Here is a 121,071-nt window from a genome sequence, read left to right as displayed (position 1 = left end):
TTGTGACTCACACAGCTTGTTTCCATTATGACATCCATTACTTAGTCTACTGTGATACACAGGCAACTTTATGCTGTAGCTGCTTCTGTCATTTTTAAGGGGTCTTATAGAAAGTTTTTAGTTATGATATTCACTCTGTGTTTGGTTAGCTGATGTTGGTTTCTTTGTGAATCAAACTAATAATGTATGTTCTAATGCCTTACTATACTGGTTTTTAATATAGATGTTGCTGCAGATAGTTTTCAACTATATAATGCTATTTTAAGCCTTAAGATTACAAAGACTCTGTTGAGAAATGATTCAGGGAAAAAAAGGTTCAGATGGCAGTTAACTGGCACATTGTTGTGAGGGCCTATATGTGGAAACAAGGTTTGTATTGTACTTTGTCAACAATTCAAATAAAGCACAGTGGTCTCAGAGCGTACAGCACTAACAAACGTAACACAGCTGGCCTGATCTCAGTTTTATGAAACTCAAAATGAATAAAAATATATTTCTGTTACACACATTCCAGTAATTTGAAATTATAATGTGTGTGTTGTTGCACTTACTGTTCATGTCAAATACAGTTGATAGATAGTTCTACTGAAAAATTTATTTCATTGGTTGTATCTTGCTGCGGTTTACAAGTTTTTCCTTTTTTAAACAATGTTTTTTCTCCATTGCGTTTTCTGTCAAAGAGTATCACACTGAATCACGCTTGCATGTATTCTGTTTTGAAACCGTTGTGAAATAATTTAGTTAATGAAGCCAGTCCCAACATAATTTGCATGTGATAATATGTTTGCATGTTTATGTTTGTTTGAGAAAAAGACCCGAAAGGCCCATCCTATGGATCACTGTGGTAGCTGACATGCATTTTCTGTCTATTTCTGTCGTTCTCAGGAAATGACCTAGAGGCCTTACAGATACATTTCCTCTCTGTTGCTTCAGACTACAGTTGTGAAGAAGCTCAGTCTGGAAGCAGCACATGCTTCCCCCATAACAGCACTAACTACCTCAGCCAGCAGAGAGGAAGAAGGACGCCTGACAAAACAAAGTCCCATGGTTTTTTATTCCAGATGGCCGTCTCACACTCCTCACAATGCCTAGATGAGCGCTAGATGGAAAGGATCGTTGACAGACTGGATCCGTCAGCCCTGGGCAGGAGAAACACACGGCAGAAGACTTCACTCTTGAAGGAGTTGCCTAGGCTCTGGAAACCTGCGGTTGTTTTAACTTTGTGTCTGTATTGACTTTTTTTTTACTTTACATCCTCTCTTAGCTGTTGACCAGTGTTGCGTTTTCCGAAACACTTCCTGTTTCAGCTTCCAGCTTTTGAATATTCATATTATTGTTAGAGGTGTATATCTATTAATGTATATTTACATGCTTACAACAGGAGGGTTTTTTCCTTCCATTTGAAGAAAAGATTGCACTTTGGGATTTTCCTTGATTGAAGCTATTATCTGCTAAGAATTAGAACACATTAGAAGGGTTGCCCAAGTGCTGGAGCACCATTTTTAACCCTTTTTCCCTTAGCAGTCCCCCACTGATGAGTTTCTGTTCAAGAAAAAAAAATTGGAGAGAAGTACGTGTCACCTGGTAATTGTCTACACTTTGACTGTTATATAGGAGCTGCAAGAGGGCTGTGTGGAGAAATACCACCCATTCAGCAAGTCAGCTCACCTCTGTAAACCCTATGGAAATGCCTTTCATGTGGATCATGCCCATAAGCTGTCTTTTTTCCTAATTTTAAGAGCTCTGAGTTTGAGGGGACGGTTACTGTGAAACGGAGGATAATAACGATAGCAGAAAGGCCAGCACACAGGCAGTCCCTTGGAGAGTTCACCACTTATGTATTGTTGCAGTGCGCAAGAAAGTAAAATGGACTACAAGCGGCGCTTTTTGCTAGGCGGGTCCAAGCAAAAAGTGCAGCAGCACCAGCAGTACCAGATGCCCGAGCTGGGCCGGACCCTGAGCGCCCCACTGGGCCCCTCTTGCTCTGCGCCCACCTCCATGGGCGCCAGCGGCGGCTCGCCAGGGAGCTGCAGCCACCCGCCTGCCCAAAGCCCCACCACCGCCATCGCTGACATCCAGCAGGGCATCTCCAAGTACCTGGACGCACTCAACGTGTTCTGCCGAGCCAGCGCGTTCCTCACCGACCTCTTCAGCAGCGTGTTCAGGAACTCCCACTACTCCAAAGCAGCTATGCAACTGAAGGACGTGCAGGAACACGTCATGGAGGCGGCCAGCCGGCTAACTGCAGCAATAAAGCCCGAGATCGCCAAGATGTTGATGGAGCTTAGTGCCGGCGCTGCCAACTTCAAAGACCAGAATGACTTCAGCCTGCAGGACGTTGAGGTAGGCTGCCTGGGTACTCCTGTCCAGTTATGGATGCTCTACTCTTTACTGAGTACAAATGTAATGCCTCTTAACTGGAGTCAGTTCTACAATTTCTAGCATCACCAATAGAAATGGTTTTAAGTAACGTTTTGTTCCGCATGCACTACAGTGAAGTCAGTTTGAAATAATGAGCGATGAGAGATTAAATAGTCTGTAGCATAAACACACCACAACCACATGTTGTAGTTGGTTGCCAGACTGCTTGAGAATCAACTGCTGTTGGACAAATGGTAATCTTTTTAAGGGTAGTGAAATGGTTATTAGGTCATTGTATTACTTTCTATGTAACATTGCTGTGAATATTTCCTTGATTCAGAATTTCCTGGCCCAGTGGGACGCTGGTGCCCATGATTAAAACTGTACTGAAATTTGAGGGCGAGAGAGAAACACTGCGGATGTGTGAAAAGCTTGTGAGATCATTAGTACTGGAAGACAAACCACATCTAACCTGAAAAAAAACAAAACAAAACAGAAAAACAAACATTTCCTTCCTTTCCCTATGCAGTCAGTTTAGGATCAATCTCATGGCTCTGTGTCAAATCTTTGAAGCCAAATGGTTACACTTCTTCCACATTTATTTATTTGTTTGTTTAATAGGGAAATGGGCAGCCACTTGACTGTCTCAGCATTATCTGTGAAGCTAAATTTTATCTGTAATTCTTGGACAGGTTATAGGAACAGCAGTAAACAAGCATGCCACAGTGCAATAATACAGGGAACATCTTATTTAGGTATCTAGAGTTAAAAGATACGTAGATATTACACCTCATGGAATTGTTTTAAACCAAGTGTGTCTAGACAGTGGAAAGATACAACATTCTTCTGTGTCTCAATGAACCAAGTCTTTAAGCCTTACTGTGAAGTCATGTCAGTGTTATTTTTTCTGTCTGATGTTTTTTTATTGCATAGTCATGAGAAGAAGATTTTAGTCCACAGCTGTGTGAGGAAGATATTTGGGAAGGTAAATGAGTTCCTAGCCTGGTGCACCGTTTGTGCTTCAGCTATGGTGCCGCGCAGAGGCCTGTGTGGAACGCTAGTGGCGCTGCTGCCAGATTCCTGAGGAAGTCTGCGGAGGAATGCAAAGCCTTTTTATGATGAAGAAAGCAGTTGTTTCTTTAGCGTGCTGCAGAGCTGCACTGTAGACCCACGCTGTGGTTTCTCTGCATTCTGAACCCAACGGCTGAGGAAACAAGGTCCTTTGGAGCCACTCCTTTCCCTCCTCCCCTCAGTGTAAACTAATGTGAAGAATGTGCAGAGCCAGTCCAGCAACTGCGTGTGTTTTTGTGTTGAGTTCAGTACTGAGCTGCAGGAAAGGGTGCCATTCTCTGAGCAAGTATGGTGGTGATCCCTGACTCAACCCTCGCGGCCTTGCATATACATGACTGAAAATGCACCCCTTCTGATAAAAGAATCACACTTTTAGCAAGAGTTCAAGCTGCACATCGGCACACAGTGTTCATGTTTCATATGCACTGGATCATAGCATGGAATTCAGTTAGTAAATTAGTCACTTAATGTCACAACATGTCTTGGTTCAGTCTCACTGGAAGTTATCGGTGCTGACCGGCCTGTACCTTTTGCAAAAGAGAAGACTCGGTCTGTTGAAATGAAGCATGAATCTGCATGGCTGCGAGAAACGTGGGATTGTGAGAGAGAGAGAGACCCTGTTTTGTAAGCAGGATTTCCTCCCCCCTGTCTTTTCCTTCTTTCTACCAAAGAAACACACAAGTCCAGTGAGGATGGAAATCCAGACGTGTGAGCTGGGCCGCTGGCAGCTTTTAGCGTGCCGGCTGCCAGACGGGCTTGAGAATGTCACGCTTTGTTAGTAGGCCATCTCCTGAGCTCATGAGGAAGCCGCAGAGGGATGAAGAGCAGGCAGACTGGAGTCCGCATTGGGAGCCCACAGGAATTCTGGGCTGGCGTGTTGCTTTTGGTTTCCGTGTTATTATCTTCCCTTGAAAAAATTTGTCAGCTTCCCTTCTGCTATTTTTTGAACTAGCGCTGACTGGCAGTCACAAGCCTTGGGGATCTTCTCACTGTCATGTTAACTGTGGAGATTAGTCAGCGCTCCGATGGCCAGAATGACTGGAAAGGGAAAATAGTGCTCACTCCTGCTGCCGCCTAGACTGTCTCTGTAGCACTATGTTGTATTTACCTTGTTGGAACCACAGAAATTAAAAATGAAGTAAAAAGAAACACGACATTCATGTAGCTGTAATGTGTGTCCCCAGGTCTTGGCTAATTGATGTCACGTGAGGAAGTACAGACCTGCAATGGATGTGAATGGTCAGACAGTGGGCAGTGAAGAGGTTACTGTAGCTCTAGCGGGCTGCATCTTGTCAAACATTACCATTTAGATAAGGGCTTGTGGTCACTGCTTTCCAGGACCACCGCAGATAACCTCTGTAAACCACCATAGGTTATTGACCTCTGGCGATTTTCATCTCTGTCAGTTCACATCTGTGGCTGTTCAGGATACCTCGCAAAGCATGAGTTAAGTGTGATAAAGGCAATGTGAAACAAAATCCAGAAATCAAACAGATTATAGATATTAACAAGATAAATTATTAAGAGGTTTGACACGTTCACATTAACAAACCATAGATTTTTTTCATGTAAAAATCTTGGGTTGTTTGTCAAATGTATTTTTTTTTATTTCATATTTACCAGATGCGAGTAAAAAAACATTTTTGGATGTTGTTTTTCCTATCCTATGGATAGTTTCCCATGGCATTACTTATGTTATTTTGCTTCTTTATAGTAATTCAACAGAGGATTTATTGTTCAGCCATAGCCTGTGTATTTAGGAAGGTTATGTGCTCATATGGATACTAAGGTGACATCCTTGGATCATGTGAGCGAGTGGTGAATGACTCATTCCAGAGCAGTTGGTTAATCTAGGAGATTTAGACTTCCCAGTTTTGCCCTTGAAACTTCTCACAGTGACTACAGCCTCCTTCAGAGCAATCTTTACTCCTTCTGACAATCTGAATACATTATTACAGTTACTGTGGCAGAAAATGGTGATTACTTGATTCAGTTTTTTTTTTTTTTTTAAATAAAATGGAAAATTAGAACACTCAGTGATTGGAATGCATTGATGTTGCTTTGTTGAAATATTTGTTAGATCAGTGCTTTTTCTGTTACAGCTTGCATGTGAATCGAATGATAATTTGTATAGGTAATGATGACTTAATAGATTTTTTTCATATGTATCTCATGTAAATGTAATGTAGAAATCAGTTGCCATTGTCCTGTTACTTCTAGTACTGAATACAACCGTAAAGCACATGCACTCACATTCGATTCTTACTGAGGAATGTCTTATCTATGAGGCAGAAAATGTGAAATGAGTTACAATTACACAATGCCTGAGTTTATTAGAGCCTGTGTCTGGTTGTGAACAGGACGTCTTTGTGCTTAAGGTGTATGCAGTGTGACTTTCGGCGGGGGGGGGGGGTTGGGGGGCATGGAACCGTGGAGCCTTCCCTGAGAGATTCCTTCCAACTGACTGGCCATTTGTGGAATTGCATGTATTCACTCTTGGCGTCCTTGTGGTAGGATTTCATTTTTCATGTCAGCAGCAGCACAGACAGGCTTTGCAGACAGCTGAGCACAAACGTGCAGAGCACGGAGCACACGTATTCCTGATTGGCACTGACAAGGCAACCGTAGATGACACCAACAGCGGTGATGTCTGTCCAGCAGAAGTATTCTGGTCTTTGGAAGTCTCATGGCACATGTATAAGGCAGTCCACATTTAAATAGATGATTCTATACTGTGATGGGTGATTCCCTCTTACCCTTTCATTTTAAGCAATATTTCTGTTATAATCATCATTTTGATGAGCATGGGAGTTATAATACTTTTTAAATAAGTATGGACAAAATGTATTGTACATATATTTTGCCCTGAGTAACTGCATATAGCTGGTGTGAATAATCACACAATGCATGTTTTTTTTTTACTGTTGTCCTATATTTTCCTCAGTCATAATTTATTAGGATTTAATACAAGTAGACAAGTCCTTTTGTATTCAAGGGCTTTAAAATAATTGACACACTTCCTAACTCTGCATTCAGCATTGATCAAGCCCTTGTTTTTTTTTTTTTTTTTTTTTTGGATGTGGAAAACATATTAACTTTATATTATTTTTTTGCTGACTCATTCTCACTTCCCTGAAGTTACTATGGCTGTATGTTTAACTTCCTGGGTTAAGCTAGCTCTTACTTCTGAAAATGAATTTGCCCTTCTTGTAATGTCTGCCTTGGGGATAGGGGAGAATAACACATAAAAGAGCTCACTAGAGAAAAGCAGTGTGTGTCAGAGCACATTCTCCAATTCCTCTGAGGGACTGGAGTCTCTTAAAGCAGTTGTTCCGGAAGGTGGTGGGCAGTCATCTTGCTTCGTGAGATTCCAGTTTAACTACACTGACTTATTGAGCACCAGGATGATGGAATGACTTAAACTGTCCCTAGTCGATTATTGTAAGAGAAACCGGAACCTGCAAAGTCCGGGCATGCTTGACACCAGAGAAGATGGTCTCTCTCTCTCTCTCTCTCTCTCTCTCTCTCTCTTTCTCTCTCTCTCTCTCTCTCGCCTGATCCCCACTCCATCGACGCCTGTTATTTTTCACACAGCGGCTTCATCAGTCCTGAGCTTATTGATGGCTTTAAGAAGAAAGAGCCCTTTCTCAGGCCGTAGTGGTTTCTCCGCGTATAGGCATTTTTTGAACAAGCAGGCAGAATATTAAAAAAGTTTAATCTTTTTTCCCCAGAAGTTTTTTTTTTTGGTTTGTGTGTTGGTGGTTGAATGTCAATAGTATAACTGGCTGCTGAATGTGGGAGTGTAATTTATGGTGATTATTTAACAGAATATGACAGCTGTGTTCACACAGTCAGTTGTGGCTTTTTGCAGTGCAAATGAAGTGCAAATAATGGTTTTGTTAAGCAAGGTATATACAGACTGAGCAAAAAATCACCCAAGGGATGAAAATATTTTTTAGAGCTTCATGTGAAATAGGTTATCCAATCTAGGCCTGTTGCAACACCATCCAAATACAAACATTTTACAGTCACCCAGCACTGTTTGTGAAGCTAAATTGGAAAGCAGAGTGTATTGGAAGTTGTGTTGGGAGTGGTGCAGATACACAAAAGCCTTCAAAGCCTTGACTGTGATGTGGGCATTTTTTTGATGCCCCTGTTGGAACTCCTGACCGTGAGAGTGGCTGACGGTTACTCGGTATGCTCTGCTGCAGGTGCTGGGCCGCTGCTTCCTGACGGTGGTGCAGGTGCACTTCCAGTTCCTGTCGCAGGCCCTACAGAAGGTGCAGCCTGTGGCGCAGTCCTGCCTGGCGGAGACTCTGGCCCAGACCCAGGAGCGCTGCAGCTCCGCCCCACCTCAGAGCTCTGCAGCTGCACCCCTGACGGAGCTGGAGGAGGCCACCAGGTCATGGAGAGGGGCAACTGAGGTACGCCATTGCCAGGAGGATCCCCTGGTATTCCTTTCCTGGTTGTTATGTCATCAAGGGTTGGGAAAAACACTTTTGTTTTTGTGACTTATGACTTTTTAGAGTGTTTTTAAGTCCAAGACATAGACAGTTTTCAGTTTTGTTAAAAACATGATTTGGGCCACAAAAAACCACACAGGCAAAATGCACTAAATTTGACTGTGCTGTGTCATATTTTCAAGTAGCATTTTTACCAGTTTTCATCATCTCCTAGTTGATTTTTCAAGTCTGATTACAAACGCCACAGAACACTTCTTGTAAATGCAATTTTTGCTTGGGTTATCACCAGTTTTCTACAGTGTTGCACATTGCTCAAGAAGAAAAGGGCTTTTTGTGTTCCAGTGGCCTTAAAAGAGAGGGAAATAAGTTAATCCAATAGCTAATCTGCTGAGTGTGTTTGTGTCAGTACAGCAGCCAATTTTGAGTAGGGTGGACTGGGACTTAGATGAATGGGAGTGTTTTGTTAAGCCCTGGCATGTGGAACGTTAGACCTGGTGGTAAGCGGGCGGGATATCCTGCTGGAATGTGCTTTGGGAAGTGGGATGGCTCTCACAGCTGGGGAGCTTTGTTAGAGGGAGGCATGGTCAAAGTGGAGTTTCAGCTTCCTGTGTAAGTGGGGCCCCAACAACTCCCATTCTTTTGGCCTGAAATGCACACAAACTCTGGGGCCTGTCAGGCCTGTCAGTTCCTGCTCACGCACTACACTGCAGCAATGAGCACTGAACTATGAGTTGTTGGAAGGAAAGACTGTGTGCTGGAGGAAAGACACACTCTCTGTGCAGTATGCATTGCCAAGACTGGCTTGCTTTTTTTTCCTCCCTTAATCAAGGTGAGATACTTTAAAGATGAGATCAGCATGACATCACTGCTGTTGATTTTTCCAGGCAGGGTAGCAGGCTTCTGTACAGATGTGTGTGTGTGAGCTGTCTGACCTGTGGCCGTGATGTGTTCCAGGCCACGTCGCGGCTGAGGGAGAGAGGGAGGGATGGCTGCCTGGCGGGGATCGAAGTCCAGCAGCTCTTCTGCTCTCACAACACCTCCATCCCTGAGCACCAGCTGAAGGAGCTCAACATGAAGCTTGATAATGCTTTACAGGTGGGCCCCTTTCCTGGGTCATCTCCAGGGAGGTTTATCGAAGGTGAACATTCTGAATTCATGACGGTGATACACAGAGTTGTAATCACAGTGCCTTTTTCTCCATTTAGGCTTATAAAGTAGCTTTGGAGAGTCTGGGCCACAGTGAGTATGCACTGAAGGCTGGTTTTCACCTCAATCCCAAAGCTGTTGAAGCATCTTTACAGGTATGCTTGCTTTTAACACAGACAAAAGGTCATGCCATTACTCAAATACACTAAACATCAGTGAATTTGAAATCTGAAAATGTGGATTTGCCAAGTACACGTGTGTAAAGAAATGGACTTTTGGAGAGTGTTGCCTGATCCTTTTGCGGTCAGTGACGGAAGGGTCCCATGTATTTTCCTCCCTCTGTGAACCTCTGCATGTCTGTATGTGCATGGATGTCTGTGTGTGCATGTACACATCTGCGTGTCTGTGTGTGTCTGTGCGTGTATGTGTGTTTGTGTGTGTATTTTTGTATATACATGTGTATGTGTATGTATTTGTATATACGTGTGTGTTCTGTATGTATTTGTATATGTGTGTCTGTGTGTATGTGTGTACGTGTGTATGTAATTGAATGTGTGTGCGTGCGTGCGTGTGTATGTATGCATGTGTGTGTGTATGTGCGTGTATATGTGCATGTATGCATATGTGTATGTGTGCGTACACAGGGCTGCTGCAGCGAGGCAGAGGCCCAGCAGGCTGGGAGGATGCAGACCCCCTCACAGCCCATCCAGTGCGAGCTGCCCACCATCCCCCTGCAGATCGGCTCCCACTTCCTCAAAGGCGTCTCCCTTAATGAGTCTGCAGCCGACAACCTCAAACTGAAAACGGTACTGCTGAGTCCAGCCAAGAAGCCCCCATAGCTGAAGTCTTGGTGTCGCCTCACTGTGTGTGCCCCCCCCCCCCCCACCCACCCACCCATTTCAAATGTGAAGCGCTGCGATCAAAGTCCATGTTTCGAGACTGATTTGTTCATTCATGATGTGTCCACTGAGAGATTAATTTAAAAATCTACTTAGTTTAAAGCCTTGCCTGTTAGCATCATAGTGATTTGGTATGGGCCTGGTCAAAACCTACTGCGCTGTTTGCTGCAGAGCTTCCCCATAGAAGCTCAGGCCAGAAGACATCTGACCTTCCGATTGGCCTTCTGTCTTGGGTTACTGCTGTTGACATTCCGTGGATGGGGATGTAAGTGTTTATGAAAAGCTTAGCAGCACTGCTGGTTTCCTTTACTCACAGAACTTGTTGCTGTTTGCGTCTTCTCAGCACACTATGCTACAGCTTCTTAAAGAGGCAGCAGAACAGAACGGGGTGGCCTCCCGGGAGGACTCCCCAGTCACGGAGGTCCTCAACCAGGTGTGTCCCTCCAGCTGGAGAGGGGCGTGCAAGACAGCGGTGCAGTTGCTGTTCGGCCAGGCAGGGCTGGTGAGTACCACATGCACAGCCTGGACCATGGACTGATGGAACTCACTGGAGTGAGTCTTCAGGGAGGACTCTTAGTCATTGTTATGTGGAGCTCAGTGTTGGTGGATAGGGATGTGGCATTTGCCACTTGTGAGTTTTTGCAGGCTCTGATAGACTGGCTGTCCACAGCAGATTCAGAAACAAGCTCTTAACATAACTTCAGTAAACTAGGGCAATATGTAGCATAACCTGTTAAAAGTAAAACTAACCACCTCCAAAAACTTCCTTTTTTGGAGGATTAAAGTTGAACATTGTTTTTGGTGTGAATCACTCTGGGCATTGCAATTCCTGTGTATTTGTGTGTGTGTCTAAGCTCTGCCCACTGTTGAGTCCAGAGGATGTACCTGGACTATAAATAACAATAGACCTCCTTCCTGAGAAACAGGAAACTCTTTCCTTACCAGTTGCTGTACTGGGTGTGTGTACTTTCAGGGATGGAGGTTCCACTCCTTTCAAGGAACTGTTGAGTGTACTTAGTACAATGAACAGGATTTTATGTGATGCTGACTGTAAGCACAACACTTTACAATACATTTGTTTATATTGCATTTGGGTTTGGCCAGTGATTACATTTGTATCTTAAAATCAGTTTTTTTCTGTGTCATGTATGAATAAATGTTGAGTCCTGCTGTTTAATACTTACTGTGAGTTTCATCACTTAGTATTTTACCATGAAGCAAAGATCATTTTTTTTTATTTGTATGCACTTGGCTCTTGAGTGGCTCAGTCAGCTAAGGCCGGGTTCATGTATGGTTGATGCAGCTTCCTGAATGACAGTATGTGTGTGTTTGTGTGTGGATAGGTGGTGGTCGACACTGCTCAGATTGAGAACAAGGAGGCCTATGCTCCGCAGATTACCCTTGAGGGATCCAGAATTGTGGTTCAGGTCCCCTCTACATGGTAAAAACCAATTCTTACGTTTTTGTTTTTGTAAAAACACCACATTTGCTCTATTCAGTTGTTCTTGTGTGTTTTCATAAATTGTTTACTGCACATAACTATTGCTTCACGCCCATGGTATACTGTAGTGGCTTAATGAGTTAATGAGTTTGGCAGTGCATTGTGTGTCTTTGCAGTTTCCTGGAACAGGCCAGTGACATGTGCTATACTGTGTGAAAGAGCAAGGCTGTGCCAGCTGTTTAGCATGGTGTTCTAAGATGCTCTGTGCCACACACAGGTGCCTGAAAGAGGACCCAGCCACCATGTCTCTGATGCAGCGCAGTCTGGATCCAGAGAAGACACTGGGCCTAGTAGATGTACTCTATACTTCTGTTTTTGACCTCAGTAGGTGGAAGGAACACAGGTATGTGCATTAGAAAAAGGGCATTATTTAGATCAGTCCGTATTGCTGGTTAGAGCAAACTTTACTCACCCACCTGTGTTACTGGCTAGGTTTACTGGAATGACTGCTTTGAGAATCTTTTTGAAATATGTGGTTGTTGCCCCAAAGCTGTAACTAGCCACTCCCCTTTCAGAGAGCAGGCCCTGCCCACCATTCAGGTGCAGCTGCAGCGTGACAGCTCAGACTACAGCACGCAGGTGGACCTTTCTCCTGGGACTGGCTCCAAGTCCTCCAGTGGGCTGCCCAAGACCATCTCCAAGCTCACCTCCAAGTTCACAAAGAAGGCCTCCTCCAGCAGTGGCAGCGGGGGCAGCTACTCCATCCCTAGCACCCCCTCCCGCAGCATCTTCACTGGCAGCAGTTCAGAGGACAAGGCCAAGCCGCTGAGTGGTGCCGACAGCAGGCTGCAGGGCCTCCTCCACACAAGCAGCTCTCCCTGCACTCCCGACTCCGGACAGTCCCCGCAGGGCACGGCTGCCCAGCTGGCTAACGGATGCCCGGCAGACGACAAGGGCATGAACCTGCCCACAGATCAGGAGATGCAGGATGTCATCGACTTTCTCTCAGGTTTCAACATGGGCAAGTCCCAGCAAGCCTCTCCCCTGGTGAAGAGGAGGAATTCTGTGGCCTCCACCAGTGTGGCTGAGCTGAAACCTCCCACAGGAGCGGGAGCGCCTCCACCTTCACAGGCTTTGTCCCACAATGCCCTGCAGCCGCCACCCCAGGTCCTGTCGCAACAGCAGCAGCAGCAGCAGCAGCAGCAACAACAACAACAGCAGCAGCAACAGCAACAGCAGCAGCAGCTCCCGGGCCAGAAACAGCCGCAGCAGCATCCCTCCCAGCAGGCATTGCAGTACTATCAGCACCTCTTGCAACCTATTGGTCAGCCACAGCAGGCCTCTGCACAGCACCCTTCCCAGCAGCCTCCACCTCAGCAGCAACGAGGGCCAGCCAAGTGGCCAAGTACTTCTGCCCCGCACCCCCCACAGGCCCCTCCTCCTTCAGGGCTTTCTCCGATTGGGCAGATGGGACAGTGGGGTGCTCCAGGCCTCCCTGACCTTAGCTCAGACCTGTACAGCCTGGGCCTGGTGAGCACCTACATGGACAGCATGATGTCAGAGATGCTGGGGCACAAGTCGCATGGACCCCGCAACAACACCTGGCCAAACCGGGACCAGAATGAAGGAGTCTTTGGAGGCCTGGGAGACGTTCTGCCATTTGACCCTGCTGGTGAGTGAAACAGCAGTCACGAAGTTAGGCTTCATTCGCCAAGGTTACTGGCCAAGGGGCCATTAACGTGGCTTTGGAAGGAAAGCCTGACCTTTTTAAATGAATTATTATTCAGCCACCTGAAAGTGCTCTCATATCTTATCCCTTGGATTTAATAATCTCACTCCTGTGTTCCCCCCATAAGGCTGGAGAGTGTGGAAAGGTCATTCTAAAAGGAGGCCCCTTTTAAGAAAGGGTGCACATGAAGAGACAAGTCCTGTTAGGCATGCACTGCACTTTGGATACATTATTACTTAGCAATGGTTGATAATGAACCACTGTGTCTTCTGTACCACAATGCAGTGGCTTTTTCACCTGCTGTAAGAGACATATTTTGTTATGAAATCTGTCTTGAATAGGATGGATTCCTGCTAATGGATCCTCTCAAAGGTTCCCTTAATAATCAAGCTTTCATTCTTCATTCACTGATAAGAATGAGATTATCATGTATTCTGTGTATAATTGGCTCAGTGGAGCAAATCCATGCAGTAGGAGACTAAGAGTAGAATGCCTATATGTGAAAAGAGTGGCTTTTACGGTGAAAGTAAGGTCCAGCTCCTGAAATGAAATGAGAACACCTTTCTTCATATTGAAATAGCATGATTTTTCCCTTTACTGTCCTCACCTAAAAGCAGCTCAAGAAAAAAAAGAAAAGTGCATTTGTACTTATAGCTATAGCAGTGGGACTGCAGCACCAATTGTGCTGATCCCCCTCACCCTAGAGATAGGTCTGTTGTGGTCTCATTGCAGGGAGAGGGTGGAGTTGGAGTGCATCTGCAATTATGTGTCAGGGAGATAACAAGCCATTGTAGCCTCCTGTCATACTTGATCCGTATTGCACACAAACTGCTGACACTTATGCTGACATCAATTTCATCCTTTATTTGAAAAGCTGTGTGGAACGATGCAGGATCTGGGAGTATTACTGTCTGAATTATTCCAGTGTGAAAAGCAGCCATGTGTTTAAATCAACATGCTTATATCCATAAATGTGTGATTGTGTCTATATGTGATTGTTTCAGTTAGCTCTTTTGCGGTCATGATTTCACAGACGAGCTTATTTGAGATGTCAGCCACCATTTTTGTAGCCGATTCCCTTTCTTTCAGTAGAGGTGATTGTATGCAGCTGACTGGCTATTGTACATTTTCTGCTATGATAGACAGTCTGGCTTAAAGGATTGCACTCCAGAGCTGAAAACAGTGAGAATAGCTGAGCAAGTCAGAAACTGACTGTGGGTTTTATCTTTTCATACGTAGTTGGCTCTGACCCTGAATTTGCCCGGTACGTGGCTGGGGTGAGCCAGGCGATGCAGCAGAAACGGCAAGCGCAGCATGTCCGTCACCCTAGCAACGCCCGCAGCAACTGGCCAATATCTGACGAGGCTCATAGGACCTGGCCCCACCCGGAGTACTACACTGAAGGGTAAGCCTCATATGTCACAATGTCACACTTAACTCACTTGTTTGTACCAAACTTCCTTAAGTTGTAAAGGACCTTTTTTATTTTCTGAGTAAATTCAACAGTGCAGATTTAGTAGATACTGTAATCCCAAAGTTTGAGCAGTTCTTGTGTGCACACTTGAAGGAGGAGAGTAGAGAGTGAGTGCAGTTACTGTTCTGAGAACAGTGTGTTTTGTGAACAGGGATGCTATGAGCAGCAGCTGGTCGGCCAATCAGGGGGACTCGGCCAGCTCCAGCGATGAAACCTCTTCAGCCAATGGGGACAGCCTGTTCTCTATGTTCTCAGGACCTGACCTCGTAGCAGCTGTCAAACAGCGAAGGTAAGGCTCATCCTGATATATATATGTATGTATGTATGTGACAGAGTGCTGTCACTACGGTTGAGTATGTGCTCTGACTGTCATACCAACGAGCCTGGCTCTTTGGCGTTGCGGTCAAAGTCGCATGGTTGGTACCCCGTAGACCCGGGTTCAAGGCTGGGTGGAGTGACTGCTCTTGCCCTTCGCTACAATATATATAAATATATAAAATATGTTGGTTATTGTCTCAGCACTCCCCCCTGTAGACCATGACTACAAATGACTATATTTATATAACACAGTATTTGTGTAATCTTTCTGCACAGAAAACACAGCTGTGGTGAGCAGGAAGCTTTCACTCTGCCCTCCCCACCACTCCATCACTCTGGGGATGACAGCAGTCAGGTAAGAACTAAATATGTGGTTATGGTTTTGACCCACCTTATATCCCCTTTCCAGTCCTGAAGTCTGACATCAGTCAGAAACACCACACTCAAGCTTTCAGAGGTCTCATTCTGTTCGGATCTAGTATATAGAATTGTAGGTGGGTTTTTACAAAGTCGACTTGTATTGCAAAATATAACATACCTGTTGTGAGTTTCTGACTTTTTGAAGTGGACAACATAAGTTAAGGCGCAAGTAAAGGGGAGCATGTTAGGGATGTAGACCAGAAGAGAGAGGGGGGAAAACCAGACTGAGTTTCATCACCTGAACCAATTTTACCTGACAGATGGTGTTTGAAAGGTGGGGTTGTCAATTTTACCACCAAAAAAACAGTGCCATTGGGTTACACTAATCATGCTGCCAACTCTGGTTCACAGGACAGTAAGATGAAAACATGGCCTCCAAAGGCCCCCTGGCAGCACTCCTCTCCTCACACCAACACCCTGCCCAACGTGAGCTCTTCTCTGTACCAGATGGCTATTCCCCCCTCCAGCCAGTGGGCCGACTCGATGCAGATGCTGCAGTCACAGGTGTGGTCGACAGCCAGCGATTGCTCGCCCTCGACAGGGATCTCCTCTGGCTTCCCATACTCCCAGCAGCCACAGCAGCAGCAGCAACAGCAGCAGCCCACACAGCAGAAGGCCACAGTGCAACAGCAACAAGCTTCCCAGCACAAAGCCATCAACAAGGGCTTCAAATCCTTCCCACTGAAACACGAGCACAGGCCCTCCTACCTGCACCAGTACTGAATCTGAGCTACGCTGACTGAGCCAAACATGTAGGTATTCTTCTAGTAAGTCAGCGTTAGGCATTGAAGATTCAGCACCGTGAAACAGCTGGGCAGTGTGAGATGTGTATATAGGCCTGTTGGATACTCGTAGTTAAGTATTTACTATCGAGCAACTCATGACCATTAGATGTCATTTGCTCCATTCTTGAATCCAAAATGTATGAAATGAACAGGAAGGTCTTACTATGTGTTTTTAGACAAACTGAAGTGTACACAGCAGCACTAACATTTTATACCTATTTTTCAGTACTTTTCTAAGCTGTCGTGCTGGCTGAGCTGAGTGCATGATGGCAGCTAGTTGTGTCTTTGTCCAGTTAATGTATATGCTTTATTTCCTGAGCATCTGGTAGCCTGTGGAATGCACATCATGCAGTGGAGTACAAGCACTTGTCCATTTTGCTACTGCAACTGAATACAGTATATGTACTAATGAGGATGGTAGGAGCTCTCCAGTGAGACTCCTTTGTTCATCCTGGATTATACTGTGTGGCTAAAAAGCTGTAACTGCCAAATCTCATGCAAGATAAACCAGACAACAGTTCTCATCTACTGTTCCATAGCTTGTAAATTACTCAAACAGAAATATAAATTATTTACTTCCAGTTTTTTTCAATAGGCTTTGAGCTGGCTCAGCAGATATATAATAATCCTTACAGAGGTGTAATTTGAAAGATACGCACTACTTTTTGAGCAACTGACATAGCTATAGAGTAAATGTAATAGCAACTATGTGCCATGTTAATAGTAACAACACTTGTAGAATATGATTTTTTTTCCAACCAAAGCATTGTGTAGAAGATGAATGGTGCTTCAGAGTAGAAGAATGAGTTATGATGATAACAATTATTATAATCAATAATAAATTATATTTACCAACCCATTGTCAAACAACCTTGAAAAACTTCTCTGTTAAATATTAAATGGTCATTTCTGTTTTTTCTGATTGGCAGGTATGAATGACAATTTTGAAAAACAAATTAACATTTATTCATTTAAATACAATATTTTTTTGTATAAAATTTGACAGTATTAATCTTATTTTTGTATTTTCTTAGACTCTTAGATATTATATCATTACTGTACATATTTCATTTTAATGTAGACATACTGAGTAATAGATTCTTCCCCCAAGTAAGATGGCGAAAAGCACATTTTATTTACTACAGTTTAACTACATCATATATGTATGGTTACCAAATATGCCATTGTTAACACTAAAAACATTATTATATGATTATGGCATTTTGAGCCTGTAATTCTTAAGTTTATATGGCATTGGGCTGTCTTTAAATGCCCAGAATGCTAACCTTTCTGTGATGTTTGTGGATGCCAATGTTGCCTGTATTTATATGACATCATTTTTTTCTGAAAACTAACATACCATGTTTACAGAGAATCATTCGCTGTACATATACCTTTTTATAGTTAAGTGCTTTGCACAATCAAAAATAATGGGGTTTATTGCTTTTTTGTTGTCTATTGATCTCCCAAACTGCTACTTTTTTAAAGATATCTATGAAGACCTTGAACTGTAACTGTAAGCATTTCTCAGCTGTGTCAAATGGTTTACCACTTGCTTCTACTAAAACATGAAATGTAGCTCTGGTGAAGCAGATATGAAGGAGGACTACTTGGATTATGATACTTATTCTCTAGAGGTGGCAAATAAATATTTCCAACTGTTCCAGTAAAGCAAAAAATGAAATGAACAAGCAATTTAGAAAGATCATGTTTTGTTGGTTTGCTTTTTTAGAGGTTATTAGGAGTATGTTTCATTTACCTCAATACAGAGTAGTCCTGTGTTCAAGTGTGACCCCAAAGCATTTGACTGGTTTAGCTACTGGACTGTCTCCTGTGCTTACCTTTCCAGTTTTTCCATGTGTCAACGTTTAAATGTCAAGTGCAGCATCTCTTTTGTTTACTGATGACAACAGGAAAGGTTAAAATTAACCTTTTTCATGACACATGTATATAGGTGCTGTAAATGTTCGATATGCCAGAGAGAAACTGAAATGCTTTTTAAGCTCATGATTTATCATATCATTGCTCTTGGACAGACAAGTGCTGCCATGAACGTTCCTTTGCTCAAACTACCAAGTGCTGATGGTTTGCTTTGTACTAATGCTCAGGCTTATTTGCTCTAGATGCACTTGCTTTGTGTGGATTATGTTTTTGAAACTGGAATTGTATATTTTGTATTCTACCTTTGAAAAGTATCTAAGTAAAATAACTATTTGTTTTGTTACAGAAAACAATTTAACAATAAAGGCTTTGCAACGTGTTTGTACTCCCAGCGCCTCTTTCATATCAATCATACTTTCATATCAAGGGCCACTGCTTGGTATTTGTTACCACTTGGTAAAGTGGACATAAAAGTGCACATAAACAGGATTGAAATGGACTGCATTGCTTTAACCACCACAACTGCACCCTCTGCTGGCCGACTCTTGTATGCTTCACCCCTTAACTGTTTGACTGCCATGTATATAACTGGTGCTGTTCTCCTCAGAGATGGAAGTGGGAAATGGTTTATATGTGTTTGTTCACCTACAATTTGAAAAAAGATGAAATGCCACTTCATCTTAGCTGAAGCAGAGAAAAGCTTGTTATGCCCCAGTATTTAATGTCTTTGTCAGGAATGTAGCCTGAAATCTTACGACAACCTAAACAGAAGAACAAGCATCTTTGTTTAGTATTCATTTTAGACAATAACACAGCCAAATGTGCTGGAATTTTCTTTAATTACTGATACTCAAAAAAAAAAAGCTACATACAAAAATGCAGTCTTAAATTAAGATGTGCCGGTGTACAATGCATGAAATACATTCTTATGAACATATTTTAATTTAAAATTGAATTGCTGATCTTCAAACACAAACATTATGCATACTTCTTAGTTTTCCCCCCCAAACGCTGATGGTATAGCTGTGTTTGCGTAATGATTTTTATATTAGATTATTATTTAGCAGACACTTTTATCCAAAGTGGCTTGCACAGGTTACGAGTTTTACATGTTACCCATTTATACTGCTGGATATTGACAGAGGCAATTGTGGGTCAAGTACCTTGCCCAAGGATACAGCAGCAGGGCCCCAGTGGAGAGGTTATGAGCCCTTCTTTTTACGACTATGCCACACTGCTGATTTTTAAGATGCAGTCACTACAAAAGGGATGGATTGCCATTAAAATAGCTAGTGAATACACAGGTTTGGTTTTATTTTGTGTAATATTTGTGAATACTACAATTTTCACTACAATGTAGCATATATAACTATATACCTATTAATATGTTATGCCACCAATACTGTTCAGTTAAGGTTTAACAATTTTTCAAAATGAACCTCAGAGATACAGAGTGGCCATGTATAACTTCACACATTTGTTGCAAAAAGTTGCAGCATATGATACACCAACAACTCTGATCCGTAAACACCACAATCTACACAATTCAAAGGTATTAAAATATAAACCACAACATTTTTATTTTGTAATATTGCACTATGAACAGCAAAACCTCATGTACATCCTAATCACTCAAATAATATGTGGTAGGGTGGGGTGAAAATGATGATTCAGTTCACACAGGATTTTGGGTGGTGTGCGGAATGTCCAACATACTGATTTGTCCTGGGAAAAAGCTAGGATGGTGCTGAGAAAATTGGTGTTAATTTAGTTCTGAATCTGGAATCACATAATGCTCAAAGGCCACACAATGCATTGGTTTGTTTAATTCCACATACACAGTTAAAAAAAGTATATTTAAAAGATAGTATATATGCATTCAATGTGTTAACACTTTTGAACTGACCAAGGTTTTCAAGCACTGAAAAAAACAAGATTGTATGTTTAAATTTAAGGAGGCCAGCATAAAATCTCTGGTGGGAATCATCATGATGACTCACAGGGACCCTGGTAAGAGAAACACATGTGAGCTCTGCAATTTGTTTGCCGCATTACTACCGTGGTTACCAAATAAATAGACAAATTGTATCCTAATACATGCTTGTTGTGGTGGAAAGAAATCATCTCAATGAGGCAAGTTTCCAAAACCAACACAAGCAGCTATGTTTCGTTTTCTGCTCCTTTCACCTGTAACCTTGTTTTCTTTGTCATCAGATGTACTGGAATTCTTCAGGTCACCGTTTAAGCCTGGCACGGTCATTGTTGGTACCTCCCCATTTTCAAAGGTTGTCTAAAAAGAGTTTCGATTGGAAACGTTAGTAGCAGAGGTATGGGGTATACCATAATAGCTTCATTCACTTTCATAAATGGACACACAATGACAGTGGATCTCTGCACATATTAAACACCGATGTAACGTTGTCTTGAATTAACAAAAATGCATGAACTCACAGTCAGTGTTGGAGGAAGGTTTGGGCTAGCGTCAGCGATAGTTCCCAAGTAAACGATGTTCCGATGCAGTATCTGTTGATATCTAGAACAGAAAACAGATTCGCCCGCTAATTTTGAGCTCACGTTAGTGAACACAAGCACAAACGCTTTCCGCTTTCGATCACTTACTGGACACATTCAGTTGCTCTCCCTTTCTGCATGTATTCCGTTATACACCTCACCAGCTGGTCATTTTCATCAAGTAACTGCAAGAAAAACAGAAGATGATAACGTTATCTAGCGCTTGGTAGATTTAGACAAACCAAGCGGCCCAGAGACATTTCGCGGCACTAGAGATCACTCCTCCCATAAACTGGACTGCTAAAATGATAACAGCCAGTCACAAAGCCATGAATGGCCACAAACAACTGGGATTTTCACAAAGTATTCCCCAACCGCCTAAGTTCGCTGATAGAACTTACTCTCTGTATTATCTCCTGGTTGATCTGAGCTTTCCCACGTTGCTTCTTCGGCACAAAGACGACAGACATTTTATTTACATTTCAGATGGGGAGAAAAATCAGCTAGCTGTGTCTTTCATTGATAAACAAGGTAACTTAGCTACCAAGCAAAGAAACAAACAACTCCACGTAAATGGGAGCTCATAATCGCACAAATTGTGAATTGTTCGCTTGTGATGGGCCCTCGAAGCGCACTTCCGGAACAACTTCCGGTGTGAGTCACGTCATCCACAACACAGCAGGGACGTCCAGTGACGTGCATTGCGTCGTTTTTCTAATTAACCCATTCTTCTCTGCTAGCTCAGATACTCCATGTATAAATTAATATTTGGTTTACTTAATCTGGGAGGTTCATTCATGTTATTTTTCTATTTGAAAATTTCTCCAATATTTTTGTCATACATTAGGAAAGAAAATAATGGCAGTATTGACATGGCTCCACAGATTGTAAAAAAAAAAAAATAATCGATCTCAACATAGAAGGAAGATGTAATTCCACTAAATACTCCCAATACATCACATGACTTTACATTTACACCCACACAGGGGTCCTTGGACCTTGCATTGCTTAAATTGTAACCACATATATTCCAGAAAATTATGGAACTTCGCAATCCAATATGTTCCAGTGTCATTCCTTTGAGTGTAAAATGGCATGACCACAGAAAGAATCCCCATATTAAAAACCACTTGACTAGACAATGGTAAATATTCAGGTTTTATTACAAGACACCCAACTTGTGAGGCTGATCAACCATCATCGAAAAGAAGGGGAAACCACATCCAAACATTTCAACAATTCTAATGGAAAACAAATTTCAGTGTCAGTGTGCACATAATGCTGTTTCTTCTTCCCTTTTAGCACTGCATCTCTGAATATGTCTAGCATGTCAGTTAATACAAGTACAGAATATAACAACCTAAATATATTTGGAGTCACAATTATCTGTGAAGAATTAATGCAAACACAAAAGGAAAGGCACAAACATATTGAACAACTGTTTATTCTTTGCTTTGAACAAAAACCCCAGTCACACTGAAAGTACATCATGCTGCTAGATTGTTTTGTTTCAAAACTCAAAACACTTGGTTGTTGATCCAGAGGTTAGGAGTAATTACCAGAATTAAATCCACAGAGTACAGCATTTTCATAGTATGTACAATGTATCTCAAATTAGCATGGGCCATTTCAGTAAGTTGTTGCAACACAATAGGGGATCTGGCTATTCAAAGACCACTGACTTGTTCACAATTGTGTCACCAGTCATGATTTTGTGGTTTCACATGAGACATAACTATCAGGCAGTGTTCTGTGTGTTCACTACAGTCAAGTCGTATACATTTCACTACTGGATACCTCAACAGCTGCCCTACATCATCTACAAGAGGTTTTCTCATGCTGCTTCAAGTTGGTCTAGGTATAATTTGTGAACTAACTTTTCTATGCTGTTTCAGCTTTTTAGATGAGCAGCCGGCGACAATATGTAATTGCCTTCTCAAAAAAGAAAAAATATTGTGAATATTCAGATCCCTTTATTCCATCAGTCTTTGTAAGAAAAGAAGCGAGCTTAAATTTACAATCACTGCAGAATAACTGTCTGGACATCTCCCTTAAAACATCATACCTAATAGGGAAATATTCACAGCAAATACCTAGAACATTTACACTTCATAGATCTGCAGAACATCGATGACTTCAGGGCTTGAATGTAGTTAATCTCATCAAGCATATTCTGATCCCATTGAATGTTTAACTTAACTCCAAATTCACACTGCTGTATATTTTGTCCTGTATCTATGTGGACAGTCCTCCTTTATTTTACTGTATTTTTGGAGGGGGGTATGCTGTCATGTCCCTGAGGCCTTTCTAAACGTGCAAAGGGCAAACATACTGATTGGCCAAATAAAGTTAGTACTTCATTGTATCATCTAATCATCTTAATTTACTATGGACACTTGTATTCATGGTAGTTTTCAGGACCCAAACCAAAAACATACACATCTAATATTAACATTTAAATGTAAAGCCTTACATGTCTGTTGTAATGTTTAAATGCAGCTCTCAAGGCCCATTCACACAGGAGACAAACACCAAAGAACAATACAAGACATTATAACTTGTTGCAATCTGCCAAATGTGGTCAACATGAAATGCATCAGGTTGTTTTCTAAAGGGTCAATTGATGACCTAGCTTTTCACTGCTCTTTAAAGTGCAAATATGTTTTCATAAAAATCCAATCCCCAGGAGAGTCAAGGCCATTTCCTGAGTAAGTTAATAAGAATTGCTGGAAAGAGACAGCATTGCAGGTTTCTATTAACATTTACCAACTGATAATCTTCCCAGCATTCCAACTAAGTCAGGTTGTGTCAAAACCTCAGACCAGCCATAGTGACAGGAACAAAACCAACTTACTTAGTACAAAGAGTATGGAATCTATATAAAATAATAAAAGTAATAAAAGTTACTCACTATATGCATCACTAACCTGCCTCAGCTGCCAGGGATGTTGGCCATCAACGAGCCATTATTCTTCAAACTAACTAATGCAAATTCTTACTCAGGAGACTGAAAAGTCCAAAAGGATGGAAATCACATAGTACCTGGGATAGAAATTCCAGAAATCTTTTTTCTAACACTGGAAAATACATTCAAGCTATAGATGAACAACATTTCAGAATTCACTTAGCCCTCAAAGTGATGCTGTATACTACAATCATCTCTCTTCTGTTACCTGTGTGAATGGGTCTTAGTGATTACCTACAGAAGAGCATAAAATCAAATAGTGTAAAACTTCAGGAGTTGTCCAACATCTCCATGTAAGATCCACACTTTTTGCTAGTATGCCTGAAAAAAGCTTGTACTCCTGATGTACTCAAGAAAAACAAAACTGAAAAATAAAACAGCAAGAGTATTTCAGACAAGGATACCTAAAACAGGCATTTGAGAAGTGGGATTACTAGCCATCAAGATATGTGAAGTAGAAAAAAAGGTAAAAAGCTGTCACTGCTTCAACTGGCTATGTACAGGATTTTGGTGCTTCTAAAGGTACATTACAGGTTATATCCAAAAAATAAAGCTATTTCAGTGATCAAAGTACTCTCACAGTTTCAGCGGGCTTCTGCACACCTCTCTTTACACCTAACAGTACATTATCAAATACAAGTTTAGTTAGAAATAAACTCAAATATTGATGCAAAAATACTGAATAGTCCCACTGAAGTATTGTATTTACACATAAGATCTTATCCACGTGCTAACATTTCAAACAAAGACTTCTCGTATAATTTTTTTTTTTTTTTTTTTTTTTTTTTAAGGAAAACTGCATTTACACCCCTTGAAATCAGGCAATCTACCCCAGTGCTGGTGACAAATATACAGCAAGTACAATTCTTCATTCTTTTTGTCAGAAGTTGAAACCAAAACAGATTTCTGGACCACAAAGAGCTACACTTTTTGGACCCGTCTTCCAGGTACTATGCGGCCACTTTGTTATCCTTCTGGAAAAAAAAAAAAACAAACAAAACTGAAGTTACATACTCAAATCCCAGGCCTTTAAGCCCACAATTTACTAAAGCTTTCCAAAAAAATTGTGCCCACTGAGATCATGTGCTGGAAAAAGTGACGAAAGGCTTACCCTGTATTCAAAATCTGAGAATTCTCTGCCGCCGCGCCCTCCTCTGAAGCCACCCCTGAAGCCACCAGGTCCCCCACGGGCGGACCCAAAGGATCCCCGGTTTGCAGCACGGCCTCGGCCTCCTCGGAATCCCGCTCCGCCTCGTCCTCTGAAGCCCCCGCGGCCCCGATTGTGGCGTAGTGGGATGCCGAATGTTTCAGCATTCATTCGCCGCTCTTCTGCCCAGGTCTGTCTCCGTTCCCTAAAACACAAATTTAGATCTGGGCTACAGTACAGTGCAGTCACAATCTACTGCAAAAATGCCAACCACACCATAAAATGTATTCTTCATCCAATAACATGACAGAATGAGAACGTTGACAGCATCAACAGTTAAAAAAAAAAAAGATTCATGAACTGCAACCATGTACATTAAATCCAAGTGCAAAGTTTTTCTAACATGTATCCAGTGCAGGGATAATAGTAGGGCTGCCCCCGACCAAAGATTTTCCTAGTTGACTAATAGTCGTTAGTTCAAGCCATTAGTTGACTAGTCATCGCACGGTTATGACGTTATTTTAATTATTTAAATATATATATTTTTGGGGCATCAGAAAATGGTTCGAGTCCCAGGGCTGAGGAAGAATGTTATAACACTGTGCTACGTTAAAGAGAAATATAAAATCGTGATAATGAGTCTTTAAAATATAAATTTTACAAGCAACGACACGAAGCGAGCCACCTGTTAATGACAATGCTAACGACAAAAGCGGGAATGATTCTGAATGTGTCAAAAAAAACCAGCAAAGGGACTGAACATTTTGTTAATTCATCTCAACCCATTATAACATAATACAACTTATGAACATGTAACACCAACACAATGACTCATAAAACAAATGATAAATAAAAAACATAACATGAAGTTAAACATGCAGTAAGTGAGGTAATTTAGCTTCCCCAGTCCCCACGAACATTTCGATAAACCTAACAGCGCATATGACAATATATTTATTTAGCGGCATCTAGCCTTAACTTTGCAATTCGTTAATGTTAATTAGGCCATTAATTATTTAGCACAATGGAATAACCCTGTCGCGCGTACAGTCACACCGGTGTAATTAACCGTTTAGTGCGAATGCTACAACCGGTGCGATTAGAACACTAGATTAGAAAAATTCTAGGTAGTTTCTAGAAGAAACAGTGATTTAACGTTAAAAAATATAGCAAATGCTAACTGAAAACTATGAGAAGCTTAATAATGCTAATGAAAACATAACGCAGTGCGCTACATTGCATAAAAATAAGTTACGTGCGAAACGGATAATATGTTAGGCTACTTAGGGGAAAGCTGGGACAAAATCAACACTTTTCAGATAAACGTCATTTTAAAAGATTAAGTTACAGACAAGCTAATTTTTGTTGTGATCAACAACTCACGTGTGTGTTCTATCAATACCAGTTGCTATGTTGTACAAATGTGGAACAACTTCGGTAAAATAATATAGTAAGTATAGTTGTTATTGTACAGGAACAAAAGAAACAACTGTTACAATCGTCCCGACAATGGCTCCTGACAGTTAAACCTGACTTGCTTCTATACTGAAAAACTCTGACATGGCAAATTTCAGGATGTGTTAAAGTACTAATTAATCTGTAAAATGATCATGACTATGACACATGAAACAATTAACAACTTTTCATAAAAAAAAAAAAAAAATTACCGCCTGAGTGAATTTACTTTCCGTGAGCGAAAACGGCTTCTCGGGTAGGCTATAACTCTGCGAAAGTATGACGTATCCACGCGATTTTTTGGGGTTCTGGTAAGTGTTGCATATCAGTATGGGCTCGGAGAAAATCGCTGTGTTACGCTCGTCCCGGCTCTCCCCTAAATGTTTCAGATAAGTCATGTTTGAGGTCGATGAATGATAGATGAGCCTTTGCATGCAGAGTTTACATGTCACCTTCTTGGGGTCGTCCTTTACACGGTGGAAATTATCCCATACTTTGGATGATTTCCTGCCCGACATAGTCTAATAACTTTTTAGCGACAAGGCACAGCTCCCGAAAGGAGTTTGAGGGTTTTTTTCCTGCAACTAACCGACCAATGAAAACTTGGTCGACTATGACTCTTCTAATCGACTAACGTTTGGTCGACTATTAGGGAGCAGCCCTAGATAATAGAAAGGGAATTTACCTTGGAAATGCTGAAACTCCAGATCTCTCTGCTGCTTTCCTGAAACAAAACCAAAGGGGACATCTTTACATGTGTACAAACATTGCAAACACGTTTATTCTTTTTTGCTCAAGATATATAACACATGCATGCCATGCAACAACTACATGTTTTGCTTCATGGCTCTTTACACGCACGATACACCATTACACTGGAAGCATTAGAAGGCAGTGGGAGCTATACCTGGTATCATCACAGGAGATGTTATCAAAGAAAGACTTGGACTTGTCATAATAGCAGTTTGGTCCTAGAGGATCCTCTTCATCAACATTTCCTTCACTGTTCTGGGGCTCCACCGCGGAGTCTAGTTTTTCCACTCCATTCACTGCCTTCTCGGGCTTTTCTGGCTTGTCGTCTGTTTGCCAGAATAATAGTGTCACTTAAAAGGTAAAGCAAATCTCTTCACTGACACATTCTATTAGATTCAGACAACTTTAACTTAATTTAAAAATAAAAGTTGCACATGGGTCACAAGCGACATCAAATTTCATAAGTCTTAAACCTGTACAGTATAGACAGTACCTTTCAGTTTGAGTTTGTTCTGGAACTCTCTGTCAATCTCCTCCTTATTGAACTGAGCGTTGGCACTCTCAAAGTCAAAATCTTTCTCAAACTTCATGCGCCCATCTCGGCGTACATCAAAACGACCTCTACCGCGGTGTCCCCCACCACGACCTCGCCGGGCTGGGGGTATTCCTACTGGAAGATACATAACAGTGCACCTTCAAACATTGTCGAGAACAAAGATATAACGCATGTACATGGACACAAGTCACGCATTCCGCAGTTACATCAAACTTAAAATAAATACATTGAATATTGACAACAAATAGGTCTAGAATGATATGCAACAGGTGTTATCCAAAGGCCAGAGGACAGCATCTGTTAAATCATTACAGAACCAAAACCATGAGGAGGAAAAAATGAACAGAGAAATGTTACAGCTGAAATTAGATGCTTATCTCTCAATCTGAAGAGCATGAGGAGGCAGATGATAGACTTACAGGTAGACAAGGGCTTGGCAGTGTTACTGCTGAACAGTAAATGGTATTTCAGGGAAAGTCTTACCACCTTGTCTTTTATTAGCATCTCTGTTCTCACTCCTGCCTGGCTCAGAGTCAGGTTTGGGGATTTTCTGAGCATCTTGACCTGTAGAGTTACAATTCTATACTTACTTCCTCAGCAACACTGTTGTAAACAGGAGTCTGTTTTCAGCTTGCTCAGTTACGGAACAAATGCTCATGAAAGTAAAAGTAAGTTAAAAGTAACAAATGATTCACACAATTTTTCCTGAAGTATGACCATATTGCTGTTACAAGAATGGTAGCTAGATACACAACAATAATAATGAAAATAACATTTCACCAGTTAATGCTATGCCCAAGCAGGTTAAGCCTAGCAGTAGCAGCCCTAAATGATAACAGTGTGGCGTGGAGTACAGGCTTGGGTAGGATGCGTGTTTGACAGAAACTATTACCCCTTCTCTGATCCGGGATGTCTGGGGGCTTCTGGCTGCAGGTTGCGGCAGACCTGGCTGAGGCAGGACTCCTATGTCCCACAGGTGCAGGAGGGCCAGGGGGAGGTGTGGTGATTGTCTGCACTGCCTGCTCAAGTGTGGGGCTTTTTGTCAGGTTGTCAACTGTGGGACTTGAGCGACCTGTAGGACAAGGCAGGTGTGTTCACAAGTAGGTCCCACACAACTGTCTTTGGCTTCACATGCACTTACACTTTTATTGGATAAAATGCAGCTTTTCATGCCCTTTTGGTGTATAATTACACCGTTGTACCAAAGCGACTTATGTTACTCCTGCCCAGAGAATGTATTGAATATGGACGTTGATGCAGCAGTTAACCAGGTTTAGTTCTGAGTGTGTACTGACATACAAGTAGCAGGCTTGGTTGAAACTGTACACAGGTGAACTGCACATGGTTGTAACATAAAATGCTTCACCCTCAATTAAGTATGAAATCAGCGAGCTTCAAAGTAGTTATTGCAAGAGGTGACATAAAACAATAATGTTAATAGTTTCACATTTTCTAATTCCAATAATGTGTGTACACCAAAAGAACAACGTTTTAAAATTACAATGCAGTTATGCATTGTTATTACAATGCATTTAAAATACAATGCATTTTTTTTTACAGCTTAACAGGTTTTAATAAATGTTTTCCGCAGGCAAATACAGGATAAACTTGATGAGTAAAAATGCAACTAACGCACACAATTGTGTACCAATACAGAGCCACAGCAAATATGACTATTGTATTCAATCAGAAGGCAAGTGGATACATAGTCTTAAACACCAACATCACAGCATCTGTGAACAGCAGGCTATGATGAAGCCTTAAACACCAACATCACAGCATCTGTGAACAGCAGGCTATGATGAAGCCTTAAACACCAACATCACAGCATCTGTGAACAGCAGACTATGATGAAGCCTTAAACACCAACATCACAGCATCTGCGAACAGCAGGCTATGATGAAGCCTTAAACACCAACATCACAGCATCTGTGAACAGCAGGCTATGATGACCTACACCACTGCAACATACACACGGCAAGCTGCACAATTCAGTAAGTGCACATGCTCTGTGATAATTTTAATTCACTTGAGTTTGTCGACAAAAAATCCCTTTGCCCAAATGATGTATGTTGACCAAATAAACCATAACATAACATACTTAAGGCAAGCTGTTGTGTAAAACAGAAGCACGCCATTAGTGTCCTGCTTACAATACACATGACACGGTACAAGAAGAGGGAGAAAGGACAATAGAGTCTCTTTTTTTGAAAGAGCATGACACATTCTTGTTAGTTCCAGATTAGTTAAAAAAAAAATTTAAGCTGCTCATATGGAAAAAAAGCAACAGATAGAGTGATTCCTTGGAGTCTGCACAGTGACACATACCTATGCCAACAGTCCCAAACTGCTGGGCCACAAGGGAACTGGAGCTGAACTGGCTGTAGGGGGACACGCGGGCCCGACTGAAGGAACCATAGGTGCCCACAGACTGGAATGATGCTGCTGCTGGGGACGATCCAATAGATGACTGTTGGAGGGGGGTGAATGAAAACATAACGGGTACTGGTCAATATTTGGAACATACAGAACCATTTGATTAACATTCCACACAGCAAACAGTGTAAATACTACTACTCAATACAATCAAATCAAATCAATCATTTGTTTTACAAAACAAACAACATCTAAAACATTGTGGAATAATCAACAGTCAATGCCCAAACAAGGGAAACTTCATATGCTGAAGAGATCCTTCACCTGGACAATGGCAGGGTCCTGAGGAAGGGAGCATGTGGGTTTGGGAGGCTCGCAGACGGTGAGGTCTTTGATATCACTCCCTCGGAAGATGATGTACTCAAACACCTCATCGCGTGGTGGGACGGGCCTATCAGTGGGGCGGTCTTCAGTGCCAAAAGAACGCACTGAGGGAGAAAACGTATTCACCACCAATTCAACATGCAGTTTTGTAACTACAACAGCCTCTAAAGATTGTTATCTAATCCATGAAATGTTGTAAAATATGCTTTAGGTCCATAGTAATTTGTAAAATAGTTACAACACAAAATTTTATCTTTCCAGTAATGGAAAGTAGGACTATTAAGGCCTCAGCTGATAGGGTTATAATTTCTCCCTGCCCAAATATGCAGAATGGATTTAAATCACCAATACACTCATTTCTTGGCAGAACATCAGGTCACTTTTTCATTGTAACCCAACAGATTCATCATGTTTTCATTTTTGAGAAAAAAATCCCCCCAATTGTTACAATTTACTAACTCAGAAATCAGCAGTCATTTCTGAATGCAATGCATCCTCAGGTTTGTCTTGTAGTTTTTAAACTTTGTTTATGAACAGTGGTAGCCAAAGCCAGACAAGGAATATTTGCCCCCAAAGTCCAGCTTTGTTCTCTTTACAGGCATCCCTGTTGATGCATTCTTGCACCCTGCTGATGCAGCCATAGCCACTTTAAAATGTTCCCTGCTTAGTGAGACTCGGGTTGATATTAAAATTGACCTTCAAAATTTTTAACATTTTATATTTGCCTAAATAAAACCGACAGAGTACAAATGCAATGAATCAAAATCAGAGTATGGTTAAATGCATCACAAAAATGTCCTTACAAGAAACCTTGAAAAAAATTGAGGAACAATAAAATGCTATGAAATCCGTCAAGAAAAATACTTTTCTGATGGGGCACAACTTCCAACTAAGGCACACCAAATTTTTCAATAAATTAACATTTTCACAATCAACCTTGATTAAATTGCATTTTATTTAGGATGTGTGTAAAGTGATCCCCCCACCCCCCTTGTGAGGAACATAATCCTGGAAATACGTCTTTTGTTTCAAGTATATTACATTTACATCATTTGCCCATTTCATTCAAAACTGGTTACTCAGGATCATATACCCCCAGAGTCTGACTTTTGACTGCTATATTATAACCAAAAAGTGCATGAGTGGATATTACATACTGGTAAATATAACGTTAAATTTTTCAAAATGCACAGACAGGAAAGCAACACTGCACGTGTAACCTAGCTCTAACATATTTTCGCTCATTGCTAAATTAAGATGACGCTGCATTAAGGGGCCGCACGCGCGTCTTCGGATATTACTTCACAATTAACTCTCAATAATGCCCAGGAGAGGGAAAAGGTATAAAACAGATTACCAATGCCATTGCTCTTTACAAACGAAAAGATATGCTTGGATTCAGCTGTCGTAACGAGCATTACGTAATGTCGCCAGCAAAAAAAGCTGGGTCACGCAATGGCAGGCAGTGGCGATGCTACTACAGGACGCTTGAAAATATTAAATTTTAATGTTCACTGAGTGTGTTCATTGTAGTCTGCAATACTCCTTCGGTTATGTGCATATATTTTCCCCGGTAAGACACGGCTGCTTCGAAGGCATTTCATTCGACGGCACGACCGAACAACGAAAAACTCAAACAATAGAATATTCTTGTAAAGTTAAATAAGGAGTTACAACTACTTTTCGATCAACTACATACGGTTACCGCCATATTTTCGTTGCCAAAGCGCATATGTTGCAAGTTACCCCCGTGTTAGCTACACGTAGCAAGCTAGAGTGCTCAAAAAGTAAACAAAGAACAGCAACTATACATGGCCACGCGAAGGCCATGAGCTCTGCAACAGTGTTTTGCAACACGAATAGCAAGAATGTTATTCGTTGCCGTATTTATCCAATTTGGCTAGATAGTTACTCCAGAACGTAGCTGTTACCTTAAAATTAGGCAGTTTTAGCACACAATTATCAATTTTCCATTATGCAATGAGCTTTTGTTGTTCTGGGTGCGCGTCAGATGACTAGCTGGTTAACGTTAGACTTAACTTCACTAGTTGAAGACGTAGTCTGACTTAGTAGGCTACAGTAAAGCAAATTATCTGACACTGGTAAGCAAAGTAGAATATTTCCAGCTATAAACGACTGCAAACCTGCTCAAGGTTTGCAGTAGCTAACGGCAGTTAGTGGAACACTTAGTATGACAACATTACTAACACCTTGCTGGCAAGTCGCAGCAAAGCCAACTAGACTAATAATATACCGTATGTAACGACAACGTTAGCTACCCAGCACCATAGCTAGCGCGCTAGCTAACATTAATTAGCAGCAACTTCCTACGAGATAACTTGTTCGTTAGCAGTGGCGAAAACAATCTTTAAAACTTTGGTAACGACTTCTTTGCGTGAATGCATTGGTTGACTGGATTTGATAGTTGTGTTAGAAGCATGCTAGATAAATTCCCCCCGAGGCCCCCTCTCTGTCTTCCCCGATTACCTTTAGCAAGCGCGACGGTTGAATTTTCAGTGTCAATAGTGTATAAAATCCCTTCGTAGCGAATCTCGGCCTTTGATATGAGGCTGATTTTGCTGCCGATGTATGGTGTCCCACCGCTCATGGTGTCTCAAGTTGGTATGGTGAGGACTCAAACTGAATATAGAAAGTTTAGCTGCTTGCGCGTCAAACGATAATTCCCCCTGTCTCTTCTCGCCACTCTTTCTGTTCACTCGCTCAGTTCCTTTCTCCTTCTTCCAGGACTGCTACTGCTTCAATATGGCCGCCTTCATTTTCCAACACACGAACCGCGGGGGGTAACGGGAAGCAGTCCCAGTAAAAAAAATCTCGCGCTTTGTCAGGGGGCGGTGGATTACAAGTGGATCCAGCTGGATTTAAATACATCAGCAATTAAAATTACCCTACACTAACACACGTGGACAGTGATGTGTTAGTCTACAGGTAGATAATTCATGCACGAATGCTTTTCTGTATATGTGTTTATCGTCGTCATCATAGACCTGTACTTACTACATACACGAATATGTATTATATACACACACATAAATACATTAGTGCATAAAATATCTAGTTGAAGTGGCAGTGTGGTGTAATGGTAACGAGTAGGCCTCGAAACTAAAAGACTAAAAGATTGCTGGTTCGATTCCCCATTGGGGCAATACCTTTGAGAAAAGTATTTAATACACAATTTTCTCAGTAAATATCTTGTATGAACGGATACAACTGTAACCTATCGCTCTGGATAGGTGCGTCTGCTAAATGACAATAATGCAATATATTCATATGTATGTTGTATCTTCGAGCTTTATTTTTTTGAGAAAAGTCATCTGTGTACATACCTGTAAAAATAAAAATGTGCTTTGTAAATGCACCTATAATGCGTCTGCTGAGCAAATAAATAATGGCTGGAATCTGAAAGGGCAGTAAAAAAAAAAAGAATGTGAAAGTCACTCAAGTTAGAAATGTTTATAACTACTACAAAAGGGGCAGAACACATGGGCATTTTTTCATTTTATATTACTTCGTTTGAACAGCAGAAAATAAGTGTAAAACATCCTTTTAAACAATTCATCAATAACATTGACTTTAACATCAGACTTTGAACAAGGCACCAATTTGTGCAATATTATTGTTTAAGAGGAGTCAGTCTCTCTGTCATGACATCTCCATTAGCCCTCATGTGACGCTGAACAGGTCTCAGATGAAAGGCGATTTTTGTATATATTTATTGCAAATGACGTGCATTGTAGAGCAAGCATTTCAATGAAATCAAGCATTAGGAATTTGAATCTACATCCTTTTCATACGAGTCCATTTATCAATATTGTTATGAATATGACTTTTGCCATCACTTTTCCAGTGCAAGACATTTATCTATTCACATTTTAGATTATGAACTGTATATGCCTGCTCTAGAGCTCTACAGAGCTTTTGTGACTTTTCAAAAAGTATTTGAATTGCTGTCAGGATATTTTAGGTGTTATTGATGTAAGATTTTCAAAAGATCAAGAAAGAGCAAGAAATCACCAGGGAGTTAGTGCGAGTACACTTAATACTAATATCCAGACGGTACTAAAGTATACATGAAACTAAGAAACTGTAATACTACCTTTTAAAAACTGTGCACACAGAATATCTACTTTCATGCTGAAGGTGTGACACATCCATGCCAAATAATGTGTTTCACTATAACGGAAACAAATATCTATTGCGTGTTAGAGTAAAAAAGATTTCTTTGTTATCCAGCCTCCATTTCAACCTTTTACCAACACCTTCCTGTGAAATAAAATCAAAAGGACTGAGAGATGAATTTTGGCGCTCTGACGTCACACGCATCCCACAATGCCCAGTAACACGCCTGCGTACAGGCTTCATGAAAATTTGGACAGCGATCTGAGATCAAAGATGGCGGGCGCCTCCGACCCTCTGGAAGATATGCTCTTCTCCGAGGTGGACGAAAAAGCTGTAAGCGACTTAGTGGGCTCCCTGGAGTCACAGCTTGTCGGCCAAAGCAACCCACCAGCTCCCCATACTGAAACCAGGAGTGCTGGGTCTACAGGCGCTGCCAATCACCACTTAGGAAGAATGCTACCTGCCCAAGTGGGTACTGTAGTAGAGCAGCAGCAGCAACAACAACAAGGACAACATAAAGCTGGGCTAAGTCAGGAGCCTAACTCTAAAGAAATTAGCTCGGATAAGATATCGTCTTCACTTAATTCCATTTCTCCGTTCGAAGAAGCTTCCATCACTTCTGCGACTGGGGTAGACGCCAGTAGCGGCTTGCAATCACATGGAGCATCTAATACCACAACACTGTCTGCATCTGGACTGGTAACTTTGCCACCTCCGCTGGTCAGCATCAACCCTACCAACAGAGGTACTGCTTTGGGTTCAGGCGGGGCAACAACCGTGACGACAGAGACGAATCCTTTAAAAAAACACATTACTTCAACGATAAGGACTGCTCCTGCAGGAATACAGAGTTTGAACGGAAACAGCGGAGCGGTAACGTTAGTCAACTCTCATTCAAATGCTGCTGCTACTGCCGCTGTTACAGGCTTCCAAGCCGGAGGTGCAACTGTGTGTTTGGATAATAACGTAAACACGGTCGTTAGTAGTGTCAGCACGGTTCACTCTAGTGTAACTGTGGCAACGTGTTCAAATACGACCACTTTAACTGTAGCGCAGCCAGATTTTTCAGCTGCCCAAACGGCGATTACTCTGGATGGTCGAGGGACTCCGACCATAGCTCTGCAAAGACTTCCGAGTCACATCATGGCTAGCATTTCACAGAATGGAAATGGTACTACAGTTTCAGCATTAGTCCAGCAAGACGCTCGGGCAGGTCCCACAGTCGCTGGAGCTACTCAGATAGTAAACCACAACAAGAGCGCAGATGCCGGTAATCCGAAGTCAGACTCTGCCGTAACATCAAAAATAATAATGTCGAGTCAGCCTGGCGTTGTGGGTTCAATAAACAACCCTACTGCTTCTCCCGCTCCCGCTGTTAACCCCTCAAGCCAGCAGCAGAGTTCTGTTACCAATTCGGTGCCTGCAGTCAGCAGCCCCACAACCCTCACGGCTGTACCGAAAACGGCGCTGAATGTTGTGGGTCAGCCGTCGGCCACCACGGTTGGTATAAGACCCGGGGCTCCTTTACCGTCCCCTGCCATAGCAACTGCGACGCAGCCCCAACAAGTTCGACCCGGAGTAGGTGCCACTCAGAGGATAGTGGCACCGCAGCTGATTGTAAGACCACCTCAACAGCAGACTACCATTCAGCTCCCACCCGGATTCACCATCCCACAGGGTAAGAACAAATAAGCTGTCGCCTCTCTAAATGATCATTTTGTGAAAGTTGAGAGAAACGCATGTGTTTCTTTTCAGTGATCAGATGTATATCAGTTTTAAATTTACAAAACTGAACCTTAAACTATCTTGAAAATGTGTTTAATTACAGCGACAATTACATGAGTTGAACTCTTTTTCGTTACATTTAAAATAGAGTGCTGTGTGTTCTTTGTTGCCTCATGCTGATTGTATTTATTCCTGAACACTGCACCTCTTCAAAGTCTCTGTCACTCAGTGCTTGTATTATAATTTCACTGTTTACTCCAGGAAGGGCTAAAAGTTGAAGTCTTGTGGGATATTTGTGATTTCTATGGTAACCTGATGTAGTGCGTCACAGGGTCACACCAACAATTACAAAGAGTTTAGAGTTTAGTTTCAGTATCAGTACATGGGGACTGTGTGTGCAGTTGAAATAGTTTTTGTAAACACTGCATGTAATTTCTCCTGAAAGATCATTGTGCTGTGGCTACTTTCCAATTTTCAACTGATGTCACTTCCCAGACACCTGTGTTTGGAGTGATAGGGACTAATCATTACTGAGCCATGGTGGTATAGCCTGATTTCCCTCTTCATTTCAAATATAACAATAAATAAAATAATAGTGCACATTTTCTTTAAAACAATACTTAAGTTTACTTTTAAGAGTTCATGCATTCTGTGATTCCTACACCTGTTGTATCACCATGTGTGAGAAACCAAAGGGACTCCATCACAACAACCTGCTGAGGACTTTTAATTGGAGGGAATTCAGTGTTTGTAGGTGTGACATGAGCACACATTTGGTCACTTCCTTTTGTGGTTTTTACCAAGCAGTATCATGAAACTGAAGAGCACAGTATAGTTGAGTAAATCCCTGACTCTTAGCAGAAGTTTAGGAACAGTGACTTCAGTAGATTGTGCTGCAGTCAGTTGGCGTCAACTGGCCGGGTGTAACTCAGCAAACTAGGCAAAAGACATTTTCATTTTGTTCAGCATCTTAAAACTCAAGGACAGTACTTTTATGAAATTGGGCACTTAACAGTAGCCTATAGACTTTAACATTAGCCTCCGATTAAAATTAAAATGTGACATTGAACACACATGTTGGTGTTTTTCTGGATCCTTGTCACAAATGAAATGCGTACTGTTGACTGATGAGACATTGGAAAGCAAGTATATTGATTTTTTGATCTGAAACAACAATCCTCTGTTACAATACCTTTAACGAGTCTGATTTAATGAACTCTGCTTTCAGTTGCACCTTTTTAAAATTTGAGACGAATCTACTTTTTAGACAGTCAGTAATAATTTGTATGTTCTGGTTGTTGCTTAGGTACATCTTTTTATAGTCTTCATTTTCAGCAATTTCATCTTCAGTTTGTAGTCATCTTAATGTGTCAGTTATACTGTTTTTTTTTTTTTTTTTTTTTTAATAAACCATTTGGATTCTACGTAGCAGGTACGTAGCTCATCACCTGAAGATGAGTGTAGCCAACAGACACAAGATAAACCTTTGGCTCATAAATGAACCATTGGCTTTGAATAAATGGAATTAATGTCCCTTATTTTAAAACTACATCTTTTTTGGGGAACTTAATTTGTTGGTTGAAGTTGCAGGAAGAGCTAAGAAAAGGGTGGAAAGGTAAAGTTATGGCAGTTTTGGGATGAAGGCATTACATCAGGCGTTAAGATGAAAATCAACACGTGGGGAGTAGAATTTGTAAAGGTGCTAATGGCACTCAAAAAGGTAAGAAGGGAGTAACCATATTTCCAGTGGCTGCACATTTATTTATTTATTTATTTATTTATTTATTTCTCGTAGTTCTTTTTCAGCAGTCTCAGCTAATATGAAAAATACAGAGTTATTGATTTTGCCGAGAAGTTCTAGTGACATGGCTCTACCTAAGGTAAGGGCTGAGGTGCTTTGCAGAATCTGTGGTCTATAAGCAACCTCATAAGCAAATATGTAGTGACATTTATGCAGATATACTACAGTCTCTTACGTACATCATGGCTAAGGGTGGAAATTGAATTCCTTTACAGTTTTTAAGAATATCCATTTCAGTATGAGGCAGTGTTTGAATCGACAAGTAGCAACACACTCATTCAGGGTGAAAACACATTGTCTGTAGTGATTTCTGTCTAAGTCTGACAGCGAAAATGAACTGATGCACTCAAGGAGAGTGTTACAAGGTGGATTTGTCCAAGTACCAATTTGGGTAGTCTGACACAGGTCCTCCCTGCTGTGCTGGCCGATGGTGTGATAGATCTGACGTCGCATGTATCGAAAAGATCAGCTGAGAAATCGCTTCTACTTGGGTCATGTGTCACTTGCCATTTCAACAGCTTCAGCAGCAAGCAGCTAGCTTGCTGCCATGGAAACCCTAACAACTCAATGGTCCCACGAGGGGACCCTCACCCTTTTTGATTTGAACAGAGGAAGAAATCCAGAGAAATATGCCAGACAGTGTCTGTGATAGGCTCGTATGTAATACAGAATCAACAATGTTGCAGAACGGTGGTTTTCATGAACTATAAAGCAGTGACTGAATAGGACCCAGATGTCGAAGGCAAATTACCCACACAGCAGAGACAACAAATAAGCACAGCACTTTATTGGTAATTGGCTAAATTAAAATTGACGCACTAATTTATTTGTAAATGGTGCTATTCTGTGAGGCTAGAAAAACCCATTTGATGCCGAACTGATAACAACGTACCTTGCGAATCTGGTATACATATTTTAAATCAAAGCTTTGGGTAGGCACACAAATGCTGAAATGTACATGTGTCTTTTTAAAGTTCTCCATCAAGTTCTTCTCTGAAAACCTGCTTATAGCAGTCAAGTCCCATCCCTCTGACGGCTGATCTTGGATTATTACTTTGCCTTGGCCACAGCTGTTCTAATCTCGGCTATTTGTAGTGACTGAAGAGTGAGGCCCCATGAGCCCCATGATGGGTGATATTACCATATGGTGTCAATCAGACTAATATGATCACAAGGTATTGCTCTTCATAGCAATAAGTGATTAGTTCAAATCAGTCAGTCTCTGACATAATACGTGATTGCTCCACCCATTTTCAGGTTTATAAAGCCTCAGTCTCCCAACACTAGTTATTCATAATATTGCATCTCTTTCATTATTTGTGGTAGTTAAACATTCATGGCACTGAAAAGGGCTTTGATGTGACTAAAAAATTGGGGACAAACCCCAAGCCGATGCACTCAACCAATATTAATTCAGTTGGTACTAGTGTAAAATGGGCTTCAGTTGTAAAATGACCTATACATATAATTTTGTACCAGTTAGCATGTAGCAGGTTAGCAGGATGTAGCCTGTGGTGGTCATTTGGAACAATTTCCACAGCTAACTGTTTTTTTTACACAAAGCATATGTGATGTGACAGCCAGCACTGAACACCCCTGTTGAGGGTTGAAACGTGTCCTGTTTTAACTGAAAACATCTTCATAGCTATGCATTGGTGCAGACTCCTGTCTTGAACAGGAAATAATAAATATAATAATAAATAAAATAAATAAAAAAGCTGTAATAGGTATTCCTCCTAGGTTTGTTTTTCTAACAGTTTCCTGTCTGTCAAAACAAATGTTTTTGCACCCTCTGACTGGCTCTATTCGATAATGCACTCATTCTGAGTGCATGCTGAGCCCCATGGCCCAGTTTCAAGCCCACTTGTGTTATACCCCCAGGGTAGCGGTGGGTTTTTTGGGAGGGATTCCTTGTCTCACCACCGTTAACAACTTTTAGGCACTCAGATGATGTCAGTGGAGAAGCACCTATCCTCCAGTTGACAGTTGCTTTATTGTGGTGCGCTCCTAGTATGAAGAACAGATGTTGCTGTGTGTGACTGCATGAGAGAATTGCAATTGCTGTCCTGTAGCGGTTGTCACGGTGAGGCAAGCCTAGTATTGAAGTGCTCAATACAAAAGAAAGGTGGGAGAGCATAAAAAATGCAAATTTTATCCATTACCACCACAGTGACAAAATGTGATGTGGCAGTGTTGTGCATCTAAATGAATAGGTTAGTTAGTACTCCAGGTATACCTCATACTGCAGACACTGCTCTCAGCAGGCCCCTAGCCAAAACCCTGGTTTGTAACAGAAATTGTAACCTCACAGTCACTGCCATGACTCACTACTTTCTCTACATACAGTCCCCTCCACAATTATTGGCACCCCTGATAAAGATGAGTAAAAAGGGTTATAAGAAATTCACCTTTTGGTGAATTAGCTTAGTCTCACACTGAAAAAATCCAACCTTTAATTGAAGTCAATCTATTCAGAGAAAAAAATACCTCATCAAGAAATATTTTTATTTATGGGCACCCCCAGAAATTCTTATAAACAAAATGTAACTGAAGCATTTTTTCCATTTACGTTTTACTTTTTTAAGTTGATCAGAGTGTTGTGGAACTTTCAAGCAATAATCCATGACTTCCTGTTCCACTGGGGTATAAATATGAGGTGACACAGAGGCCAAATTCCCTTAGTCATTCTTCAACATGGGAAAGATAAGAGAACACACAAATCAAATAAGGGAAAAGTGTGTTAACCTTCAAAAGTCAGGGAATGGCTATAAAAAATAGCTACTCGCCTGAAAATGCCCATGTCTACCGTTAGGGCAATAATTAAAAAGTTCCAATCAACTGGAACTGTGACAAACTTGCCTGGACGAGCTTGGGCACAGTGAGGAGGATTGTAAGAGAGGCAAAAAAAAAGCCCAAAGGATCACTGTTGGAGAGTTACCGAAAAAAGTAGCATCTTGGGCTCAAGTCTCCAAAACTACCATCAGACGCCACCTCCATGCCAACAGAGTTTTTGGAAGGCATGGCAGAAAAAAGCCTTTTCTGTCATTTTACCCTAAGCATAAGCGCGTGGAGTTTGCTAAACGCTACTGGGACTTTGACTGGAACCGTGTTCTATGGTCAGAATAAACGAAAATTGAGGTTTTTGGCAACAAACACTCAAGGTGGGTTTGGCGTAAAAAGAAGGATGCCTATACTGAAAAGAACCTCATCCCCACTGTTAAGTATGGTGGAGGGTCTGTGATGTTGTGGGGCTGTTTCTCCTCCAAAGGCCCTGGGAACCTCGTTAGGGTACATGCCATCATAGCCTCCATGAAATACCAGGACATTTTAAATCAAAATCTGGCTGCCTCTGCCAAGAGACTAAAAATGGGTCATCATTGGATCTTCCAGGAGGACAGTGATCCAAAACATACATCCTGATCAACACAAAAATGGTTTACTGAACACAAAATCAAGCTTCTGCCATGGCCACCTCAGTCCCCTGACCTAAACCCCATAGAAAACCTGTGGGGTGAGCTAAAGAGGAGAGTGCACGAGGACCTAGGACCCTGGACGAGCTGGAGATATTCTGTAAAGAGGAATGGTCTCAAATTCCCTGCTCTGTATTCTCCAACCTTATAAGATGTTATAGGAGAAGACTCAGTGCTGTTTTATTGGCAAAGGGAGGTTGTACAAAGTATTAGATGCAGGGGTGCCAATAATTGTGGCACATGTGGTTTTGTTAAAAATAATTATTTCTTGATGAGAGAATTTTTTTTCCATGAATAAATTTACTTCAATTAAAGATTGGATTTTTCTTATTTTTTCAGTGTGAGACTAAGCTTATTCACCAAAAGGTGAATTTCTTATAATCCTTTTTACTCATCTTTACCAGGGGTACCAATAATTATGGAGGGGACTGTATAATTAACACAGTTCATGGTTTTCAGCATTATATGCATTCTTACATAAAATGACAAAACAGATTGAGACATTATTACAGTATGGTGAGAATATCCTTTATTTCGCTTTGTTAATTGTTGTTTTGAAGAATCACGTGTGTTCATGTTTATTGTGATCTCTTGGTTGACCTTAGTATTTGGTTTGACATTTGAGCATCTGTATATATAAAATCATCTGTATGGCAATTAAGTTTGTTTGTTAGTAAATGTAATGTTAATACTTTTGGTTGTTGCAAGGAATGTGCCGGACATAAGGCATGTGATCAGTTTGTTTTCAGGTTTCTTCTTGAGCTTTAACTACAAGTAAGTAACAATCTCCTACACTCTCACTCTGAGCCCTATGGCTGGGCTTTGAACCTGGTTGTGTCATGTTCTGACGATGACCAGGATTCTGCAACAACAGACCAAATTGGCTTGATTTAACCAGGGGTGGATAGTTTGACCAGAATTATCTGGTTTCATCACTCTCAGGCGCCTTGTGATTTGTCTTGGGAGTTGTGTAGATGATATCAGTGGAGTTGTACATATCCTCCAATGAGCACCCACTACACAGTAATGCACTTTGTGCCATGTGCTCCAGAGGGTGTCACAGAGAGGAGCCCAGTTTGCAAATGTTGATTCCAAAACAGGGTTGCATCAAGGGGGAAAAAGTACTGAAAATTCCTGAAGGCCTCCATGTGTATTTCTTGAAAGATAAGTCATTTGCAGCTATATCCTGTAGTTAGCTGTCACATGTATGCTTTTCTAAAACTTTCCAACCTTTTTTGTTGTGTAAATGAAGATGTATTTCTCACGCTGTTACCTCAGGTGTTCTGTTATGCTGCACAAGTAATAGCTTCAGCACTGAAATGTAGGGATGCATGACGATATAGGCACGACATTGGTATCGGCTGATAAAAAGTTAATTATCGGCACCGGCAGATACGAAAATTTCTGCTGAGGTGCCTGGCTGATAAGGTGATGCGTTAACTATGCCGCATAGTCTATGCACACGTGATGACGCTGAATGTTTATTATGAGTGCCAGCAACACGCTTCAACATGTCAGCTGTATGGAAGTATTTCAAAGTATCTGAAACGGATAACAAAATTGCTATGTGCAATGCTTGGAAAGCACCAGTGATGCGAGGAGGGGTAAAATATATAGGCTAGCTAAGTTTCTCACTCTAGGAGGATGCTAGCTGTGTGTTGCTGAGCTGTTCTCTGCTTCTGGAGGGGTGTGAGTGAGATCATTTTTAAATAACGCAGCTCCATAAGGACAGAATGCGATTTGAAATGAAACAAGACAGCCCGCGATCGCCGAGCTCGTGCTTTGGAACTCGAACGGAGGTCTTACTGGTTTCGACCGACCCCCTAGCTAGGTTTCTCACCCTGGAAAGATGCTAGCTGTGTGCTGCAAAGCTTTTCTCTGCTTCTGGAGGGGGCGTTAGAAAAATGTTAAATAACGCGGCTCTGGAAGCAGAGACGGCAATGGGAAATAAGACAACGCGCAATCGCCAAGTTCCTGCTTTGGGACTCGAACAGAGGGCGTAATTTTTGTGTTTGTACACTTACACAACATCACTGGACAGCGAATAATGTTTTCTGCAAATTTATTGTGTCTCTGCTCATTCAAAATAAATATCGTGGCTCCAGAAGGAGAGAATGCGATGGGAAAAAGTGATCGCCGAGCTCGTGCTTTGGGACTTGAACGGAAGGCCTAATGGTTTTGACCGACCCCTAGCTAGGCTTCTCACCCTGTGAGGATGCTAGTTGTGTGCTGCTAAGCTTCTCTCTGCTTCCGGAGGGGAGTGAGACCATTTTTAAATAGTATAAATATAATATACACACACACTATATCGGTATCGGCATCGGCAATCGGCCAAAATGAGTTTGAAAATATCGGCAAAAATCCAATATCGTGTATCCCTACTGAAATGCTCCGTTGCTGTAATTCAGAATGTTTACCTCTTTGATGTAGGTAGCTGTAGTTGAAGGCGTAGCAGCTTTGTGTTAACCCTGGTATGTTAGCATTGGTGTCTCACTGATGTGCAGGCACATTCCAGAGAACTCTTGTTAATTCTGTTTATTTATTGATGTGGTGGATGTGCCAGCGTAGACCAACCTGATCCCCTCACGTCTGTGAAATATTCAGGAACTCCCTTGCTTCCCATGTAGCTTTGCAGGTGCCTTCACGCTCGTGTTCCAGGTTTCAGATTCCTCGTTTCACCCACCTGTCTTATTGTACACTCATCGTTTTTGCTAACAAGTTACTATGTTTATGTCTTCATTCATAATATCAGTCTATATAAAAAACAACGCTGTAACACTATCAGCTTTTTTAACCTGCGCCAGAGTTAGTGTTGGGGAGACAAGCTCCGAGCCAGAAGGGGCCCTTTCACAATTTGCACAGAACAACAGGTAGGCTAGTTGGTGACCTGGTAATATATATTGTTTTGTACTCAACAAAATATTCAACAAATAATATATTCCTCAACATAACATTAGATTGACGGACAATTTCTCATTACTGGTTACCAATAACGGTACCGTTGAATTACATTTGCAAGGGTAATCTTTGGTATACCCTTAGAATCAAACCTTTTGTTTTCATGGTTTCACTTCCTCTTAGGACTGAAACCTGTATGAAAACATACATTATGGTGACTAATGAGGTGTGAAGTCAGTGCAGCTGGTCAGGAGAGATCTTGGCATCGCACAAATGCATCCACCCCACTTCTAACACTCATCTATTAAATGTAACTTAATTGAAAAAGCTACAGAATATGCATTAAGGCTTTTAGTAAACATATAGCCAGCCCTTAGATCATTCATGAATTTTTAGACATAAGCAAAAACCCTACCCTTGTTTTTCTCAAGAGTCCTGCATGTTCATCGTAATAAATATATTTGTAGGCGATGACGCAACATTTCAACAACATAATATGTGTTACTGCCGGTTTTTCAACTGGTAGACTTCTGTTGTGTTCCAAAAGATCCCCCTGCCCTTAGCGTCAATGATGAGTTAGGACAGATTTTGATGATCTTCGGTGACAGAGTGTCAGCTTGGGCCAGTGTGGATGTCATTGTGTCTCTCTGTGTTTCAGGCATGGTGCTAGTGCGCACTGAGATGGGGCAGTTAGTGATGGTTCCACAGCAGGCCCTGGCCCAGGCCCAGGCCCAAGCCCAAGCCCAGGCCCAGGCCCAAGCACAGGCCCAGAGTCAAGGCCAGAACAGCATCTCCCCTCGACCTGCGACCCCCACCCCCGGGACCACCTTCAGGGTGACCACCACACAGGTACGAACCATTGCACCTGACTGTCTGCCTCTCCACGCACTTCCACAGCAGAGGTGACTGGCTATAGGGTTTACTGATCTGTGCTTGATTCAGGAAGTATTTCAACAAGGTAAAAGCTGTAGTCAGTCAAGGTGTTCATATCAGCATACCACACAACTTTAGAAGAACATTGTTTGAAAATATTTAAAAACCTAACTTGTCTTGGATTTTTGCCACCTACAGTTCACAGTAGCTGCTTTTGAAATATTTCAGTTTCCCTTTTAATTTAGGTCTTTGGCTGTCACACAGGTACAGTGATAACTTGAGAAATACAACAAACATAGTACATTTTTCCTGGTCAGAATGATTTTACTTTTTCAAAAAGGGATGGTTAGCGTGAAAGGACATCATACAAAATAAAGCCTGAAAGCCTTTCAGCATTTGATTGGCAATAATAGTCAAGCTTGGTGCATGTCAGATTGTGTCATACAGACATTTCACAAATGGCCATTGTAGTGTATGACCATTGTGTATGACAGCTCGTTTAGATGTAAATCCTAGGCCCAACACAATGCGTTAGAGACTTTATTGGGAGAATAAGAGAAACCTCTTTGAGATTCTTTGCATTTGGTTGTTTTCTGGTCTGCCATCCTTTAGATGGCATATAAAAGTTAATTTTTGTGAAACAGCAGTAAGAAGTGTCTGCAATGTCAACCTACAATGATATATTGGAACTGTACACATCCTGTCCCCGTACTGTCGCTATACTTGCTGTATACACTTTTGTAAGTCGCTTTGGATAAAAGCGTCTGCTAAATAAATAAATGTAAACGTAAATGTAAATATATTCAGGAAACCGAAAATGTAGCCACGTAGTCATTTAAAACTGCTTGCTAACTTTTAGGCTCTGACCATTGAGAGAAAAATATATTTGATTTTGTCAGGGTATTTATTTTACAAAATCGGTTTCCTTCATTCCTGGAGTGTGTTATAGCATGGCTCCCTACCTCACTTGTAAGTTGCTTTGAGTAAAAGCGTCTGCCAAATGAATAAACATAATTGTAAATGTCTCCCACAAGCATTGTATCAACTTTGAGTGTGCATATGGGGTTACAAGCAGGGCTTGCAACCCAAAGGTTGCTGGTTCAGTTCTGGGCACTACTGTTGTATCCCTGAGCAAGCTGCTTAACCAGCATTGCTTCAGTATATCCAGCTGCATAAATGACTGATATATAAGAACATACAGTATGCTTAGCAGTGTATAGAAACTGACCATGAAACTGAAGTATTGAAATACAGTAAGGGACACTATGCATTTATAGCTATCTTGTAAGTGTTTTTTTTAACACTTAACAATTTATTTTAGGGATGGAATACATAAGCTTCTGATATCCAAGAGGGAGGAAATTAGACTTGTTTAAAACTTTGACAGAAGCCAGTCAGTCCTGAAAGCCAGATTAATATCTACTCTGCACTCACAGAGAATTTCTAAGAAATTGGCCGATGTTCACTGTATTTCTGTGCCATTCACACAGTTAACATCATCATCTGAACCAATAAGTTAAAAAAAAAAAAAACAGCACAGCAGCAGCTGTTATTAATGGCATTAGCCCAGGAATAGGAGATGCAGAGAGGAAGGTAGTAAGAGATTGGAGGCTCTAGAAAAACTACGCTGATGGTGAAAGGTAGATTCATTTGCCTTTGTTTTCTTGCTTTGCATATTCTGGTTATAAGAGACTTGCAGGAAGCTCTGTTCAGTCTGGTCTCCTTGAGCATCTCTAACTCCACCCACTTCCTCAGCCTCCACAATCAGGTCACCTCTAAACAGCTGGTTACCTCAGATAATGCATTCCAAAGACTGTGCTGCAGGTGGCACCGCTAATTAACTGTTAGAGAGAATTAAATTGACAGATGGATTAATGCAGGGACACTGGGTGTGTTAAAAGGGATACAGTTGGTGTGGAGTGCCATCTAGCTGTTTCTCAGGAGATTATTCATAAATGCAACCACAGAGGAATAAAATATATCTCATGAGCCTGATGTGGCCTATGAAACACAATGTGGGATGTTTGAGTCTATTGTATTTTTTCAGTCCCTGTTTATCACAAATAAAATATCTTAGATTCAATCTGCATAATATTATAATTAATTTTAAATACACTGTTTTACAAAATTTCACTGTCTGTTTTACTGTTCATTAGAAGAAACTTCACTTGTAACATCTGAAAACTTTAATATTAATGTTATTTGAACTTGACACTCAAGTGATTTCATTCTTGATTATATCTTACTTGTATTATCCAGAACAAAATAAGTAATTTATTTTATAACTGATTAATCAAGGGTTATTTCAGGTCTTTATATTTTTCCTTTGTGGTTATTAAAGTGAAAAAAGGAAAAACATCTGTGCAATTAGATGAGCTTGTTGAACTGTTTTGAATTTCAGTGTATAAGGGATATGAAAATGAATTCCAGTCTACAACATCAAAACTGTATTTTCATTTAAACGTGTAGTCAATGTGCCAGAGGGTGCATTTTAACATCAGGGTACTTCATAGGAGTACCCACCATAATATTAACTGTGACCTGTATGATTTCTCCAAATTAAGAAAAGTTTTACATATTAATTATGAATTCAAATATCTGTTATTACAAAATGTCTTAATATTTGTTTTCTTGGTAGCTACATGTAGAATACCAACCCACCAGCATTTTATGTGAACAAACTTGTCCGTGTAAGGAGGAATTGATAAGGAAAATACTATATTAATTCACCATGTGTGTATTCAGGTTTTCAGAGGATGTTAAATGTCGTTGTACATTCACCCATGTAATCTTTCAAAACTGATTTATATTTTTCAGTGATGTCTGGCAGATCTTACATTTCAATTGCCATTTTTGAGGAAGTACCACTAGGGGGCAGCAGTTCATTGTGTTTCATAGCGATTCGAAAGTGAATTACACTCCATGTATTTTATGTCCCCCTTGTGATATTTCAGAGTAATATTTATTTTCTGTTTATTTTATACTTTCACATCAGGGCTGATTTTGGGACTAATTTAACTGTCAGGTACTATACTGTAGTTTTCATTTTACTACTCTGTTACATTTAAATAATAGGTTTTTATTTTTTCTATTTCTTAATCTTGGATGTATAAATTAATGAACATGTTTCACTTATCTGGCTTCACATATCAGATTTTTAACATGTGGTCAACACATCTAATCTCAAAATAATTAAGTTTTTTCCTTTTTTATTCTGTCACTCTGCTGTTTGGTTCATATTGAAAGTTACACACTGAAATGATAAAACCCTCAGACTGAATATGTAAGATTTTTTTTAGGACATTGATCGTTTGAGTAGCCTCCCACATATATGCAAATCATACGTGATTTACACAAAGTTCTCTCTTATTTGGGGGAAAGGTTGAGTTTCCTCACATTTTACTCTTTTGCAGTACTGTATAGGTTTAACATACTTTACGTATAAGCAACTTACAAAGGCTGACTGTTGCCATTAGTGTTGTACAGTGTAAAGGCTAAATTTCCTCATTCAAGGTTTTAAGATTTGATTTTCATTTTGGAAAACCTGCTTATAGGAGGTAGAGTAGGAGCAGCCCTTTCCAGAGCACTGGGAGTGTTCTTTCCCCTCATTGATTGACATATGCTGGAAAGGGCTCCTTTACTGCTGGTGTGAATGTTCTCCTGTGAACATGGTGTTCTGCAGTTGACAGTACCTATGGGCTCTGGCCTCTTGTAGCTAACCTGGTCTGATCCTGTACACAGTCAGAGGCTGCATTCAAGGCTGCAACAACAGAGCAGGATGCTGCATATTGACTGGGTTTTTATGAAAGCTAAAATAAAATTCCAGTCTAGTCTCACCTTACACAGTATTTTTCATTACCTTTCTCCCCGTATGCACTGTCACTAGATGAATTGCCCACTAGAGTGGAAATTCATTTAGTGTTTTTGGGCCTGCCCCAGATTCACTTGAGTGTTGTGATTCCGGTATGGACACACAATGGAGTTTTGAGTTTGGGGGCTGTTTAACTGTGATGGTTCTGAAGAGGGGAGATGGGATAATCTGGCAATAAATCATCTGTAAAGTATTGTGGGATAGAAACCCACGACCTTCTGGTTATTGACCCTGTGCCATAACCACCTCTATACACTTCCTCAAACAGCATTTACAGACTAATAGCCTGAGATATTGACAATTCATATACGTTATTCTAGTTCCAGGAGATACATTTTGTAATAATTGCCAACCACTGAAAGGCTTTTATGAACAGAGAATCTTCCAGAACACACAGAATGAGTGATTCAGTCAGGAAAGAGTGAAAATGGCTGGTTAATGCATGAACAGCCTGACTATTTACAATGCCCCTTCCCAGTCGGGCCATTGCTCTCATGCGACTTGGATAAAAAGCGGAATACTTTCAAAGCTCTTTCCACATTTGTTAAATCATTCATCACCCAACTGTCTGATTGTTTTAAAAAGCTAACAACGCTTTAACTCATAAATGAATAATCTGTTGTGATGGCATACCTAGCAGTCAGACGCTTCCCGGGGCTGGCCCTCTGCGCGGGTCTCTGAGCCTCCCTGCATCCTCCCAGCATGTGTGCGCGCACACACACTCACATGCACTCACACACACTCACACACGCACACACACACACGCGCATGCACGCACACACACACACGCACACACACACACGCACACACACACACACACACACACACTGTATTGGTGCCCAAGGAGCTGCAGCTGGTGAGCGGTGCTGCTGGCTCTTCCTCCTCCCTGTGTTTGCGTTCTCCCAGGAACTGCTCCAGGTGACGCAGAGAGTGCAGGCTGCAGTCAGTGCCCAGAATAGAGAGTCAAGGCCGCGTCGTGTCAAGTGTCCTGGCTGGCAGAGTGGGTAGCGTGCCTGTAGTGCTGCGGGGCAGCTCTGTCGCTCAGCGCCGGCGACAGCATCGCACGCCGTTAGCGCTCCACACTCTGTCTTACACAAGGCCAGGGCTTGTCAAGCTGGATCCGCCGGCACCTAATCTTAACCCCCCCAACTCTCCCACCCCAGACACAGACGCACGCACACACGCACATACACACACACACATATACACAGACACACAGACAAAGCCCCGCAACGATCACAGCGCCTGTGTGTCTATTTTTACCAGAGCATGTGTACAGTGTCATTTTATGTTGAGCTCGGAGGGACCATTTTCGCTCAGGATGGGTGGGGCAACCAGTGGGTTCGGACACGCGAGTCCATTGAAGTGTTGGGTTTGCATGCCTGGCTGTGTTGTGTTGGAAAGCTCCAGCTGTAAGGAGAGGGTCTTGATGGACTGCTTTCTGTGCTGAGCGCCTCTCCAGGCTGTGGCAGTGGCGAACCTCTCCACAATCTGCCACCCGCAGACTAATTGGCAGGAGTGGAGCTGAATGTCCTCTCTGTGCTAATTATCCCTCTAACATGGAGCTGGGGCCAGGCAGGCCTGCGGTATCGGAGATGGTGACAGATGTAACGGCAGCTTCAGTTTTATCAGAGCAGGCTGAACTGACTGTCTCCCAATGGCACTCACTGTCTATAGCAGTTACAGCCAGGACTCCCCCACCACAGCAGTGCATCAGCAGGCAGCTGAACTGTAGTCCTCACTCCCGTATGCAAGTCTATGGAGTCACTGCCTGCCTCTCTTTTTTTTTTCCTGCTGTACTGATCCTCTGTTTGTTGCATGGTGTTTTAATCCCCCCCATTTCTCCCTCTCCTCTCCTGCAGTCTCCTATGATCTCCCAAGTCATCCGTCCAGGCCCCCCAGTCCAGGCCAAGATGGTGCAGCCCCCCACTCCCACTGGTAGTCCTGCCCTCCAGGTGTCTATGCCCGCAGCCCCTGCCGTGAGCAGCCCCCGCATCACTGCTCTTCCCCCACCCAGCGCCCTGCCCTGTGCAGATTACACCTATAGATAGAGCCACTGGGAATGCCACTCACTGTCACCATCAGCGGGATCATTAATTAAGTCCATCATTGCTTGACTAATGTCATTGTCTGGGGGCAAAATGCTGAATAGGCACATATTTTTTCTTTTAGGAATGGTGATGTGCTGAATAAATTTGAACATGTAAATTTACTTATACTTAAACTAATATGCATGAAATAAAAATCTTTTTTAAACATGATATGAATAGTTTTCCAGTTTTTTATTTGCTTTGCTGGAAAAAAAGATCCAGGCATAATGTAGACAGAAGGGGTGCCCCCCTGGTTATGATTTTTGGGTAGAGATACTTTGCATCAGGCCCCTCCCTCACTGTTGAGCCATGTCCAGAGAAGTCAGAACACCCAATGTGACACGAAAGTCCCGCTGTTTTCTCCTGTTCTCCGTGGCCTTGCTGGGAGGGAGGAGTCATGTCCTGTTTGTCTCCCTGTCTGCTGCTTTCTTTTCCAGAAGGCGGCAGTGACCGGGGGCCCGCTGGCAGCGGCGGTGGCTGTGACGGCTCCGCAGCAGCCCCCCACGGTGATCGCAGGGGGACAGAGCGCCCCCCAGGCCCAGCCCCAGCCCGCCTCCCAGCCCCTGCCCCCGCAAAGCGCCACGCCAGCCATCTCTGCACCCCCTGCCCCTGGAGCCTCCGTCATCTCCCAGGTCCCCGCTCCGCTCTGCTCTGCACTTAGGGCTGTGTGACTGTCACAGCTGCCAGCAGGCTGGGTTTGTCACCACAGCCCTGGTCTCCCACAGCTGGGCTCTGGCTGTCGCTCTGGTGTACATTAGAGCAGGGCTTCCCAAATTTGAACATTCCAAGGCCTTCATAATAATTTTCCATCTGGCAGAGGCCTGCCATGATTATATCACACCATTATACAACAATACATATGCTTAGCATTCCACTTAGAGGTTAGCTACATTACAGACGCAATGTGACAAAGAACTCGTTTCTCCTTGTTCCCATGGCATGGCAGATCCAGGGGACTGATTATTAGCCTGAGAGGTGTGACTTTACCTCAAGTATTGAATTATGTACAGCTGTGATGTTTGTGTGTTTGGCTGTAAGTATTGATTGTTATGTCCAAACAATGTTCACGGTGTGTTTTCATCAAAATATGTAAACTAGTCACAAGAGGACTCTTGTTTAGGTGTTAAGCTTAGCTGTTAGTATCTGGTTTCATAAAAGTGCATGAGATTGCAGATCACTAGCTGAATCTCAAGTTCCCTATCTAAACCAGCAAATTTTAAATTGCTAGCACATTTTTAAAGATGCTAAATTGTGATGCAAATTAAAATTTATTAAGCAGACAGAAATGGTTGTACATGACATTAGAGAGACAATGGTGTATGTATACATAAACACAAATGTCCCTCAAACAAATCCTGCTGGTCTTAAAAATCATACCTGACCATAACCTGTCACTGGGTTAGCAAGTGGTTTGCATGTCTGTCAAATACATGGCTAGACACCATATGCTTGTGAACTGAGTTTTTACAAAACCCCTTTCTGACTGTAAATAAATAGCTGTAGAGTAAGGGTACAGTAGTTTTACTGTAATGTAAGAACAAACAGATGTTAAGCAAATTTCACAGCCGCTAGGAAATGTCTCTGTTCCAAGCTGCTGCTGTACATGGAGCATATGTTGACTCATAATAAATATCAAACCAAAGTTTAAGTTAAAGTTGATTAGCTCCCAACCTTGGCATTTAGGGTAAATCAAGTAATCAAGTATTTTACGTTGAATTTGTGGTACTGGCATTGTCTGTTACACGGAACAATAAATTAGGTGACTTGGTTTAAGTGTGTGTGAAAAAGCTGGCTGATACTTCTCCTCTTATAAGTTTTCTGCTTAAAAAACACTGGGTGGAGATGTTCAAAATATACATAATTTAATATAAATAGTTAGGGTAGGGTAAAATTGTTAGAATAGGCAGCCAAACAATGACTAAAATGTGTAAAATCAAGGAGTCAAACAGACCCCCTCTCATTGCTGTCCTTGCTTTTGTTTTTCTCTTGTCCCTCACCCACCTCTGGTATGGTTTCTAAATGAAACAATTATCCAGTTATCCAGGGCCCTACCAGAAACATACAAATTCTCATGCTTTTACTAATTGGCGATGAACTTGATGGCAAAAAGCACCCTGTTGCAAGGCTTGTTAATGAAAAACTCACAGGGCCCTAACACACACTCATACACATTCATGAATAAAAACAGGAAGGAAGGAATGGCCATTGGGCAGATTGCATCTTCTCAGTTTGCGTTGCCTAAGTTGTACCTCTGTTATAATATTCAAGTCAGTAACAAAAGAAATGTTATGTGGTCTCAGGTAAACCAGAATTCTCTGGTATTCATTCTGAATTACTGTAAGGTATAAAGTTGTTTGCTGTCTGATAGCAGAATGGATTGAACTTGTTTAGCTGCTTTTGTTACGGTAGCATCTCTGCAGCTATCGGGCCGAGCCAAAACAATAGGCCCCACGCAATCCCAGCATCCAGTTTGGAAACTGAAATATTGCAGTGAATGGTCCACTCCCCTTTCTCCCTGGTGCATATATCTTTACTTGTAAAGTATTTTTGATTACATTGCTTCTATGCAATGTTATCATTAAGGAGGAACACAACAGACTGTGCCCTTTGCTCTGAAGTGGCTAAACTAGTGTCACCTGCACAGAACACATGGAATTCTGAATGACATAAGCTAAGCATACATGTTTAACAAGATGGTGATTGTGAGCAATCTTTATGAGTTATGAAAGTATAGCAAACAAAACCTCTCACTTCTCTGAACGAGTGATTGTGTTTTGGGAATCTGAGTTGACTGTGTACTTATTCTGCTCCTAGGAGATGCAAGAAAATGTGAAAAAATGCAAGAACTTCTTGGCAACGCTGATAAAGCTTGCGTCCCACAACTCACCCTCTCCAGAAACGTCCCGAAATGTGAAGGCGCTCGTCCAAGACCTGCTGGTGAGTCTCAGTTGTCTCTCAGCTGTCTCAGTCGAGCTTATTGGGAAGCAAAGGTATCCTCAGCCAGACTTTGTATACTGCACTTCATGTTTTCTGATGTTCTCGAACTGTTGCTGACATGAATCACAAAATTAAAGGAACTTTCTTTCAGTACTCAGTGAGAGCCAATCGCCACCACTCATTGCATGCCTGCAATGTGTATTTCTCCAATCAATTTTATAACATTTCATCTGAAACCTATCTGAAAGCACTGCAGGTCTACAATAGAGACATTGCAGCTATTCCTTGATTCAGGACTAGCCACTCACTGACTTTCTAATAGAAGTGATTACTCACTAGTGCTGAGATATGTCCCGGTCGCACATTCATTACCATGTACAGTGGGCCTTTGAATTGAAAGGCTGAATGCATACAATATAGCCATGCATGCAATGTAATGTAATATCTTGAAATAGTGGACATATGTACAAAGAAATGGACCTCTGCAGAGAGATGTAATTTGCACATGATGCTTTGCTTTGATTTGGATATACTTCAGTAATATGTCAGTCAATCAAATTTTAATTTAATAGCACATTTTTACAATGAAGAGCACTGTAAATATGACATTTTCCAGAAGGAATCAAACAGACAAAAAAACCCCCAGAAAACCTAGGCCATTTGGGGAAAAAATAGAAGATTATTCCCTGACCCTCAGAAAGAGTTGTTGAGAGACTTCTGGAAAATAATAGTAAAGATACTGGCATAACATATAACACATCAGGTCATCGCATTAGTTTGTAAGAATAGTTCCAGTCCACAGCCAGTGAGGTGGACAAGGGATCAAAATATTGGCCTCAGGCAGGGTAGTGGGAACCTTCTTTCTCAGAGTGGAGGTACAGCAGTGGTCCAGATGACAAAGAGGATGGTTATGACCTTGTTTAGAGCACCATTTATAATACCTATAATAGCATGGAAAGAAACATTGATTGAGTGGAAGAGTGTCACATGATTAATTGGATATTTTTGGGATTATCTGTTGATGGGGTCATAGGACTGTACTGTTTTCCATATGGGACACACACCTCACATGCACTGAGAGTCAGTGTCCAACCTTATAAAGCAAGCAGAACCCTTGGAATTAATATTATTTGCAGTGGGGTAGATAATGGCTCATAGAAATTTGTGTTAAATTTTCAACCATCAAAAAAGCATGCTGCATTAGAGTACCCTGCTCTGTAATGCACATCTGTGTCTGTTGGTGGCAGCAGGCAGTTCCTTTTTAAATGGCAGCGTTATGTTGTACTGGTTAAAATACCAGTGTTTTTTGTCGTAATTTTTTGTCAAAAATTATATGCTAGTAAACTAACATTATGTGGTGCTTAATTCCCATCCTTCCCTGTTATGTTTATGTATTTTTTCCTTTTTTCTATTTTTTTGAAAATTGCTGGTTAGTCACATCAGTAGTCATATATTATTATCCCCTCTCTATTATGCCAGGACGCTAAGATTGAACCTGAAGAATTCACCAATCGCCTGCAGTCAGAGCTGAAGTCCTCCCCCCAGCCTTACTTGGTTCCTTTCCTCAAGGTTGGTGCACCCAGTGTCCTGTCTCAGAGGTTTAGAGGAGTGGTCACCTCATGTGACACCAGGATGCCAGGGGGGAGGCACGTGTACCTCCCCCGGCCTCTCCCTAAGTCAGACATGCGGGGAGACAGCGTGTGGCAGCCCATGTCCATAGCCAGCAGTGTTCTCCAGCCATCCGTGACGAGTGTCACATCATGTCACCGAGTCACAGCTCTGTCAACAATCACGGTCCTGTTGTCATGGGAAGTAAATCTGTCTAGATGTAAATATGTATGATACAGTGTCACAGATCTCCACCTCTGCCTCAGTGCAGATTATTTGGCTTTGGCTGCCTTGTGAAATAATCTGATTTGCCAGTACTGCTGGCTGGACTCTCATTTTAAAGTTGCATGTAGTGTGGTTGAACTATGTACAGTTTGTAACAGTTAATATAATTAAAAAAATAAATTAAAAATATAATAGTAAAGTATAATACGTAGGTGAGCAGATGCATGGATTTGTTCTCTCTGTATTCCATGAATGGCTTTGTGAATAATTTTCAGAGAAGTTTCAGGATATTTAAATACCCAGCATGCTCTGCAAATATTGTTTTAAATGAAATGTCTGTGCTGTGTGGATCTCTTTTCCCCTGTAAACAGAAAAGCCTGCCTGCCCTCAGGCTGTCGCTGCTCAACAGCCAGCAGTCGCTGACGCAGCCCCTGCAGCAGGTAAAACCGGCCCCAGGGGCACCGCAGGCCACCACTGGCGCCGTGCCCGCCATCGTCGCCGGTCCCACTGTCCGGGTGCGCCATCCCAACAGCATCACCACCGCTGTGCCGGGCGTCCTGCCAGGGGCAGCCCAAGGACAGGCTGCTGCCTTGGTAGGTCCACCCCTTGAAAGCTCTAAATTAATTTCATCTTGTTTTCTTGTTTTTGATCATTTCTTGTCAGGGCCCTCTAACACTACTGAAGAGACAGAAGCTCTAGCAGGCCATGGCCTTGCTCAGTTTGGGTCTTAGAGTAATAGGTTTTAAGGAGATGCACTGTGGTCACAGATTAGCATCCTGAACCAAGGCTGGGACTACCTGAAGGTCATTGAGATCACTATACCCAGCTTCTGAACTATACTCCGCACTGTTAGGGAGTGGTGAGATGGCCGATCTACACTCTGTGAGAGTGTGGAGGCACTTGACTGTATTTGGCTCTGCCAGAGTGTGTGGAAGCTGCTGAACTATACTAGGATTGTTGGAAGACTATGAACTCAATAAACTATACTCAGCACTACTGTGACCTATCCCCTTGTAAAGATCAAGACATTTGCATGTTTTTTGCTTAATAACAGCACTTCAAACTGAGTGTCAGGTATTTTAATACTCAGGCTCAACTTAATCCCTCCCCCAAGCTCACACACAGCCGTGCATGTCACGCACATATAATTATGTACTGCACAAGGAGGAAGTATATGGTTTTGAATGTACTTTTAAACCAAATAAACGGTTATGTAAGCTGAAAGCATTCCACCCCTGTGCTTGATGCATGCCTCTGGTGCCAGGAGAAATAGAGTTCTGGCCAAATGTATAGCTTAGTCTCAGTGGCCCTGCAGTCGTTCTCTGTAAAATAGTTTCCATCATTTCCCCAACTTGAACAGTAATGCACCAAGAGACAGGGGGTGGAAAACAAGGTTGAAAAATATGCAGTGAGAAGCAAGCTGGTAGGAATGGATGGCTTACCCTGAGGCCATGCTGGTGGCAGTATCTATGGATGTTTTCCCAGCTCAGCCCCCCTTCCATCCTCCCTCTTTCAATACTCCTTACCCCTCTTCTTCTCTTTTGTATGTACAGAAACACACCTCAGACAGACTCAAACAGGTCTTTGTGTCAAAATTGCTTAATCGAATTCTTTTCCTGTTGCCGCAATTGGATAATTAATCCTTGGAAATTTTGTTTATTAGAGCAGTTTTCTCGTATCATAATAATCAATGAGAAGGGTTGAGTGAGGGACTTGTATGACACATGCCTAGCTCAGCACAGACCCAATGAAGAAGAGTCCTACCATCATCCTTAGCTCACAGTCTCATATTTGCCATCTGGTTATAAGTCTTGACTGCTGAATAACAGCTCCTTCTCCCCCATCTCGTCCTCACTTTTCCAGGGCGTGAAGAGAGCAGGCATTCAGAGCCAAGTTCGTGTGCCCATGGTGATTACGCAGGCTGTTCGGCCCCCAGGTACCCGCCGCTCTTGTTCTCACAAATGATACGCCCACCTCTTAGGGCATAGGCGTACTTACTATCTGCACCACCAGTGTCATATCAGAATTTAGTGTGGGGCCTGAATCCCAAGGTGAATCCCAGTTGCACACAAGCTAAGTGAACTTAAGTGGAGACTTAAGTCCGGTGATGGACTTACAAAGAGTATCTATGGTCCCTAGATGCACAGTAATATTTTAAAAGTTACATCCTGGGCCTTAAAAGAAGTTACATCTCCTACTTGCACCCTGGTGCAAACATTATGGTCTTTGCAGTCTGTGCTGTACAGGTGTCTGCTCAGAGGTGCGTACAAATTCTGTCTGCTTCCACTTAAGATTGCCTGCAGTGGGGAATCTGTAGGTTGTTTTATGTCCTTAAATTGGAATGCAGGGAAGTTCTAAAAATACTTTGTGCCTTTTGGCTAGGAACATGCCTGTTAAAATCAAGTTTAAATTCATTTTGGCTGTCGTTGTGCCTTTCCGGAAATGCTTCTGTGAGCTCTAGGACGCGATTTGGACTATAAGGAGAGTCAGTGAAACATAGTGATATTGACAGCACAATGTGTTTTTCTGTACCAACCTGGAGAGAACCCTCCATGATTTTTTTTTTATTCTTTTTCCCCAGTGATAACACAAACGGTTTAAGGTATTCCTACTTCAGGAGGATGTTTGATGAAAATACTCTTGGACAGCTCATGATAATATTGCTTGTTTTTTCAGGCACAGTTGGGAAGGGACCAACAATACAAGCAAGCAAAAGTCCCATGGGCTTTGCTGTTCAGGTCTCCACAAATCAGAAAAACAAGCTCAACGACCCTGGAGGCGGTTCTTTCAGGTAAACTGTGTCTATGTAGACAGGGAGGATGTAGAGAAATCTTGACCAAACTTACTGAGCGCAAACACCGGGGGGCAGCATTTCACCGAGATAGCAAAGGGCTACACTCACAGCGCCATAGATGTAGGGTAACTGCTAAAGCTTGCATGAAAATCTTTCTCTTTAATGACTAACAGTTGTTCTCCCAGTGCTATCAGAGCTGGGATATGCTGCTTAGAATGTGCACCAGAAAAAAAAAACATTATATAGAGGTGCTTTAATCGTATGCTCTTTGTTTCCTTTTAGGAACATTTAGCAGACACACAAACCGTATTTGACAGGACAGGGAGTCCAGATGTTTTGCTTGGATGTAATTATATCATTTAATTAAAAATGCTTTATATAAAGTCATTTCACAATGCAGAGTACTTTTACTTTACAAATCAAAAAGGCTGCCTGAGAGTCCTGTTGCACTGTAGATTCTAGATTCAAAAGGGTTGAGCGGTACAAAGACATGTAATAGAGGCATGTGAGACCCCTCCCTGCAGTCAGCAGGACTGCAGCCTGGCCACCTCACCCTCTAGAAAGAATAGCATGTGGTCAACCTTCACTGAGGCTCATGTAGATGATGAGTAGGCTCCAATCACAGCAAAGCTGCAAACGAACACCCACTGAGGTAGGCGAACCTGGGAGCTGAAACATTTCCTCTGCTCGTACCACAGAGAGCTGCTTTCTTGCACCGTGTGGTTTGAAGAGAGCAGCATCCATGCTGTCCCACAGCAGAGGTGTGAGAACTGTCTGTCTGCAGGGGTGGGGAGTGGTCTCTCTGTGGCTTGGCTGGGCTCAGGCACTGGGTCACACAGACCATCCACCAAGTTCATGGTAACGGTGCACTCTCCTATGGGGAGAGGTAACTGCTGCTGGCACTGATTGATAAATCAATAAATCTTTAGTGACTTTGGTAATTAAGCTGTCAGGACTGTGTGTCAGCTTTCCTTTACAGCCACCCTCCATTCCCAACTTTTTTTTTTCATTACAGCATCAGCTTCCCTGCACTTTTAAAAATCACAGGAAGGATGTGTTCTCCATTCTTTATGAGACGGGATGAGATTGTCCACCTGTTTTTGAAGCAGGATGGTTTGGTGTTGCAGCAGCCCTGGTTGAGCTATCCCCTGCATGTACTTGAACAAAGGCTGCAGTCTCCATCCCTGCATGTCCACCACTAGCCTCCCCTAAGGACAGATAAATGTGTCGGTTTGGAGCCCCGAGGCAGACGGGAGGAACCTGTAGTAATCCTGGCGATGTGGATGAGGCCTCCACAACTCTCACAGCATGTGTGCTGAATGTGCTCCTGGCCAGGGGCAAAACTAACTGCTAAAGCAGAACATTTCTCTTCCCTTTAAAATAGTGATGATATTCTTGTTAGTTTTTTTTTTTTTTTTTTGCTTACGTGCTTTATTTGATTATTAATTTCCCCCCCTCTCTCTACTTTCTGTTGTGTTATGCATAATAATGCTGTTGGTCTCTGTGTTTTTTTATCTGCTTTTGCATGTTGTAAAATTCCAGTCAAGAAATCAGGTGAATATGTTCATGATTTACATAACTGGTGTGTACTTAAGTGCTATCTAAGCAGCTTTTCCTCCTTTGTGACCGCATAATTCCATTGTGTATATTTCAAGAAATGCAGTCATTTTCCTGTGTTTGGTTGTATTTTCGGTTAACGGGAAGCACATGTCTCGTGAAGTGAGAGAAAAAGAAGGTGGTTTTTAATCCCGGCACACTGGGCAGACCCTGGCCTGAGTGCTAGAGTACTGGGCAGGGGGTTTTGCACCACTAGACCTGTTTTCATACTGCAAGGCATCGTGTTCCTTGAGCGTGTGCACACCAAGTTTATCGTGCTAAGCGAAAGCAGATGTCACCCTCGATGTGTCCCAGTACCCTGTCTCTGTAAACTGCAAAGCCAAGGATCAATCCCTATATCTGCTCTAATCAGGATCATAACAGCAATGTCCTGAAATCTGCTGCCGCATTCCTTGTTTTGTCTTTTTTTTTGTATGGAAGTAAAATCATTTTCATCCGGAGGAGTACTGCCTCTCTGTCTCGTCTTGAGGATCCCCATTCTGGCGTACAGCGTCTCCTCCAGCCAAATGCTGAGACATATGGTTCAACTTTAAACTGGCTTTGAATGCACAATTGGCAGCACTCAAAGAAAGCCACTGCAATTTGGGATGGGAGCCCCAGCAGTCTGCGTTCCTCTGTGTACAAAGGGAAGTTGCAGAATGCCCTTAATTGCTGGCCTCTGTTTATTTGTCTCTAAGCAAACCCTGCACACTTTAAAGGGCCACTCTGTTGGGCAGGAGTCTGACTGTGCCATCCTTTTCTGTCTGGGGGAAGAAATCTGATTTCCTGCGCTGTGTTTAGTCATGTCTATGCAATAATATAGAGAGGGGGGCACAGTAACTTTCCTGGCTGGAGCTCAAAATATCTCCCACAACCAACTTTGTTGAATTTTTGCACCAAACTGATCTGTGGGCTTATCTTTTTGTTACAATTGAAATATGCTACAAGAAAGTTAATGCTGCATAGACTGATGTGAAGCAGTGTAATGTTAAATGACAATTAGTTGATTTGAAACGTGTGTAGCTTTTCTCCTGTGGTGTCATACTGAAGAGGTTATTGCTCAATTCACAGTTGGGGAAATGGCTAATTAAACTTGTTAATTATAAAATGTATCATTCATGATAATTGAGATTTTGTATGAGAATGTTGAAACTTAAACAGCACCTTTAGCACCGTGTGTGGGGACAAAAGGCACCACATTTGTGACAGATGTCCATGTATTGTACTAGCTGCAGAGCTTTTCTTTTAGAAGAATGCATTATTTCAGGTGTTTAACCAAATGTTGTGAGCTTCACATGACTAACAGTAAGATCTTATAACTTTTTTGCGGGAGGGAATACTCTAATTATCTGTGTCAACCTCCTGCAGATGTGTCAAGATTCATATAGCAATAAGAAGTGTTTAAACAGCAACACGGCAACATCAGCAGGACACAGCAAAGATTATTATGATGTGTGAACACAAGTGAGCCCAGGGAGTAAGGATGGAGCATTTAGTCAGGGCTGGCATGTTCTGTGACCTTAGACACACAGCCGCTGTCTGAGCCAGCCAGATCAGTATTGATAGAAATCCTTTTAGACCCATAAGAGTGTTCTGTGTGTTCTGTGTCTGTGTTTTTCTGTCACTATTACCCTAAAACCCAACACAGGTGCTAGTGTAGCTTAAAGAGAAGACTGAGGAAAAGCGATCAGCTGCACTATCGTATAACCCGGGAACACTTAAAAAATTTTTCCACTGCAGTCATCTCATGGTATAACATTCTTTTTGGAACCCATGTTTAGAATGCGCAAATGTGCTATTGATGCTCAGCGATTCACAGGGTGGTTTATTATGATTTATAAGCGAAGAACAGGCATTGTGGGCTTATGCTGTTTCAACAGGTCTTAGTTATGGATGACTCTGTTAGGGTATTAATGTGACGCTAGTTAGAATACTGTAATATAAGAAAATAGTTGTGGTCTGTAGTCTGGGTCTTATTGATCCTGTTGGACACATCATATTCTGTTGAATTTATTGCCCTGAATCTAACTGATGTAAATGTGTGAATATTCCCTCATGAGTTCAATTTCTGGAGGAACATCTACTTGTTTAAAAAATGCTGAATAGCTCATTCAGTCTTGTCCACAACCTCTATTTACCTTTTTTGTAAAATGGTAAAGCAATCTGCTAATTTTTCAAGTGCAGAAAATGAAAGAATTAAGCATGTTTCCATATGGTTGAAAAATCAAAATCCACTAAAGACATCTGGCAATATGAAAATAAAAACAGGTGTTTGTGTGTCTGGTATCAAAAGCCTGTAATTTTCCATCAAGCTGATATCCCATTCCTGTGATGTCTGTGTTCAGGGATGATGATGACATCAATGATGTGGCATCCATGGCTGGGGTGAACCTGAGTGAGGAGAGTGCCCGCATCCTGGCCACCAACTCTGACCTGGTGGGCACACAAATACGTTCCTGCAAGGATGAGGCCTTCCTACCAATTGGGCTGCTCCACAAACGTATCTTGGAGACAGGTACTTACTACCACTACGCAAACACATCCCTCAGAGAGGCACACAGGAGGGTTAAGTCTGCAGCAGCTAGTGGATTAATCAAAGCTGTTTATCAATTAAAGCTTTATTCGTTAACTAAAGCTATCAAATTCATTTGACCTTTAAACATGTACATTCTAAAAAACAATGGGAATGAGGACTGTGGGAATGAGGGTTTTTTGCATGCTCTTAAAATGTCATATTGTGTAGTCAAATAACTTTCTTTGAGCTTTGTTTTAACATTTTATACTTAAAACATGAACTGCTCATTCATAATCTGATTTTCTGTCAAAGAAAACGGATAGCTATGCAGGTTTAGTGAGGAGTATCCTCAGAGTTCCATTTCCCTGTGCTGATTTTCACATTCAAGACCATGTTTTGCTGAGCAAAAGTAGAACTATGTTTTCTTTTTATTTGATTAGCTCATAATAATGCTCACACTCATATGCATATTCTGTAGTAACAGGCTAAGGTATCATTAATATCCTCGATCTGGGGCGATGTAGTTTTACTCACTGGCTAAGCAGTATTACAGCAATGTGATTAGCAACTTATACTGACTACTGTTGATCATTTGCCATCTAACAGGTTGGTTGAGTATTACTTATTGTAGTTATTTGGGGCTATACAGTTTCAGGTAATGTCTGCTTAGCTGGCTATGTCTTGAACTCTAATTCATGTACAATTTAAAACCGAAAAAAAAACACCACATTTTTTAGTAAAAATGAATATTACGCATTATAAGTCAAATTTCTGTGAACTAGATTTAAACTAGATTTATGTGTCATCCCAATTTGCTAGGCTATGAATCCTGGCAAATTTGCTCCAACAAATTTTAAGTGCTACTCGCTAGGACACTTTGTTCTCATTTTGTGGACATTGAACCACTGCACTAGCTGGATATATTCTCATTCACCATTACGTATAAATGTCCCTGTTTTATTTATCATTTTCAGATGCCCTAATTTTGGAACTCAAGATCATAAAAATACATTTTTATTCTAGAAATGACAAACCTAGAAATGGGTGGAATGCGTGGAATATGGAACAAAAATTGACCTTTTGAAATTATTTTAATCAAAGTGTTCTCAGAATAAATAAGAAATAAATAAACAATAAATCACACTGCACATTAACAATTTCTTAGTAATGAACATTGATGAAACAATGAGTAATAAGGTGATAGAAAAATAAAAATTGAGTTGTAATATGTTATGTCATGCGTATTTATTGTAAATTTAATAGCTGGAAAGCAATTGAAATAAAATAAAAAAATAGTACTCCTAATTCCATAATATTTAAAGACATATGTTTGAGTCAAATATTGCAAAGCTAAATTTCACAAGACATTTTTCCCCACTATTTGGAATGTGACTGTTTGTGAGGTCCTGATAGCTTGATTTCATACAGTTCGGCTACATTGGCACTATCATCATTTGGCCTATTGTCAACCAGCTTCTGCATGTGTTGAACGTTATGGCATCGCTCTTTTTATTGTGTTGTTAAATTGCCATGTAACTGTTTCTAACAGCTCAAGTATCAAAATGTGACAACTGTTACGTTTCATGCAAACAAGCATGTAAGAACAAACTGAGGAGCCTGTCATGCTAAGTGTTGATGGAGTGTTGATAGCTTCACCACTGTGTTAGTGCGGTGTTTATTTTATGTGAACAGTAATGTTTTCATGTGACACGTTCGAAGTGAACAGTTCATTCTTAGTAGTACTTGAATGATTTTCTGTAAACACAAAATTTACTTTGCATATCTTGTTTCAATGCGTATTTTTGAAGATGAAATGCATTTTTGCATTGCATTAAATAGAGGAATATTGTAATTGCATTATATAATATTTTGAGGAAATGACTGAAGTTATTGTTCCATGTGAGTATGGGCTTTAATTACACTGTATTCTGTGTCATTACAGAAATATAGCCCCCAAAGAGATTAAAAGTATTCAAGTTGCCCTATCCTTATCATTATTATTATAATTAATAACAACATTTCTAACAGAAATAGATCATTTCTAGATTTATAAGTTACTGAGGTAATTTCTAATAAAAATTTGGCTTTGACCTCAAAGTTCTAATTTATCACACTCAAGATTTCACATCAAATGATTTATTGCGATCACGTTTTTAAATTTTTTGACAGCGCTCATTTCACTTTACATAGTTCTGTATTGCAAACCCCATAATTATTCATTTTTTCAGTGGTTTAGAATTTCCGTCAGTTATTCAGTCGTATAGATGTATGGGTACATTTAAAATGTATGGAATCTTGTCACCTCAGTCTTGCTGTGTTTTTAAATCTAGGCCATTCCTCAACCTCACTGTGTGATCAAGGGTTTGTTTTGGCAAGTGTTTTTGCTGTTATCCTTGTGACTGTATTTGTAGTGTCATTGCTGAGGATGGTTTGATTTGCTTTCCATGGTTCCAAACCTTTGGAGTGTTGTGCTTCCAATCCCGTTCTTTTTGGCCTCAGTGAAAATGTGGTACACTTAACGGTTCTTTCACCTAATATAATGAATTCTTCAGTGGCTGTCTGAATTCACGAAACCCGGGGCTGTAACATAAATTGTTTATAGGGCTGTCTTTTGAAGGTTCGTTGTCAGTTTGTCCTGTGTACTGAAGTATGAGTGTTCTGAAGACGATCTCTCTTGAAACGCTGAACAACGCTATCCACAGGCCTTGTTGTTTCCGGGGGGGGGAATGGGAAAGTATCTCGGTCTTTTTATATCCCATTTCTTTCTATTTGTGCTCATTTAAGATGTTATTTATGAAGTGCATATGACTGCTAATTTTCAGGAATATAAATGCTGGGTGCTCCTCCAAAAGCCTTGCTGTGAAGTGTAAATACATACTTATATTTCCTTTGTCTGAATTCTATACCATGGTCCAGTTTTTCAGCTATTTTTGTTAGATGAAGTTTAATACAGAAAATAGGATCAGAGTGGACTGAAGCAGCTTTTGAATCTATGATCTGAAAGCACCTACCTTTATTGTATTTAACCAAATTGTATTTTTCTTCCCTCTTTACTTGATTTAGTATACATAGCATACCAATGAGGGCTTAAGGTTATGTGCTATTATATGGTGCCTTGCTGCGGTTGTTATCCTGTCGCCTTGAGGAAAAACATGTTAAAAATGTAAATCTTTCTCTGGAGGCTCTCTGTGGTTTGTGCCAGCCTTGAATGCTGGGAGAGCAGAGTGCCCCCTGCTGGTGAGTGGCGCTTTCCCACCTTGGTTGTGTCAGTGATTGGCCGCAGTGCACTCTCTACTGACAGGAAACCAGGGGAGGTTCCCAGGCCTGCCAGCTCTTTTCAGTCAAGCCCAAACCGGCTGCACACAGCTCTGACTCATCCCATTCTCTGGCTCCCTCCTTCCTCTCTGCCCCCCTCTTCCTCCAGTTCTGTGGGTGTCAGGGGGCGGTGAGCGGTGTGTCAGGTCAGGTCAGGGGTTGACCCTGTGAGTGTCAGGGAGCCCACCCCCGCTCAGCTCCCTGGTGCGAGCTGCTGGTTTGATCAGTGTCTTCTTTTGGAGTAGGGCGCAGTGGGACTGCCCGTGAGGCGGTGTTGCACTGCGGATCCCTCCAGACTGCAGCAGGCACTGAGCAGGGACGTCCTGGGACACAGGCAGTTCACATCAGTCACAGAGCGAGGGGGAGAAGAAGGGTTCATTCCTCTCCCCTCCTTCAGGCCTGTCTTGAAACTGCAAACATTTACTCCCTGCTAATTCCGTGGCCCTAAACCATACCCAGTTGAAGTTGTGTAGCACATTCTACCATAGTTAATGACATAGTACTGATTTCTCTGAAGACCAGCTCTGTGGTGGTTTCCTACACAAGCATTCAGTTCTGTTGTCCTTTTAAGTAAAAGGTAAATGCACATTTTCATGTGGTCAGATGGAGCTCCTTCAATGTGTAGACTGCTGCTATTGTTAGTCCCTTTACTTAGATAGGTTCTGACCTGCAAAAGTCTTCATAAGAGTTAGGCAGCTTTTTCTCACCAGAAGCTCTTATTTCAAAGGAAGCAGTCAGTGTTTGTTTTTCTGTGCCTTTTAACATAATATAACATTCAATTTAATATTTTTGTCTTCTTAAATTCTACTAATTGTCTAGTATATAGGTCTCTTTGTCCTGCTTTTTAAAGCTGTTAATAAGAAAAAGAATATATATAGGCAGGCTGATTTAAATAATTTCTGCAGTTTACTTAAAAGGGCAGCAGAGAGAAAATTATGTTAATGGGAAATTAAAAGCGTAAGAAAAAACACAACCTAACCCACCTCATTTTTGCACTCTGTATTGTAACTTGAGAAACTGCTCTAAGGGAAGTTAATTATCCTTTATAGTAAGGTGGCCAATGTGGTTTACATATAAGAAAGGGAGCAAAGGGGCTCCTAATTCTTTTGCATATTGGTTTATTTTTTCCCAATTCCTTTTGCAAATTGTACTCTTATCACTCTTGACACAAATTAAAACCGCAGAATGGTTTGACCTGGCTGCCATGGCTGGTGGCTTAAACCTTGGTGTTAAGAGACTTGGGATTACTGACGCTTCTGTTTCTCTCCCTTTCAGCAAAGAAGTTTGGAGTCACAGAGGTCCCTGTTGAGGCTGTCAACTACATCTCCCATGCAACACAGTCAAGGCTGCGAACAGTGCTGGAGAAAGTGTCCATGATTGCACAGCACAGAATGGAGACGTGTAAAGTGAGTTCATTGATGACATCACTCACACATACACCATTAATGACTCTGTGCTTGGATTAACATGATTGCTTCCGTTCTCCTGCACTAGGCTTTGGTGGCTGATCTCTGTCATGTCTAGCAGCTTCTATTAATATGCATCTGTTAATATACAGCCTTTAGTTTGTTTAAACCAAGTAAGTTTGAAATGAACAAATCAACTTCTCCTCTGTGACACCTAACAAAAAAAAAAATAATGAAACTTTTAAAGAAAGACATTTTCTCGGTTTAGTGAAGGAAGGAGCAGCAGAATGTTGTAACTTTCCTTGTTTGGTGTTTTTTTGCGGTTTGTAAATGAGCTCTTTATGAATGTGATGGAAGCCTTGTGTATCCGTCGCCTGTGAAGAAGCCACTCTTGTTGACATCAGCGAAAAACGGAGCGGTCTGAAAGAGCGAGCCTTGACTGAGGATGTAAGACCGCGTCGTACGCGAGATGCAGCCTCAGCTGAAAACAAAGGCGAGCGCGGCAGATGAGAGGGGAATGGTGGCGCGGGTGCGAGCAGCAGCGGGCTCAGATGTCTTACTGTGCCGTTTGACTCGGCTCCACGCGTTACCTGGGAAGCAGGAGCAGAGCGAGGGAGTTATGGGGGAGAGCTGCCTGGAAGACATGCTCTGAAATAAACAATTATCCCATTAACTTTGGGTGACCTACAAACTTCTTTTTTGAAACTTGTCTGCCTGGTGCATGGTGGGAGATGTTCTCTAAGAGTGCACGTTCTCTCCACAGGATGACGAATGGTACGAGCAGTCCACGGACGTGCGCTCTCAGCTGAAGTTCTTCGAGCAGCTGGAGAGGATGGAGAAGCAGAGGAAGGACGAGCAGGAGAGAGAGATCCTGTTGAAAGCTGCTAAAGTATGTGGCAGAGTTGACCGTTGGGCTAGATGCACTGGCTCCAGAGCCTTTTCCCAACTCAGCACTAAAGATGTACATTTCACACATAAATACCCTTACGCTATCTGTCCGATTCAATTCATAGGCATTCTGGACACAATTTAAAATAACTAATGATTAATAAATATGTTTACTGGATTAAAAACATTCTACTATGAGTTCCCTAAACTCAAGGGAAACTTTCACTTAATCATTAATTACAGTAAATAGAAGCAATTCTCAAGGCTCTGTACTTCCAGGGAGGCACCGATTTGATTAAAAAGGGCTTTCAAAAACACAAGTTAAGTAAATATTTTAATGTTGCAAGTTGTTTGAAATTAAAACGGACAGTAAATTAACTGTAATCATGGGTGCTCGGATCTATATTCAGTATTTTTTGAAGGCACTCAATATTACTCTCTTTTCTATTTTTCATTAACCAAGTTGTGATGTGTATTATTGTGGGAGTGTGTACACATTGTATAGAGGAGAGAAGTTCAGGATGCCATGCTTTCTGTCTGTGATGTGAGGACACTTGGCAGGATGGGACAGATGGTCTGTGCCACTGACTTATGACTGGTTTCAGACTGCATGGGAGGGGCTTGACTGTGGGTTTTCCACCCTGCTCTGCAGGTGACCATTGTCCTGCTATTGTCTCCGTTTATGTCAACAAGAGGGGCATTAGCGCTACTCAGTAGGCTCCTCTGAGCACTGACTCTCCTACCTTTTATCCAACAATGAGGGAGTGGTTTCAGACTGGTGGGGAAGGGACATTCAGAGTGACTGAATTTAGTAATGTAACCAGGGAAGGCTATAATAAGCTGAATAGTGCACAAATATTTAGGTTATATCCTTAATGCTCAAAAGAGGAATGGGTATTTATTAAAAGGTCTGTAATTGTTTAAAACCTTTTACTTTTTCCCTTTTTATGCACCTGTGGTAGTTTTTTTTTTTCAGTACATCAGCAGTTACCTGCTACTGAAATACTGAAAACTAGTTCAAATTACAGTAAACAAATTAAAGCAGATTCTTCAACTTGGTGACCTGACAGGTCGGTCAGGTGAAGCCATGTCACACCACATCACTGAAAAATACACTAGGCAACAGCAACCATCTAGCATTGCTTTACAATGTATGAGAGAGCCGCTGAAGACGAGTACCGAGATCTTAATGTGCCCTGCAGGAACGAAGGAAACATCAGAGGAAAGCAGAGGTAATTAGTTCATTTTGAACAGGGGATGGATGGTGTCCTGCAATAAGGACTCAATGTTGTCGGATCCCCACAGTAGCACGAGTCCCTGTTCTAATTACATTAATGTATAATGGAGATGTCATCCAGGAGATAATTACTCTGCTAGATGAATACGCGACCCGTTCAAACACCGGATTCTGAATTGGATTGACCCATTTTCCATCCCTCATGTATCGTAGTACTGCTTTAACCAGTAGGGTATTCTTTGCGATGTCTGGTACTTGCCTTTTTAAGGCACTGTTTACACAACAAGAAATACCGTTAAAAGGGTGGTTAAGTAGGACTGCACTTTTTGCACATCAATATTTAAACTACATATTAGCTGGCAATATCTGCTAGCCTTATTGAATATGATCTAGAATCCCTGTGTCTCCAATATTGGCAACAAATCTATCCCTTCTGGTATATCTGCAGACTGGTCATTGTCACTTCTCAAGTATTGTATTTACCAAGCTGGTATAGATTAATACTGACTGATTACATGGCTCCTAATTCGGCTCTGCATAATAGAGCATATGCATATGCAGTGCTTTGCAGTGGGACTCACTGTGTCTGATCATGTAAATATCAAATATGCACAGTGCACACAATGAGAAATGTAAAACACACCAGTGGTGTGCTAGCAGTGTGCAAATAAATAGCAGGTTGCAGTGTAGACATTTGCTTTGCGGCAGAGTGTAGTTTGACCCCTTAAATAAGAACCCCCTCGCAAAGAAAAAGTCCTTCTGCTGCGTCCATTAGATATGACTCAAATCTTAAGGGCTGCTCTTCCGCACTCGAGGGCAAATGTTTTTGTGGAGATAGCGACCAGTATGTGAACTGCCTGATGCATTTAAAGCCAGTTTAGCAAAGAGAAGGCAGGACGACTGCTTCTGTTCATGAGATGAGTAAGGCGAGGAGTGGGAAAAGCCTTGTTTCTGGAGACAGAAAGCAGCTGATTTTAAACCATCAAGCAGTCCACAGATACAGACGTGGTTACAGAGGCATTGCAGCATTATAGAGGCACTACGCCATAACAAGATGCTGAACTGAGAGAGAGAGACGAGGCACAGCACTGTAACAGGTTCTCCTCCATCACAGACGGAGAGAACAGAGACGTTCCACCATTACAGAGATACTGCTCTGCGACAGAGACGCTGCAGCGTTTTGCAGGCATTGCACTGCACTGTAACATGGACGCTGTGACACAGTACAATGCTATATCTGAGCCACTGCATCATGACAGAAAGCGTGCAGTGACAGCAGTAGGAACAGAAACACTGCAGCCCAGGAACACTATTCCGCAGGCACTGCACTGGAGCAGATACACCGTTACAGCGCCATTACAGGAAAGAGTGCAATAGCAAAGACAGACATGCTGCACCGTCCATTGTGACTGTTAAAGGCAGAGACACGGCACTTTAACGGATACGCCATACAGTGCAAATTCCGAGACACTGCAATGTAGCAGAAATGTCTCAAATCTCACAAAAAATGTTTTCCTATGCACTATTTCTCAGAGTTGGAAACAGATGTTGTATGGGTTTGATTGCACAGAATTTTTTGATGTCTTTTGATTAAAATATCCTTCAACCAGCTTATTTACGACTGGAGAAAGAGCCGTGTTCTGCCCCACGGCTTCAAATTGCACTTCTGTGAATTTAACCATTGTGTCCTTGACACCTTGTATCCTGTTCCCATTTCATCAACTATTTTTTGCTGCCTGCAACAGACGAAGAGGTCCTTAAACCAGCTGTTAACCTGTGTTTTTTCTCTAACCGCAGAGTCGCTCCAGGCAGGAGGACCCAGAGCAAGCTCGGCTGAAACAAAAAGCCAAGGAGGTAAGCAGTGTGGAGATCATTACACTTGACATTTCAAGGCTCCAACATATTAATTTTTCATGCCTTGCTACATGTATAACACTATTTAAAATCTGGCTTTAAAAGTTTTAGGAATTATTTGTGTCATTTGATGTCCGCATCGGGGAAGCAGCATCTGCCAAGTTCCATACCAAAGAGCCTCTCTTTTTTTTCCCCTCTTATTCGCTCTATTTTGAATTTTTTGCTCTTTCATTATTGCACTCTAAGCAGCTAAAGAGGTAAATTGGTGTTCTGATGAAAGTATTACGAGTGCCTTTTCCCTCCTCACCATGGTACTCAACAATCCATTTGCATTATAAAAGCCATTTCAGCTCCTTTTAATTCACTGGTTTTGGATCTGTAAGTTGGGATATAAATACAAAAAAGAATAAATAATATGACTATTCCGAAATTGAAAACATCCTTTGTAGTAGCATCTAGAATTTGTAGACCATTTGTTATTTTGTTCTGTTAAGAGGCAAGTTGTTTTTATCCCCAATTAAAAAAAAAAAGCATAACAAAAGCATAACTTTCAAATTTGCAATTCCCGAGTGGCTGTGAGGGAGCAGACCAACACATTTTTATGGTTGGAAAACTGTTTGGTATACCTTGTAAAGTTGAAGTTATTCCAATCTACTGAAACTTTGTGGGAGTTTAGTCCTAGTTTTTTTTTTTTTTCCAATAGACACAAGCTACCTTTCCATTAAAAATTACTAGAAAGGTCCTGGTTCCTCATAATTAAAAGGGGACCAGAAATTCAGAAAGAGGGAGATTAGTGGCGGCTGGGATGCAGAATGAACAAAGGGCATTTTTTATGATCTGGAGAATGCAAAGGGTAGCCACCTGAAGAGTGGGCCGGTCTGCAGTGCTGCTGCAGTGTGCTGGTCTATACTCTTCAGAAAAGAGATACTGCATATGCAGAGTCTCATTGTTTAGAAATTCCAGATTGGATCCTAGCTCCACCATAAGTCATGTGTATGTAAATCAAGGTGGGTAATAGGCTGTGTGATGTTCTTGCCTGTGGCTGTGTTATCAAAGTGGATCTCCTCACCATTAAGTGGCAGGCCTGCTCGTCATCTGAGTGCACCCAGATTAGCTAATGAAAGCCGCGGAATGCGCATTTTCATTTGGAATTTTAAGAAGAACAGAAATAACGCTTTATTTAATGTTCTTGGCGACAGGAATAGGACGGGTTTTTGGGGTTGTAATGGCCAATATTTCTCAGCCCCATGCTTCTCTCGTTTTCATCACCTGACTTGGCTTTAGGGGAGAGAGCTGGCGGCTCGCAGAGAATCTGTTTGTGTCACAGTTGAGTCTGTCAGCAGCCCGTATGTCTGCAGAAATTTCATCAGGATAATGAGCCATCGCTCCTTTCCCAGGCAGCTGGTGGGGAAGACACTTTTTTCTTTTTTCAAATTTATTTGAAAGATGGAATTACTCCAGAGTGTTATATATTAAAATGAATTGCAATGCGAGCTGAAATCGAGTTTAAATATGATCTGCTTGGTAAGACGGGGGAAGTGCCGGCGGTGGAGCGAGTCATTGTCAGCAGTGGTGTGCTGAGCGCGGCGGACGGAGCCCGCTTGGGTTCTGTTGTGGTTCTCGGCAGCAGGTTAATTAAACAGGACTCCAGCATGTCAGGCTGGACCACCGGCTCCTTTGTGGCTACCACACACCTGCAGGGGCGCTCCCCAGGAACAGTGTCACCAACACTGCAAACGGCTGCCTAGGCCCATCCACAGCCAACACTGAGCCTCCCAGCACTCCAGATCCACCCTTCCCACTGACCAGAGTATGAGGGATACGCTAGCCTGGCATGCGTCCCTCTCCGTGATCTGTTCAGAACACTTCCCAAAAGTCATACGGGCTATTTTTAAAATGGCCTCTGTGAAAGTCAATGGCCAAAGCGAGAGAGCAGAAAAAAAAAAGGATGGCCATTTCTGGTGTTTGTTTTTTGTCCCAGGGTGTCCCTCTTTGCACTGGTGTGTGGCGTTCTGTCTGAAATGCCACTGCAGCTCTCAGGCTCATCACTCAATGCTCTAGAACAAAGCCTTTGAGCAGGGAAAAGAGACCCACTGGAGCCAGAGACACATTATCCGCAGAACAATCTTGAAGCGTCAGAGGAATATGGAAAAAAGCTGTCATGGTGACAGCTGCAGTGTTACTACGTTGGCTAGGCTGGGTTGAGGGTGTGTTTTTTAAAGGGCCACTTTCTGAAGCTCTTCCTAACACTTCAGAAAGGACTGTAATAGACAGTATTGCTTGTCAACAGGATAAGTATTAGTGTTGTCTTTCACTGCACCTGTGTAATTCAGAAATACTACACAGGTTTCTAAGCTTGGAAGTGTATAATGATGATAGCCGCAGATAGGTTGGGATAAGTAATTATATGGCTTACCTTCGTTAATAGTTCTTCTTGCTCAGCGATTGGGGAAATAATAGGCCTCGCTTTAATGGAGTGACTGCAGGATAAAGACTTTGTTCTTTCATCTCACTGCGGAATAAAGATCCGTGAAGGGAAATGTTTTGAGAATTACTGACCGACCATGTCTCCCCAGCACAGTCAGGTTGATACATTATTTATTTGAAATATGTTGTGGGAAAAGACCGATTATAGTTTAATACACAAAAGGAGGTTAGGTGGTAAAGGGGGAGTGGTCTGCTGCAATGGCAGATACAGCTGTGGCCTGGTGGGGAGTAGTTACCAGGAAACGAGATGGATTCCTGCATCTTCTGCCCTCACCTTTGGTCCCTTCCATTATGTCACTGTCTCTCTCACTCCTATTATGGAGAAACACAGCTTCCATACTCCCTAGTGGAGATGTCAGCGTCCCACTGTTACCATTCTGCTCATAGGATGGTGTGGACCAAACGATCCTCTGTAACTGTGCTCTATAAAAATGTTTGAGAAAAGAGAACTGTGTCCCTTGCTATATGTGCGTTTGTTTTATTTTTCTAAATGATATTCCAGTAACTAGAGCCAGGTTGTAGACAGACTAGAGAAATACGCCTGTGCTGCTTTCCCATCATGCTGGGCGTCACTGGAAGGCCCCAGCGCAGTGCTTGTGGTGATGCTTTACTTTGCTCAGAGTGATTTTTGCCTTGTGTGAAACTGAGAACCGTCCAATGGGAATCTCAGCTTTTTGTTCAAAATAATTTTCCTCAAATATTTTTCCGCCTTAGGCTAATACATTTTTTTGCCTTGTTTTCATGCAATAATTGCATGGAATGTCTTGGACCACGCTAGTTTGAAGTTTGCCCCCTCTGTCCTCGTAACCTTGTGTCTCCAATTAAATGTAGATGTCGATGTGCTTCAGTTAGATGCATAAACAGTTATAGATTGTGTGGGACTGACAGCGGGTGAAATTACTACTCAGTTATACATAGGTAAGATCCAGACATCTTAAAATGATGATCATCTTTTCGAAGAACACATTTTTGGAAGAATTGTAGTCTGTGCCATGTGGACAATAGTGTTTAGTAATAAACATGTCAGTCATGTTTCAAGTCAGTTTATACACTTTGTGGTTTTATGGTTTGTTTGTGTAATGTATTATTGAGGGGTACACCCAATATATGCCTTGATATGTTCCAAAACGTAATGGTCACTGTACTCCTTTGGAATTTATTTTACCAATGAAATGCAAAGTTTGAAGTGGGTCTGACTGGAAAGATTACAAGTAAGACTGGAACATTCGAAAAACATTTGTCATAGTCTGGGTTTTAAAAACGCTAGAGCTGTCCACGCAGCATTTAGGAGCCATTTATTATTGATGGAAATGAGTTCCAGAAAGCTGATGATCAGTAAGGGGGTTACGAATGGCTGCTCTCCTCAGTTGCCTGTGACCTGTGGCAGACACCATAGTTTCCACCTTATACTAGTTGTCAGGTAGCAGATGTCCATCCATCTGCCAATGCCTTTGTGCTATACTAAGTCACAGTAACTGTGGTTGTGCTGCATCACAATAAACTCAACTGTGTGGTGTTGCATTAACTTAAGCTATGCTGCGTTGCAGTAACCTTGAATTGTCTGAAATGCTGACAACACAGATTACCACGTGAAAGTGATATACTGTGTACTAGACATTTAGAGTAATCAAGTGACAAGTATTCATTATGTAGTTAGATTTTATCAATTTATGAAAACCTTGCAATTTGTTTTATCATACCCCACGTCCAAAAACTGTCGCGAATGTGCAAAGAAAAGACATGTAAAGAGGTGTTGAGTTTCCGTGAATTTACAATAAACAATATTTGTTTCGGTTACCTGGTGTATATGTGTCTGTCCCCCAACAGTGTCTTGCCTGCACCAATAGTAAGGGTCATATTAAGCCTACAGATTGCCCCTAGTGTGTTTCTATATTGAACCATTTAAGCTAGGTTTTTACCTTAGTTGTCACAGTACACAGCAATAATTCTGCTCTCTGACAGTTTCACTGTCCTCTTTGAAACAGTTTGGCAGACGTAGAGGAGAATTCATTTCATGGTAGTTTAAGTGCTTGCAGAATGGAGCTTCAGAATTGAACTTTCAGGGTATTTCCACATGAATGTTGTGAATTTCTGTGCAAAGATATGTTTATACAGGCTAATATTAGCTACACTGGATGTTGTTTGGTCTTAATATTTTGTTGATCGAATTGAGAATTTGGTTCATGGTCATCTGTGTGACAACAGCTCCTGAAAATTGAACTGATAAACAGCTTTTGAAAGTCAATGTCCTTTATCTGTAAGCATCAGACATGGGCATTTCTCTGCAAATATCAAACCTTCGAGAGCCTTTTCAAAGACCCACAGTACTAGTACATAATAATACTTTTTATTTTAGTTACTTGGTTGTTGTTATTGTTAGTTTGAACATTCCATTGTTTCTTTTTCCTGAAGACATCATGAACAAAGAAAAAAAGGAACACTTTAAAAGTCCTTTGGTGTTTCCGCGTGTTTTAGAATATTACTAAGTAGTGTAATGAGAAAGAAAACAACAAAAAGGAGATTTGCCTCAGAGCAGGTTTGCAGCTCGTCTCCTAAGTGAGGGTCTATTTAAAGCCTGTAGGACCGCTCTCTCTTTGTGCACAGTACAACTCCTTGGGACTCCCGCAACAGGGGAATTGGGTGCACTGGGCTACGCTTGTGGCGAGTTGTCAGCCTCCCCGCCTTGGATAACAGGAGAGGAGGCGGGAGAGAGGACATGTTTCAATTAGGGAACAACCATTAGAGAAAGAAATACACAACCCAACCAGAGAGGCATTTCACACACTTCCAAATAACTGACCCAATGCACCCTCGTTACTGGATGTGCAAAATCAAGCTACCTTATTTTTTGGGCGAGGGGGAAAAAAAAGGGGGGAAGCAGAGTTTTTTTTTTTTTTTTTAAAATGCCTTTGTGTGGTGATTTTGTGTGTGCCAGCTCTTCCTGCATGTTTCCATTAGATTGTCATGTTCACTAATTAGAGAACGGCTGCATGATTCACCTTGTTAATTAGGACTCGCACACAAAGGCCCCCCAGGCAGCGTGAAAGGAGAGCCCAGCCTCAGTGCCTGCAGTCGGCTGCTGCCTGTGAACTAACTCTTCTCATCTACCTTCCAATTTTTGATTTGAGATGAATAAATCATTGAGATCTTCCTCTTGGAGTGTGAATATATGAGCTCACATCTTTGTAAGATGTAAATTATATGTGATCAATAGAAGGTGATGACTATGACTACCCTATTTCACTTTTTTTTTGAAAGGCAGCTATGCCAGGCATAGTAGCATGTGTGAATCAAAGCAAAAGAAAAACAGTAAAACGTAAAACATTGAGATTTTCCCTTAGATAAGCAATTTTTTAATGACCGCCCCTGCTTTGGGTTCAGTGTACCGTTCTTAAATATGCATATGTCAGTAAATTAAAATTGTGACACCATTACCATATTCTTTGAAAAATGTATACTCTGTATAAATGTGCCTAATATAATGATATCAATATAAACTGAAAAAAAATGCCTGCTAGACTGAACGGTGAAGAAACCCAGACATTTGAAATGTATAAAAACACAAATGAAGCCTAGAAATTATACACATTACACTTGCAATACACAATCTTCACATGGGAAAATTTTCTATAGAAGGACATAACCAGGAAATTAACACAGACTAACAGGGTTAGTTATCAATCATATTTGTTTGGTTGCTGTATTATTTGGGGGTGAGCTAAATTATGAGAGAAAGATTACTGCACATAATTAGAATCCTGTAGTGAACAATTTTTTAGTTTGTACAGCATCCGTAGGTAATTTGTAAGGGAGGTCAATCAACTGAAAACACTTACAAGACTATTGAAGAATCAGAGTGCTTTTTTGTTGTCTATAACATGCTATCTAGAGTGCACTGTAGCTGTTTTGTTGTTGGCTGTGGTATTCAGTTCACTTGTGTTCACATTTGCAGTAATTTCATCTTAAATGTTTTTCTATGATCATCATTTAAAAGTAGCATGGAAATAAGAGGAAAGGTTGAATTAAGACCATTGTCAACGTGTCTAAAAAAAAAAACACGTCTGAGAAGCCAGTAGTCATATGATCAAACGGGAGACTGTGAAGCGTTCATGGGAAAACCATCTCTTTTACGTGTAGTTACCATTTGTATAGCATTTCAAAGTACACAGATGTGACTTACAAGGAGAGACTAAGATTGAAGTATGTGAAGGGAGGACATGCAGTGGTTTAGCTGAGGTTAACCACGCATACTGCTTGGGTTGTTGTGGCCATTGAGGTTCCCTGTTGTGCACCCCCTGAGGACATCAAAGAAGGGAGATCAGGGTAGGCACCCTGCCCTGCCTTTATGCTCTTGCCTTTCATAATGGCGAGCACCTCCCGCTCGCGTGAAGCCCCGCGGCCCTCCGTGACGTCAGGGCCTCGCAATGTGCAGTGCGGAGGACATCTGTCTGCAAGCGTCTGGGAGGCCTCAGGCAGCCCCAGGGGGCATGGGGGGAGAGGTCTTTGTTACAAACTGCACCGATAGAGAACAGCAGGTGAGGAATTCAGGTTTAAGGAACACATCCTCCTCAGTGTAGGTTTATCTAAATGGATTTATTTTCATTTTCGGGTTCCGGGGAATTTGCATTCCTGCCAAACTGCAAGTGGAGAGAGAAAACATTTGAGTTTCATCTCTGCAGTAAGGACTTTACTGGGTTGTCTAGTATCCCCAGACGGGGATTTGATAGGAGTTGTTTTGTGCCAACCATCTAAAGGATGCTTTTCAGCAAAACATTTTTTTTGTATTTTAATAAGAATGCTTATTTTAGACCCCTATGAACTTATGAATAATTCACACACATACAAAAAAACGAATGTACTGAGTAAATAACATTCAGCCACATATCGTGGAATGAAAATATTTAAATTACATGCATACAATTATAGCTAATTTTTCATTTGGTGTTGATCTGTGATGGATTTTTTACATCCTTTAAACAAGGCGAGAATAGTATCGCACTGACAAATTTGATTTTTATAGCCAGCTGCCTTGACAGTGTGGAAATGATTGTGGTGAGAGTTTCTAAATTGAAACTGAACATTTACCAGATACTTAGACATGAACACATTTATTTACCAGCGCCTCAGAGGCTGATAATTGCAGTATAGCAGAAATACCACTTATATTCTCTATGGCCTGACTGCAGATAGGGATCAATCGAATTTTAAAGCAGTGCTCACAGGCTCTCCCTTGCTCCTGACCTTTGTAAATGATTAGAGTCTACAAGTATTTCTCTCTGCCTCCAAAGGGCAGGTGGGCAGGCTGCTGTAACTGGCATTTAAACCTCTTATGCGTCTCCAATACTTAAACAAAGACATTAATGGAACTTGGCAAATGTATATGTCTATATGTAGGGATTTGTGTGTGTGCTTGTCTGTGTACAAGTGTGTGTGTAACAAAAAGATATAATGCTTTAAAAAAAATTACTCATATTGATTTTTTTCAGCCTAGTTCCAGCTACAATTAGTGAGCTTTCAACAACAGTTTACAGATCTTGCATAATGATACCAATTCTGAGAAACCACAAGAGCTACTCTAATCCCATTCCTGCAAACCCCCCTAAACAGTGGTAGACTTTTAAAGGGACTGTTGTGGAATTGGTTCTGTCGGACATGCGTCACCATGGAAATCAGTTGTCAAACGCAGCGATCGTAATCATGGGAAATGCAGAACGTTGGTTTGCAAATGGCGAAACGAGGCCTGCATTTATCATTCGGTCATAAATCTGAAACAAAGGCTGTAGCTGCGGGCCATGTGGGGAGGATGTCTGGTGCCAGGCAGAGATATCAGCATCCTTGTTCCATCAGTCAAATTTCATGGAGCCAGGCTTTCTGGTCAGGCTCTGACCCCCTGATCTGTCTGTCAGGTCTCTTCCACGGGCCCCTTTTCCCTGTGCCTTTGGCTGTGGAACAATGCCCCACCCTAATTGCCCGACTCGAGTCTGCGTTGACTGCACTAGACCTCGAATTACAGCAGTCACTCTCCGTGTTAGCTTGGCCAGGCAAGGCAACCATGCGTGCTCGCACAATGTGCATGACTTCCCTTTCGATTAACATAACCCTATCTTAATTAGCATGTAAACGCTCCCTGGATTCATCCCTTTGTCAACCCGTCTCTTCATTACATTTTATTGGTTTATGAAGATAATTGTAGCGTTTTACCATTTTCCGTTCTTTGGACTGCTTGTGCAAGGGTCCATGTGATATGTACATTTAGTCACGTTATTAAACTGCTGGGAGAGAATCAGATGGCATTTGTGGCTTGTATTCATGGTGTTATTGTATTATTTTTTGATGTCAGGATGTTTGAATTTTTTAAAAAATGTATGAAATGCGTAGTGGCAACATGCTAAAGGCCACATCTTGCTACAGGCTTTTTGGGGAGAAAAACACTGAAATGACAGCATGCATATTTTGGATTCAATTTCTACAACAAAAGAGAACCCTTTTAGGTATGGCACCAAAAATCCACCACAAAATGTCCCCCGTGACCACCTACCCACATATCCGGAGATGAGAGAAAAGTAATCCCCTGCATTGACGAATCTGCCATGCATGCTCACCGCTAAGTTCTAAGTTCATGGCTGTGCCAGTGCGAGCGTCAAGGTGAGGAGAGGTGATGACGCTCTCAGTGCGGGGCCCTGCGGGGGTCACTCGTCTGCAGAACACAACAGCCCACCTCCCAGCATCGCTGGCTTTTCAGCTGCCCCGCGGGAAGCCGTGACATTACCTGAGGACTGCAATGCTCTGACTTCCTTTTCCACATTAAAAAAAAAAAAAAAAAAGTCACAGCGGACTATGTGACCAGTATGGCAAAGGCAGTGAAGTGTACACAGCAAATATCTGACGACATGCTGTCATTTTATCACTGCGTTAGAGGAGGAAAATTTAATGGACAGGAAAGGGAGGTGAGATGAAGAAATGGATGCTATAGACATTTTGCTCAGAACATGTTGATACTCCAGATTTGGTGTTACTCAAATGGCAGAGTTAATTAGCTGTGTGATTGTAACACATTCACTTGTCTTTGTGTGTATGAAAATTACATGTTCATATAAACTAGCTTTAACACCTGGACACATTGTGCCTGCTATTGCAATGTGTAATGTATTTTTTTTTGGGAGACATTGTAAGTATTTATTAATAGAGCTATTAATCCCAAGTCAATTAAATATACTGTGTGTGGGTAGAAAGTTGGGGACATAACAAAGCAGAACAATATCCCATCTTCCTATCCTTTTTTATTATACAGTGAATTTTTTGTCTGGTCTGTGATCATTGTGATGTTTATAAATATCATTGAGGCTATGCTGAAACTATTCTGTACTCTGTATAGAATGTATGATATAGACATGGGAAAAGGGAATTTTCCTGGGAGAATAAAAAAAAACATGAAATAAAATAAATTCACAATATTGTAGAACAGAAATGCTGAATAACGATGTGATTACGGATTAATAGCCTCCACTCTTGTGGTTCTATTTCGAACAGTTTGGTAGGAGAAAAGCTCATCTCTGCTCTCAAGTTTGGACTCACAGGTTGATCGTGCTGCATTTTGTCCTTCAGATGCAGCAGCAGGAACTTGCACAGATGAGACAACGGGATGCCAACTTGACAGCATTAGCTGCCATCGGACCACGGAAGAAACGCAAAGTGGATTCCCCAGGGGCTACTTCTGCAGGGACTGAGGTAAGAACTTGGTGTTGAACAGTGTTCCAATCCCTTGTGTTCACTGGCTTGTTAATAGTACGATTTGTTTGTTTTTTTTTGTCGTCTTTTCATTTGTTGTTTCATTTGTTGTTTCATTTATTGTTGTCGTTTCAAACCAATTGTACCAGCTGCTAGAAGGTTAACTCTTCCTTGTCCAGTCCAGTGGATATTATGTCTTTCTATTGTTTGTTTCTAACTGAAAGCCAGGTACATATGTTACTTTTATGTAAACTGAAATTATTTCAACTATACCTTCATTGACTGCTATATCAGTCCTCTCTGAATACTCACACCATTTTGTCTTATTCAGATAAAATGTCTCCAAGTGTCTTCTCAAACAGTACACAATCCTACTTCTCAGTAAAAGGAAAAAAAAAACTTTTTTGGCCAAACGACAGGTATAGATGTTTCATTTGTTCCTTAGCTAACTAGGGAACAGGGCAGTCCTATTTTCCAACAGTTTTAGAATGCAATAACTAAGTGGTTATATATGGAATTTGTCTAAGTTCGGGGCAGATGGGTTAATCTTTTTGAGCAGCTTTTTGTTTTGCCATGGTAAATGACAGACATGGAACAATGAAATGGAGACTGACTCCCTCCTTGCTCTGAAGGGACGTGAAGACTGACTCTCTCTGTGCTCTGAAGGGACATGAGTGTGCACAAGAGTGCCGTCTTACTGTTTTCTGGGGAAACACCTGAACCCCTCTAAAATCCTATTACATATTCTTTTTTTTGTTAGAATAGTGTTTAGAATAATTACCAACCAATATCTGTCACATTTTTTAACTATGGTTACAGATGCTGATTTAAATTTAGGCAGTGACAACTACATGCACTATAGTTTATGTGCTCATTTTTGTGCAACGAAGTGCTGTATCATTACAGCCATGTTTCTACTGACCCGCCTTGGCTGTAGGTCAGCTGTACCTGAGGCTAGCTGCAGGCGTTTTGAAAGCAAATTGACCTGGGCCAGCATAAATGTTAGTCAGCCTTCGATATGAGTGGGTTCTCCCAACCTCCGACGAGTCAAGCGGAACTAGGTGTGTTTATCCTGTGTAAAATGCTGTGGCCCTAATGTTTTTTTCTTTGCTTACTTGTGGTCGGTGGTACTTTTCCACATATCATTATTAGGTCACACTGTCATTGGGTCACAACAGAAAATAAATATATTTTGCCTTCTGGACTGTACACCAGAACAGCAAGTAATCAGCTGCATTCTTGTTGAGTTTTCTCCGAAGCAGGACTGACAAATGCACCGGGATTACCTCCTCCATCATAAGATAGCGAGCAAAAAAAAAAAATTGAGTGGGTAATATCAGTCATCAAATTACAAACATGATGTAGGAGGTATCTGAAAATTTTAGAGCTCAGCACAAGTTTATCAATTGGTGACAGTGAAATGAAAATCGCCATGTTGTGTCCACATGGACATAGCACACATACAGCTAAAGTCACCAGCCGCCTGTCTATTTTTATGGTAATATGTGTTGTGTCATGATATGTCCCTTATCATGACCCCTTCATCAAGATGAATAATTTATCATTAGGAACATTCAGATACACAGTCCTAATGTAAACCAGATGGTTCACAGCTAAAGTGTGGTTGGATTGGGTATAGTGTAAATTAGTTTGTTTACAGTGCTGTCTGCCGTGGCTTTCTCTGTTTTACACTGTCAATAGCACTATAAATATATCCCTGATGCCTTTACTCTGCTTTGTTATTAAAATGACCTTTGTATGTTCTCGTAGTGACAGGGGGAATCTTTAAAGTCCATGTTTTGGATACTCAGGCTGTGGCCCAGTCTGCATTTTTGCTCACTTGCTCTTAGCGCTTCTCCTCAAAATGATGCCGAGTCTCGTGGTTGAGGGTTGATCTCGATCTGCAGAGGGGAACTTTCACTTTCCCTCATTTGGTCCCTTTGAGCAAATCTACAATCTTGTACCCTTCGTGTTTGGTGCGAGATTCCGGAACCCTTTTGTTCAGCATGCCAGGGTGTGCATTTGTGCAGACCACTGTTTGTGAATTTTGCAGGAAATTGATTCAATCACAGGGACACTGAAAAACGCTGTAATGTTGCCACAGATAGTATTTAATTTTACAGTGAAAATGAACATTTCTCACTCACAGTCACGAAACAGTGGCAACATCAGACTGAATTATTCCAGTGTTTAATTAGAATGGAACAGAAACTTTGACACAACTTTGCATTTATGTTTATTAATTTGGCCCTATGCTCTTATCCAGATTGACTTATGAAAATTTTGCAGCTAGATTTCGAAGCTCAAACTATTCTAAATCACTGAGATATGTATCTGGTTATCAAGTAGCAATTGTCAAATAAGTGGGGTCACTTATAAACAACGTTAAATTTAAACTGTTACATTGCCAGGTTAAAACTGGCAGATTAATAGGAGTGGGACTCTTGTGTTCAAGTAATGTATTACGCATTTGCCCATATTGATATTTTTCATGTAACATTACTTCCCACAGCTTTAATTTCACCTCTGTACTGTCCCTCAGTTTCCAGACTGTGCTCTTTAATGATGAGAGATCAGTGCGTGTGAGGGCATGATTTTTAGAAAGTGTCCACTTCCATTTTGGTAATGTCTTTCACCATTGTTAGCTAAGAATCCCAACGTGATTTCCAGATGTCACTGTTTCGGCTGTTTTCATGATTTGTGAAAGTCTTGTTTCGTTATGAGCCACGGTGCTGGAATGATGACAGTCTCAAATGCTTTCCCAAATAACACCCTTCCCCTTCCTTCATAGGTATATACTTGTGAAATGTCACATGATGTTTGGACTTGTTTGCTCACCTCCCTCACTCACTTGTGAATGGGATGTAGTCTGTGTTTTAGTAAATCTTGATCATTGAAATCAGCTGTTGTTATTTTGGTTTTGTCTGTACTGTGTGAAGATGGTGTACAGTCACATATCAGTTAAATCAGTCTTATATTTTAGGGATTAAAATCTTAGTTTTGGACCAGAAAATAGCTGTTTTTTAAAGTGCTGTTGTTCTTAAATTTGCCGGTATTGTTTTTGTGAATAAATATTGGAAGCGATAGGATTAGATGTTCAGGGAGAAGCTCTTTGAACTATTGTTCCTCTGCTTATCCAGCTGGAGAATGGACGAGGATGAGCAATTCCACAATGACTCAAATCTCTTTCGATGCATTTAAGAGCCGGCTCCTCGCCAAAATGGCGAGATGTTTTCTTCTGCAGTTGTATTTTGTGGGTTTATTCGTTAGACATGTAAAGAAGAAATTTGTTTTGAATAGTGTCTTTTGTCGTTTGGATAGTGAACCTCTCAGTCAAACAGACATGAATGATTAAACAGAATTCCAGTAGGGCTTGCATGTGATATAGTATATTATATTTGCTTGTGTTTGCTAGAAAGGGGAAGTAAATTTGTATTTGAATTAAAATGATTTGAAATGGCTGGATTTGGTGGCTAATCCCTACATGGTCTATCAAGCCTCTGTTCTTATTATAAGTAATTATGGCTATTTTTTTTATTTTAAAACACAATACATCAGTATAATCAATTCAGTATAATCTAGTTAAATAATATATAACTTTATAGCATAGAGAGGTTATATGACTATTAAAATTATATTTTAATATTCTGAATAAATATGGTGTAATTTGATATCAAAAGCATTAATTGTGAATTACAGATGGACATTCTAGTAACTGATTCATTAGGTTGCATCTTTATATCATTTTCTTAGTTGCAATGTGCTGCAGAAAAGAATTGCAAATGTGTCCTGTACAAAAAGCATAAATAACAAAATAAAAGCATTACTTCTGGTGCTTGAGTGCTGTGCCAACCTCCTTCACTACATTTTATCCTGATTGCTCTGTGAGCCTCCTATCCTCGGCCCCAAAGGAAACCTCACAAATGCTTTAAAAAAATGGTCTCAAATAAAAATGAGCCAGAATGTACCTTTTATACTACTGATTTTAATGTCCTGTCTACATTGAATTAAAACTCATACTCCTATCATGTGCGATTGCGAGGAGGAGAAGAATCTTAACTTATTTTCACTTCATTTTCACCTCCTCACATTTCTTCATTTCACATGGGCTCAGAGCGCCAGCGGCGCTCTTTTTCCTTTCTCAAGAGCAAAGTGAATGTGACTTTTCTAAGGGGGTCACAGGATGCCTGCAAGGCCTGTGGGTGTTACTGGACTGTTGCCTGCTCTCAGCTTAACTGAAGGGCTTGTCATAGATTTCATCTCCACAGAAATGAGCCGGGGGGCTCTTGCCAGGAGCACAGGCAGGCTGCATTATGAAGCCCACGCTGATTATTTTCCTCTGACATCAAATCCTGAGGTTTTCGCATTAGTCCCAGACAAAGGCAGCCCTTCACTGCTATGCCAGAGCTGAAATTAGGAGGGGATAATGACCTCTCTGAGATGCCTTGCCGGTAAGAGAGCTCCTGTTGAAATCCGGTCCCCTCCGACTGCTTTTCCCTGTCCATTGATAAAATGCAGGTGACACTTTTCTGGCCGTTCCTTTTTTTTTTCTTTTTAATGCGAAGGTGACTCGGTGTGTAGCAAGTCTTCGCCTGGACCCAGACCGCCAAAGGGCTTGAAACTGATAGCCAGTCAAGACTGGAGTGTCTGTCTCAGGCTTGATCTCGCCTGCAGAAGTGAACAAAGGGGGCCTTATAGGGCTCCGGCGGGCGGATTAGCTACAAGGCAGCAATGGAAGCGTTTCATAAAGAGGAGGAGGGCCCTGGCGCGGCCGCGACGGCGGGTCACGGCACAGACAGGAGGAGGGGCCTGACCCCCTGCTCTCAGCAAATGTTTGCTTTTGAAGTCCACTGGGAAGGCGAGGGAGGACGGAGAGGGACGTGCTCCAGCCGCAGTGCCCCCCAGTGCAACCGCGGCTGGTGCCTTTTTTTTTTTTTTTTTTTTTAAATTCCTCCCCCTCACAATGCAGGAGGACCCTGTCAGGCATCCACATTCCACCCAGCGCATTAATCAGTAGAAAATGATTAGCCCGTGGTATGAAATGCATGACTTGCCAATGAAATTTATTTACCTGCTCGAATTATAGTTGCCTTGGGACAGTAAATATTGACATGACCATTAAATATTTATTCCCTGTTTTAAGTCTCATATTAAGTAGCATTTTTTTAAGAATAGGTTTTAATTAGATTTCATGCTGCATACATTGCCGTGATCACCAGGCCCTGTGTTCAGTGTTGTTCTGTCAGAGTGGGGTGCTTGGTGATTCCCTTAGTGTTGGAAGGGTAAGGGAAGGTGGGGGTCACAGTAGTTGTGGGACTCCAGCCAGCCTGCATGAACGCTGTGTCACATTCCAGTCACCCAAGCAAGCATGAATGGAATGGCAGTGCTATTAGCACAGGGTGATAATCGAGCACAGGAATCATTTATTGTATCAAAGTGAAAGCCCTGTCCATTACAAAAAAAAAAAAAAAAAGCTAAATTGACTTTGACGATATTCTCATTCTCATTCTCATATCGGTTTTATACAGGCATGTGGAAAAGGTAGGCAGATGATTTAATAGCAGCAGCTTGTTTTTTTTTTTTCATTTGAATTCATTTCACCTACTTTGAGAGTATGGATCAGAAAGGAGAGAGAGAAGGAGAGAGAGAGAGAGAGAGAAGGAGGGAGGGAGAGAAGGAGGGAGGGAGTGAGGGTGGGGGGAAGCACAAGGAAAACTGATGCCCTTTCCTGCAGCTAAATTAACAGGAATCACGTGGAAAACAATCTGAGCCTCGTATGAAAAGGGGAACCATTAAAATTAGCCCCGAGCTATGGACTGCACCCAATATCACTAAAGCTGCACTCACTGCAGATGTGGAGGCTGGCTTACAGGCAAACTATGCTGTGTTCTATAGCTACAATTAAAATCAACCCCTCTGCCAAAAAATCGGAGGGGAGGAGGGGGGGGGGGGCAGACATGGAACATCAAAGACAGATTGAAATGTGTAGTTAGTAATAAGAGTGGTCTTCAAGCCCCGCGGTTCTCCATGGTCCCCTTGTTAATGAGAAATTTTGACCTCTGGTTTGTAAGTTAAACTTGTAATCTTGGTTAATGAAGTAAATCAATCCCAACTTTGAGTCTGTTGTTCCTCTTCGCTACATCCTCCACCCCCCATGCTCTGCCCGGGACTAAATGGTCAGGTCTTCAGCCAGACAAACAGGAAACCCGGAGAGGATAGTTCTTCTCTTCCTCCCTGAACAAATGGGTGTAATGGTACTCCACTGAGGACGGTATCTTCTCTTCCGTCGGTTAGCACGTGTAGGGATTTTACACAGTCCGCAAGGCAGCGACTGAAGCAAACACTTTATGGAGTGTCATATCGAGCCATCAGAAAGGGCTGCATCAATAATGTATGGTTCTTAAGGGGGAATGATGTGGAGTTCAGCTGACATTTGCATATGCATAATATAAAAAACTACTTGGGAGTTGACTCCAGTGAGTTATCTACATATTTCCAGAGTAAAATACATGGTTGGAGAAAGTATAAAGAATCTGGTATGTTGCATGATGACAGTAAAACGTATTTAATCCCAAATGTTACTGCCCGTGCCTTCTGGCGGTCACTGCTAGCAAGGACACAGAGGCTGTAGTGTTTGCTTTCAGACTTATTTGGACAGGGTTATGGGACCCCTGTCTGGATTTCTTTAGATGAGGGCATAACATGTATAAAAGAGCTATTTAATTAGTCTGTGCAAAGTCAGTGTCTTCCAGTTAAAAACAAAAGTGCATCACGTTATTTGTTTTTTGTAGGTGTGAAAATTTAAATTTCAAGATTGAATTTGTAGCCGAGTTTGTGTCCACCTGCGGTTTTGTGAGTTTTACCACATCTTACCTTGATCTGACCTTGCATTGGTCAGAAGACCTTTTCTCACAAACTTGCAGGACTTATGCAGGGTTGCTAGTAATTCATTGCACTGAAACACCTCAATAAAATGCATTCACAGTAAAACAGTAGCATTGAAAAGGGAGAATAATCCCCTCCTTACAATCTGTTAAGAAAAAAAAAGCTGTGAGAAGGAAACGTGAAGATTGCCACTGAACATAATGGCAAAAGACACATATGAGAAGCTAACACAGTTTCTCAGGCACATTGAGTGGACAACTGTGTAATCTGGGGACAGCAAATATGTAAGACGTAGTGGCTTAAAGGGTGCTGGGAAAAATATTGGTGTGACAGATTTGTGAGACGTATACCCCTATTGAAAGAGCAGATGACAGATGAGGCCTGCACGGTAGTATTCTGACATGCCCAGCAGAATTTGATTAAACACCCTTGTCCAAAGATGCTAAGATCAGCTCTGTGGAGGCAGATGGAAGCTGCCGCACATGGGGAGGGGTGTGTGCGTGTGTGTGTGTGTGTGTGTGTGTGTGTGTGTGTGTGTGTGTGTGTGGGGGGGGGGGGGGGGGGGGGGGCCTCTGAATCATCAAGAGTCACTGACACCTCCAGCACAGTGCCACCACCACACGGGCTCTGCTTTGAATCTCCAACCTGTGGTCTTCAGCGCTCAGCCCACTGTTGTTTTCAGTCAAACAACCACAGGAGTGTGATTCCCTTACCTTTCAGCAACCTTTCCTTTCCAACCTTTCGGTGGTCGACCTGGACACAGGTCAGTATATAGTGAAAGAGGAAGCATTTCCACATGGCCCAGGCTTTGTCCCATTGCCTTTGCCTGTGGAATACCGCAGGATCCCAACTAATAACAGAAGCAATGCCCAGAGAGTGGAGGAGTATTTGAAACCTTAAGCATTAGGATTGCTGCTACATAGCTACTGGCCATAGGTAGCCATTGTAAATGTGATTTGTATCAAGCCTTATAACCAGGAGAATTTACTGGAATGGGTTCTGAACTTCTGAAGGTACTTAAGGGGATATATATGTAAAATGTATCATTTAAATTCAACTTTAGTATATATTTGAAAACTGTGTGTATTCATATGCATAATCTCAACCAGATATTTATATGTACAGGATAGAGAACGCATATGCATTTGTTTCTGTGAATATTTTATATAAATAGTAAGTAGAAAAAAATGTAAAAATCCCTTTTTTCCTTAGTAGTAGTGAAATTCTTATACTCATTATTACTGCCTTTAATTTAAGTTTGCACTGTTATCATCGTTAAGTATACAGTTTTGACAACAAAGTTGAGCCCCAGGCACTTAAAAGATACCCATCTTAAAGAAATTAATTACCTCCCTTGTTAATCTTGATATGATTAAAATTATGAAGAATGAAATTAGCTGCAGTTTTCTGTGAGTTGGGGACATGGAGGGAGTCACTCCCCAGTCTGTTGTCCAGGGAGGTGCATAGCGCCCAGCAGTTAGGAATTGGAGAACAGCCATGCAGTGGTCACGGTAGAGCATAGGAGCGTTTCTTTTCCATCTAGTTTCCAATATTAAAACATGCCAACAATTTCCCTCACTTCATAGTGTGTACCACAGTCCCTTTAGCCAAGTAAATCATATATGTATTCTTTAGAAAATCAGTTATATTTTAGTATAGTCAGAATCATATCAAATATCTTCATCCTCAGTCTTGTCTTAAAATTTCACATTGTTATGGCTGATAAATGAGTCTTACAGAAGTGTGTTAACCTGATTAACACAGCTACTATTACTGTGTGTGAGCTTCTAGACATCCTGCCATGTACACAAATATGTGAGATGAATTTGATGCAACTGATTTTCATTTATGTAGCATACTGAACAGTACATTCTATTTGTGTCTTTGTGTCAACCAATTATACATGCATAGTCACACCTGAACTGTAGTTAAATTGATCTGATTTGCTGGTGTGATGTAGCATTCTTACATTACTGGGAAGGCACAGATTTCTCGTGTCTATTCATTTAAGTTTGTTTTTTCTTTATTATTTTTGTCGACAACATTGCACAGCTTAAAAGGTTTGTGCCTGGGGAAAGAAACTAGTAGAAATGCTCAAAATGATCTTTCATTAAAAACGCAGAAAGAGTGGAGCTCGGCAGGCGAGAGGCTAGGAAAAAAGAGAGTGATGAAATGTATAGAGTTAGCAAAATGACTTAATGGAAGAAATGCCAACATAAACAGCAGGAATCAAGTTTCCCGTGTCAGGATTTCATTTACTTCTTTTTCCATGTGGAAGCAAAACTTGGGCAGATTTTCACTTTGTTGAAGTCCATCTGTGTGTTTTGAGCAGCACTTTATGAAATGATTCCATTGGTGGCATTTTTTTTCTTCTTCTTCCTCATCTTATTTTTCCCCTGATCAGACCTCAGCAGCGTTATCATCTCTAAACACAGAAGTGTCTTTGTGTGCAGGCTTTTGAAGTCCTGCAGGTTTTACTATTCAGCACATACGGGATTTATTTTATTTCATTGTAATTTTATTTATTTTTCAAGACCTGAACACCATGTGTGGGTAGTATGAGCAGATCAAAAAAATTCCCGAATGTGACGGGTGATTTCAAAGCCTTTGGTTCCTTGCTGGGGAAAGAAGCTTGATTAAAAAGAAGGGCACCATATTGTTTGCAGATGGAGGTGCTTCAGGAAGGGTCTAATTTATGCATTGAGATGCCAGGCTTGCCAAGGCACCTGTCTGGCACATAGAGCACAAGCCTGCATGTTACTTTTTAAGTAACATTGAAAGACATCATATTGACTAGTTCTCAACTAGAAGTGAAATTCAGTAGTACTGAGATTAAATACCTGCTGATGATGGAAAAAATTAGAATAAAGGCCTTACTAAATGATGCCTTTCATATGGAATAATTTAAATCATGTGACCATGGCTCAACAAGATGATGGTGACCAACTACACTGTTACCAGAAACACATTTTCCATAGAGTTCTTTGAAAAACGATTTGTACACTTTGATATTTAGAACATAGTTCTTTATCAAATCAGACCTAAGCAACCTTTCCGCCCGTTCCTTGACTTTTGGACTTAAGGACACCTCATTAATGATGTTTTGGAAGTCCCACCCAGACACTTTAAAGGCTGTAATATTTCTGTTTTGTGAAGAGGGTTAATTGGGTGGTATTTGTTTTCTGCCCTCCCAACCCCCTCCAGTTCCCACCATGATCTCCCTCCCTGAGTCCCCCTGCTGAGTTACAGGCACAGAGCCAAGCTCTGGGGACCACTGTGTTGACTGTTGATCCCCAGCCAAACCAAGCCTGCCACAGGCGCTGCCCCCGCCCCACAGCCCACACCCCTCACCCCATCTCTCCACTCACACCCAGCTTGCCTAGCGTGGTACACCCAGTAGTGCTCTGTGCTGAAAACTGACCCTTTCAGTTTCACACTGTCTGTCACCACATTCTCCACCTCTCCTACTGTCCATGCAGGGCTAATTTCAAGCTGTGCTGAATTTCACACAAACTAGTTTTAAAACCAACAAAATGGCTGCCTTGACTGCAGTGTAGGTAGCAGTTTTCCATAAAATGGAGATTCTGCATTATTTTATTATAAAGTGCACATTTTATGTTTTCTTGCTGTTTTCCTCTTATTTTTCTCCCTTTTTTGCTCTGAAAAAAGCGGTAAGGCTAAAATTAGATCCAGAAAATGGTGCAAGTGAATAAACAAGCTGATCCATTAGTGAGAATGGGTTATTGGCTTACTTGCCTCTACTCAAATGGTGGCCCATTAAAAGTGGTAATGTCAGCCTGCAGCAGTGCCGGGAGGAACAAAAGAAGGCCAAGGAAGGCATATTTCACATGCATCAGACACAAGAATTAAATAGACCAATGTTCCCTAAAAAGACTGAAGTACATCTCTTTCTGATGTGCGTCTTGGGCAAAAATTCATTGATCTCAGAATGTCCCTTGGCAATTATAAAATATTAAATCCAAGTCACACTTTTCGACTCAGCTTAATTTTTTTCTCTCTCTATTCACTCCCATTTGATCAATTTTAACAAGTTAGGAGTGGCTTCTAACAGGGAAAAAAACCTTGTGCAGTCTTGAAGCTGCTCACTTGAAAACATCCTTTGTTATATTTTTGCCTGAATTTTTGTTATCTTAATGAAAACGTTTACTGTGCTTTTGAAGGGAAAGGCAGGTGATCCTTTAACAGCAGGGCTATAATAGGCAGCATCTTACCCCAGATATTAGTGGCAGATATATTGTTTTTCTGTTTTTTTTTCTCAAGCTAATGCATTTAAGAACACAGACTATGGGACACTTCTGGTTTTAAGTATATGTCTGAATGTTTGAACATGTCATATGTGTCTTCTCTGGTACTTGGCACTGAAATCTGGAGAAAATAAATATTTGTCAGCTGGCTTTCATTAGGACAGTGACCATGGTGGATGTATAAGCCACAGGATATGGGCATCGCTTCAGTGTCCTCTGAGATTATCATGGGGTCTGCAATTAATTGCCCGAATCATTAAATTTAACTCTGATTTCAGTAAATGTATTCACCCCAGCTGTTTGACAAGGTACACAGTTCATTAAATCACTTGCATATTCGTTGTTTTCCTAATTAAGATTTAGAATCAATCATTGCTTGTGTAATGTAGAGTGCAGCCAAATTTGTTTCAGGGGAGCATATTTTTTTTAGGATTTAAGCAATAGTATCCGCTTCCAAGAGCTTCACCATTTAGTACACTGACTGCAATGGGAATTAGACATCCTGAGCTAATTAGCAAGCACAATTAGGTATGCAGTTCTAGCATTATTTCTTTTGGCAAATAATGTCACAACCTATTCAGATTTTAATATAGTCAAATTCATTTGGATAAGGGAGAAATTATTGTGGTTTTATAAATTACAGTACTATACAGTGCAACAATGGTTTGTTTTTTTAAAACAGAATAAAATAGAACACTGCTCATTTTAATGGCATATGAATATGTATTTTGAGTTCACCTCACAGATTTATGTAAATTTCTGTTAATCATATGTTATGAGTTGGAAGTACTGTTTTATTGGTAAAATACAGCATACTTGTTACGTGAACTTTTAAACAAATTTTATATTTTCAGACGCTTGAAGTAATAATTGAAATGGATGTGTGCATTTTCACCTCAGTGTGAAGCATGCAGATGCCTGGCAGAGATCTGTCCCTCTTGTCTCTTATTAAAATAAATTCTGCATATTGCTTATTTTTAAAATGTATGTGTATTCAGATTCTGTAGTACATGTCTTTTCACACCTAATTCTAAAGCATAATCCACAGATACAGCACAATGTATTACACAAAATATTGGCAAAATTGTGTGAGCCATGTAGTAATCCATGTAGGTTAGTGCATTATTGGATGATGTAATTCTTAGCAGATTTATGAGATTTGGTCTACCTTTACAAGTTACAATCGCAATGGTGTGCTGCTTATATGTTTGGTTTATTTATAACAATAGATTTGACATGCATAAACTGAGTTGGTTTAGAGTCAAAAGGTGAGGGGAAAGATTTTGTGCTGAGTGCTGTAGAAGTGCGGATTTTTGAGGACCTGTACAACCAGCATTTGTGGGTGGTCTGCTGTCTTTCCACACTCTAGCCATTTGAAATGGGTTCAGACTGATTTCAGTGAAACTCTCCAAAATGATCGCTAAAACAACAGTTTCGCCAGCATTAACAGCTGCTCCTGCAGCAGCAGAAGGTGAACTATCCCACTGATGTGACGCATAATGTCTGAATCCTGAATGGAAGAAGTATACATCAACAAAGACAGAATTTAATTTGAAAGAGTGAGAGCCCATTTACAGGTGACTCATCCCCCCCTTTACACCCTGATTGCTTGATGAGAGAAAAGATGCTACGGATCGTTAGCTTGATACCGCTGTTAGCTTGATAGTTACCTTTTGTCTTCTACAAAATCAGCACTGAGTGTTTAGTTAAAGTGTAGTTAGTGAGTAAGCTGGCTAGCTACTGAATATTTTTACAGTTGTACTGTCACACTATGCTTTTTCCCTAATGACTTGGGCACTTGTACATATTCTGTAATAGTGTAGCTGAAAATATTAAGAGCTAGTTGGACATGAACAAAAAAAGTAGCTTGCTAGGTATAACTAGCAGCAACAATCACTAACAGACTACACAAATAGCTTAGTTAGCTACAGCAGCATTCTCCTCATTAACTTTGACTCTCCGAACTTGAAGTAACAAGAAGTGTAGTTCAGTAGCTTTGCAAAATCATTCTTTAGCCATTCCAGTCATTTGACTGGTGCTGCCTCCAAGTCCTAATCTGACATTTGTTTTGGAACTGTGTCTACATATACCAGTATTAGCTAATATTACATGTGTTGTAAGAACCTTTATTATGGTCTAACCCAAGATGGCTAAATAAAACCCATTCCACACTTACTACTCATCAGTATTAGCATTGCCTGGTTTGAAATCGTTTCAGATGTATGCTAATTGAGTTGAGTTTTCCTCAAGAAGACCTAATCTAATAATTTACCAGGTTAACACCCTGTTTTCAGTACATTGGGTGACTCTGTATTAGGGACACGGTGTGATGGAACACATCTGAACCTTCTAAAGAAACCCATTGACAAGCATTAAACACGCATACGTGACCCTTTCAACCTGGTCAAGAAAAGCAGTTTGTGTGTGAAAGCATGTCTGTTTAATAGAATCTCAGCACTGGCTTTGAACACAATGGTTCTTACCATGTATCAAAGCTGTTTGGCTACCAGGCAGCCCTGTAGGAAATTTCAGCAGGCACGCCTGCAGCTGCCAGCCCACAGTGCAGGAAGACTGGAGCGTTTCCTTTACAAGATGAGTAATTAACATTGCAGAGGAGGGTGTAGATTTAAATTGAGTCAATATGTAGATAGGGATTGTGCGTTAACAAAGCCGGTTTAAAAGGCAAAGTGTTTGTGCATATTGCCAAAAAATGCTATGCAGGACTAGAAGAAGCTTTTGGAAGCTTTTTAAACACAAGTTAGTAGAGTCTCGTGGAGCTTAAAGATGAATTGGTGCTGTGGAAGGTGGTGTCCCCTTTTGACCATTGACCACAACTGTGTTTTCCAGGGCCTATTTTCATTACTACTATTGTTCAGATAATTAAATCTACCAGATGAGTAACCGCATGTTCAGAGACACATTTACACTGTGAAATAATTTTTATCTGGAGCTGGAATCTGGCCGTGTGGGGGAAATGTTGCCAGCGTATACAATAAAAGGAATGAAATGGGGCATTTGGGATAACATTTTACATTTGCATTTGGTTGCATAGCAAATGCTCTTGTCCAGAATGACTTACAGATGTATTTATACAGCTGGATACCTAACCGTCGGATTTCTGGGTTAGGTACCTTGCGCAAGGGTACAACAGCAGTGGCTCAGCGGGCCATTGAACTGACAACATTTGGGTTACGAGCCCTGCTCCATATCATTACACCACACTGGTGCAGCACAGACCTCAAATCTATAAAGAAATTATGATTATATTAATGGATCTTAAAAAATATTGTGCCACAGTGCTATCAAAAACTTCCTTAATAGACTTGTATAAAAGCAGCATGTGATTTACTGTGAATTTCTCACAAACAAAATTGTGAAGTCCTGTGATTTTAAGTCCTAAGCTGTCACAAATGATTTTATATAAATTGGAGGCAGAATTGTCTGAAGTCATGTTCAAAGGCAATGGTTAAATGTTTTCCTGGGTTTGACAAACGCCCCTGAATGTCTTACATGACAGGTAGCCCTAATGGTTCAGAGATCAGAGGTGTTCATACTATGTACCAAATCTTCAGATCTGTTCAGCTCTCACATTTGTATTAAACATGAAGACTATTTGTGCCTTTCCCCCAAAGTAGGAGGCACTCAGGCAGTTCCTCACTTCAGATGAAGTCCCCTTGGTTTCTAGTCAACACTCCTTGCAAAACTTTGCCTGTATTTCATCGAGTTGGGATTGGTAAGAAGAATTCAGCAGCAGGACTGAGAACTTGACAGTTGCAGAGACTAGAAAAATCTTTTGGGCTTCATTTATGCTATTTTATCATAAATGGATGAAATGGATGTCATGTCACACCATGCCATTACCTCTCACACCGGGACAACTTCAGGTTGACAGTTGTTGTAAATATTCCATTACAGCTCATAATCTGCTATAAGAAGGAAGCAATTATTGCTTGTTTTGATGCCGCCCCACTTGTATATGACTTATTTTGTTGGAATCTGGTTTTCTTTATTATTATTATTATTATTATTATTATATTATTATTGTTAGTGTTTTATAAATGTGTAGCCTAAATGTTTTGCATTTGGAATATGTGTTGTGTGTTGTGATTTAGACAGTATCAGCCATCAAAGACTACGCAGAGACAGTCAGGTGGCAGTGTACCCTTCAAATTCTCCATCAGCAACACAGCATCCAACACAGTGGTATTCCACAAAGCCGAGATGAACCAGTCAGTCAGCAGCCTCTCGCTACACTTAAATTAAAACACAAAAACCTCAAGAAATGACACATCCAGACCAGTTAAGTGGAGGGTGCAAAACCAACAATGCCTCATTAGTGGATACTTCTGAAGACCAGGGTTCTGATTTGTGTCTCATTACACTTTTCCCATTTTATCCTTAATTGGGTTCATTTTATTTATGAAATGGTTTGAATATTTAATGCAGTAAAGTTTCACGACTGATCTCATGAACAGTAGAAGAAACTTGGCCTGATATTTTATCCCGATTATCAAGTACAATTTAATGGTCTTTGCATTTTTTAGTACTTTGGGTAAAGAAAAGAAAGTATTGTTGGGTTTTTTCAAAGCCACATTTGAATCTTTAAGATAATTTGCATGAACTACCATCAATGAGATTTTAATATAATCTTTCTGGGGAACTTTCATGTATCAAGCAATAGAGTTCCATGCATAAATCTTTGTACAGCGCTAAGGCAAAATGTCATATCCCTTGCAGCTACAGCTGAACACTAAGACAAGTTAGGTCTGTATATTCCAGTAATAATATAAACAACTCCATTTTGCACAGAGAAAGTCAATGAAATGTGGTCTCCAAACCCAATCCCACCCATTTGTTTACTGAATGCTGAACATGCCAAAATACAAATGGTTAATTTCAATAACCTTGTCTCCCAATGACAAAGCAAGATAAAGATAGATAAAAAAATGCATTTTTTTTCTCATATATACAAAATCTTTTGTTCCCACATAATAAAAATGTTTCAGGGCAGTGAAGTTTCAAGTGCTTTGTGTAGAGGGAGGATTGTGGGTGCCGCACAGTGTTTAGCTTGGTGACCCTGTGACTGTCTTCTAAGGAAATGCATGAGCAGCCCTCTAGAATTCAGCTTTAGGGTCAGCTTTCATCTTAGCTGTAACCTGTGGACTTCTAAACTCAAGGCAATGGAATTGCAGCTTTGTCAGTACACTACTAATTAGAAAATTCCTGACCTAAAGCAAGATGTTTTAATTATGTGTTGTGTCAACTAGTTTGCAGATTTAATTCACGGTTAATATACATTTGAGTGTAAAACAGCGTTGTACTTCACCTCAGATCAACTAGAAAATGACAGGATTTTTTGTTCGTATTTTGTCTGTTTTCAGACTGTCAGTTTCATGTGACATTATGCCTTTTTGTTGTGCTGTTTGTTTTTATCCTACACCATGCTCGAGTGGCATAATTAGACGGCGGAGTTAATGCATATGCTTGTAAGTAGCTGGTCTCATGCACATACTGTTTGTGGCACTGAACAATGTGACAGTACTGTGCTGAGTGTGAGTGCTGTGTTGTTGCGAGGCAGTTTGGTAAAGGTAGTGAAGGGTTAAAACAGAAATTGAGCGGGGATGCTGGGGGCAGCAGTGCTGCAGAACATAGCAGTGTTCGTGCGAAGGCAAGTCATTTCCCGAAACACTGCAGACACATGGCCTCCGGCAGTCTAAAACCTTTGGAGACCAAAATGGCTTGCAGGAGTTAGAAGTAATAAGGTGTTTTTGCCTTCTTTCTCCTTGACTGAAATTCTGTACGGTTGCTATGCATTGCCATGGAACAATGTGGCTGTTTTTATGTTTTATACGGGTATTAAGATGCTTTGCAACCAGCCATTTTTAAGATTTGTTGTTCTATAGTTCAGGATTGAATTGAAGTTGTTTGTTTTGAATTTAATTCCACCATTTTTCATCAGGATCAGAATGGCAATGCTTTTCTTTCCTTTCCCTTTTCCTTTGTCCTTTTCCATCCCAGGAGGTTGTGGAAAGCCCAGATGGAGAATGTAGCTGTTTTGATTATTTTAGATTTTATTGTAATGTGAAGGGTGAAAGGAAATAAATTACCCTGCCCCTAAGAAAAAAGGATGTGTTTTACTTAAGCAAGGTCAAAAATCCTGCCCTCCTTCACAGTCACTTTTGCTGTGATGTCCAACAAGATGGGTAGGATAATTTTGTTATGGGCTTCCCCCCCAGGTCTGAGCTAGTTACCCTTCTTACACATGTGCTAATACATAAACCTGGTCGATTAACAAGCCTGTCATCATTCCTATTTGACAATCAACAGTGAACAAAACCAAAGATTTTCAATCCTCTCTACTAATTGTGCAAATCTTGCCCATTTCCTTTCGAGCTAACGAAGGGCTTCAGCATGTAATGTATATTCAAACATCTGCAAATTATTATTCTAATTCTTTATACATTTATTAGAGCTTAACAAACTCCACATCAAATACATCACCCGGGCAATGTCAAAAGGCCAGGAGCAATTGAACCCACATCTGTTGACTCTTTCAACATGTCCTCATCTTGCGTCTCTCTGTATATAAAAGAAAACATTTCTGTTGTTAATTAATGGCCGGTGTTGAGGAGGTATAAAATAGCTGTGGATGAAGTCTTTTCTCCAAGATTTGGAAAGAGGCATGGAGAGAAGGGGCTTTATTCCCATTGCTAGTCTCCACAGTGTAAACACTGGAGAAACATACAAAAAGATGGATGGTGGAACTGTTTTGTTTGAAACACAGCATGTAGGTTAACATGTGGTATAACTTTGTTTCATGGCACCCAGTCAGTCCGTGGTAATGTGAGTGGTGTTCAGCCTCTGACAGGGCAGCTGCACGCTGACAGAGATGGAGTAACCCCTTCACTGCTACTGATGTCCCCTTGGAGCTGCTCACCACTGAGCTACTATCAGTCTGTCAATCATTGGGGTGTACTTAATGTTATACCAAGTCACCACAAGCAAACATCAGACATTGTTTTGAAAAGACACAGTGTGAGATACAGTATAAACCTACTCTTGCATGTCATTGAGCAATCAGATGTTGAATTTGGTCAGTATAAGGTTATGTAGGGCTGCGGAGGTTTGGTCACTGACCTGGAAGCACATCCTCTTTCAAGTTGGACAGGACACTCCACCAAGTGGTCAGCTCATTGATGTTCTCTGTACTCATTGACAGTGGTGTCACAAAAAGCCTACCTGTGCATTTAGGAGTTCAAACACCCTGTACTGGTCTGTAGTGCTTTTTTAAGGCAGTTCTTCTCCTTTCATGAATACCTGCAGCCTGTCAGTGTTGTTCCTGCCTTCTTAATTGTCTGAGTGGGTGAACATTGAGCTGAAGGGCTTGCTTCTCCTGAGTTGTTGTGCTAGCATGTCTGGAAGGTCCTGTGATTGAGGGGGTTGGGATGGGATGTTGGCAGCTTAGAGTGTTACCAGCCTGGTCACAGATTGGCATCCCAGGTGATCTCAGGTGGCAGAATGCCATTCAGGTATCATGTTGAGATTGGCTGTCGGTCTACCTTTGATTTGCATGCAGTCTTGCCCTAGGCAAACTTTAGTCGTCTCTTGGTGTGTATGCAGGTGCTGGGGCAGAACACTCTTTGCTCTAGGGAGATATAAGCCACTATTCGACTAGTAACCAAACTGAAATGGTGCCATAAACTGAAGGTCCTGGCCTACCTTTCCATCAGTGTGGTAAGGATGTGGTGATAAGACTTGGTTACTGTGCAGTTTGACTATGAGTCATTGGTTTGCTTCTGTTCAGATGAATATCTGAGGAGCTGGTCCTTTGAGTGTACATATGATAACATCCCTGTGATGATAGGTTTACATGATGTTGATTTCATTTTCTATAGATTGGCAAGTCTTCCTGGTGGGAAGGAAGGGAATGTCATCTGTGTATGTGACCTTGGGGCCTGAGGTTTGTGGAAGTTCAGCAGTGCAAAGATTGAAGACATCATGGGGCCCCACAGAGTTAGCTGGTCTACTTTTAATTCTTACAGTTGACCTTCCCTCAGCCCATTGGCAATATCAGTTGAACTTAGTATGAAGTGCAGCAGAATATTAATCATGGAAACTCACTCAACCAAGCAGCAAACCTGCAGCCTGTTCTCTCCATGTGATGAATGCATTTTACTACTGACTGTAGGATTTTCTCAGCTGCTGTAAGTGCATCTCAACTTCCATATTATTGATATAGTGTTTGTCACTATCTGTCACATGCCACTACTCTCAATTATCTTTGTTGATTTTAGTTTTGTAAAAGCATCACAAATTGCTTCTTAAAAAAAGAGATTCTGCTAGTATAGGTTCACTGTATTGTAACTCGTAATAGAAATTCCCATTAAACAACACAAAAGTAACCATCTAGTCAAATCAGTAGCAATGTATTGCAGTGATTTAATGTTAAGACTGCTGACAGCTCGGTGATGTAACATGCAAACTAGCCTTGTGTTTGTTTTTTGATGTCTCAAAGATCTTTAGGATAATAGTTCACTGTTTTGTTGTTTATGTTATTAGAGAGTCAAGAATGCTAACTCTGTCCTAATTTTAGACTTTATACAGAGATATTCTGATCAAGAATTCTGCTCAGTTCGGGATTTGTGAAGTTTGATCCATGGGAGTTTTTGTGTGTCTTTTGAAGAGAGTAGATGGTAGGGAGATGGGGTGGTAACTTTATATCATACTATAGTTTAGCTTGTATGGTTTCAAGATAGTTAGGATGTTGCTTCCCTTCTGTAGATGGCCAGTATGTCATGAGAGCTCTCAGTCCAGTTCGGAAATCAGTAATATTTTCACTCAAGTCCCACCTGTGTGATTTTCAAAACTTATAAATACTTTTTTTGAGACAGTCACCTTGTCTTTTTGTTAAAACTGTGAATTATTTACCAATCCAGACAAGGCTTACCAGATTATTTTCTCATGTTGTTTTCTTCTGATATCGATCCATACATTTTGTAGCCATTGACACTCAACCAAATTAGGGTTTAAACCCTCCACAGTTTTCCTTAGGGCATTCTGAAGGAGGAGCTAGCTGGTTGGTCCTGCCAGTAGCATATGCCTGTCTCAAAGATTAAGCCATGCATGTCTAAGTACACAAAGCTGGAACATTGAAACTGCAAATGGCTCATTATGTTAGGGTTTCCAAACTTTTGACTTTCATTTTTCTTGAGTTCTTTTGAGTTTGTTAGTTTATTAGCAAGGAAGATATTGTATGGTAAATTATGTCTTGATGTGCTGCCATTGCCTGCTAACATTAGATAACCAGCTTTAATTATGCTGTTCATGATCAAAAAGTGTGTTTTAGCGAAACCACCTGTAACTTGGTGAAGTGAAAGCTTTTTCCTGTTCCTTCCCATTTTGATGTGCCAATCATAGCTAGTCTAGTCCTGTTCATTTGGTGCCAATTCCAAAATATTTTGTCAAGGTTATTCAAATCTTTCGAATTTGAACTTTGATATGATATGATGCAACATAGCAATATATTAAGGGATGAGTTGGCAAATTGTGCTTATTCTGTTGTTTCTTACATTTTAAGTACCTGCACAGCCAGTTTATACTTGATGTGGATGGGGAAGTATTTTTATCTCAGCTTTTCCTCATGTGGGTAAAGTATGATTTCTATAGTGCCATTTTGATGAAAGGAGGCAGATGTTGTGTTTAATTAAAAAGCTTTTTACAACATATTTGCATCAACCCTTCAGGAAATTGTCAGCAACAGCCATGTGAACCTGAGTTGAATACTCTACAACAGTGGCCATCTCACAAGCTTCACATGTAACACATAAATGCTCCTTATGGGTTTACATGACCTGCAGTTTGTATTTTCAGCCAAGCATGGGCTGGAATAGCTGTGAATCACAAACACATTATATCGCTTTCACATCCATAATTGTAGCCACAGCCTACTGGCTGTTGTGTGAAAGCAGGCCTGTGTGGATCCCATCCCTGTGAACGAGTAAGCGTTCTGACAGCCTCCCTGACTGGCAGGTTGTGCTGAGACAGCAGGTTTTGAGCTCTGCTGGGTGAACCATCTCTGTTTGTCTGGCAAACCGGGCTATTAACCCTCAGCCCTAAGGTGTGACCTGAGCCAAATCCAATATTTGCAGTAGCACCAAGGTCTGATGCCATTCCAACACAAAGATGCTGATCAGCAAAATAAAAGACCAAAAACCATGGGACAATTAGAGAGGGGAAGCGAGAGAGAGAAGCAGAGAGAGGGGAGGGAAGGGAGTGATGTCAGTTCATCCTGTGAAAATTGCCAAAGAGAGAGAATCAAAAAACATAGTGTTGCTTAAAAGTAAGTTTTGCGATCTGAGGGCTAATATTGCCCCCCCCCCCTCTGTAAACAGTCAGAAACCATAGAAGATCAGTGATGTCTTTGTACATTGTAGACTGGCCTCTGAGGATTTAAGTGCTTTTGGGACATAAATGGTCTACGGCAGCCATGTTGGAGATGTTCCTGCTATCTTCTTCATTTCAGTGTTTAATATGACAGTGAGATATGAGGAGTTCAAGCTCTTTTATTTTTGTTCAACTGTGGACTCAAAAAAACATTTTTCCCAATTTCTAATTTCAGGTGGAATTCATGAGAATCTTTGTTTTGTGTTTTGTGCTTGTTGAAACACTGCAGTGTTGACATCATCCTGTTTCCAAATTAGGCCACAATTAAACAAATAGCTCCATTGTGACTTGAAGGAACCAAAGATGCACTACAGAATCAGAGGAGCTGGATTAAGCAATAGCCGTCTGTGGTTTCTTCTCATTACTGGATCCCTAAACAAATTATTTTATTGAATAGAAAAATGAATAAAATCAGCTGGAATAGAAAGTGATTTAAATACATATCTCAGTTTTTAGACTTACTGCATTCAGACCGTATTGTTTATTTTGTTCAGGTTTCAGTACCATGGAGGTGTGTTGTGGTAGCCCCAGCCACCATCCCGCAACTGCAGGGTTTAGAGGTAGCTTTTTTCCACTGGTATGTACCTGTGAGGCCTTCATATGTTGATCTTGTGTTGACCTTTGTGATGACCCTGGCTTGAATGCCTATAACATTTGCCTTAGGGACAAACCATATCTGTGCCATCTTGTCTGGAAACAGTGGCTCATTTGTAATTGAGGCCCAGAGCACAGCTTACCAAACTTAAACTTGTGTGAAAAACCTGCATATGTGCATTTAGGAAAATAGCATATTTATGTACCCTTTAGTGACAAAACGTCTAAAATTCCACTTTTGTTCTTACCTGATTGCATTTTACTGAAGTAGCTAAACAGGTGTGAGTGAAAGACCACACCTGGACTTGAGTTTAAGCAGTGCATGATTGCACTCTGCAGTCGGATTGCTTGCTTGGTGAGGGCTGAAGCTAACTACAGAGTTTTTTGGGAGGACACGCCCTGGGGTGTGGTGAACAGAGTGTTCCCACAGGGGGTTTGGCTCTGTCCTGCGCTGTACTGCACGGGCCCAGATCCACATTCCTTTCCTCTCATGTCAGCTCTCCTCTCAGACCCCCCATGCTGCAATCGAGGGATCTTTCTCATGTGAAGTCAGAGGGCTGTGAGTGTCAGTGACCATCGCTCATATGTGTACATATTTTGGGGTATAATTTTTCTTGGAAAAAGTTATGTTCCTAAGTCTGTGTATGCTTATCATTAGTCGGCAATCAGAATACTATTGCTTTAGGGTCATAGTCTTGACAGCAATATGTGTGTTGATGAAGGGATAGTGTAAAGCGAGCTCCCCTCTGGTTTATGGTCGTTAGGCCTGCGTTGTGTTGAGGCTGCCTTCCTTGGTCATTCTCAGCGCCTGTGACCTGGGTGGCTTTTTTTCACTGTCCATGTTTTGTTACAAGAGCTTGGGAAAGCAGACCTGTTTGCTTCCTGCTTGTAAGTACCTGACTGCAGTTACTCACTGTAGGGCGAGGCGTGGATCTCCGCCTGGGGCCATCAGTGCGTTTTCATCTGAAGGTGTGGTGATCGAGACGCAAGCCACAACTGGATCACGGAGAGCAGGCTTTGAAGCTGTTTCCTACTTTGAAGCTCACAGTGGCTTTTTTTCTTTTAAAGCATTGTAAGGGTTCTGTACATTATATTTTCTTTGAATCCCAGGTGTCTGAAGGGATGCATCAAGTGTATCTCGGTGCTTGAGTGTGCAATGGATAAGTCACATGATATAATGCCTTAAAAAGCCCAGGAAAGATTAAACAACAGATGCTTTCTAGTCATGAATCTTTCACAACAAAACCACGGTTGGCTCTCTCCTTTTCCCCCCTTTACCAGTGGTGTGTGACCTTATAAAGCCTTCATTTTGTCATGCTTATTGTTTCAAATTCAAATACTGAATAATTTCTATTGACAAAAAAAATCATGGTTGTTGATACACTGTACTGTATTCCCTCAAAAATGACACGAAACTATTTGCCCCCTTTTTTTTTCCTTAATCCAACATGAATCCACAACATGTTGTTGGTCTCCATAGATACAGACAATAACAGGGCAGTGTTTTTGTCATTGGCAAATGCAGCAGACTTATTAAAATGAAAGGGGAAGAGGCTGAATTAAGTGAAATCAGCTTTCTCCCCTGGCAGAAGGCAAGTTTTTCTTGCTGGTTTTGACCAGGGAGCTGTCTGTGTGCAGTGCTGCTTCATATTTTCCCAAATTTGAAGCTTTGACTCACCTTAGCATTCACCCCTGATCCTCCTCGCTGGCTGCCCAGTCGGTGTACCTAGATGGCAGGCGTTTGTCAGTTTAGAGAGATGGGTTTGATTGGTCCCTTCCATAGCCCTTGTTCCAGGCAGCATCTGAGTGGCAGTAATTGGCATTGTAGCAGGCAGGCCCATATTTTACAGGATAAGGTTGTGAGGAGGTCGGGTCACATCTGATTGATATGATGAGGGAGGGTCATTCTAATCAGAGGCCCAAACCCTAAGGGTATTGCCTTGTCCCCATATGGACCCAACTTTAGGTTTCTTAAGTTATTATCTTCAAGGATGATGGCGGATGCGTGGAGAAATATATGGTAGCTACTTTCAGCTCAACATGATATTTATAATCTGAAGTGATTTTACGAATATACCTTTTTAATTATTTATTTTTTAATATGGCTGATGGAAAACTAGACATTGCCATACTTGTCATATAGTGGTTGTGAAACTAATGTGGAGTGTCGTATTCTCTTCTTTCAGATGTTGGTAATTAGCATCAGTCTGTAATGCTGTATGTTTATGGAGTGCAATCAATATAATTGTAAGAGGGTGTTTGGAGGCGTTCAAAATTAAAATGCTCGTCTGATTTCTTTCTGCCTGGATTCAAGTGGGTATTTTGTTGATTTGCTATCTGGTGTTTTTCATTTGATAATGTAACTTGGTAAAATGTCAATTTTCATGAGTCTGTATGTGCTCTTTACATATTTTTGCTGCCTTAAATAAAACTTAATCCAAACAACTGTTCCAAACCAGAAGGGCATGTCAGTTTGGATTTAAATCAACCATTTGTTTTGAGAAAGCATATATAGGCTTACATTCCTTAGTTAAACGATTCGGCTATATAACATCATATACTGAAATATGTTTTAGCTTAGCAGACCTTACCAGTCTGTGTAAATGATCATAACCTACAGTTTTGGATACAATAAAATTCAAACAAATGTTATGCTCTTTGTACATTAACCTTCTTGAGTGTCACAGACAATTAACATTTATGATTTGACCCCTGTCTTCCAATTAAATAATTTCAATTGCAATTATGTATGCAAGATTATTGCATCTTTGAAACACGATTAAGACAAAATTGTCTATGCCTATATTGTGTCTTTCATTACACATTTGTAAATTCTTTGTGTGATTTGAAATAATTTTTGTGGCGAAGCCTGCTCCATTGTCGCCGGGTGTGTGACACACTGTGTTTCCTCTCAGATTTCAGGGAGTTCTGTGGGCTCTCCAGCGGGCTCCTCCACACCCTCCACCTCCTCACGCCAGTACCCCCGGCACCGCATCACGCGCGTCAACCTCAGGGACTTCATCTTCTACATGGAGCAGGAGCGCGAGACGGCACGCTCCCTACTGCTCTACCGCGCCCTGCTCAAGTAGCACTCCTCTCAGAAGTCCCCCCCACTCCGCTGTCTTCATTTCCCCTGCAACGTGCCTTCAATTAGTTGTTTTTTCCGCATCGTTTCTGTGTCTAAGTTGTGACATAACTTTTAAACAAAAAAAAAGAGGAAAAAAAAAATGCTTGTGTGTCTCCACTGTTTCAGCTCCAAAATAACACATGATACATGTCCATATATTCAGGATGTTAAAGAAGGCCATGCAAAGTCTGGGGTTGAGTCAGAGAAGGAACCGTGAGTTCATGTTAGGGTTGGAGAACTTTTGCGCATTGTCTGGGCTACCCATATATTTTGCGCCTGTTGATGGGTGCTTTTTTCCCCTGAAACAACTATCCCAAAGTGAAGGATAACTGACATAGTTCTTTTTTAAAGCAATATACTCCAAATGTTACATCACAGGCTAATGTATTGATTGAATGAATCCAGCTTGGGTCATTGCATTTCAGGAAAAAATGATGGCTAATAGTCTCTATTTTAATATTTTTGGAACAATGCATTGTTTAGAATTAAGAGGAGCAGCCTAACACAGGCATTGAATACGCTTCAGTGTAAATAGTTTTTTTAATCTTAATGGATCTGAACAGCATGTACAAAATTTTAACACCTTCAATATTTTAGCATCAAAATAATATTCAGAATTCAAGTGTGAATATAAATTAATCTGTTGTGTTAAATCATGTAAGGTGTATTTTATCAAGGTAACAAAGACAGTTGTTTCACTTGTAAAAGTTTTGTTAACACAAGGGTCATTATGATTCAGGCAGATGAAGATATACACCACTCAATGCTACTATGGTCAGACAGACTTGATGATCTTGTGGCTTTTTTCTATCTTTGTCCAAATCAGTGAATTTAAATACAGCACAGAAAGATGACTAGCAATTTCTGTTGAAAAATACTGTTTTGTGTTTTGTTTTTGAATGGTTACTGTGTTATGTAGTATGAGTGGGGGCTCATCAAGAGTTTGGTGTTCAAAGAGCTGGGTCAGACACTTGAACAGTGTGGATGAGAAAAAGGAGGATTGTGATTATGATGAGAATTATACAATCACATTATGAATTTCTCTACCAAACTTCAATCATAAAATGCTTCTCAGCACGGCTCTTTTTCGGGAAGTTTAGAAGTTGAAAGAGCTGAAAGAGGGCAAGAAAGTCCATTTTTACTCCTAATTTGTCCTAGTTTAGATTTAGAGTGATTGCTGTTCCAGGAAGACCAGTAGAAAAAGGAAGGAACCACTAGTTTAGTGAATAAGGGACTCAATTTATTGTTTTTGAAAATCCGGCTAGAAGCAAATTTAACGAGACAAGCAGTGCACCGGAAATCAATGTTGTTTTCAGTGGAGTCCAAACGGTCTTTCCCAACCCTTATTTTCATGGCCTTTTTTTGTTTTAAATTGGAGCTTCTTGCTTCTATGCAGATGCTGAGTCCTTTACTTTTTGCTTAGAAATGTATTCGCTGTATGGAAAACCTTTCCAGGTGGCTTTTGAAATTAATGTGCTTTAAAACTTTTTTAACAGCACCATACTTCAGATATTAAAAGTGTATCATCACAAATGAAAAGGAAAGCTGTGTTACTAATGTACATTGACAAACCCCCTGTCTTGTTTCAGATTCAAGCAGTATTGTCTATAGCAGTTAAAGGGAAACTTGTTTTGTAACTATTTATATATATTATTAATATTACTATTATTATTATTATTATTGCCATTGCATTAAAGCTTGCTATCTTTCAGGCAATGCAATTTTAACTTGGTGAAGTACCATAGTGGAAAAAGAAAATATATGAAATAATTGAAAAGAAGCACAAATAGACCTATTTGTTCACTGGTTTAAGACAATAATTTTAATAATTATTTTTATGGTGTCTGATTAATAAGCAGGAGGAAGTTTCTGTTCCTCCAGCTTTTTAGCCAAAAGATTATTAGGATGGTAGTACTGATATACACAGGTGGAAAATTGCATTTTAATGTATGGATAATTTGTACATATTGTTTACAAAGACCATGTGTTTATTAGAACTACGTTATTTTTGGTAAACTGTACATATTCTGAAAATTTCCTGTTTGTGTGAAAAGCATACTTCTGTATTTGTACCTATTTTGTAAAGGAATAAAGAAGCTGTTTACTTAACAAAGCATGTAATCGTTTTTTCCTTGGGAGTCTCCTTTACTTGTAAATGCCAACCTGCTTAAGTGGTAAATGAAATATTAAACAAAAATGAAGTGTCTTCATAACACGCTGAGGTAAGTCATGTTTTAAGTCTTTCACAATGTGATATTTGTTTTTTTTTATTTTAGAATTCTTTTCTGAGGGCAGCAGTGGGAAAAGACTATATGGATTTCACTGTTGTAGTCCTCTGACAACAGAAACATTATTTTAATGTGTGATTCCCCAGCAAAGACCCCTCTTATCTGGATTGATATGGTACATTGTTCTTGAGCCATGGTAAACCAGCTTATGGAAGGTCAGCCTGTCTCTCAGGTCTGGCTTCAACAGACACCCAGTACAGGAAATTTACATCCTTAACATTTGAATTCATTAATTTTTAAATGCAAGCATCTTTCCTTCTATTTCTACTTCAGTTCTCTCACTGTTTGCACTGGGGATATTTTTCACATAGTCAACAACACTTTTTGTATGACAGTGGCCCTGAAATAAAATCTAGACTAATCAAACCCACTCATTATCCATTTACTAGCATTATGCATGTTAAGTACAAACTGAGTTAAGTACCCACTGCTAGACCAAGCAAAGTACCCTCGGGATTCTATTGCTAATTAAGCTCCAGCATTTTGAAAAGACCAAAACGTTTAACTTGGTGCAAAACACTGGGATTTGGGAGCAGGTCCTGTAAGGCTTTTCTGAAAAGGCAAGCCAACTTTTAAAAGTCCCTTTGGAACAGAGTAAGCCTGCTGATCCAGATTTAACCCTTGAAAGTTAATTGTCTACATTACAGCTTAACTTTGATGGAAGGGATACTCTGTGATGCTAGCCACTGTACCATTGAGAAATACTGGACACATGCTACATTTTGATGAATAAACTTCAATATGTGAGTTCATGTGCAATTATAATATTAGTTTTGGAGTTTTCTTTTGTTTTTACATGTTACTGGAGTTGCCCTTCTGCTGCATTTCAGTTAACGCCTGAAAAATTGAGCCACTGATTTTACCCGTAGATGCCATTTGATAGTAAATTTCTTTTTTTTTTGGTCAAGCAAAGACTGTTTCAGTTTTAACCCTAACTATAAAAGTGTCGAGGATCATATGGCGTGAAAGGACAAATATGTTCCCAATAAAGACTTTACTGCCTTCTGACAGATGGAGCTAATATGTTCTTTTCTGAATGGATAGAATAAATGTAGAGGTTAGAAGTGTGATTGCCACAGCAAAACTGGCAATCTTGATGTTTTCGCTCATCAGGATGGTGAAACTTCCTTTGGAGAAGATGCACTAAATTAAGACAAATCTAACATATTGGAGGTGAGAAGAGCCAATTAGACAAGTGCTTGCACTTCATAGTCCAAATGTGCACTCACAACCTCCTGAAGACTTCAGCCTCCAATAGTCTCGTACTTGCTCTTCCCAGGCAGGAGAAGAGGGCAGGGGTGTAGTTGACTAGTTTTTTTTAACGCAAACAAAACAGATCCCTCTGTGTGGTTTAGAGGTTTAGTCTAGATGTTTAATTTAACCCCTATCTTCATTTCAGTTGGTCTTCTTCTGGTAATTGCACGGTGCAAGGCAACTGTAGCTCATTTTTTCATGAATGAACTGAAATAGGACAGGAAACAGAACATTAAATAAACAGACCATCCTTTTATTAACGCAAATATGCAAATAAAATCAAACGATGGAAACACTGTAAATTAACACATGCTCTTTAATACTAGTCTAATTATTAAAACATTTTGTTTAAATAATGTACATCTGCACCGTAGTATACCTTTTGAAATGATTTTTAAAAAATCCATATGTACACAACATATTGCTTGCAAATTTTAATTCCTGATAGTTTGTTTTTTCCAGGAAAATTATAATAGAACTTTGAGGTTCTCGTTATTTTTTTTTTTTTTAACAAAACACACACTCAAACCAAGAGTCCGAATACATTTCAATATACAAATAACTATACAAGTGAGTCATCTTTAGACTAAATAGCATACAGAGAGACTGTTTGCCTCCTGGGTTATGCATTCAATTGGAGTGAGCAGAAATTCATTGGGTGCGAGAATCATCGTTTTACAGACAAACATGACACTTCTTCCCATGGTAGGACTTCTTTCTTTACAACAACGCATAATATACAGCTCTACACGTTTATTGGTGCAGGATTTCAAAAAGCGGCTTGTGAATTTACAGTTTCATCCATTTCTGTGTGCATGTGCCATGTAGGAGCCTATGGACTGCAAACATACATCTTTGTTTCTGCAGTTGGGAGAGGTAGTGTTGTACACCTCCATGAAACAAACAGAAAAAACGTATTCCTCACATGAACTCTTGATTTCTTGAGACCGTGGTAAAATGACTGCTGTTGAAATCATGATTCTTCGGGGACAATGGGCCTTTCCATGTCATTTTCTCTCCTCTGAGAAAGGGGGGAAAAAACGTGTGCCTTGTCAGGTGCTGGTAGCATGTGATCGGCTACGAAGGGAAGCGTAGCAGTGATGAAACGGTGAAGTGGTCCTGGTTCCCCCCCGGCACTGTTGCGCTTAGAGCCTGTGGGATGTGCAGGGAGTTGGAGTGGGTCTGAAGCCTCGTACTGCGTTAGACATGAAAGAAGTGTTTGGTAATTCACTTTGTGGTGACTGGGTGCTGGGGCCCAGCACTGCCATGTCCAGAAGCAGGTCAGAACAAAGGAGGGGTTGACCCCGACTCCCCCGCAAGATCAGAGCTGGGCTGGGGGCTACTCTGACCCTGCCTTCAAGGACTCTCTCTGGTTATTTAATCAGTGAACAAACAAACATAATGTATATTACAGAAATGAGAAGCTTACTTTTACCACCCATTTTTACTCCTTTTCATGACTGAAAATAATTACAAAATCCCCAGGAGGGAAAATTCCCTTCAGAGTCTGATTAACTGCCTTTGCCCTCCAAGATCAAAATGGGCTTCTTTTTGATCAATCTTTTGGCAAGAAAAAAAAAAAACTCCAGCATCTATAAGTTACACATAGACAAAGTTTGAGTAACTTGGCCTTTCTTGTTTATCCCTTTGATCTAGAACTATTGAGAAAAATAAACCAGTGAACCAGTCTACCCCCTAGTAACTGTCTATTGCTCGACCCCAGAATTGAATTGTTCTATTTCAGGCTCCCTGATATTTCACCTATACTTGTTTTAATGTTCTTTAGACTTGGGGAGCCATCAAACCTATCACAACTGTATGGGGAGGGCACACACAATAAAACAAAATACAATCAAAATATGTATGCCTCCATGTGGCAAATATCAAAGATGATCACAGCATCTGCAGCTCCCCACGCCGTAAACCAGCCCTGCTCTTTTACTCCTCTGTTCTCATTACTGGCTGAAATCTTTGCCAAGAATGTGGCAGTGAGAGGATTGTGGGAAGGTGGCCTCAGTCCCAGGTGGGTGATGTCCGGTGGTAGTGTGAGCTGACTGCTCTCTGGCCTTACCCTCCCCAGAGAGAACTAGGCCTGGGGTTCACCGAGGGGTCTACAATGGGCTGCTTCAGACTTGACCGCTTTGGGGCAGAGGCAGGAAATGACTAGCCTGGGGCGCGGTCTCAATGAGGGACATCATTGATTGCTCCCAGAGTCATTCCTTGTCCCATGCTCAGGGAAATGGAGGGGAGGCGTTTAAGTGCAAAAGAAGGAAGTCAAGCACAAGGATCACACAGGGATCCCGTTACTACAGCTTTTGATGTTGGTTCTCAGGTCGTGAACCAGGCCCCAAATGCTCTGGGAATCTCAGGGCTTTGTTCTGTCACAGCTGGGCCAGTGTAGTCAAAGCTTCATGCAGAATTTTACACTGTACAACAAAATAATTTACCACTGCTACTTCTTTACTTGTTTTCAAATGATCTTGTTCTAAAACTATCACACTTATTCTACCTGATTTTAGAATAATACATGATTAATTTCCATTTTTTGTACGTGCCTGTCGAATTAGAGCAAGGGATATGTTTTAAGGCTAATTATGAAAAAATGATAATCCTGAAGAATAAATACGTGTGCTCTTCATATGTGTGTTTCATATTCTTGGGTGGAAGATTTAGAAATACGATCAGAAAAGCTCTTACAAATACTCAGGTTTCCCTGCAGCCTTGTTATAACAATGAGGCCTTCTCTGGTTCTGAATGCATTAGCAGCTAGAATGCTTTAGCCATGTAGCCTCCAGACATAATAGTGTTTGTACAGCCAGTGCCAAGTGGCTCCTACTTATGCTTTCAAACCAAATGACTTTTGAGAACAAGTTTCAGAAATCCTTCATATGGAAAATAAAAATATACCTATAAATCATATAAATCAGTGTGGAAATAACAGAGCAACAAGACTGAAACACTATATAGTCGTACACACTCGTACACCTAAAAATAAAATAACAGATTCAGCATTCAGCAAAGAACAAGATCATTTCATATAAAGCCCATTCATTCACTCTGTCTTTCAATACGGAAATAAAGAAATGAAGCAGGCTGGCATTGTCGCGCTGGAGTATTCTGTCACCTGTCAGCTGGCTGGGGTGTACTGGTTTCCTAGTAAATGCTCCATAAGTTACTACTGTGGGAGGAGGCTGAGCGTCTGCACACAAGCGCTGTCCACATTCAGCCACATCGTCACACATAACACACAGGCTTCACACAGAGACAAGACTGGACGACAGGCCAGGCTGCGCTGAAGTGAGAGACGGGTCTCCCCCCCGTGGTATCTGCATCATCTTGTCAGAGGGGCTCATAGTACCAAGAACAAAAGGAGGACAAGAGTTTGTTTACAAAATTGAAATGGTCCAGGTTTTTCTTCACAAGTCCCTTGTTTTATAACTTCTTTGGGTAATCTTGACAGAATCAAAGCATTTTTTTTTCGGACTTGCTGAAATTACATTCCCGTTCAAGCACTGTGTTCCACAGAGCTGATGACGCGAAGTGGTGTCTGTTAATACCTACGTGTTGTCGTTGGGTTTTTTTTTTCTGTATTTTTTTTTATTTTTTTTTTTTTTGGGAGGGGGGATGTTCTGTATGAGTGTCCACCTCGGCGCCAGTCTCTTTCCCAGCATGCTCTAGTCCAGAGGCTCCTGCTTTATTCTGATAGGGGTGTTGATAGGCTGACATCTCCGGTCCTCTCGGCACAGTACGTACTCGCTGAACTGGGAGGAGTCCACGCCGCCACCGCACGATGCTGCCACACTGAAGCCCTTCAGGAAGAGCCGTTCCAGGACCTGGAGGGACAGGAAGTTAGAAAGGGTCAAAGCACTGTCACCACTGCTTTGTTATCAACACATGAAACAAATCAATTGTCAACCTAAAATTATAATGTTAATGTGAGTATTACAATATTTCATCAGGCATACCAATCTTAACAATGAGTACATACATTCCACTGATCAGTGATCACTGATGGTACTGATCAGTTTTTCCCTTTCTGCTCTTAAAAGGGTTACAATGGTGCATAAAGGATCAAAACATACCCAGGGAGGTGTTTGTTTTTCTGTCACTCTCTAAGAGGTGTACACAGTGCAGAGGACAGATTTGATGTTTCTCTTAGATATAATCTGAGCCTCACATTAATTTGAATCATTAGTTTCAGACAATTGCATAATATTCAAGAAACGTCACTGGATGACATGGAATAGTAATATATACTGTTTCATATCAAAATGCCATAATCTTTATAGGAATTACAAATAAAATGTTTTCTGGGTTCAAGGAGCAGCTCCTGAGATATCCCAGTCACATAATTTTAAGAATCACATGAAACACTACACTTAAGTCAAAATAAGATCTCTGGTACACCCACATGGTATCTGTTTTTCTGCTCACAATGAGATTCTAGCCTGTTGCTTTTCAAGTCTAATAACTAATTAACAGGATTGCAAATTAAATTAATTTAAATGAAGTCTTACTATGGCCTAAGAAAAATAAGAAAATAGCAGCAATATTTGAGATTTCAGGAGATACAATTAGCATTTTCCTGCTCTGTGGGTCGCTGACCTCCTGGTGTTCCGATCTGTGGCCCTTCTATCTTTCCTGCAAATATGAACCTACTGTGGGGAGACAGTGGAAGAGAGGAAGTGTGGGGTCCATCATGTCTGCTTGACAGTGCAGCAGGGAATAAACAAGTAATTCTTATGGGTCTGCCTGACAATACATGGGTGCGTATTCATAGGGTCTGATACCACTGTCACAGAACCTGCCACTATACACTCCGCTTTTACACGCATTGCCATTCATGTCAGATTCTGTGAGACTGGCATTTTTCATCCATTTCAGCAATTTTTGTAGTTTTTTTTGGATGGCTATCTCTTTAAATTCCAATGCATGAAGCATTGTGTATTTATTTATTCCCAAGTCCTTTAAAGTAGGCTGTGCATGAAAATGAAAGGTCTTGCTAAGGGCTACACTGCCAGAAAGAAAAAGCCAAACAAGTTCATGCAAAATGCAAGCATTCTCATGAAGCCCACAGAAAGTGGCTTTCCTTATCATTAGAATGGCAGCCCCATTTGTGGGCTAACAGAGGGGCAATTAGCACTTCTTGTTCAGTATAGCATCTCGTGAAATTTACCGGGCGTGGGAGTGGAATTGGGGACTTGTTAAGAATTCAAAGATCCCGTAAACAGATATGCCTTGTTAAACCAAGGCTGAACTTTTAATTACTCACTGCAGACTTTAATACTTTTTTCTGACTTAATGAGATGGTGATGAAACGAGGGGTGGCATGTGACTTCAGCAGAGTAACGACCACTCTCGTCACACGGTGCAAAAGCATGGTGGGCGATGACCAAGTTGTTAATGTGGAGGAACTAGCGACAGACGGCTCGTAGCAATCCAAAGACACTTTCTAATTAGGAAACTTGCTGAAGCATCAAACACTCCAAAACGCACTCACTGTTTTGATTATTATATCATTTTGAACTTCATCATAATGCTTAGCATATTTCATCTGATTGCTCAATACAAAAAATAGCCTTTTCAAAGATTACATTGTTGAATACTGCTTGTAAACATACAAGAGAATACACAGCACAAAATGGCTGCTGAGAGATCAAACAAATTTCAGAATGTACACAAAGTGATCAATGAACTATGGAGCTCCTCATTGTGGGAGAGCACTTCCTGAATCTCTGATTTTAGATGTACTTTCAATGGTTACACTGGAGAAAAGGCTATCAAACATTTTCAGGTAAGGCAAAATGAATTTTCCTTCATTCAGTCCAGCATTCACTACAATTACAATTTTGTACCCATCAGCCTTTTACATGTGGGCCTTGACTATCTTGTGATCCAGTTCCTCCATAATAAAGCGCTCATGCTTTCTCTGTTCAGCCCAGGATCATGTTCCTTAAGAAGACTACAGCATTTGGAGGTAAAGTTTTACTCAGATTTGGAAAGTAATATTAATTTAATGCACATACTTTCTACAAGCTATGTGCTTTTAATCAGCCAGCTAGCATTCCCAATCTGTATTCCCCCCTCCTGATTTCAACAAGCACTGAAACATGGCAGCTACTGATTCAATCAACTTTACTACATCAATCCATCAAGCCGCCTCTCTTCCCTATACAGTGATTTTGAGTTTCTGCTCCCTGAGAAAACTGAGCACAGTACACTTCCTGGAAGAACCTGACATTGTCCCAGCAAGTTTGGGGGGGTAAAAAACATAAGTTCCTCATTAGTTAATCCATCTGAGCCAATGCTACAAAAGTGAACAATGCCTTTGAGCTTAGAAAACATAGTTTTAGGACTGTTTTAGCCTCAATTATAGCCATGTTTGTTATGACTGAGCTTGCTATGCTTATTGGCATAAAATGTGTCATATGTCAGGTGATTATACCCTACAATAATTGCTCTTGCTAGCACTTTTGCAGTGACTGTCAGGCTTAACAACCTGAGGTTATAAGAACTGTCAACAGCCAATGAAAAAAATTACCACTGAACAACCCAATGTTCCAAAAACTTTCCTGTAGAAACACAGTAACAAAGAAGCAGTTAGAGAGATATGGATTGATAAAAGACACAATATCTAAATGCTGAGTACCCAGACAAAACATACAAATTAGACAGAACTAGAAGATAGCTAGAGCAGGAGTGTTTATTTGACCCACTGTTATTTGGTATCCTTGTATGCCTCAGACATCACAACAGTATTGCCAGTTGGTGACTACAGCTGCCTGATTTAAAAAGTTGTGTGGTATGTCAGTCCTGACAACAATGATGCCACAGTACGCAATCTTAAGCTTGCTTGTAGAACGTGACAGATCCACTCTCAGTAAACCCTTTCCCAATTGTCAAAAATCGTGCCTTTTTTCTTGTTTATGAATACATGAAATTCAACATCTTGCAGACTCTGAGGAGATATCAGCCTATTTGTTTCACAAAGAAAGGCAGGTACTCTACACAGATAATGACAGAGATCAATGCATCATGATTCCTTATGTAAGTTACCTACTTTTGGAAACTTTTTTTAGTTTATTTTTTTCTGTTTCTTTGTCTGACTTGGAGTTTGAAGATGTGTACGCGGCATCGTATGTGGAGTGAAGCGTCTAAGCTGTTCCGTCAAAAGTGCTTTTCGAAACAGCGCAATTCCTGATCCTTGTGTTGATGACATGGCTCTGTAGTTTCCTCTTCTATACGAGCAGAGCCAACTCAGTGCTTGGCGCCAGGGATCAGTGCCAGGAGATCCCAAGCCCAGAACTGCCATCGCCATGGGGATTGAAAGAGGATGTCTTGCTCACTGTACTACTTCTCTGTCATCAGATCCAAACACAACAACGGAGGAACAGGGAGAACAATCAAAGTGGATAAACCTCATGGCTAGAAACAATGCATGATGCAATATTGATGGCCAGTGGAGCTGGGGTACATACACCTCTCCTGACAGTTACGGATCTCCATCTCATCTCACAGAGCTTTAGAGCAGGGCTGTGTGACATGTGTCACAGGCAGTGTGCCACATGCCAGCCTTTACAGGGACTGCACAGGGATATCACCTTTGTTCAAAAATGAATTGCCTGTTACATGCGACAAAGTTGCTGTCATCTCTGCCAAGTTTTTTGACTGATCATATTTGACAGCTTTTGTAACAAAGTACCATTTCAGCATTCCAGTCATGAAAGAAATGCTTATTGTTTTCATTTAACCAGTATGCTAGTCCCTCAATTGAAGTTTATAGGGGATGCTCACAAGAGAGCCTTTGAATGCAGATTTTTACACTTTTGTTGTAATGTTGCTGATCCTGTCCTCTGAGGTTTGGCACGACAATTTGCAGCTCGGTTTGACCGATTTCACCACATCAGTTCGTTTGTCTTGTTTGAGAGAGGGGGTCAACAACCAGGCTGTATTACATCGTAATATACCTGACCTAGAATTGATTGCTCAGGTTCTTGACATATTAGACCAGGGCTGAAGCGCTTTGTGTCCCCAGAACTGGCAGCAGGAATGTTCAGGAGCAATCTAAGCGCCACTCCTGTCACTGTGACAAAGGAAAAGTAGTATCTGGCCTGATGCAAGTGCTCCATCAACATGATGTATGGTCTGGCCCATGCGGCTCCTGCTTTGGGACTGTTTGCACACACCTTTGTGAGTTTTTTCGCGAAATGTTTTCCCTTTTATCCAAGCTGACTGCTTTTCTCCTGGCACCACATCACAAGACAGGTGGTTTGCATTATTCTCTGAATTCCTTGGACGACTGGGGAGCATGTTCATGAGCATGTCTTTTGTTTGTTCGTTTGTTTGCTCGCTGGTGTTTGGAACACCTTTCATGTTGTTTTCCAAGTGAATCATTCTTGGTTTAAGCGGAGGTTAAATCAAATCTGGTTGAAGTATAGGACGGTGTCAATTTAAAGTTGCTTTTATTCTGGTTCTGAGGCTTGGAAAGCTATCCAGTTAGAATAAATCCACAAAGATGTTTTCCTTAGAGTTGTCACCCATCTCCCATGCCATGAGTGTTCAATCACTGTCAGCAGTATCAGCTGACCTCCCTATTCATACTAAGATTGCACCTTGTATATCCTGTGCACTAATCTCCAACTCTGTCTCTACTAGGTGTGGCACCAACTTCCACTGGGCGGTAGGCCAAAAATGAAACCAAATCGACCAGACACTATTTCCTTGGAAAAATGATGACTATTCTTGTAGTTTTTTCCATACTTTTGTGCAACAATGAGAAAGGACAGGCTAAGTAAATTGTTTAGAAAAATCTCCCATTACACTGAAAATATCTCTGTATACTTCTCTCTGTTGCCTTTCCCTACATCCAATCCCACTATCTCTGCTTTGAAGGAACATCAAATTATGGACAGAAAGAAACTGCTTCTCAAAATGCCTATTCATCTGGGTAAGGAGCATACTTCTTAACAAAAGCTCTTTTTAAACCCCTGTCTTTATGTATTGAGCAAAACAAAAAACAAAAAAAAAAAACCCAGTTAACGGGAAACCCTGACCCTGGGAGTAGTGTTTCCTTTTAGTGCCGGATGTTGTTTGTACAATGAAAAAAAGGATTCGTTTCACCTTGGCCCCTGCTCTGAGACTGTCCTTAAGATTGGACAATAATAAAAGTGAAGAGGTTTCCAGTACACCTGAAATGGATGCAAGTGAACCAAGAATGTATTCAGCTGTAAGTAGACAAGGAAAACGTGTTCGCTGATGCTCTAATTAATTATATTGCAAGACATTTAAAAATCTATAAAGAGAAATATAAACCAGTTTATGATGTTTGAGAAATTCTAAGTATGGTATTAAAAAATGCAATACATGTATTTCTATTGCTGCGGGCAGTCTTATATTGGAGCCTTTTCAAAAGTGGAGCTACGTGTTAAAGGAGTAAAGTATAAATTATGCATATAATTTTCTTCCCTGTTTTCTCCTTTTTTATTTTATGCAAAAAATAACTACAGACTAAAACAGGTTTCTCAGCTTCTCTCCACTCTGGAAGTGGTCTCTCAGCTTTGAGCAACCCGGGTAAGGGTGTGCTGGGTTTGGCTAGGCTGTTTCTTGCTGGTGTGAGGCTGTGGTGATCACGGAGCCTCCAGGACTGACACTTCTGAGACGATGTGATGGTGTCTGAGGAGGGGCAGCTGCACCTCGGCTTCTGTGTCAAGACACCTCCTTCACACACCTGCCAGCCCCATGATCCTCCTCTTACATCTCAAAACACCTTCCCAAATTACATACATACCACCTACCCTATCCTTTGCAATTAGGTCAAAGGTTTATAATAGAGTCCATGTCATACAACTTTGAGGGGAAAATATTACCCTCTCATTATGTGCCAACTAATGGTGTCCTGGTTTTAATCTAAAATCCACACCATACAGCAATCACAGATATGACTGAGCTCTTGGTAAGGCCTTCCAAGAAACCACAGGGAAAAAGATTTCCAGGAAACTGAATGAAAACTTCACTAAATAAAAAAGATGTGCTCTGATCTGACTTTCCATTCATTTTTAACAATCACCAGCCCGCCCCTCCAGGAGCTGTGGTCTTACCTGCACAGAGTTGAGCCTGCAGTAGCCATTGAGGGGGAAGCGGATGACGTGTGTGGGGTCCTGGTTCCAGCCAGCGTTGACAGAGTTGCACATGACGTCCCCGGTCTCGGGGAAGATCTCTTCGATGAGCACCTTCTCCCCACTCAGGGCGATCCTCTCGCCCAGGTCAGGTGTCACCCGCACCACCAGGCAGTCGCAGGGCTGCGCCAGCTTCCGCTGCTCCTTCTCCTGCTTCCAGCGCTCCAGCTCCTTGATCATGGGAGTCAGCTGGTAGTACCGTGCCTCCTCATACAGCAGGTTGAAGTCCTACAGGCAGACACACACACTGGTGAGGGACAGCCTAATAACAACAACATGCTCAATCAGCAGTGTAAGAGCCATGGAGTTGGAGCAGTTGGAAAATCCATCCAAACACTTTCCCCTGATATTAATCATATTCTCTCATTGATAAATTGTGATATGTACAATTCATATATAGGTCACATGTTGTCAGTTTTTTCAAGAACAATGCAAAGTCTGTTTTAAAGG

General features: G+C 41.2%; 5 protein-coding genes across 11 annotated transcripts in view; 2 read left to right on the top strand and 3 right to left on the bottom strand.

Moving 5' to 3' along the window:
• The first annotated feature begins 1,203 nt into the window (after positions 1-1,203).
• LOC118782322 (granule associated Rac and RHOG effector protein 1-like) lies at positions 1,204-16,958 on the top strand. The gene is made up of 13 exons (XM_036535634.1): positions 1,204-2,343; positions 7,644-7,856; positions 8,850-8,990; positions 9,101-9,196; positions 9,686-9,847; positions 10,284-10,442; positions 11,284-11,381; positions 11,659-11,784; positions 11,957-13,053; positions 14,350-14,515; positions 14,736-14,873; positions 15,179-15,257; positions 15,674-16,958. The coding sequence occupies exons 1-13, from the start codon at positions 1,837-1,839 to the stop codon at positions 16,043-16,045; spliced, it is 3,354 nt and encodes a 1,117-aa protein (XP_036391527.1). The 5' UTR covers positions 1,204-1,836; the 3' UTR covers positions 16,046-16,958.
• A 2,654-nt stretch (positions 16,959-19,612) lies between these two features.
• On the bottom strand, positions 19,613-21,146 carry ss18l2 (ss18, like 2). 2 transcript variants are annotated; one of them, XM_036535632.1, is made up of 5 exons: positions 20,901-21,146; positions 20,608-20,684; positions 20,440-20,521; positions 20,176-20,278; positions 19,613-19,995 (listed from the first exon to the last, which is right to left on the bottom strand). In XM_036535632.1, exons 1-5 carry the CDS (start codon positions 20,967-20,969, stop codon positions 19,985-19,987), a joined length of 342 nt encoding a protein of 113 aa, XP_036391525.1. In that variant the 5' UTR covers positions 20,970-21,146; the 3' UTR covers positions 19,613-19,984. The 2 variants fall into 2 exon arrangements, with proteins under 2 accessions (XP_036391525.1, XP_036391524.1); XM_036535631.1 differs by having other exon boundaries at positions 19,613-20,278.
• An 824-nt stretch (positions 21,147-21,970) lies between these two features.
• On the bottom strand, positions 21,971-32,916 carry LOC118782077 (protein LSM14 homolog A-like). 4 transcript variants are annotated; one of them, XM_036535320.1, is made up of 10 exons: positions 32,623-32,916; positions 30,076-30,239; positions 29,704-29,845; positions 28,268-28,447; positions 27,859-27,939; positions 27,313-27,489; positions 26,974-27,145; positions 26,752-26,790; positions 24,576-24,816; positions 21,971-24,438 (listed from the first exon to the last, which is right to left on the bottom strand). In XM_036535320.1, exons 1-10 carry the CDS (start codon positions 32,741-32,743, stop codon positions 24,415-24,417), a joined length of 1,341 nt encoding a protein of 446 aa, XP_036391213.1. In that variant the 5' UTR covers positions 32,744-32,916; the 3' UTR covers positions 21,971-24,414. The 4 variants fall into 4 exon arrangements, with proteins under 4 accessions (XP_036391213.1, XP_036391215.1, XP_036391214.1 ...); XM_036535322.1 differs by having other exon boundaries at positions 27,313-27,486; XM_036535321.1 differs by having other exon boundaries at positions 27,862-27,939.
• Positions 32,917-34,482: 1,566 nt separating this feature from the next.
• LOC118782282 (transcription initiation factor TFIID subunit 4-like) lies at positions 34,483-107,396 on the top strand. The gene is made up of 16 exons (XM_036535590.1): positions 34,483-35,017; positions 35,324-35,950; positions 44,825-45,015; positions 50,773-50,865; positions 51,438-51,632; positions 53,815-53,937; positions 55,417-55,506; positions 56,142-56,363; positions 57,634-57,706; positions 58,447-58,561; positions 62,506-62,675; positions 67,266-67,396; positions 68,160-68,285; positions 71,319-71,375; positions 81,468-81,590; positions 106,693-107,396. The coding sequence occupies exons 1-16, from the start codon at positions 34,483-34,485 to the stop codon at positions 106,864-106,866; spliced, it is 3,045 nt and encodes a 1,014-aa protein (XP_036391483.1). The 3' UTR covers positions 106,867-107,396.
• A 6,065-nt stretch (positions 107,397-113,461) lies between these two features.
• LOC118782418 (BTB/POZ domain-containing protein kctd15) overlaps positions 113,462-121,071 on the bottom strand; it is a 23,246-nt gene continuing 15,636 nt past the window's right edge. For all 3 annotated transcript variants that reach the window (XM_036535766.1, XM_036535765.1, XM_036535767.1), the window contains exons 4-5: positions 120,544-120,849; positions 113,462-114,279 (exon numbers count right to left, since the gene is read on the bottom strand). In XM_036535766.1, coding sequence (XP_036391659.1) covers positions 114,121-114,279; positions 120,544-120,849 — 465 coding nt within the window. In that variant the 3' untranslated portion in view covers positions 113,462-114,120. The remainder of the gene's footprint in view (positions 114,280-120,543; positions 120,850-121,071) is intronic.

The sequence above is a fragment of the Megalops cyprinoides genome, chromosome 8 (genome assembly GCF_013368585.1).
Source record: "Megalops cyprinoides isolate fMegCyp1 chromosome 8, fMegCyp1.pri, whole genome shotgun sequence".
Lineage (NCBI taxonomy): Eukaryota > Metazoa > Chordata > Actinopteri > Elopiformes > Megalopidae > Megalops > Megalops cyprinoides.
The sequence above is the reverse complement of the archived record's forward strand: the minus strand, read 5'-3'. Positions and strand labels throughout refer to the sequence as shown.

Excerpts from the sequence above, each read along its gene's own strand:
- LOC118782322 (XM_036535634.1), top strand. The coding sequence starts at position 1,837 with ATGTATTGTTGCAGTGCGCAAGAAAGTAAAATGGACTACAAGCGGCGC. Across the intron at positions 7,857-8,849 it reads CATGGAGAGGGGCAACTGAG|GCCACGTCGCGGCTGAGGGA; the intron begins GTACGCCATTGC and ends GATGTGTTCCAG. Across the intron at positions 14,516-14,735 it reads CCGGAGTACTACACTGAAGG|GGATGCTATGAGCAGCAGCT; the intron begins GTAAGCCTCATA and ends TTTTGTGAACAG.
- ss18l2 (XM_036535631.1), bottom strand. The coding sequence starts at position 20,969 with ATGTCTGTCGTCTTTGTGCCGAAGAAGCAACGTGGGAAAGCTCAGATC. Across the intron at positions 20,522-20,607 it reads AGAGCAACTGAATGTGTCCA|ATATCAACAGATACTGCATC; the intron begins GTAAGTGATCGA and ends TTTCTGTTCTAG. Across the intron at positions 20,279-20,439 it reads ACCTTCCTCCAACACTGACT|ACAACCTTTGAAAATGGGGA; the intron begins GTGAGTTCATGC and ends AACTCTTTTTAG.
- LOC118782077 (XM_036535320.1), bottom strand. The coding sequence starts at position 32,743 with ATGAGCGGTGGGACACCATACATCGGCAGCAAAATCAGCCTCATATCA. Across the intron at positions 28,448-29,703 it reads GTTTGGGACTGTTGGCATAG|GTCGCTCAAGTCCCACAGTT; the intron begins GTATGTGTCACT and ends CTTGTCCTACAG. Across the intron at positions 27,490-27,858 it reads TGCTAATAAAAGACAAGGTG|TAGGAATACCCCCAGCCCGG; the intron begins GTAAGACTTTCC and ends TGTATCTTCCAG.
- LOC118782282 (XM_036535590.1), top strand. The coding sequence starts at position 34,483 with ATGCCCAGTAACACGCCTGCGTACAGGCTTCATGAAAATTTGGACAGC. Across the intron at positions 35,018-35,323 it reads CATCAACCCTACCAACAGAG|CGCAGCCAGATTTTTCAGCT; the intron begins GTACTGCTTTGG and ends CTTTAACTGTAG. Across the intron at positions 67,397-68,159 it reads ACAGAATGGAGACGTGTAAA|GATGACGAATGGTACGAGCA; the intron begins GTGAGTTCATTG and ends TTCTCTCCACAG.